Source organism: Tachyglossus aculeatus, chromosome 11, assembly GCF_015852505.1.
Source record: "Tachyglossus aculeatus isolate mTacAcu1 chromosome 11, mTacAcu1.pri, whole genome shotgun sequence".
Taxonomy (NCBI): domain Eukaryota; kingdom Metazoa; phylum Chordata; class Mammalia; order Monotremata; family Tachyglossidae; genus Tachyglossus; species Tachyglossus aculeatus.
The window spans coordinates 65,406,091-65,550,269 of NC_052076.1; positions in this window are offsets into that span (position 1 = coordinate 65,406,091).

Genomic DNA, 144,179 nt, shown 5'->3' on the forward strand with positions numbered 1-144,179 from the left:
ACCCATACAGGGCTCACAATCTTAATCCCCATTTTACAGGTAAGGTAAATGAGGGTCAGAGAAGAGAAGTGACTTTCCCAAGGTCACACAGCAGACAAGTGGTAGAGCCAGGTATAGAACTCAGGTCCTTCTGACTCCCGGGCCCATGCTCTATGCTTCTCCTAGAGAAACTCTCAAGGATCATGCCATGCTTCTCATAGATAAACTCTCAAGGATCGTACAAAATCTTTTTAGACTGTGAGCTCCAACTGGGACAAGGGTATGTCTGAGCTGAGAGTGTTTAGTTAGTTCCAGGATTTAGAGTGGTGTTTGACACATAATAGGTGTTTAACAAATATCACAATTATCACTGGCATATGCTATTATTGAGAATAATAATAACAATAATAATAATTGTCTCCCATGACATCACGTTATGCTACAAGACCAGCCTAATGCATTAGACATCTGACGTGTTCCCACGTCTAGCATATGAGGGGGCACAAATGGCTACCTTGGATGTAATACTGGAGACAGAGAAAAATCTCAGACTGACCCAGAAGTAGTGTGGCCTACTGGAAAGAGCTCAGGCTTGGGAGACGGAGGACCTGGGTTCAAATCCCACTCCACCACTTATCTGATGTGTGATCTTGGGCAAGTCACAACTTCTTTGTGCCATGGTTTCCTCATCTGTAAAATGGGAATTAAGACTGTGAGTCGTATGTGGGTATGTGACCAACCTGATAATCTTGTGTCTATTAAATGATTGACTGATCTACCCCCAGTGATTAGTACAATGTCTGGCATGTAGTAAGTGCTTAACTAATGCCAAAAGAGTCCCCCAGAACACAAGGTTTCAGGTACAGTTTCTGACTCCAGTCTTCTTTTTTTCCAAGCTTTCCCTAAAATACACATGGTTTTTTACATAGCAGGGCAGAGATTCATTCCCCCAATCAAACTGTTACAGAAATCTGTGGACAGCATGACTTCATTACCTAAACCTATTGGCCTAATCTTTTCCCTTCGTTGACGCTCATCACCTCATTAATCCTCTGTTGGAGACCCTTAGCTAGTTTTTAATGTCAAGACAATTGCATGCAAAGAAATTCAGGCAAGTTTTTCCATGGACAGGCATGCCCCATCCCCTCTGACACCTTAAGGAACATAGAAGGAGATCAAGTTGCTTTGCACCCCTCTCCGCCCACTTCTCTGTTCTCCCTCTCCCAGGCTCTCTCCAATATTATCCCCTCAGCCTAGTTCCCTGCCCGGATTTAGGGCAAAATAATGAGAGGCCCTAACCCAGACTGTGCTTTTGCAACATAAGATGCAAGAGACTGGGGAAAGCTGACGTTTGCCATGATTTGAGCAAGAAGACTGACACAACAGGAGTTGTTTGGCAGGAGAAACCCAGTAGTTCCCCCAATCCATCAGCCCTCACCCTCTCCTGGTAGAGCTCTGTATAGAGAAGCAGCATGGCCTAGTAGAAATAGCACGGGCCTCAGAATCAGAGGATCTGGGTTCTAATTCCGGCTCTGCCAATTTTTTGTGGGTGACCTTAGGGAAGTCCCTTCACTTCTCTATGCTGCCATCTCCCTAACTGTAAAATGGGGATTAAATAGCGGTTCCCCTTCCACTTTAGACTTTGAACCACATCGGGGACAGGGACTGTGTCCAGCCTGATCAACTTATATCTACTCCAGTGCTTAGAACAGGGCTTGACATAAAATAAGTTCTTAACAAATACCCATAACAATAAGAGATAGTAATAATAAGAGATAATAAGAGATAATAATAATAATTAGAAAAGCAGCATGGCTCAGTGGAAAGAGCATGCACTTTGGAGTCAGAGGTCACGGGTTCAAATCCTGGCTCCACCAATTGTCAGCTGTGTGGCTTTAGGCAAGTCACTTCTTAACTTCTCTGTGCCTCAGTTCCCTCATCTGCAAAATGGGGGTTAAGACTGTGAGCCCCCCGTGGGACAACCCAATCACCTTGTATCCTCCCCAGTGCTTGGAACAGTGCTTTGCACATAGTAAGTGCTTAATAACTGCCATTAACAATAATAATAATAATAATTAAAGACCATAAGAATATGAAAGGATGCTTATGCATCATTTCCTCTGGTAAACTGGGAGAGAACCATGCCCAGTCATTTCTCTTTTACTTCGCCCTTGCCCTTTATGGAACGGTCTGCCTAGCAGGAACCAAGCCAAGTGTGGCTGGAACCATTTGATCTCTCTGAGAAGGTGACACACTCTCTTGTGAACATGTGAAATGAGCAGATGCTGTTGCTCCAGTTGATTTCCCCAGCACCAGCCCCAGGGAATGGACTTGATTTAACAGATCTTTAGAATCCCTAACATCTAGGATAAATCTGAAAAAAAAAAAGTGTCATCTTGACTGAGCAGAGAAAGACCCTGGCCTTGTAGGATAATGGTCTGTGGAATGACAGATAGGAGGCAAGAGAAGTGAGAGATCTGGCATTTCTTCTCCCTGGGGCTATTTTTTTTTTCTCAAGCAGATCTCAGAATTGCTGACTTTCCTGGTCTGAGGTTGGCTGTGAGAGGAGTTGAAAGAATGAAAAAAAAGATTCTTCAGCAAGGCTTGTCTATGGGGGCTCTACAACTTTGGAAAGGAGCAGAGACCCCTTATGGGATCATCTCTATTTGTTGCTGAATTATACTTTCCAAGTGTTTAGTACAGTGCTCTGTACACAGTAAGCACTCAATAAGTACAACTGAATGAATGAATATTACATTGTCTCAGCCAGTGCAGTTCCCCTAGGGCCTATGATCAATTTCTTTATGGTATTTTTAAGCGCTTACTATGTACCAGGCACTGTACTAAACACTGGGGTAGATCCAAGCTAATCACTTTGGACCTAGTCCCTGTCCCACATAGACCTCACAGTCTTAATTCCCATTTTACAGATGAGGTAACGGAGGCACAGAGAAGTGAAGTGACTTGATTAAAGTCTCAAAGCAGACATGTGGCAGAGCCAGGATTAGAACCCAGGTATTTATTGAGCACAATGGATAGTACTTACTGAGCACTTATTCAGAGCAGAGCACCGTATCATGCAGTTGGGAAGAGTATAATAAGTAGTCACAATCCCTGCAATCAAGGAATTTATAATCTAGTGGATATAAACTAATAGTAGTAATAATAATTATTATTATTATTATTTTGGTATTTGTTAAGCGCTTACTATGTGCCAAGCACTGTTCTAAGCACTGGGGGAGATACAAGGTAATCAGATTTTCTCATATAGGCCTCACAGTCTTAATCCCCATTTTCCAGATGAGATAACTGAGGCACAGAGAAGTTAAGTGACTTGCCCAAAGTCACACAGCTGATCAGTGGCAGAGGCGGAATTAGAACCCATGACCTCTGACTCCCAAGCCCGCGTTATTTCCACTGAACCATGCTGCTTTGTAGCAACAATAACCGTAGTAGTCATAATAGTAGTAGTAGTAATAATTATGGTAGTAGCAGTGGTAGCAATAGTAATAATAATAATTATTATTATTTTGGTATTTAAGTGCTTACTATGTGCCAAGCACTGTTCTAAGTGCTGGGGGAGATACAAGGTAATCAGGTTGTCCCACATGGGGCTGACGGTCTTAATCCCCATTTTACAGATGAGGTAACTGAGGCACAGAGAAGTTAAGTGACTTGCCCAAAGCCACACAACTGACAACTGGCAGAGCCAGGATTAGAACCCATGACCTCTGACCCTCAAACCCATGCTCTTTCCACTGAGCCATGCTGCTTCTCTAGTAGTAGTAGAAATAATAGTGGTATTATGAGAAGCAGTATGGCTGAGTAGAAAGAGCATGGGCTTGGGTGTCAGAGGACCTGGGTTCTAATCCCAGCTCCACTTGTCCACTGTGTCACTTGGAACAAGTCACCTAACTTCTCTGTTCCTCAGTTCCCTCATCCATAAAATGTGGATTAAGACTGTAATTCATATTGTAATTAATACTGATTAATACTGAAACATGGACTGTGTCCAACTTGATAAGTTTGTATCTACCCCAGCACTAAGTACAGGCCGTGGCATATAGTAAAAGCTTAACAAATTCCACAATTATTATTAGTAGTAGTAGTAGCAGCAGCATTTATTAAGCACTAACATGGTGTGAGTCTTGTCTCAGAACTACAGAATAATGAGATGACATGTTATCTGCCCTCAAGGAGTTTACACTCTAATAGGGAGACAAACAAAAATATTTACAACTACACTGATCAAAATAGAACAGACAAATAGACTTTTATGCTTGGGTGTTGAAGAGAATGTTAAGGGTCATACGTATATGAGATGGTTGATGGATTTAAATGGATTAGAGTGCTGGGATATTCATTCATTCATTCAACTGTATTTATTGGGCACTTACTGTGTGCAGAGCACTGTACTAAGCGCTTGGGAAGTACAAGTCGGCAACATGTAGAGACGGTCCATACATAGCAACAGGCTCACAGTCTAGAAGGGAGAGACAGACAACAAAACATGTAGACAGGTGTCAAAATTGTTGGAATAAATAGATTAACTGGAGAAGGCTTTTGGGGGGAGGTGGGATTTTAGGAGGGCTTTGAATGTGGCAGGAGTTGTGGGACAGAGCCCTGGGTTCTAATCCGGGCTCTGCTACCTGTTTGTTGTGTGGCCTTGGGTAGGTCACTTCATTTCTCTGTGCCTCAGTTACCTCATCTGTAAAATGGAGATTAAGACTGTGAACCCCACGAGGGACAGGGACTCTGTTTAACCCTATTTGCTTGTATCCACCCCAGCGCTTAGTGCAGTGCCTGGCACATAGTAAGTGCTTAACAAATACCACAATTATTATCATCATTATGTGGAGAGGGAGGGAGTTCCAAGTTCAAGGGAGCAATGAGAACAAGTGGATGGAGGCAGGAAAGTCAACAGCAAGGTACAAGTGGAAGCTTAACTTGGAATAATAATAATTATTATTATTATGGTATTTATTAAGCACTTACTGTGTGCCAGGCACTGTTCTAAGGTCTGAAGAAGAAACGAGGAAGAAACAAGGACAGCGAGTTGTGGAAGAGGACAAGAAAAGAGTAGATAGGTAAGGTGGGGCCTGATGGTGGAGAGCCTTGACGTTAATAGTGAGAAGCTTAGAGGACTGCCTCGAGTCAGACTACTGAGTTTAGTTTTCTGGCTAGTCAAGAGTGACCCCCAGAGTGTGACTACAGGGCAATTTCAGATGGCTGGAATACTAAGCTTAAGGGTTTCATCATCCCAGGCAGGTGAAAAGGTTTCTTGATGAGCTTCCTATTCTCCTCTTCCTGTTCCTTGGGATACTGAGGTCTAAGGAGAGCTAAAGCCTGCCAGGAGTAGGTTTCAGGGCCCTGGGACTGAAAAGTCAGTGCCTCACAACAAGCCTCCCTAAAGCGCTTAACAAATGCCATTATTATTATTATTATTATTATTATTATTATTATTATTATTTGTTCCATCCTAACCCAGCTGCTGCTCCAAAGCACCTTGTTTATGATATATATTAAGTGCTTACTATGTGCTGCCAGGTACTGTACGAAACGCTAGGGTAGATACAAGCTAATCAGGTTGGACACATTCCCCATGGGGGACTCACAATAGTAATCCTGATTTTACAGGTGAGGTAACTGAGGAGCACAGAAGTTAAGTGACTTGCTCGGTCACACAACAGGCAGATGGCAGAGCCAGGATTATAATAATAATAATAGCATTTATTAAGCACTATGTGCAAAGCACTATTCTAAGCGCTGGGGTGGTTACAAGGTGATCAGGTTGTCCCACGTGGGGCTCAGAGTCTTAATCCCCATTTTACAGATGAGATAACTGAGGCACAGAGAAGTTAAGTGACTTGCCCAAAGTCATACAGCTGACAAGTGGCAGAGCTGGGATTTGAACCCAGGACCTCTGACTCGGGATCTTTCCACTGAGCTATGCGGCTTCTCCAGGTCTTCTGAATCCCAGGCCCATACTCTTTCCATTAGGCCACACTGCTACCTCCCCTTATTCTCCTGGCCTCTCCCTTGGTGCTTGACTATATACTGAGCACCTTCTGGGTGCTTATCACCTCTGTCCCTGACAGCCGTACTGGAGCATTCTCTAACCCTGTAAATTTGTTGCACCCATACAGAAATCCAAGGGCCTTTGAGGATTGTTATATTATACTCTCCCAAGTGCTTAGTACAGTATTTTGCACACAGTAAGCATTCAATAAATCCAGCTGAATGAATGAAGAGCCATGGTGAACCAAGATGGAGTTTCTGTTTCGTCCCTAACATGAGTCATTTTGCATTGCTCACAAACAGCAGAAGTCTAATTCTGCTCATTTCTCTTCACCCAAATTTCTAGAAACCTCTACCAGAGCTTTCCCTGGAGGGGAAGTTGCCATAAGGACCTTGCACAAAGAATATGCAGTAATTGAAGATACTCATCCGGGATCTCTGCTTTTCAAAGTGTCTCCAGTGTTCGAGCCCCGGTTTAGAAAGGGGTTGTTAATCAGCTGGAAATAAAAGGAATAAAAACTATTATGATCCCTCTAAGAAAGCATTCTTAATTCATGGATCATTTACTATTGATTATTGAAACAAAAGTTATTGTGCATGCACAATGACTGATTTTAAAACCGCAATATCTTCCGAGTTTTTAATTTATTTGGAATCACTATAATAAGTGGCACATCACAATTACTTCCTTCAGTACTCCCTGTAATCAAGATAAATTCTCTTGGTATTGATGTAAATGGAATATGAAAATCCATAAAGCGCACCAGAGTGTTAAGTACATATTCTGCTTGCCAGATTTGAATATTTTAGCAAACCCATTTTGAGGTCAATGTCAAAAAAAAAAACAAACCCTCCATACATTTTTATTACCGCTATGCAGGGCAAATCATTTTTAAAGACTTCAAGTGTTGAAAGAGAATCCCTCTGAGGTGACCTTGCACAGGTCCTCTGTTTTTGTGATGGGCACTTAGGTCACCCAGGTCACCCAAAATAGGCAGCTGTCAATCCTAATTTTAAAGATATTCCAGGACAAATATTTCACAGCCTCATATAGCAGACTAGCTAATCATTTGGAAATCAGGAAGTTCCTCCCAACAACTAACCTTAAGATCTTGATATTCACCCCCGCCACCTTCAGCCCCGCAGCACTTACATATATAACCACAATTTATTTAATGTGTCTCCTCTAGTCTTTAATCCCCTGTGGGCAGGGATTATGTCTACAAACTCTGTTATATCGCACTCTCCCAAGCACTTAGTAATAACAATTATGGCATTTCTTAAGCGCTTACTACGTGCCAGGCACTGTACTAAGGGCTGGCACTGCTAAGCACTGGTACAGTGCCCACACACAGTAAACACTCAATAAATACGATTGAATGGTTGATTAACTAACAAAGTTCTCTCTGGTTGTAATTTACAAGAGCTTGCTACAGGTAAATGCTTGGATTCTCTGAGTCCCGGGGAATGGGAAGTAGGGTAAGTAAGGAAGAAGGGGAAACTGTAATAGATTATCAAAGTGAAGTCATTGTAAATTCTGTAAGTTCTGCCATTGTATATACACTGTAAAACACTGTAAAACACAGTGTGTAAACCATTTGGCAGGCCCAAAGGTATTTCAGGACCCAACTAATAATAATAATAATAATGGTACTTGTTAAGTGCTTACTAAGTGCCAAGCACTGCTCTAAGCGCTGGAGTAGATACAAGTTAATCATGTTGGACACAATCCCTGTCCCATATGGGGCTCACATTCTTAATCCCTATTTTACAGATGAAATAACTGAGGCCCAGAGAAGTTAAGTGACTTGTCCAAGATCACCCAGCAGACATGTGGCAGAGCCCAGGCACATGCTGTATCTACTAAGCCATGCTGCTTCTCTAAGGCTGCCAGAATGCTTGCACTAAATGAATGAAGTTAGGGTCCATATTCAAAGGAGATCTTACTCCCTTCTAGACTGTAAACTTGTGAGCAATAAGCGTATCTACCAATCCTGTCATATTAGAGGAGCAGCATGGCATAGTGGTTAGAGAATTGTCTTGTGAGTCAGAAGGGCATGAGTTCTAATCCTGCACCACCATTTATCTGTTGTGTGACCTGGGGCAAATCATTTCACTTCACTGTGCCTCAATTACCTCATCTGCAAAATGGAGCTTGAGACTGTGAGGTCCATGTGGGACAGGGACTGTGTCCAACCCAATTTGCTTGTATCCACAAAGTAAGCATTTAAGAAATACCACAGTTGTTGTTATAATAATAATGATAATAATAATATTAATAATAATAATAATAATAATGGCATTTATTAAGCGCTTACTATGTGCAAAGCACTGTTCTAAGTGCTGGGGAGGTTACAAGGTGATCAGGTTGTCCCACGGGGGGCTCACAGTCTTAATCCCCATTTTACAGATGAGGTAACTGAGGCACAGAGAAGTTAAGTGACTTGTCCAAGATCACACAGCAGACATGTGGCGGAGTTGGGATTCAAACCCATGACCTCTGACTCCAAAGCCCGTGCTCTTTCCACTGAGCCACGCTGCTTCTCATATTATACTCTCCCAAGTGCTTAGTATAGTGCTCTGCAACACAGTAAGCACTCAATAAATACGATTGACATATTGACCACTGGATATACAGTTCTTACTTTAGAAGGATTTCGGGAAACCACTGGCCAAGGTTGTGAGGTCCCTACACTTGCTCAGAGAGAGCAGGGCTAGTCCAGGGCAGGGATGTATGTTATCAGATGCTCTGAGGACGGGTGCCCCAGCACCCCAGCCCCTGGTGTTCACCTCAAGGCCACCTTCTAGTTGAGGAAGACATTTGCCTCCCAGGGTCATCTCTGGCTTGGATCCCTGAGTTAAGAATTTATCCCCCACCAGCCATCTTCAGGGGAGCAGGTTTCAAGTCACTCCAATGTCCTTTTAAGAATAATAATAATAATGGTATTCATTAAGCGCTTACTATGTGCAAAGCACTTTCAGCTTATACTTCAATGCGAAAACCAATCAGATCAAAAGGAAGCAGTGATCTACCTCAATCAATCCATCCATCAATCATATTTATTGAGGGCTTACTGGGTGCAGAGCACTGTACTCAGCACTTGGGAGAGTGCAGTCTAACAATATAACAGGTACATTCCCTGCCCACAATGAGCTTACAATCTAGAGGGGGAGACAGACATTATTATGTATAAATAAATTATGCATATGTACATAAGTACTGTAAGGCTGAAGCAGGGACAGACTGGGATGAATAAAGGTGAATAACGCCTCATCCCAGGTTTATCTGTGGCTTCTGGAGCAGTCAGAGGTATTGATAGCCATTAGCGTTTTGATAACCTACACCCTGCCATTCTGTCCCCGAATTGAATTGGGGCTGTCTGTGTGCTCTGAATCCTCATCCTTCCTTGCATACATGAATCCCCATCAAAAAAGGAAGGTGCTGTTTGGGGAAAAGATGAAGAGAGGTAGTGTGATTCCTGTGAAATAACAGATTGATACAGTGCATTAGAGGCGACTCTACTCAGTGCTGAACCTCACCGAAGCACCCTCTTACCGAGAAACTGCTGCGAGGGAGAGAGCCTAATTAGAATCACTTGGATGCATCACTCCCGCACTTCCCATCAGCCTGTTTTCTCTGGGAAAAGACTTGAAGGCAGAACGAACAACCCGCCATTTCTGTCAGATGGGGACGGTGCTCATCATAAATACTAAAGGGGTGGGATGGGCTGTCCCCAGGGAGAAAAGATAGCCCTTTCTCCCCACTGTACTTTCTCAATTCTACTGTATGTCTGTCCCGCTCTTCAAATCAGCCTCCTCGTTCTTGACCATGACAGATCTTCAAATCAGTTGTGAATGACAGCCACTGCTGCCAGCAGATAGCTCTTTCACCTGCGGTTGATGAGTGAACAAGGTTTATTAATAAGAAAGTTTTGGTCCTAGGTTTTAAGTCAGACACCCCTGCCTGATGGTAATCCATGACCGACACACTCACTCGTATATAGGAAAGCCATCAGCCTGGATTTATTCTGACCATTTGATTCAAATGCAGGATGTAAAAAAGTCAACATCATTAACTAAGAAAGAGAGTAAACAAATACATCAAAACTGTTTGATAGAGCTTTCTGATGGGGAGGCACGATTCAGTCAGTAGAGTTAAATTCTTGTCAGTGAATGCCAGTCTGGAAGAGTTCAAAATCCAAATTACAGAGGCAGAGAAGTCAAGAAAACTGGACAACTACACACCAGCCTACTGTCCATTTCAGAAAGCAATGAAGCATGTCACTGAACCATGTGAGGGTGATAAATTCCTTCTGCCCCCCCCACCCCAAAGTCTTGTTCAATCTAATATATTAAAGCAACTGAAAGATGACCGGCCCTCAAACACAAGGAGAATTGAAAATATGAAATACCATGCATACAGCATGACACAAAATGAATGGCACTGTTTCTATCTTTTCTCCAAAATTCTATTATGTTTCTCTGTTTTACTCACTTTCTCTTTAAAGCCTGGGGAGAAAGCTTTTCAAATGGCACATTCAAACAAAAGAAAAACTTCTTCAGTATTTTAGAAGAACTTGCTGAAGTTCAAAGTGGAATCTTTCTGGTTACCCGATTTAGGCATCTAAATGGGCAGTTGCAGCAGTCAATGAGTAGTACAGACCTGTGTTAACAAGGACTTGTGACTGCCGGCCTTCGAGGAATTTGAAAATTTCTTCACCTAATTCTTAGCCCAGCTATTGGTTCAGTTGAAAGAGCACAGTTCTAGAAATCAAGAGACCTGGGTTCTAGGGCTGACTCTGTCTCCTGGAACTATGTGATCAAGGTTTCTGATTAAAGAACCACCTACGACATTCTGGGAGATGGATAGGTGCAGTGGGAGGCCTAAAAAAGAGTTGGCTAATTGGGGCAGCAAGGACCGCAGTGGCTACCAAGGCAACTGCCTGCAGAGTCAAGTGCCACAGCCCACCATGGTCACTACGATGTGGTCACTTGAGCCATAAGCAGGCCCAGAGCATAAAAGCTGTTCACACCAAAAGATCTTCCCTAAGCCTTGATTTCCTCTATCTGCCCTCCCCTCTGCATCACCTATGTACTTGGCTGTGCTATCTTTAAACACTTTAATACTCACCCCAGCCCCTTAATGTCCTTATACTCAATTTTTCTTATCCTTAATTAATGTCTACCATCTCCTGTAGACAAAAAGCTTCTTCTGGGCAGGAATCGCATCTGCCAACTCTGCTGTACTGTACTTTATTAAGCACAGGAAGTGCTCACTAGCTCAATGTGGGCAGGGAATGTATCTCCCAACTCGGTTATATTGTTCTACCTCTCTATAGAGAAGCAGCGTGGCTCAGTGGAAAGAGCACAGGCTTGGGAGTCAGAGGTCGCGGGTTCTTATCCCACCTCTGCCACTTGTCTGCTCTGTGACTTTGGGCAAGTCACTTAACTTCTCTGTGCCTCAGTCACCTCATCTGTAAAATGGGGATGAAGACTGTGAGCCCCACGTGGGACAAGGGACTGTGTCCAACCCAATTTGCTTGTATCCATCCCAGCGCTTAGCACAGGGTCTGGCACATAGTAAGCACTTAACAAATACCTTCATTATTATTATTATTATACTGTGACGTTATTGTTAGCAGGAAATAACTGTTATATTGTTGGAGTCAGTGGTCATGGGTTCAAATCCCTGCTCCACCACTTGTCAGTTGTGTGACTTTGGGCAAGTCACTTAACTTCTCTGTGCCTCAGTTACCTCATCTGTAAAATGGGGGTTAAGACTGTGAGCCCTCCGTGAGACAACCTGATCACCTTGTAGCCTCCCCAGTGCTTGGAACTGTGCTTTGCACATAGTAAGTGCTTAATAAATGTCATTATTATTATTATTATTACTCTCCCAAATGTTTAATACAGTGCTCTAAACATAAAAAATCTCAATAAATGCAATTGATTGATTGCTGTCCAAGTGATCTGCACACAGTAAGTGTTCAGTAAGTATGATTGATTGATAAATACCATTGGTTGATTGATTCCATGCCCCACAGAAACCTGACTGGCACAGACAATAGAGTGTAAATGCCACTGTGTAAGCCACTATCACTGTAATCAATTCCTCTGGCAGGTTCCAGGTCCTGGGACCTAAGGACTGAGGCTCGACCATCAACCCAGGAAACGCTCAATAAATGACTGAATTAATAATTGAATGGACCTAATGGGAGATTCCATCAGTGACCCTTCAAACGCCTAGGAAAACCCCCAAAACTCTGTTAGTATTTCCTGGTGGATGTCTTGGGATTGGAGACCCAAAGCACACCCACCCATTGTGTTTCAGCAAAGTGTAGGGATGCACGGCCTAATGCAGTCTTGAAGCAGTGTGGCCTAGTGGATAAAGTATGAGCCTGGGAGTCAGAAGGACCCAGATTCTAATTCTGACTCTGCCACTCGTCTGCTGTGTGACCTTGGGCAAGTCACTTCACGTCTCTGGGCCTCAGTTACCTCATCTGATTAATAGGGATTAAGACTGTGAGCCCCATGTGGGACAGGGACTGTGTCCAACCTGATTATCTTGTATCTACCTAGCACTTAGAACAGTGCAAGACACATAGTAGGTGCTTAATAAATATTATTATTATTATTTTGCACCTGTAAGCCAGAAGGCTGCAACCACTGGCAGGCAGCCAGCATTGAAGAATGTTCATTATGTCTGCTGTACTCTCTGAGTCACTTAGAAATAGGTTAGACTGCTAAGAAAAAATAGTTGGGGTTTGGACGGTACGTTATAACGCTCTGCCTGGTTCTAGACTGTAAGCCCGTTATTGGGTAGGGATTGTCTCTGTTGCTGAATTGTACTCTCTAAGCACTTAGTACAGTGCTCTGTACACACTAAGCACTCAATTAATACAATTGATTGAATAATCTAAAGGTTTACTGCTTTTAAATAATTGTGTTCAATGAGCTGGCACTGGCCTCCCTAGGAAAGCAAATGTAGTAGTAAAAAATAACGCATCAAGAAATCCCAAACACAAATGAGGTGAGAACCTTCATCCTCATCACCATTATCAATAGCCATAAATATTTGATGAGCATTCCTCTCCCGAGGACTGGAACCCCTCTAGAGATGAGCATCAGAATTTAGTATCCAGTAGTCCGTTGTGATCTGAGGGAAATTCCAGAGAGACTGAATCTTCAGTGACTGAGGACTTTGCCTAAAAATTTGGCTCAGTTTCTGGGAAGATTTTTTTTTTTTTTTTTTTTTTTTTGCTTTGGGACAAGGGAAAAGGTACAGGCTGCTCAGGAACAAGTGTAAGGGTCCCCCTAGACTGTAAGCATACTATGGGCTGGGATCACATCTACCAACTCTTATTTTACTGTATTTTCCCCAAGTGTTTAGTATGCTGTGGTGCCTACAATAATTGCTCAGTAAATTCAATTGATTGATTGACTGAAGTGTGCCTCGATAATAATCATAATAATGATGGTATTTGTTAAGCACTTACTATGTCAGTGGAAAGAGCACAGGCTTTGGACTCAGAGGTCATGGGTTCAAATCCCGGATCTGCCAACTGTCAGCTGTGTGACTTTGGGCGAGTCACTTAACTTCTCTGTGCCTCAATTACCTCATCTGTAAAATGGGGATTAAAACTGTGAGCCCCCCATAGGACAGCATGATCACCTTGTAACCTCCCCAGTGCTTAGAACAGTTCTTTGCACATAGTAAGCACTTAACAAATGCCATTATTATTATTATTATTATTATTATTATTATTATTTTGTGCCAGGCACTGTAATAAGCTCCTCAAGTTATAGTCAAAACATCACTCCTATAAATGCAGGGTGGGAAAAGTCTGACTAGGCACAAGCAGAAAGCCATGGAAGCTGTACCCAGCCAGAAACTTGAAACGAACCAATAGTGGAATTCCATTTTTCCAAAGCCAAGTACATAAGGAGTGCAATTTTGCATCAAGAGCCTTTCCTTCACTGGGAAGACCTTCATTAGTGAACCATGCTCTGTTCTAGCCATCGTATTTTAAATTAACGACATTTATTTTGGAAACACCCTCTTCCTTGGGTCTCCCAGATTCCAAGCGGTGATTCTGTACTGTACTAAGCATCACTTTGCCCTCTCCTACCTTACGTCACTGCTCTCCTATTACAACCCAGCCCACACACTTCACTCATGTAATGCCAATCTTCTCACTATACCTCAATCTCATCTATCTCGCAGCCAACCTCTGGCCAACATCTTGCCTTTTGGCCTGGAACCCCCTCCCCTTTCATAACCAATAATTTCTCTCCCTATCTTCAAAGCCTTCAAAGAAAATGAACCAGATTTTCTCAGAGCCTAATCTCTGCTCCGTCACTGAAGGGAAACAACATGGCCTAGTGGAAAGAACAAAGGCCTGAGAGTCAAAGGACCGGGATTCTAATCCCAGATCTGCCATTTGTCTGCTGTGTGACCTTTGGCAAGTCACTTAGCTTCTCTGTGTCTCAGTTCCTTCATCTGCAAAATGGGGATTTAATACCTGGAGGGGGAGAAGGAGGAGTCTTCTCATTAGAAGCTTTCTCAGCCTTTAAAACATTGGAAAGGCTGTGAGTATTGTGAGGACTGGCACAGAGTAAGTGTTAAACAAATACCATTAAAAACAAAAATGCCACTAATTAGACTCAGTCCCTCTGTTTTTTTTTATGGGATTTGATAAGAGCTCACTATGTACCAAGCACTAGACTGTGAGCCCACTGTTGGGTAGGGACTGTCTCTATATGTTGCCAATTTGTACTTCCCAAGCGCTTAGTACAGTGCTCTGCACACAGTAAGCGCTCAATAAATGCGATTGATGATGATGATGACTGTTGAACTCTGACCTATGAGAAGCCTGAAAATGTAGTACTTTATTATTGTCAAATTTATTTCTTGTTATCATTGTCCTCACCTTTTGTGTTGTTTTTATTGTCCAGCACTTAGAACAGTGCTTTGCACATAGTAAGCACTTAATAAATGCCATCATTATCATTACTATTATACTATCTCTCCTCATGCATCTGTCACCATTCCACACTTTCCCTCTTAATCTTAGATTAAAAGCATCTTGGAGGGAACAGATAACCTTGTATCTACCCCAGCGCTTAGAACAGTGCTTGGTACGTAGTAAGCTCTTATCAAATCCCATAAAAAAAACACAGGGACTGAGTCTAGTTAGTGGTATTTTTGTTTTTAATGGCATTTGTTTAACACTTACTCTGTGCCAAGCACTGTACTAAGCACTGGAGTAGAAACAAGTTAATTAGGTTGGAGACAGTCCGTGTCCCATATGGGGCTCACAATCAATCCCATTTTACAGATAAGGTAACTGAGGCACAGAAAGGTGAACTAACTTGCTCAAGGTCACACAACAGACAAGTGGTGGAGCCAGGATTAGAACCCAAGTCCTTCTGACTATCGGACCCTTGCTCTATCCATTAGACCATCCTGCTTCTCTAATTCTTCTTTAATTCTCAAGCTCTAATTCTGTTTCTCTAATTCTCAAACTTGTTTGTTTTCCCAGCACTTAGTACAGTGCTTTACATACAATAGGTGCTTAATAAATATTACAACTATTACCACCCAAAAGCATTAGCTAATTGATAAGCCAGAAAGAGTCAGTGCAGCATCGAAAAAGCTCCCGGGGAATAACTTGGCCAGGGGGGTGGCTGTGAAATGTCTGTGAAATATTGTAAGCCTCTTATAGGTGTTTCATAAATCCAGAGTGGCCTGTTCCGAATACTGGCTTCTGCACTTTAAAGACAAAAAGAACGAGTCTCAGAGACCTTGGATGGTTCGTGGACAAGCTCACACAGGAAGACCGTTTGGGAGCTAGGCACTCAGAGTTTTTGACACTTGGGATTCCACCTAAGCCTGGGTCAAAGGCAAAATCAGGGGTGTCACAGCACTGAAATAACACAGTGCTGAAAGTGTCAAGTCCCAAGGGTAGTCCCATACCTTAATTCAAATAAGGAACTTTGAACTTCTTCATCCAGACTGAATGCCTGTTTTCCCTGTATCCATTAAGACCAAATCTTCAATTCACCTTCTCCCTAGTCCCTCCCACAATCTAACCTGCCAGTGGAAGAGCTTACAGACATGTGTAGGGAAATTGGACTTCTTCTGGGCTCCTTGCCCTGCAAACTGAGAGCCTGTGGAGGTGATCAAGAGCCCGAATGAATTGTGCTTGAGAAAAGTCAAGTACAATCTCCCTGCTGTGTGTACTTGACTTTTCTTCTAAGCTCAAGTCAATTGTGAAATTGTGTTTGACCTTTTCATGTGAAACTTAATGGTCCTCCAGCTACTCTGTACTTGAAACTGGCCCCCAGAAAAGACCCTGTAGGAGGCCCTGGCAAATTCCACCCTCAAGAGGTGAGCCGTGTTACCTTGAGAGAGTGTTCAGTATTTCCTAAACTGCTTCCTAACAGAATCCTCCTAGTAAAAATGGAAAACCTTGAGTGTTTTGGTGATGGGAAGTAGCATAAAGCGGTATGAAGGCTTGGGCTCAAATTGCAGTCCTGCCACTGACCCGTGGGCATAAGTCACTTCTCTATGACTCAGTTTCCTTGTCTATAAAATGGGGATAGGATATCAGCTGTCCCTCCCTCTTTGGCTGTGAGCCCCACATGGGAAACAATCTGATCTGATTATCCTTTGTACCTACCCCAGTGAGCAGTACACTGCATAGCCCAAGTTTGAGCCATAAATCAATCAATGGCATTTATTAAGCATTTAGTCTATTCAGAGCAGTGTGTTAAGCTTTGGGGAGAGTACAATGCATCACTCAATCATATTTATTGAGCACTTACTGGGTGCAGGAGACTGTACTAAGCTTTTGGGAGAGTACAAAACAATATAACAAAATCATTCCTTACCCACCACCAGCTCTTCCCCCACTCCTTTCTGCATCACCCTGACTTGTTCCCTTTATTCATCCCTACCCCCGCAGCCCCACAGCACTTATGAGAAGCAGTGTGGCTCAGTGGAAAGAGCATGGGCTTTGAAATCAGAGGTCATGGGTTCAAATCGCTGCTCTGCCACTTGTCAGCTACGTGACTTTGGGTAAGTCACTTAACTTCTCTGTACCTCAGTTACCTCATCTGTAAAATGGAGATTAAGACTGTGAGCCCCACGTGGGACAACCTGATCACCTTGTAATCTCCCCAGCGCTTAGAACAGTGCTTTGCATATAGTAAGTACTTAATAAATGCCATTATTATTATTACTACATATCTGTAATCTTTTTATTTATATTAATGTCTGTCTTCTCCTCTAGACTGTAAGCTCACTGTGGCCAGGGAATGTGTTTGTTTACTGTCATAGTGCACTCTCCCAAGTGATTAGTACAGTGCTCTGTACACAGTAAGCACTCAATAAATATGCTTGAATTAATTAATTAATTAATTAATTAACTTACAGTCTATGGGGGAGACAGGCATTAATATAATTATAAATCATAAATATAAATTAATTTAATATTAATAGAGTAGGTAGACATAATTCCTGCCCACAAGGAGCTTACAGTCTAGAGGAGTAAATGATTAAGAACTCCCATAACTAAGAACAGCAGGGTACTGTTTCTATTGCAACAAACACCACCGTCCAGTGCTTAGAACAGTGCTCCAGTGCTAACTGTTCCAAATTCCATTCCATTCAATTCCATTCAATTTCAATTCCATTCAAATTCCATTCCTGGAATTCAAATTCCAGGTTCCCTTCTAGACTGTGAGCCAGCTGTTGGGTAGGGACTGTCTCTATACGTTGCCAGCTTGTACTTCCCAAGCGCTTAGTACAGTGCTCTGCACACAGTAAGTGCTCAATAAATATGATTGATTGATTAGAACAGTGCTTGGCACATAGTAAGCGTTTAACAAATACCATTATTATTATTATTATTGTTATTATTATTATTATTATGATTATGATTATTATTATTCCCAGGCGAGACTCAAACTGATTCCATAAAAACAAACAAAACACCCCCTGTCAGAAATTATTCAAATTCCAGGTTCAGAAGCAATGATCTTTCTATCAGGACCCAGACATTTAGAAGTTGCTCCGCTAAACTTGGGGAAGCAGCATGGCCTAGTGGATAGAGCATTGAGCCTGGGAGTCAGAAAGTCATGGGTTCTAATCCCAGTTCCACCAGTTGTCTGCTAGGTGGCCTTGGGCAAGTCACTTCACTTCTCTGTGCCTCAGTTACCTCATCTGGATGGGGATTGAGACCATGAGCCCCACCTGGGACAGGGACTGTGTCCAACACACTTTGCTTATATCCACCCCAGCACTTAGTACAGTGTACGGTACGTAGTATGTGCATAACAAACACTGCAATTGTTATTATTATGATTATTAAACTGTTTGTACTTCAAAACAAACTAGGCCATGATAACCCTAAAGGAAGGTGATGGGTGGTCAAATGAGCAAACCAGCTGTGCTCCCCTAGGCTGCTTTCACTTGCCCCTAGAGAGGACTTATTCTGTATCACCAAGCCACTGCCATAAACTGCTGAGAGTTGGAAATGGGCAAAATGGGGGACAAATACTGAACCAGTGTTTCATTTTGTTGTTTGCATCCAGGAAAAGTGGCCCAGACCAGTTTCCAAAAATATTAGAATAAGAAGAAAGAGGCCCTGCCACCTGCATAATGAGCGGATTCAGAACTCACTTTAAAGCAATCGTGATAAATGTTTCCATTTCCTCTGGAGCCCTTGCTGTGTGGGCCCAGGATTTTCCCCACCAGAGTTTTTGTCTTCTCCCTCGAGGCAGCAGCATTCATAGAGCAAAGAAATGACATAACACTGACGGAGCTTAAATAGAGCTATAAGCTGAATGCTCTGGAAATCCCATGGAGCTAAATAATTCAACTTAGAATGACTTCTACTAGAACTTTTCATGCACTTTTAAACACTGTCAGCTTAAGGAGTGAGAGAGGGAGACCAGAGGAAGAGACATCGACACAGGAAGGGAAAAGAGAGACAAAGTCAGAGGAGGGAAAGAGACACAGTCAGAAGAGGGAAAGGGAGATACCCCAACAGGAGGGAAAAGAGTGACAGACAGAAGGATTCAGAGAGAGAGAGGAGAAAAATAGAAAAAAAAATCAAACGGAGTTAAAATAGAATAGGGATAAGACTGAGTGGGAAAGGGAGAAGAGACAGGTAGGAGATGAGGGGAAAGAAAGGGAGAGAACCTCTGATTGGTGACTAGTCTGTAAACTCTGGACTGTCAGCTCCTTATAAGCAGGGAACGTGACTGCTAATTTTGTTGTATTGTACTCTCCCAAGTGCTTAGTACATGTTAAAGGCTCTATAAATATCACTGATTAATTGATTGATTGAGTCTTCAATTAAACCCCACAAACTCCCAGATCTCAATGAGACAGTAGCAGGTTAAGAGGGGCCATTACCAACAAGACCAAATGTCTTCTCCGTGTCTGTGCAGTAGTTAAGACAGATGAGCTCTAATATTCTGCTGATTTAGGCCAGGGATTTGGATGCTTTCTAAAGATTCACTGGGAAAAGGTCCTGCGTATGCCCTGCTTTCAGCCAAAAGGCCCTGTGGAGCTACTGCCTTTTTACTAGAATAAGTGTGCGTCGGTGTCTTGAGTGTACACTCATTGTGGGTAGGGAAGGTATCTGTTTATTGTTGCATTGTACTCTCCCAAGCCCTTAGTACTGTGCTCTACACACAGTAAGTGCTCAATAAATGTGCCTGACTGCCTAAGTGTCTCTCAGCACACACAGTGCTACTGTGACTTCCAGGACTCCTCCAAGAGGCCTTCCCTGACTAAGCCCTTCTTTCCTTTTCTCCCACTCCCTTCTGCATCGCCCTGACTTGCTCCCTTTTTTCATCCCCCCTCCCAGCCTCACAACACTTATGTACCTGTAATTTATTTATCTAGACTAATGTCTGTCTCAACCTCTAGACTGTAAGCTCGTTGTGGGCAGGGAATATTACAGATGAGGGAACTGAAGCACAGAGAAGTGGTGTGACTTCCCTGAGGTCACCAGGGAAGTGGTAGAGCCAGAATTAGAACCCAAGTCCTTCTGACTCCCAAGCCCATGCTCTATCTACAAGGCCATGCTGCTTCTAATGATTTCCCTCAGAAATCAATGAACCTGGAAAAGCGTCACTAGTGTTAACTGTTTTTCCGATGCACCATTCCGGATGGTCCTAACTCACTTCCACCTCTGCTCTACCACCTTCTCAGGAGTGCATTTCTGGGGTGGGCAAGGGAGACTCTGGCTCAAACAGTCCAATACAACCAGTAGGGTTTCACTCCAACTCCGCCCACCACAGTGAAGTATCGGGAAGCAGCGTGGCCTAGTGGATAGAGCAGAGGCCCAGAACTCAGAAGGACTTGGGTTCTAATACTGGCTCTGCCACTTGCTGTGCATCCTTAAGCAAGTCACTTCACTTCCTTTGCCTCAGTCGCCTCATCTATAAAATGGAGACTAAGACTGTGAGCCCCAGTTCCACCTCCTCATCAAACAAAATCTCCTCACCATTGGCTTCAAAGCAGTCAATCACCATGACCCCTCCTACCTCACCTCACTACTGTCCTCCTATATCCCAACCTGCATACTTCACTCATCTAATGCTAACCTTCTTGCTGTACCTCGATCTCGTCTACATCACCACTGACCCCTCACCCACGTCCTGCCTCTAACCTGGAACTCCCTCCCTTCTCAAATCTGACAGACGACTCACCCCCACACCTTTCAAAGCCTACTGAAGGCCCATCTCCTCCAAGAGGCCTTCCCTAAGCCTTCCTTTCCTCTTTTCCCAATCCCATCTGTGTCACTCTGACTTGCTCCTTTTATTCATTCCCTCCCAGTCCCACAGCACTTATGTACAGATTTGTAATTTATTTATATATCTATATTAATGCCTGCCTCCCCTTCTAGCCTGTAAATTCATTATGGGGAGGGAATGTGTCTGCTTATTGTTGTTTTGTACTTTCCCAAGCATTTAGTGCAGTGTTCTGCACACAGTAAGCGCTCAATAAGTACAACAATGAATGAATGAGCTGTACTACCTCAGTGCTTAGTACAGTGCCTGATCCCTGTAAACACTTAACAAATACCATACAAAAAAAGTGCCATGTTTACTAAGTCAGATATCTTCAAGGAGCAGACTTGAGCAGTTACCCATCAAACACTTCAGCAGATTATCAAAGCTCTGGCCTTATCATACAGGATTGGAGAGAAGGGGACCTATGTCCCAACAAGGTTTAAGTCAGGCTGAATATCTGCCCTAATATATATGAACTTTTAAATAAAAAAATGGGCACTGCCCACTTCCCTTGAATTTATGAATGATGGGGCTTCTTCAAGCTTGTAAGGTGCAATCATATCTGCCCCCCAACATTTCCTGCAGCTGCAGGTATCTTAGCAAAGGCAAGTCACCAGAAAACCTGTGGTACATATGGCTTCTGGTCTTGCTCACTAGAGAAATTCACAAAGACAAACTGTGGTGTCAAACAAGAGCTCATTAAATTTTTATATCAAATTGTTGTGTTACCCTCAACTCCTTGCTTAGCTATCTCTCTTGTTGCCGTTAGCTTTCCGTCCTAAAGATTCCAAAAAAAAAGTCCAAGGGCAGCAGGCTTACCAATTATACAATGGAAAAAAAAGTGGATTGATTACTAGTATAAAATGAAGCAAGTGACCATCACTATTTCACATTTCCCCCCAAACAGAGCTCCATTACATGCTGTACAACTCTGCTAAAAACAGGATATTTCTGCAATATTTCATTTAATTTAGTGTTAGCAGTTGTGCTCAGAGAAACACAGCAATTATAGGGACTGTCTCTATATGTTGCTGACTTGTACTTCCCAAGTGCTTAGTACAGTGCTCTGCACACAGTAAGCCCTCAATAACTATGATTGAATGAATGAATAAAAGTGGAAGTAAACCCATGCCCCAGAATTTGTCTGGCTATCATGTTCATTTTTGTTTCCTGATCAAAATCAACTTGTGTTCTTTATACACCAGCACTTTGACCTGGGGGAAGATTTCAGAAAGGCCAGGGTGTGTGTGTTGGGTGGCAGGGGGAGGGGGGCATCTTTGCCCTAAGAGATAGTCAAGTTAAAGACACAAGAATAAGAAAACACATATTCATTTTTATCCAACCACATGTCCATAAAGCTAAGAAGTTTTACCTGCTTCAAGCTGTCTTGATTTTTTATATGCCATATTGCTGTCTCCAGTGCAAATGCAATTTCTTCAGTTCCCTTTAAGTTGTCTTTCCACATTATAACTGGAAAATTAAGCATCAAGGTATCATAATTCTGATCGTGTATTAGTGGATGATGACACCCACATGCGATGATTCTTATATCTCAACTATTTTTATGAGAAGTTAGGAGAATGGACTTTACTGAAACCAATCCATGAAGTTTCCTCTTCAGAGGGTCAGCAGCTTTGTTAATCAATAGAGGTTCTCCCATCAACAAAATGCAAGGGAAGTCTTAGTTCCCAATCTCTTTTCCTGGCAGAACTATTATCCGATTCTAACTCTCAGGTCTTTCCTTTCTTCAAGGAACATATTGAGGTCTACTGTTGGGGTTAATGGGGGAAGGAGAGAAACAACCAAGTAGAGGCTTTAGAACATCTCTGAGTCATGAGGATAGCGAACCTCATGCTAGATCATCAATCAATCAATCAGTCAGTTCATCAATGCACTGTAGTAAGTGCTTGGGAAAGACCGATACCAATAGAGTCGATAGAAATTATCCCTGCTCACAAGGAGTTTACAGTCTAGAAGGGGAGACAGACATTCAAATAAATTACGGGTACGAACATAAGTGCTATGGGATGAGGATGGGGTGAATATCAAGTGCTTAAGGGGTAGAGAGATTCAAGTACATAGCCAAGTACATAGCCAGAGGGGAGGGCACTGAAGTGGATTTATTTATGTCTGTCTTCCCCTCTAGACTGTAAGCTCCTTGTTGGCTGAGAATATCTACCAATTCTGTTAAGTTGTACTCTTCCAAGCAGTTAGCACAGTGCTCTCCACGCAGTAAGTGCTCAATAAATAACCAGTAAGTGCTCAATAAATAACCATTGATTGATGGTTTTAAGGAGCTGCTCAGTGCTTGTTCCCATCAATCAGCTCATTAGCATTCCCTAACTCCAGTTCCAGGCCCAAAGTTATTGAAAACTCTTACCTATTGAGAGCGTTTAAGGATGGAGTGAGAAAAATCACAGAACCAAGGGGAGAGAGAGAGAGATGAGTCAGGGTTGGCTGACAGGGAAGTTTGTACCTAGGAGGTCATAAGTCCAGGACCTGGTTTTTGTAGAGGCAGAAATTGTTTTCTAGTATGAATTCATTCATTCATTCATTCGATCATATTTATTGAGCACTTACTTTGTGCAGTGCACTGTACTAAGCACTTGGGAAGTACAAATTGGCAACACATAGAGACAGTCTCTACCCAACAACAGGCTCACAGTCTAGAAGGGGGGTAGGGGAGGGGTGAATAACAACAAGCACCCTGCAGATGGCTTAACAAAACATCTGAATAGAGATGATCTCAAGTCAAAACTATTAGTCTTAAAGACAATGCTTTCTGAAAGAGAAACCCAGTGGACATTGCAAAGCAAGGTACTTATGGGAAAAAAAATCTATCTCAGAATAATAATTATGGTATTTGCTAAGTGCTTACTATGTGCGAAGCACTGTACCAAATGCTGGGGTGGATAGGAGCAAATCAGGTTAGATACAGTCCCTGTCCCACATGGGGATCACAGTTTCAGTCCCCATTTACAGATGAGGTAACAGGCACAGAGAAGTGAAGTGTCTTGCCCAAGGTCACACGGCAGACAAGTGGCAAATCTCAAAATTAGAACCCATGACCTTCTGACTCTGAGGCCCAAGCCTTCTCCACTACACTATGCTGCTTCAATCTTGGACATATTGATTTTATCTTGGGATAGCAGGTGATAGCTGGGCTTTATGACTACTTTGGAAGGAATGGTGAGTTACAGAGGACCAATAATTGAGAACTTTTGCTTATGTTTTGAGCAATGGCAATCATGACTGTGACAGGTGAAAAATGAAAGAATACCTTTGGCCAGAAAACCGGAATTTGGGATCATAAATGATAGCTAGGAGCATACTGTGTGCATGGTGGGAGAATGAGAGAAGCAACAAAGAGGAGGACAAAAAACACTGGACTTGAACAAGAAGGAAGCAGGCAGAACAAACAGAGGACCAAATGTGCTCTAATACATTGAAAGCACTTCCCGGGATTCATTTTCTGGAAGCATTCACAAGAATACAGGCAGCCACATAAATTTAAAGGGTAAAGTGCTTTTTCTCCAGCTAGAAGATGTCAAATGGAGAGAGACTGGGAAATGAGAAAATATGTTTGCAACCCGCAACAGATTTGAATGTTTCATAGTTTTCGAATAAGTGGATAATCTCAAAAGGAAACGTCCTAAGGATTCCAAGTCGACCCAACAGAAATCAAGTCCTCTGAAAGCTTTAGTGTGAATTGGCCAGGGGAAAAACTTCGTCCCCCTCCTCCCAACACAGCCCCTCCCTCTTTCCTTTCCCTATCTTCCCCTTCCCACACCCCAAACTTGACCCCCATCTTCTCAGTATACCCACTGCCCACGTTATATCTATCTTTTAGCCTTGTAATTTTTATTTCTATTTCTTACAGCTTCAATACAATGAATCTCATTGTTGCGGCCTTCCACCCCAAAGGCCTTTAGGGAAGGCAATGTTAGGATGCAGAGGGAGTTGTCAGAGTAATGGGGAAAGGGCTGGGACATGGGGGCTAAGTTATATAGCTTTCTTCTGCCACCCCTCTGTTGCTACTTGCTGTTGCCATATCTCAGAAAGTGGAGACCACCACACTGGAAAGAAGCCATGTGAAAGCAGCAGTGAGATCTCCATCACAGTGGAACTCTAGGAAAAATAAATATTACAAAACGATAATTGAACAGAGAGAAGTGCAGAGCAACTAGTGAGACAGAGGCAAATTCTGAATTACTGTTATTATCACTATGGTATTTGTTAAGTGCTTCCTATGTATCAGGCTTTGATCTAAGCACTGAGATACATGCAAGTTAAGCAGGTCAGATAAAGTCCCTGCCCCACATGTGGCTCACAGTTTAAGGAGGAGGGAGAACAGATATTTAACTCCCATTTTACAGTTGAGGAAAATGAGGCACAGAAATATTAAGTAAGTTGTCCAAGGTCACACAGCAAGCAATTGGCTGAGCTGGGATTAGAACCCAAGTCTTCTGATTCCAGGCCCCTTCTCTTTCCACTAGGCCATTGCTTTGAAGGATGGGGTGAGAAAAATCACAGAACTAAGGAGAGAGAGATGAGTCAGGGTTGGGTGACAGACCTCAGAGGGGATGGAGAAAATGATAGTAATAAAATAATTATTATAGGATTTGCTAAGCACTAAGTGCCAAGCACTGAACTAAGCGCCCTGGTAGATACAAGCCAACCAGGTCCCACATGGAGCTTACAGTCTAAGTAAGAGGGAGAACAGATTTTGAATCCCCATTTCACAGATGAGGAGACAGAGGCTCAGAGAAGTTAAGTGACTTGCCCAAGATCACAAAACAGGGAAGTGGTGTAGTCGGGATTAGAAGCCAGGTCCTCTGACTCTTTCCATTATACAACACTGCCCCTTACACAGCTAGTTTTCCATAGCTCACCAGACCATGTCTGTGCATTCCAGGGCAGGAAAACCCTCTGTCCTGACGGGAAACTTTTATAACTTTTACTGATCAAAATTTTAGACTTCCTTCTTGCATCTGCCAGGCCTGAACTGTTTGGTAAGCAATATTTTGCTAAATGTTGACAGTGTACTGCAATTTTCAAACTAGTTAGTTATCCACGCTGTCCTCTCTCAGGGAGATTGGCACAGGTACTAACATGGTCTTTCTTCATTCATTTGGTCATAATTATTGAGAACCAGTTGTGCGCAGAGCACCGTACTAAGGGCTTGGGATAGCACAGTATCAAAATAAACAGACATATTTCCTGCCCACAACCCGCTTACAGTCTAGATGGGGTGACACACATTAATATAAATAAATAAATTACAGGTCTGTACCTCACCCCTCTCCTCAGAAACCTTCAGTGGTTGCCCATCCACCTCCACATCATACAAAATCACCTCACCACTGTCTTTCAAGCACTCCATCACTTTGTCCCCTCCCACCTCACCTCGATTCTATCCATCTACAACCCAGCCAATACACTTTGCTGTCTGATGTTATATTGTACTCACCCAAGTGCTTAGAACTGTTCTTTATACACGGAAAATGCTCATTAAATATAAATAATAATAATAGTGCTTTCTCACTGTGCCTCGATCTCGTCTGTCTCACCTCTGACCCCAAGTCCACATCTTGCCTCTGGGAAGGAATGCCCTCCCTCTTCAAATCCAACAGAAAATTACACCCCCCCACAACCCACTTCAAAGCCTTACTGAAGGCACACCTCCTCCAAGAGGCCTTTCCAGACTAGGCCCCACTTTTCCTCATCTCCCACTCCCTTTGCTCTTCCCCCTTCCCAGTCTCATGGCACTAATGAACATACCTGTAATTTTATTTATTTGTATTGATGTCCGTCTCCTTGGCTCTAGCCTATAAGCTCGTCATGGGCAGGGAATGTCACTTTATTGTGGTGTTGTACTTTCCCAAGTGCTTAGTACAGTGCTCTGCACACAGTAAGCACTCAAAAAATGTGATTGAATGAATGAAAGAGAGAAGCAGGTCACCCTCACCTGGTTCTGGAGAATTCTCAGAGCTTTTAAAAGGATGTATTTCATCCAGGATCTTTAATGAAGGACTCAACCCTCTCACTTAGGTAAACCCCACAGCACTGAAAAGAAATTGTTTTGAAGACTAATTAATAGATAGCTAAATTATTCCCTCTGCTTTAGGCAGAGATAATGCCATTTTTCCCTCCATCAGTCAATACCCATCTTCTATTTTCCAGTAGATTCCCTCCCTTTCTAATCACTTGTTCAATTCTGCAAAAGCTTCCACGCTTCTCCACAGAACAAGCGCAACCCAGTCACCATGAATATACCCCAAACATCTGTGAAGTGGGTTGAATGGCACCCTGCACCTCCTCCTGGAATTAAAACAGCATTTTAATAACAATAGCAGTTCACAGTCTCTCACCTTTTTCGGGTACTTAGGGAAGCCCCAAGTAAGAAATTGAAATTGCATTTAATGTCCTGCATCTCAGTGAGCACCGCTGCCTGAATCACAGTTTCCTCCATCGGTAGAAGCGTCGAGCTGATCGGAAAAGCAAGCATCTTGACTGACATTATCTCCTCTTGGGCAGAAACCAATTTCTGCAGGAACTTGGTAATTTGGAACTTGGGAATGTAAGATGCGTTCAGGGAATCATTTCCCCTCCACAAATTACAGGTTTGTCATTTAAGAGTTTAATATCACTGAAAGGTTCCCGCTTTTCACTTTTTTCATTAAAGTTACCATATTGATGTTCTCAAAACATGGTGCCCTTTGCCTCAAATAACTGCCTTAGGGATATGTATATATTGAGTCTGTACTTTCTCTCTTCTGATTATTAATCCCGGTGTTCCCAGAAAAGGCAACAAGAGGCAAGGTAGAGATGGGGGGTAAGGGGGACTTTTAAAAGGATCCTAGGGACCCGACAATTATGAGGCATTATGGGATGGGTAAAGACCATGGAAAATACATAGTCCTTTCCCTCATGGAGCTGGGTTTTTACACTAAATAAGGCCACAAATGTCCCCAATAGATAGCTATACTGAGGAGGCATCAGGCCTGGTGGAAAAAGAATGAGACAAAGAATCAGGAGACCCATGATCCAATCCCTGCTGTAACATTGTCTGCTGTGTGACTTTGGGTAAGTCACAACCTTTTTGGGCTTCACCGTGGAATTCCCTCCTTTCCCATTTCAGGCAGACCACAGCTCTCCCCACATTCAAAGCCCTCCTAAAATCCCACTTTCCTCCAACAAGCCTTCCCCAATCAATTTCTCAGCATGCTGAGTCATATCAACCCTTCAGCCAAGTGTAGTCTTTATGAACTGTTTTATCCCCTTCTTTGAACTTATATACTTATGTCTACTTTATTTTTTATCACTCTAGTAAATATTTTTATGTTTGTCTTCCCCATTAAAGTATAAACTCTGTGTGGGCAAGAAACATGTCATTTTGTTGTTCTGTGCTACCCTACTGCCTAGGACAGTACACCAAACCAAAGAAAGTTCAGTGAATGCTACCACTATTAATACTATTACTTAGTTTCTTCATCCATCCAATGAGAATGAGAATCTGCACAGCTTAGTGAATAGAGCATGGGCCTGGGAGTTGGAAGAACCTGGGTTCTAATTCTGGCTCTGCCACTTGTCTGCTGTGTGACCTCGGGCATGTCACTTCACCTCTCTGTGCCTCAGTTACCTCATCTGCAATCTGAGGATTAAGAATGGAAGTCCCATGAGGGACAGGGACTGTGTCCAACCTGATTAGCCTGTATATACCCCAGCTCTTAGAACAGTGCTTGACACATAGGTAAGCACTTAAACACCATCATCATCATCCTCAAATCTACCAGCCCTCATTCTTAAATTGTGAGTCCTGGTTACCTGATCAACATGCAACAACTCCAGGGTTTAGCGCACGGAAAGCACGTGATAAATACCATAACTGTTAGGTGCAGGGTGAGGTATACAATCAGGATATGGGTATGAAGCTTACAGTGGGAAAATCCAACAGTACAGGTTTGTCATTTGAGAGTTTAATATCACTGAAAAGTCACTACTTTTTACATTTTTCATTATAGCTGCTGTATTGATAGTCTCTAAACATCACCTGAACTGGGACTTGAATGATGAGACGAATGAGGCTGTGGGTTGGGTTGAAAGAGGTTGTTCCAAGCGCAAAGAACAGCATGAGAGGATTATAATAATAATATTAGCGAAAACATTAGTGGTATTTGTTGAGTGCTTACTATGTACCAAGCACTGAACACTGGAGTAGGCATATGTTAATCAGGTTGGATATGGTTCCTGTCCCACAGGTGACTCCCAGTCTAAGAAGGAGGGAGATTAAGTATTGTCTGCTGTGTGACCTCGGGCAAGTCACTTCACTTCTCTGTGCCTCAGTTACCTCATCTGCAATCTGAGGATTAAGAATGGAAGTCCCATGAGGGACAGGGACTGTGTCCAACCTGATTAGCTTGTATATACCCCAGCCCATTTTACAGATGAGAAAACTGGGGCACAGAGAAGTTAACTAGCTTATTTAAATTCAAACAGAAAGCAAGTGACAGAGCAGGGATTAGAACTCAAGTCTTCTGATTCCCAGGCCTGTGCTCTTTCTGCTAGGCCTCGCTGCCTCTCTGTAAAGACTCAGACAGGTAGTAGAAGATCGGATGTTGTAGGAAACAGACTGGATCAGAGACAGCAGCCGGGGGAGGCAGCAAGCAACAAGACACGATTAGGTAAAAGATCATGTGGAGAGGAGTGATTGAGGGCTTAGAGACTAATGACTCGGCTTTCTTCTGATTTTTAAAAGACTTGACCGCCTTGCCTTCAGCCTCCATCTTTATCCTCCTTTCTCACAGATCCTGATGGCAGCAATGTGGAGAAAGTCTCTCTTTTCACGGTCAAAGCAGCTTAAGTCTGATGCCATTCCAACTTCAGGCTGCTGTCTCTCTGAGGTGTTATGAATGCAACACGCATTTCAAATCCCGATTCTAATCCTGGCTCTGCCACTTGTCAGCTGTGTGACTTTGGGCAAGTCACTTAACTTCTATGGACTTCAGTTACCTCATCTGTAAAATGGGGATTAGGACTGTGAGCCCCACATGGAACAAAATGATAACCTGGTATCGACTTCAGCCCTTAGAACAGTGCTTGGCACATAGTAAGCACTTAAAAATACCATTATTATTATTATTATTTCTTTCATTCTTACCTGCGCTGAATGGGAGGGAAAGAACGGGGATTTTTGAAAACTTAGAAAAACACAAGTTTCAACCAAACCACAATGCACTGGCAAAGGGAGAAAAGTGTTTGTATAAAATGAAAAATCACTTAGTACAAAATAAGGGGGAGCATTTGGGCTCCTACATGGGGGATGTGACACCAAGACAAGTCTGGGAAATGGGAGGAGGCACCCTAAATTGGTGGAGTTTCCTCATCTGTAAAATGGCGATACAATACTCACTTTCCCACTATGCCTCTGTGTGGGCTTAGTACAGTGCTAAGAGCTTAGTACAGTGCTCTGCACACAGTAAGCACTCAATAAATAAGATTGATTGATTGATTGATTGGGCAGGGTGCCCTGGAGTGGGTGAAGAGTGGAGAGGAGGCGGGTTTGCAGCTGACAAGAGTCTGGCCATGAATAAGCTCCTCAAACACAAGGATGCCCCGTCAGTCAGGTCTTACCACCACTGGTTGGCCACCAACCCTCTATAGATGGGCAGAAAGCTGACTCCTTGTGTTTAACAGCCCTGGGCAGCTGGAGAGGGCAAGGATGTGATGAACAGAGTTTTCACAGCCAGCCCCCTTTCCCAAAGGATAGGCTCTGGTGTTCCTGTGTGAAAGACAACTTCCCACCCTACCATTATCCCCTCCTTCTCCAGCCGGGAGGATGGGGAACTCTTAGCTTTCAGAACACTGGGAAGGCTGAGGCTGGTACCGTGGCTGTGACGTGGGACTGGTGGGCTACCACTAGCCTTGGAGCCACACAAAAAATTATAAAAATGGACATAGAATTGAGTGGGGGGCATGGAGGCACACAGAGGATCCAGGGTAACAAGGAAAGCAAGGCTAATCCTTGGGTTTTGGGGCATTTATTAAGCTCACAACTCCCCTGAAACCCTACACATGAGATAGCAAACAACTTGAAGAGAATGTGGTGCAACAGCCTGATAATTACATGAAGAAGACGGGGGAAATTTAGTAATCATACATAACCAGAGATTTTCAGCAGAACAAAAAGTTGTGTTGTCAATGAAGAGTGTATCGTACTTAGCACACTGCCCAAAGAAAGAAAAAAATGACAATATCTTTGACCACCCACCCCCGCAACCCAAAGAGAAGTCATATACAACCCAGTGTATGTCACACAATAGCAGTTAGTTTGGAGGCAAAAATGATGTCTAGTGGCAGAAAATCCAACCATAGGGTTGCCTCAGAGAGCTAGGGAAGCCAGTGGTCATTCATTCATTCGTATATATTGAGCACTTACTGTGTGAAAAGCACTGTACTAAGCACTTGGGAAGTACAATTCAGCAACAAATATAGACAATCCCTGCCCACAATGGACCCACAGAGGTAATGCACTGCAGAATGAAAATCTTTTTAAGATCTTAGCTGGGTTTATTTATTGGATTTTTAAAGCAGCACTAAGTTCTCGGGGACCTCTGGGTCTATGTAAGTGATTAAAAATACATTACAATATTTTTAACAACCATAAAACAGCATAAAAGCTGTGCTGTAATGTCATAAGGTGCTCTCTCTATCTCAAATATGGCAGGTTCCTTAGCCTCGGCACTTAGATTGCACTGATCGGATCAATACCATCATGGACAAATTACTTATAGGATCACATGCTGTCAATTCCTCTACAGATCTATTAGCAGTAGTGAGCCAGCCCCTCAGGCCTTTCCCTAAGACAGGATTTCTCCTCTAGAGAAGTCCGCACATGGAGATAAGGCTTCCACAGGACTCATTTCAGGTATTTGCATTTTTCCCATATTCACTGATTCTACAAAGCCCAGGATAAAGAAGTTTTAAAAAAATCTGTAGCTTATGCTATGCTGCAGCAGTATGCTAGTTTAATCCAGTTTAAACCAACCTGAACTCATCTAAACAATGTGATTGTCTTGTGCCTTGTATTTGTTTATGCTGAATCATGCAGTGAAGGGAGTGTTTCACTGAACAAAAAGAGCAAAAGCTGCCTGAAGATAAGGAATGTGTTTTGTGTGGCTGTTGTATTTCCCAAAAGCTTAATTCAGTGCATTGCGTTCAGGAAGTGGTTTATAAATGTCATTACTGCTATTACTAAATGAGTTCTATTTATAAGATTCAAATGATTTAAGTCTAGAAAATACCTAAAGGATTCTTGCTTGAGCTGGCCTAGAAAAAATTCTCCCCAAATTAAATATTAAGCACGAAGAGATTCTCCCAGTCTCTGTCAACCACAGTACTCTCATTGCAACATGGAAAATTTCTAAATAAAAATACCTTTCCAAAAAAAAAAAAAACCACAAAAAAAGAAAAAGAAACCCTGTCTTCAAGAAAAAGTAAAATGAAAACAAAGCACAACTTGAAACCATTTTGCTATTCTCAGTTAATCTTGAGTGAATATTCTGGGCAAGTGTTTTTAAACTGATAGCAAATTGGTCAATTTCCTGACTCCTTTGCTTCCCACAGTAGGTTAGCTCTAAAATTGGAGTGCTGTGGCAAGATGTATTTTGTTGTTCTGCATAATCCAGTCCCATTTTGAAACAGAAGTTCCTTAATACTGTATCAGATCATTCTCTGGACTGTAGGGTGACAGATCAAACACCTGAGAAATGTTTGGAGAATTTTAAGTTCCAGCATCCACTGGCCCAAATGCTGGCTGTTTCAGATAGAGTATTGTTTGCTTTTCAAGGACTCTTTAATCTTCCTCTCTCCTAAATGCTGCTAGTCTACCATTTGAGATGAAAGTGAGCTATTCTATTGTTAAAATCTGCCAAAGTATGAACAGCACCCTTTAATACTGGTAATAGTGTCATCAATTAATGGTATTTATTGAGCACTTGCTGTTTGTAGAGCACTCTACTAAACACTTGGGTGAGTAAATACAAAGTTGGTAGATAAGGTCACTGCCTACAAAGACCTTTCCATCCTTCCAAAAGGGTCAGCAACCCATACAACTTCTCACACTTACTGGCTGCATCCAGCTTTTTAAAAAATTTTACAGTATTTGTTAAGCAGTTACCATGTGACAGCCACTGTTCTAAGCACAGGGGCAGATACAAAATAATCAACTCGGACACAATCCCTGCTCTACATGGGGCTCCCCATCTTAATCCCCATTTTACAGATGAGGTAACCGAGGCACAGAAGTGAAGTGACTTGCCTTTCCTGTGTAAGCTCCTTGTGAGCAGGGAATGTTTCTGTTTTCCTGTTGTGCTGTACTCTCCCAAGTGCTTAGTACAATGCTCTGCACACAGTAACTACTCAATAAATATGATTGATAACAGATGGTCTCTATCAGGGTTTGGTCCATTTTTTATCTGCACTTCCTACCAGGGTTCAGAACCGCTCCAGATAATGAGAGGCACTGCCCTAAGTGCCAATGGCTTCCCAATCAGCTCCTCTAAATCTTCAACAGTCAAGCTTTTTTTTTCTTTAGTACCTTTCATCTGACCTTAGACCTGAAACCTACCTCGCTGTGATTCCTCCAAAGAGACTGAAGAGGAATCATCCTTATCTGACAGGTGGTTAAGATGGTATCATTGTTCATATGGGTCTGGGAGCAGCAGTGAATGTCTCTCTATAAACAGAGTCTGTCTGCTTCTGGTGGTTAGCCTGCCCCAGGTCTGGGGGCTCAGGAAGTCTCTTTTGCTTAAAATGGAAGCCCACCTCCAGGAGGATGGTCATGTAAAATATACTAAATGATACCCCCATCCTTCAAACTAAGCAATGAATAACTAATTTTTGTTTGTTTTTTGTGGTGTTCGTTAAGCACGTACTATGTACCAGTGCTGGGGTTGAAAAAATCAGGTTGGACAGAGTCCCTGCCCCACATAGGGCTCACAATCTTAATCCTCATTTTACAGATGAGGTAAACAGTTGAACTCCCTATTGGTTCAATGCATTATCCTAAGCAGCTACTCAATAAATAGCTCAACTACTGATATTTGATTTAGAATTCTGCCCAGGAGACTTTGTTACCTGTGCCCGTGGCCAGGACTTGAGAAGCAGCATGGCCTAGTGGAAAGAGCAGGAGTCTGGGAGTCAGAGGACTTGGGTTCTAATCTGGTCTCTGTGACCTGAATGCTGCGTGACCTTGGACAAGTCACTTAACATCTCTGCACCTGTTATCTCATCTGTAAAATGGGTAAGAAGACTATGAGCCCCATGTGGGATATGGACTATGTCCAACCTGATTGTCCGGTATCTAGCCCCAGCGCTTAGTACAGTGCCTGACAAAAACCTTTTGGCCTCAAGTTTCATGGAATACCAATCTTCTTCCTTCTCCTCCAAGAGGCCTTCCCCGATTAAGTTCTCATTTCTCAGCCTTGCTTTTCCTTCTGTGTCATCTACACACTTGGATCTGTGACCTTTGGACATTTGATATTCACCTAACCCCCAACTCCACAGTGCTTATGTACATATCTTTAAATTATATATTATAAATTATTCATATTAATGTCTGTCTCCTCCTTCAAGACTGTAAGCTCATTATGGGCAGGGTACATGTCTGCTAATTCTGTTGTATTGTACTCTCAAGTGCTTAGTACAGTGTTCGACGTACAGTAAATGCTAAATGATTACCACTGATCGACTCCTGATTGATTCTTCCACTTCAGAACCCTTGGATTTTGACACACATCTTCTTCTGGCCTCTCTTTAGCTGTTGTTTGAGAATGCTGAACTGGTCACCATTTTTCCTAGAACATAGCCCCTCTGGCTGGGCCAGATAAAGGTGAAGCATTTGTTTACTTGTTTGTTCATTTCCTCAGAACATGGAAAAGCAGGGGCTCTGACTGAATACAACAGAAGGGATCGGCTGATAATAATCAAATCCAAACTCCAGTAAATACATAGAGAGTGTATTTCCTGATAATATTTTGCACATCTGAATTCAATTTCAGAGAACGAAATCGAGATATAGTTGGGAGGACCAGCCACTACTGACCTGACTTGTATTCATGACCAACTGCACTACATTTTCAAGGAAACAAGAGAAATGCATTCATTTGTACAGATGTTTGTACTCAAAAAAATCAGCAAAATGCTCAACACAACAAAACAGGCAGACAAAGCAATTCAGTTCTCTTTAGAAACACAGAGTTAAGTTGATTCTCCCACTGAAAAAGAGAACATTTCCTTTGGGGAAGCTTGCACACCCCACAATTCCAACACTAATGCTAATCAAGATGTGGCACCACTGTGGATTGGAGTGTGTCCAATTAATTTTTTTTTCAGCATAGCCTCACAATATCTCATGCCCAGGCAGCTTCAGACACCTGCCTTAAAAAGGACTCTGCTTCTTGTGGCATTTTCTAAAATTGACCATCAAATCTGCTTGTGACGGGGACAGAGAGTTAAGACGTTCCTATTTATTTTCCCAAGGAGACAGCTGCTCTAACCTAAGGCACTGTGGGTGGCTTAGTCTCTAGTGGGCTGGGAGAGGAAGGGGAGGGATTTCCAGGAAGGATAGAGTCGGGAAGGGGTGAATGACTGAGGAAAGAAGGGGAAGAAACAAACTACAGTTAGAGTCAGGAGGCACCAGAAGCACTGAGTCTTTACTTTCTTTTAAAGGGGTTCAGACGAAGCCTAAAGCATTGCCTAGGGAAGGAATGACTCTAGGGAGTTTTCTTGTGCCACCACAAACTTTTCACTCAGAAATGAAAAATACCTCCTTCTGGAATTGTGGATTAGGTGAGTGTCTTCACAGTTCATATCAGACCCTGACAGGCCTGGCTTCTCCTGTGATTGTATCAGTAGAGCTCATTCCCACATGTGACGTTGAGGAGAGAGAAGAGGAGGAAGTGTGTTGATCACGTCCTCCCTTGCCCTTGACAGGATAACCACATGAAGTGGGAGTCTGATATCCTTCTCCCGCTCAGACCCAAAACCCACTCTGCCTCCTGACTTCCTCCCAATCTCCCTGTTTCCCTCCTCCCACCACTAATTATCCCTGCAAATGGCCACCTTCCTTGCTAAGGTTAGATGAAGAAATTTAGCAGGGGCAGATGGTAACATCCTGAAGCCAATATGATCTATAGAGAGGAGCCCCGATAAACCCTACTTTGAAAACACTGGTTCCCACAAGGTTCGTTCATTCATTTAATCATATTTCTTAAGTGCTTACTGTGTGCAGAGCAGCAAACTAAGCGCTTGGGAGAGTACAATACAACAATAAAACAGTGACAGTCCCTTCCCACAACGAGTCTCCCCCTTCTAGACTGTGAGCCCGTTGTTGGGTAGGGACTGCCTCTATATGTTGCTGACTGGTACTTCCCAAGTGCTTATTACAGTGCTCTGCACACAGTAAATGCTCAGTAAATACAATTGAATGAATGAATGAGTCACAGTCTAGAGCTGGGGAGACAGACATCAATACAAATAAATGAAATTACAGATATGTACATAAGTGCTTTGGGGCTGGGATGGGGGAGAGCAAAGGGAGCAAGTCAGGGTGATGTGGAAGGGGATGGGAGATGGGGAAAAGTGGGGCTTAGTCTGGAAAGGCCTCTTGGAGGGCAGCTGTTGCTCTTTGGGGATACAGTAAAGCAAGGTGTCACATGGTTTATGGAGCACTCAGAAGAGAATGATAGGGCTGCAGGGCATGCAATGGTTAGAAATAAGGGGGCCAGGAGGCGGGATTTTTGAGCAAAGGTGCTGAGTGAGTCCTAAGAGGCAGACTTGCAAACAATGTCAAGCTCTGGGGAGCAGCAACTGCAGTCACCAACCAGTGGCAGGCTCTAGTCTGTAAGCTCCTTACGGGGAGGGAACATTTCTGTTTATTCTATTTTCCCAAGGCTTCCAGTACTCTACCAGTTTTGACTTTGGGAGGGAGAGTCGGGCAGAGGCATATCCATTCCATTCCTACTTGGGCAGTGGCTAGCGAGTGGAAGGCAATCTGCTACCAGTCAAAACTCACCTGTGCTGGGCAGCAGAGACACGGGAGAGAATTGAGGGCAGAGCCTCAAGTTTACTGCAAGGAAAGAGACAATGGTAAACCAGTTCCTTATTTTTACCAAGAAAACTCTATGAATACACTACCAGAACAATTGCAGATGGAGGTGGGGCATTCTGGGAGAGATGTGTCCATGGCGTCGCTACGGACTGAAGTCGACTTGACAGCATAAAACAAGTGCTCAATACAGTGCTCTGCACACAGTAAGCACTCAATAAATATGATTAAATGAATGAAGCTCTATGTACATGATGTGGAAGGAATCTCTGGGAGGCACAGTAGTCTTGACGATCCCTGTTACATACATAGGGGGCAGTTGAACGTGAAGCACAGTATATCTTTCTGGAAGTCATCCTGGAAAATGTGTCCACACAGGAATAGCTTGACCTATGACAACTTGGCTTAGGAACCGTGGCATTTGTGATGCTTTTATAATATAGCCTTGCTTTGATTTTATAACGTAAATTGGCCATTTATGTGAGACTCATGCAGACTCCATAAACGTGATGTTCTCATAACCTGAAACTTACATCACAGCATCTCTGGAGTTGCCTGACTCAATCGATTGCATGCATTTATTAAATGGGAAGCAACGGGGCCTAGTGGAAAGAGAGCAGGCCTACTAGGTTTCCCTTTGGTCTTGCCAGGAAAGCTTGAAATGATTGAAATTGCATCTCTCCGGTAACGTTGACTGTGTCTCATCACAGCTGCTCGCATATGTTGAATTCACTGATGCAACCTTTGCCTAGCTGCCAGTTCCTGGTGGATAAAGACCTGATTTTCTTAGAGGACTGGAGGGAGAGAAAGAAAAAGCCTTCACAAGCTTCCCTTTTGGTGGGGGCAGTGAGTGCGATGGGGTAACAGGATAAAGATCAAGTCCCTCTGCCACATATCACCAGACAGAACTGGAGATGGTAACTGTAATCCAATCAATGCTATTTATTGAGTACTCACTTCATCCAGAACACTGTACTGAGCATTCTTTTTATAATAATATTAATTATGGCATTTGTTATGCGCTTACTATGTGCAGAGCACTGTTTTAAGCGCTGGGGGTGGTTACAAGGTGATCAAGTTGTCCCACGTGGGGCTCGCAGTCTTAATCCCCATTTTACAGATGAGGTAACTGAGGCTCAGAGAAGTTAAGTGACTTGCCCAAGGTCACACAGCAGACGTGGCAGAGTCAGGATTCGAACCCATGACCTCTGACTCCAATGCCTGGGCTCTTTCCACTGAGCCATGCTGGTTTGTCAAGCATTGTTCTAACCTCTGTGGTAGATACAAGTTATCTGAAGAAGCAGAGTGACCCACTGGAAAGAACACAGGTTTGGGAGTCAGACGACCTGGGTTCTAATTCCAGCTCTACCTGTCAGCTGTAGGACCTTGAGCAAGTCACTTAAGTTCTCTGTGCCTCCATTACCTCATCTGTAAAATGGGGATTAAGACCCGTGAGCCTCATGTGGAATAGGGACTGTATCTAAGCTATCATTATCATGTATCTACCATATTTCATCTCCCCTTTCTAGACTGTAAGCCCGTTGTTGGGTAGGGACTGTCTCTATATGTTGCCAACTTGTACTTTCCAAGCGCTTAGTACAGTGCTCTGCACACAGTAAGTGCTCAATAAATACGATTGAATGAATGATTGAAGTGTTTGGCACATAGTAAGCACTTAAATACCATTAAAAGAAAAAAAAATCAGGTCAGACCGTGTCTGTTCCACATGAGGCTTACAGTCTAAATATTGAATCCCCATTTTACAGTTGAGGAAACAGGGACAGAGAAGTGACTTGCCCAAGATCCTACAGCAGGCAAGTGGCAGAAACAGGATGAGTACTCAAGTCCTCTGAGTCCTAGGCCTGTGCTCCTCCCACTAGTCCACACTGCTCCTGTACAAACCCTTGGGAAGGTAGAGAAGCAGTGTGGCTTAGTGGAAAGAGCACCGGCTTGGGAGTCAGAGGTCGTGGGTTCTAATCCCAGCTCCTCCACTTGTCAGCTGTATGACTTTGGGCAAGTCATTTAACTTCTCTGTGCCTCAGTTACCTCATCTGTAAAAAGAGGATTAAGACTATGAGACCCATGTGGGACAACCTGATTACCTTGTATCTACTCCAGCACTTTGAACAGTGCTTAGCACATAGTAAACGCTTAATATCATTATTATTATTATAATAATTATTATTATTACAATACCACAGAGTTGGTGGACATGATTCCTGTCCTGTAAGCAATGTGTTGTTAACCTCATCCAATCACTTGCTGCTTGGGTGGATTACCCCATCACCCCTGACTCTGAAGCACACGTCCTGTACCTCAGAGGAGATGGAGGGATGCCTGAGAAACATCAGTGTTCTGCCTGGGATACAATGAGCACTGCCATCTCCCAATTTCATTATTGAGTTATTGAGAACTGTACGTCCTCACCTGCCAACTAATAAACCACTTCTCTCACCCCCAGAAAGTTGCGTTCAGCCTGAAACAGTCCAATAATAAGCACCTGAGTAGTCTAATTTCCCTAGGTTAGTCTCTCTCTAAACATAAGGAAGGGGAATAACAAATTGTCATTTAAAATCATTTAGGTATCTGAATGAGGAGTGTGTCACAAGTAAGTACTTTCTCTGTCTGCCAGCCTTACGCCATCCTGATTAACACAGCAATCACTGATAAGAGAGCTCAACGGCTCCTGTTCACCAGTGACTCGGTGACTTATGGCTTTATATTTTTAAATTGGCCTCTCCAGCACCGTCGGATAAATCAACACACAAGTCATTAAATGGTTCATTATCCCAGTAATATGATTCATTCTCCCTGCCAGGAAATGCAAGAGATGACAGGCAACTTAGAAATACCCGACTTGAACCCAACAGTGCCCATCAACATAATAGATTAACTGGATGAGGGAGTGCGGTTGGATGCAGAGGTCAATGGGATGGCTCAGCATGTGGTCATTTTTCTTCAAGGAGGCCTTGACCCCTTATTAGGAAACACTACAGTCTTATCCTTGGTGCCCATGCTGGTTAGCTCACTGTATAGATTTCTCTTAAAACCCATGAGCCTACCCTGGAACTAAGCCAATAAGTGAGCTTGCCCCTTATTTTATGGTATTTGTTAAGTGCTTACTATGTGCCAGGCACTGTTTTAAGCACTGGGGTAGATAGAAGCATATCACATTGGATACAGCTAGAAAAACCAGCTAGAATCACTTCAATTTGGAGAAGATGACCATGTCCAGGAGAGGGTGTAGAATGGAATCTTCATGCACACCTCAATTAAAGAGAAAGAGTGCTCATCTATTTGTTGGGTTCTCTCCCCAGCCCCCGAAAGAAAACAGATTTTTCTTGAGAATCTCCACTCCCTCAGCTCCCACATCACCTACATTGAGGTCAGAAGGCCAGGCACAGAGGAGAGTGAAATTGCTTTACTTACCCAAAAAGAGAACTACCCTCTGCCAAGAGAAAGTGGATGGGGAGATTCTTGTTCTGGTCTCTGGGTCTCTCACCTCTAGACTGTAAGCTTGTCTCTAGACAGAAAGCTCCTTGTGGGCAGGGAATGTGTCTGTGTATTGTTGTATTGTACTCTCCCAAGTGCTTAGTACAGTGCTCTGCACATGGTAAGTGCTCAATATGAATGAATGAATGAATGCTGGGTAAGATTGCAGCACACTTCGACAAGAAGTAAACTGCCCCACTTCACCTGCAAGAGAGAAAAAAACAGCCCAGATGATTTTTACATGAAAACTATGAAGGATAGAGGAAATACTCTCCCTCTCTTTCTTCCCACCTTCCATTTAGAAAGCCAGGAACTTCCTACCACGTCACAGGGGAAAGGGGCAGAAGTCAGGGAGGAAGGAAGAAAACAGGTGGGAGACAAACAAAATGAGTCACCTCTTCTCCTCTAGAAGTATTTACAAGGCTTATAATAATAATAATAGATATTTGTTAAATGTTCCTTATGTGCCAAGCGCTTTCTAAGCACTGGGGTAGATACAAGGCAATCAGGTTATCCCACGTGGGGCTCACATTCTTAATCCACATTTTGCAGATGAGGTAACTGAGGCACAGAGTAGTTAAATGACTTGCCCAAGGTCACACTACAGATATGTAGCAGTGCTGGAATTAGAATCCATGTCCACTGACTCCCAAGCTACGCTTTTTCCACTATGCCATACTGCTTCTCCACATCCAAATCTCCCAGAGTTTCTTTAACACTCATGGCCACTTACCTAACCCCTAAACCAATTCCAACAGAGTTGTGGAGTTTCCTAAAAAGCAAAAAGAGTGACAATGAGTGAGGATGACTCCTTTTCTATGCCCCTGCCATTTATTTCTCTAATACTAGTAATAATAATTGCGGTATTAAGAAGCAGCATGGCTCAGTGGAAAGAGCAAGGGCTTTGGAGTCAGAGGTCATGGGTTCAAATCCCAGCTCCGCCAATTGTCAGCTGTGTGACTCTGGGCAAATAACTTCTCTGTGCCTCAGTTACCTCATCTGTAAAATGAGGATTAAGATTGTGAGCCCCCCCGTGGGACAGCCTGATCACCTTGTAACCTCCCCAGCGCTTAGAACAGTGCTTTGCACATAGTAAGCACTTAATAAATGCCATCATCGTTATTATTTGTTAAGCGCTTACTATGTACCAGGCACCGTACTAAGCACTGGGGTGGATACAAGCAAATCAGGTTGGATACAGTCCCTGTCCATTTGGGGCTCACAGTCTCAATCGCTATTTTACAGATGAGATAGCTGAGGCACAGAGAAGTGAAGTAACTTGCCCAAGGTCACACAGCAGACAAGTGGTAGAGCTGAGATTAGAACCCAGGTCCTTCCGACTCCCAGGCATGTGCTCTATTCACTACAACAGGCTACTTCCCTGCTCCAATACTCAGCAAACATTATAACCAGGAGATAGGGGCAGACCCAAGAATATCCTCATGAAGCTAAAGGATTGAGGTTCCAGAACTCAGGTGCCGGCTCTCCACTTCTCGTTCTCTGAGGGGCAGTTGCATTGGCAGTTGAAGTTGAAGGGCAAGGATAGGACTACCCTCTCTTGCTGGTGCCCTGTTTGTATTCCAGGGGCAATCTGAAGAGGTACAAAGTCTGGTATTTAACCTGAGTTGAAGAAGAAAGTCGGAGAAGAAACCTGTTCTAACCTACACCCAAAGAGCCCAGAATGGCATCAGGCACAGAAGAGGTGCCTTTGTCTTCGGTATCTGACCCTTGTCATGAGTCAACATGGAGGAGAGGGAATGGTAAGAGTCCTCAATAACCTCTCTTCCAGAGACCTGTGACAATCAGTCACCTGGACAGCCTTCTCCTCATGACCTTGGGAGCATGAGGAAGAGGGATCTGAAAGAGGAACCTAGTTTTCCCCTTCCAGAATTTTTCCCATAACTTTTCCCTAGAAAGGCAGTTCTTCAGAAATTGAAAGCACAGGAAAGAGAGCTCAAGCAAGGTGCGGCGAGGGTGGGGAGAGAGGAAGAGTGTGTGGGAGGGAGAAGGAGTGTAAGGGAAGAAGAGCAAGAGAGAGCGAAAGAGCAAGAGAGAGGAAGAAAGATGATTCATCATCATCATCATCATCATCAATCGTATTTATTGAGTGCTTACTATGTGCAGAGCACTGTACTAAGCGCTTGGGAAGTACAAATTGGCAACATATAGAGACAGTCCCTACCCAACAGTGGGCTCACAGTCTAAAAGGGGGAGACAGAGAACAAACCAAACATACTAACAAAATAAAATAAATAGAATAGATATGTACAAATAAAATAAATAAATAAATAGAGTAATAAATATGTACAAACATATATACATATATACAGGTGCTGTGGGGAAGGGAATGAGGTAAGATGGGGGGGATGGAGAGAGGGACGAGGGGGAGAGCAAGAGAGAAAACTATATCTCTCTACCATACCCGGGTCCCAGGATTCCTAGGGAGTCCCCAGGGCTGTAAGGTATTGACTTGGAGAAAAGGATTTTAAATTTTATATTGTATAATCTGTCTCCCCTTCAAGACTGTAAGCTCCTTGTGGGCAGGGAATGAGATTTCCAACTCTACTGTATTGTACTCTCTCAAGCATTTTGTACAGTGCTCTGTACATAGGAAGTGTTACATAAATGGAGGAGGAAGAAGAGGAGGAGATGATGATGATGATTAGGGCCTGGTTGGAGGGGCGTGGTAAGAGATAAATGGAGAAATTTGGAAAGGAAAGGAGGTGTTAGAAGAAAGGAAAAAACAACAGGACTGTTGGGAAGCTAAACCTACATTATCTAAGGAGCCTATAAGGAAGGTAAAATTAACACATAACAGACCCATTGAAATGTAGCCACATGCCAAAGGATATCCTTGGAAGGCTTGGGAACAAGTTGTTTCCATTTCAATATTCTGTTGGGCTTTTGCATAGCTCGGCCTTTGTTGTAAAAAAAAACAAAATACCAGAACTGGTTTTTATGTGCATTTTACAAATGAAACAATTGCTTCATTAATATATTTAAAAAAAAAAAACTCTCTCTCAGGAAGCTTTGGCACTAGACTTTAGCAGGAACTTTACAAGCTCATAAACTCACAGGTCCTTCCTGACCTGTTTTTAGATGAGGAAAATAAAACTGCTGAGTATTTTTCCCTTTTATGGTAGCACTATTATTACAATGACAATAATCATAACATTTTCATCTTTTCAGACCTCTTGCAGGGTACTGACATCTGTGACAGGGGTTTGAGCTTTGCCGATGACATCTGTTGGCATTTATTTTTTTTTAATCTCTGGATCAGCTCAACTTCCTCTGAATGTAATTTGCATCGTGGTTGCTAATTAGCACACCACCGGTAATGAGGTGCCCATGAAGCCTCTTGGTATTTGATTTGTTAAAAGGGCAGTAAACCATGGGCTAGAGAAAGGAACTGAAGTAGTGAGGTGCTATTTAGAGGATAAGCTGATGAGCTACTTACACAGAAGGCCTGGCACATAGTAAGAGCTTAACAAATACCATGAAAAAGGGCTGGAACAGTGGAAATGCTTCTCAACCAAAACAGAGTGGAAAGTGCTGAAAGTTCTTTGTGAAGGGAATACAGAAAACAAAATAATCACAGCAACCTCTTTCACCCAAGCTTCATTCCTCTCAGCAAAACTCTGAGGAAAATTAAACTCAGACCTACACATCTGATTTTCACATCGGGGCTTCTTATGAGGCAAGGATTGTGTCTACCTACTCTATTATATTATACTTTCCCAAGCACTTGGTACAGTGTTCTGCACATGTAAGCTCTCAACAAATGCGACTGATTGGTTGATTTGAGACGGAGGGGTCAATTTGGTATGAGCACTGGGACTTTGGGGGTCTGCAGGAGGTTTGGGGGTGTCAGAAAAGAATCTAAGAGTTGGAGTTCCTACTCCTCTGCCAGGAGAAGGATCAAGTTCTGTCACCACTGGGGGAGGTGACAGGTGGATTTGGCTATCTTCACCAAACACTGCTCTATCTGGAAAGGATGGAGAGTCCCTCTCTCCCACGAGCACACAGTAGTGGACAGTGGTATTTTAGAACAGGAAAATATTGAATGTTGAATTGCATTTTTTAAATATTACTTTTTTTCTGAGGGTCTGTCTTCCCCTCCTTAATATTACAAACCCCTTGAAGGTGGGGACATCGTCCCCCTCTCCATCCCCCGTCTTACCTCCTTCACTTCCCCACAGCACCTGTATATATGCATGTATGTTTGTACATATTTATTACTCTATTTATTTTACTTGTACATATCTATTCTATTTATTTTATTTTGTTAATATGTTTGGTTTTATTCTCTGTCTCCCCCTTCTAGACTGTGAGTCCACTGTTGGGTAGGGACTGTCTCTATATGTTGCCAACTTGTACTTCCCAAGAGTACAATGCTCTGCACACAGAAAGTGCTCAATAAATACGATTGATTGATTGATTAGGGAGCCATTATAAATGCCGCTGGTTCTATTTCTCTTTAGTTTATATTTTGTTTGTTTCTAGTTTTCTTTTATGGTATTTGTTAAGTGCATACTACATGCCAGGCACTGTACTAAGTGCTGGGTAGAGACAGACTAATCAGGTTGGACACAGTCCATGACTCACATGGGCTTCACGATGTTAATCCCCATGTTACAGATGCAGTATCAGGCTCAGAGAAGTGAAGCAACTTTTCCAAGGTCACACAGCAGACAAATGGCAGAGCCGGGATTAGAAAACAGGCTAACTCCCAGTCCTGTGATTTAGCCACTAGACCATGCTGCTTCTCAAAGTTACACACTGAGACAGCATTAGGGATTCCAGAAAAATGCACATTCCACAAAAACCTCCCAACACCAGAAGCCCAGTGTGCCTCTGTTATATTCTTTAAAAAACCTCTGGGCCTTACTTTATTCATTTGAAAATGGATGACCCACTAGCACCTTTCTTCTTAAGATTGTGAGGAACAATGAGTGCAAACCTGAATAAAAGGCTTTCTTCATGTAAAAGCAAACATGAAGATTCATGTTTTTAAACTGTGAGCCCACTGTTGGGTAGGGACTGTCTCTATATGTTGCCAATTTGTACTTCCCAAGCGCTTAGTACAGTGCTCTGCACATAGTAAGCACTCAATAAATACGATTGATGATGATGATGATTCATCCTGACCCTACTTCTTAAACCCCAACAGTTCAGAGCAGACTTGGCTCCTGAGTGGAAGACTGATTTTTAAGACACTAGCTGGGAAGAGAGTTGTTAGGATCCTCTAGTGGGTCACAGACTGTGTTTGCATTTCATCTGGCTACAACAATCAGAGCTGCACCCTCTCTGGTAATTATTCATGGAAAAAGCATCTCCCTGGCACTTTCCAGCACTTGAAGAGCTTAAATCACTTAAGGACTTAATGGAGCCCTAATGTTTTGGCTGTTGTTTCGATTATTCATCCTGTTTCACCACACATTTATTGTTGTTTCCCCTGTGGTTTCCTCCCCACCCATTAATCTTTTACATCATACCATCCTACACTGTCTTAGTAGAATTTAGTGAATGTGCCTCCCCTCAAGTTTATCTTTCTGTTGTTTTCTCCATCAAACACTAACTCCTCTCAAATATTTTCTTCCAGTAGATTTGGTAGGTGTAGGGGCCTCACTGGCCATTTTTCTGTTGAAGTCCACAAGGGAGGTGAATGTCATGGGGAAGGGCAGTGATGTGCTTACTTATTCCATTTTACTTCCCCAAGTACTTAGTTCCTTGCCCTTTATTATCATTTCATTTGTTAAGAGCTTACTATATGCCAAGCCCTGCACAAAGTACTGGAGTAGATACAAGATAATCAGGTTGGACACAGTCCCTGTTACACATGGGTCTCCCGGTAGAAGTAGGAGGGAAAGCAGGAATTGAATCCCCATTTTACAGATGAGGAAACAGGCACACAGAGAAGTGACTCATCCAAGGTCTCACAACAGATCTATGACAGAGCGATAATTAGAAACCAGGACTTCAGACTGACTCCCAAGCCTGACCTCTTTCCACAAAGTTGTGCCTCTTCCCACCATAAGCACTTTGGTATACCCTGAGCACACAGAAAATACCACCATTGATTGACTGATTGAAATGCTGCAGCCCACCTAGCTTTCTTTTGCCACATTCCTGAAGGCTGGTCTGATGACAGCTCAGTCCTGGGTCTCAGAGACCTGACCAGAGATGGGCTAGAAAGACCACCCAAGCCCTGCCAATCTCAGGTGCTCAAGTCCCACCCTGAAGGGGGAATCGAGAGAGTTTGATTCAGTTGGGCTTCCAGGGACCACCCTGTACTCACCCTAGAAAAGACTCAAACCTTCTGGCCTTCTGAGGTCCTCTGACCTAATACAGGGCCAAACCCAGTTGGATTAGCCTCTGGGAGGAGAAGGAGAAAGGGAGGAAGGGTGGGTGTTGCTTACCGGAGCATTATTTCATGGCACGTAGTACAGTATGGAGAGCCACACGTAATAAGTGCACGGGACGACAATGATGAGGATTTGATATTTTGTCAGAGCTAATTTCTGTTTCCATCTGCCGTATTGCTCCAAAAATCACTAGTGTTTAACAAACAATGGCTCATCTAAAATAAATTAAGCATTTGCATTCAAACTCTCTCCTCAAGACCCCTGTCTCCCCACCCCGCCCCAGCCCCCGTCATAAATGAGTGTTAGAAGACCGGATGGCAGCCATGAGAAGGAAGTGCTGAAAAAAGAGTAAAAGCAGATATGGGCCCTGGTTTACATCTTCCCAATGTGTCTGTCTCCCTGCCACTCTCTCATTTGTGCTACCTTGCGTGGTGTCTGTTGCTGACTCACTTTCTCTGCCTCTAATGTGTGTGTCACTGGTTGCCTCACCTCCATCCAAACGCCCACCTGCCTTGTGCCCTGTGTGCTTTCAATGAGTGAACTGACCTCCTCCTTCCCCACGGAAAGGTCACGTAGCATGGCTATAAAAGAGGGTAATTTCCAGAGACAGCAGGTAACTGACCTCCACAGTGAGGTATGAGGAAAGGTGAATGTGATATTGTTTCCATTCTGAAGCATTTGACACCAAAAGAGTCATCCGGGTGCACTTTTCCATTTTTCCCAAGCCCCTATCTGGTTGTTAATCTAGCAACAGCAGTGTGACTTGGTAACTTCCATGTCGATCCCCAGCAATCCCAGGCATCACCTTGCTTGACCTCATTGTGGATATGTGAGCAGTGAGAAACTTTTGTATGGTATTTATTGAATGCTTATTATGTGCCAAGTTCTGAGTGCTGAGATAGATGCAAGATAATCAGGTTGGATACAGTTCCTGTCCCACATAGGGCTCACAATATTATAGGAGGCAGGAAGCTTTAATCCCCATTTTACAGATGAGGTAACTGAGGCACGGATAAGTTAGGTGACTTTCCCAAGGTCACATAAGCAGTCACGTGGTGGAGTCAGGATTAGAACTCAGGTCCTCTGACTCCCATGCCTGTGCTTTTTCCATTAAGCCATGCTGCTTTCCTCTAGGCCTGTTACAGAGGGAAGGAAAGTGAGTGCCCTTTGGCCAGCACAAAGGGCCACTGATGATGGCACTTTATCAAGCACTTACTGTGCCAAGCCCTGTGTTACACACTGGGGGTGATACAAGGTTATGAAACTAGACATAGTTCCTACCCTACACAGGGTTTGCAATCCATCTCATCTACATTTTACAAATGAGGAAACATAGGCCCAGAGAGGTTAAGTGGCTTGCCTAAAGTCACACAGAGGGTCAGTGGTAAATCTAGAACCTGAACTGATGTCTCAACTCCTATTCTTTCCACCTGGCCTCTCCCTTTCTTCTATGTGCTTTGGGATGACAAAAAAAAAAAAAAAGCACTGTTCAGTCTACTTTGTCTCCTTACATATTTCCATCAGTCATGGAAATATCTGCTTGCTTAGAGACTTAGGATAGATAACAGTTGATTCCAGAAGAATCAAAAAAGATGCTGAAGACCTTCATTTTATTCCCCATGTCATTTCCAAGTGGCACAAGTGGCTGTTCAAATTAGGAAGATTCTACTATTATTCAATTGCAGATGATGCTTAAGGACTCGACAAAATCAGTGAGTAGAAGATAGGAAACTCATCCCAGTATTATCTCCCTGACTAAAGAGACAAGACCCTGCCCTTGAAGGAATCCTTTGAGGGATCAGGAATGTCTGAGAGGAAGTGGATTTTGGTTAATGACAGTTCCAGACGCCTGTCAACAGAGTTGCAGTTAAGGAGATGCTTCGTGGCTACCAGGGGAATTTACCAGTCTTTTTTTCCCTGATTTTCATGAGGTTTGATGAAGTAGAGTTTAAGCTAACTTATTTGTTGGAAACCATTTCTGGGTTGTGTCATATTAGAAAAATAAGTCTTTGTTTATTTATTCTGCAGACACTGAGAGCATCAAAGTGCATCATTGAGCTAGGACTCCTTGTTGATCCCTGCTAAACTCTGCACTTTGGGGAAATGTGTGTACCAATCATGTGGATGATATTTACACTTCTTCCTCATTATTACTTCCCTCTCCTTTCCCTCTTGTGAATCAATTTTATGGGGAAAGGCAACATGATAATTTCTTAGAAGAAATCTTCCAAACGCATATTCATGCTATGGGTTCACACTCTACTATTCCTCCAGCTACAGGCTAGTAGGCTGATATTTAGAAAGCTATAACAGGATCAGATATGTTTCAAGATTAAAGAATGCAGCTGCTCTGCTGAGAGAAGCAGCTGCCCTGCCACCCCCAAAACCCAGCCACCCTCACCCTGACAGAGAACCATGGCCATGCAGGATGGCTAAATGGATAAAGCACAGGCCTAGGAGTCTGAATGACCTGGGTTCTAATCTCACCTCTGCCACTTGTCTGCTGTTTGACCTTGGGAAAGTCACTTCACTGGGCCCAAGTTAACCTCATCTATAAAATGGGGATTAAGTGTGTGGGACATGTGGGACATGTACTGTGTCCAACCAGATTATCTTGTATCTACCCCAGTGCTTAGTACAGCGCCTGGCACAAAGGAAGGGCCTAAATACCATGGGAAAAAAAAACAACTAACCACAACCCTCCTCCAAGAGACCTCGAGTCACTAACAGACCAGAGACAATTGATGCTAAACCAAAATGAGCAACTACCTTCTCTCCCCTGATTTAAGAATGTGCATCTCTCTTCTTAGAGACGAGGAAGATGCTGGCTACGCTGTTTTTGTTGGTGAGAATACCCAGTACTCTTTAGAATCTGAGACTGTGAAGAATGAGAGAAAGCAGAAAGAGAGTGAGGATGGGGAGTTGGAGAAAGAAAAGTCATTTTCAGCCACACTCCTACTGTTCCTTGTGTCCAAATACAAACCCCCATCCCTCCTCTCTTAGGAGCCTGTATGTTCCTACAAACCTGCAACAAGCCTTTTCCTTAGTGTTCAAGGTCAGTAATCACTTATGGAGGTGGCACATAGCCATAGTTGCCCAGTGACAAAGTCCTTGGGAAACTTTAACAGCCCTCAGTACATGTCAAGTATTTTTTTTTTCTTCCTGGAGTCTCCTCTCTGCATCTTTTCAGGATGTTGAGTTTGAGACAGGGTACCTATCTTAGATACGTTTCCTTAAGATTGTAGAGATTCAAGAGTGTGGGTCGAAAAGAGAAACCAGAATGATTAAAGTGTTCAAAACTTCAACTGCTCACTCTCCAAAGGCTTCCCCCCACCCACCGCTTTCAAACAAGCTCATGTCTCCCCTATCCCCAAAAAACACTCCTCTGACCCCAAGACTCACTCCAAATATCACCCCTTCTCCCTCCTTCCACTCCTTTTCAAACTCCTGGAGAAAGTTTTCTACATCTATTATCTCCAGTTCTCTCCTCCAAATCTCTTCTTGACCCCCTCTAAGGGAATTTTCTGAGGAGGGAAGGGGGCAGAAGCTGATTAAATGTCACCAGTGATTTCCTTCTTTCCAGATCCAATGGCCTCCACTCTATCCTAATCCTCTTTGACCTCTCAGCTACCTTTGACATTGTCAACCACCCCCTTCTCCTGGAAACATTATGCAACCTTGGCTTCACTGACATTGTCCTCTCCTGTTTTTCCTTTTTCTGATCGAGACTGAGATTTCTCAGTCTCCTTCGCAGGCTCCTCCTATGCCTTCCGCTCCCTTACTGAAGGAGTTCCTCCAGGTTCAGTTCTGAGTCTCCTTTTCTCCATCTACACCCACTCCTCTGGAGAACTCATTCGCTCTCATGGTTTCAGCTACTGTCTTTATGGGGATGACTCCCAAAACTACATCTCCAGCCCTGATCTCTCTTTTTCTCTCACCTCTGCAGTCTCAAATTTCCATCTCCCTTCAGGACATCTCTACTTGGATGTCCCTCCCACACCTCAAACTTAACATATCCAGAACTGAACTCCTGAACTTCCCACCCAAAACCTGTCTTCCCCATGACTGTAGATAGCAGCACCGTCCTCTCTGTCTCACAAGCCCATAACCTTGGTATTAGCCTTGATTCATCTCTCTCATTCAACCCACATATTCAGTCTGTCAACAAATCCTGCCAGTTCAACCTTCACAGTATGGCTAAAATCCATGCTTTCATCACCATCCAGACTGCTACCACATTATTCCAAGCACTCATCCTAACCTGTCTTGATTATTCCATCAGCCTCCTTGCTGACCTCCCAGCCTCCTCTCACTCTCCACTCCAGTCCATACTTCACTCTGTTGCCTGAAGCATCTTTCTATAAAACTGTTCAGTCCATGTTTCCCTATTCCTTGAGAAACTCCAGGGGTTGTCCATCCACCCCTGCATCAAACAGAACTCCTTACCATCAGCTTTAAAACACTCAAACATCTTTCCCCCACCTTCCTTTCCTCGCTGCTTTCCTACTACAGCCCACCTACATATTTCACTTCTAATGCCAACATATTCACTGTACCTTGATTTTGCCTATCTCAATGCGCAGCCTTCCCTCATATCCTGTAGTACCTTCCCCACTTTATAGTTTCTCCACCTTCAAAACCTTTCCTGGCTAGGACCGCATTTCCTCTTCTCCTAAACCCTTCATTTATTGAGTACTTACTGTGTGCAGAGCACTGTACTAAGTACTTGGGCAAATATAGTTATGTAAGTTAATTATTTATAATGATGTCTGTTTTCACCTTCCAGACTAAGCTCATTATGGGCAAGGAACGTGCCTGAAAACTCTGTTTTACTCTACCAAGCACTTAATACAGTGCTCTGCTCATAGCAAATGTTTAATAATTACCATTGAGTGATGCCTAATAATAATAATAATGATGATGGTATTTGTTAAGTGCTTACTAAATGCCAAGCACTGTTTTAAGTGCTGGGGTAGATGCAAGGTAATCAAGGTAATAAGGTTGTCCCACATGGGGCTCACAGTCTTAACTCCCATTTTACAGATGAGGTAACTGAGGCACAGAGAAGTTAAGTGACTTGCCCAAGGTCACACAGCTGACAAGTGGTGGAGCCGGGATTATAACCCATGACCTCTGACTCCCAAGCCTGGGCTCTTTCCACTAAGCCACGCTGCTTCTACTACTCTCTTACTACAACCAACCCCATACACTTTGTTCCTTCTCATTGTACCTTGATCTCGTTACCTTGACGACTACCTCACACCCACATCCTACCTCTGGCCTGGAATTCCCACCTCCTCATATCAGACAGATAATTGCTCTCCCCCACTTCAAGCCTTACTGAAGGCACATCCCCTCAAAGAAGCCTTCCCTAAGCCCTCCTTCCCTCTTCTCCCACTCCCTTCTGAGTCACCCTGACTTGCTCCCTTCATAATCATCCCTCCCATTGCCACAGTACATAGGAATACTTCTGTAATTTATTTATGTATATTAATGTCTGTCTCCCCCTCTAGACTGTGAGCTCATTGTGGGCAGGGAATGTGTCTGTTTGTTATTGTATCGTACTCCCCCAAGCACTTAGTACAGTGCTTTGCACACAGTAAGCACTCAAATACGATTGAATGAATCTAGGATTCCGTGAGATTAGTTTCATGGGGCAATCGCTTTTCTAAAGCAGGATCTCAAGTTAATTAGTAGTATTTCCTGAACATTTATTGTGTGCAGAGCACTATGCAAAGCATTTGGGAAAGTGTGATGCAAAGCTAACACCACAAAACTATAAAGAAATCTAAATGTGAAAAGGAGGTATAACAAGTAATGAAATATCCAAAGGAGCTTCTGTGTCCTTCTTCCAAATAGCTCAAAGGAGTTTCAAAATGGTAACCTCTTGCCAAATGCTCTCTTCCCCTTCCTGACACCCATGCCACACCACCCGCTACTGATGGCCTGCCTACTAGAGTCACAGATGTCAATCAATAGTACTTACTGAGCACTTATCGTGTGCAAAACACTGTACTAAGCACTTAGAAGAGTATTCATTCATTCAATTGTATTTATTGAGTGCTTACTGTGTGCAGAGCACTGTACTAAGCGCTTGGGAAGTACAAGTTGGCAACGTATAGAGACGGTCCCTACCCAACAACGAGCTCACATTCTAGAAGGGAGAGACAGACAACAAAACAAAATATATTAATAAAATAAATGGAATAGTAAATATGTACAAGTAAAATAGAGTAATGAATCTGTACAAACATATATACAGGTGCTGCGGGGAGGGGAAGGAGGTAGGGTGGGGGGTGGGGAGGGGGATAGGAAGGAGGGGGCTCAGTCTGGGAAGGCCTGTATTCACCCCAGTACTTAGCACAATGCCTGGCACATGGGAAGCGCTTAACAAATACCATTATTATTATTATTAAATACCATTTTTAAAAATTAGGTGGTGAGTGTCACTAGATCTATTTTACAAGCAGCAAACTGAGGCCAGGAGAGATTAAGTAGTCTTCTGCAAAGTCCCATGAGCTGGCTGCAGGACCAAAAATAAACTCAAGAATCAGGTCAGGGTGCGACACTGTCTCACAGTATCAATTTTGATTTGAGTTCCACTTAATGGAGATGATAGTTCACCTTCATCAGTGAAAATAAGTTTTGAGAAAGTTCCTAATTCACAGGTCCCTGATGTGAAACTTGCTCCATCTCAGCCTGTCCATGTTTTGCTTAGGCAAACAGCTTGGGGATTTTTCACGGTCAAAAGGGTAACTCTGCAGAGGGATGATAACAGGAAATGGTGATTCCAAAATGCAGGCAAGGGCATTGGAATCATGGCTCCCTCAACCCCAAACATCAAGCAAGAGGTTGCCTTACGTCCAAGATCCACTCCTCTACTCAACACCAGGCTCTAGCAGCTAACATCCCCAGCTGAGATGGACAAAACTTTTGCTGTTGGTGCAACTGTGACACTTCAGCCATTACCCAAAAGAGGACTGATAAGTGGAAGATTGGCATTTCTCTACTAAGTCTAAGAAGCAGTGTGGCCTAGTGGATGATGATAATAATAATAATAATAATAATAATAATAATAATAGTATTTGTTAAGGCTTTCTTTGTGTTAGGCACTGTACTAAACACTGGGGTGGATACAAATCGTGTTGGACATAGTCCCTGTCCCATGAGGGGCTCACAGTCTCGATCCCCATTTTATAGGTGAGATAACTGAGGCACAGAGAAGTGAAATGACTTGCACAAGGTCATACAGCAGACATGTGGCAGAACCAGCGTTAGAACACATGACCTTCTGACTTCTAGGCTCATGCTCTATCCACTATGCCATAAAGCACAGCCCTGAAAGTTAGAAAGACCTTGGTTCTGATTTCAGTTCCAAAACGTGTCTACTATGTGACTTTGGGCAAGTCACTTTACTTTTTTCTCCAAACCCACACCATCTAGAAGTTCAGAAATTGCAAGTTAGGTATCAAAATTCAAGTGGGATCTAAGATACCATCTGCATTTGAAATATCCTCAATGCATTTCCACCCAAGGACAAGCCATTTGGCTTAACGAAACCTCTCCCCAACAATGGAGCTATCATCTGCTTTTCTCCCAGAAGATAATGTATGGTTGATCCTGTCCTAAACTCTGTACAGATTTTATGGCCAGCCTCTTCGTTATTTTCATTAAGAGTGGCATCTATATAACAGAAACACGGGGCAGGTTTAAACTGGGCTCCAGGCTGTGTTTGTTCTTTCACTTGGGCCAATTTGCCAACCAGCTTCTATTGGACATAAAGGTGACACCTTCCCGCCCCCCACACCACGACAGACCATCAGCTTGTTTTGTAAAATATATCAATGTACATAGAGTAGCCCAGTGACTTTAAGTTCCTCATGGACAGAGAGATCTATCAACTTATAGAGCTTACTTAGTATAGTGCTCCACATATTAAGTGCTGAATGAATTCCATTGATAGTCCAGGAATCAAATATTGCTTTCCCCGCTGTCTCTGAAAAGGTATAGATTGTCCCCTAAAGGAAGAAAGGGAAACAATATGGTTTAGTGGATAAGGCCCAGGCCTGGGAGCCGGAGGACCTGAGTTCTAACCGCAGCTCCATCACTTGCCTGCTGGGTGACCTTGGGCAAGTCATTTCACTTCTCTGTGCCTCAGTTTCCTCAACTGCAGAAAAGGGATTCCACATCTGTTCTCCCTTCTAGCCCATGAGCCCATGAGGGGGAGGGGCTGGGTCTGACCTGAATAACTCATAGCTACCTCAGAGTTTAGAACAGTGCTTGACACATAGTAAACTCTTAATGCCATTAAAAAAGGAAAAAAGAGAACCCAAGCCAACAAATATGTCCCATTAAGCAATTTGTACATTGGCCTGTTGGGAAAGCATGCACTGTTAATGGTATCTGAGTGCTTTCTATGTGCAGAGCACTGTACTAAACGCTAGGGAGAATACAACAAAGAGGTGGTGGACATGTTCCCTGTCCCCAGTGAGTTTAGGAGGAGAGTTTGGGTTGTACAGTCTAGTTTCTGGTGCAGAAGTAAAAAAGTAATAACAACCATTTGATCAGGAATACTGTTAGGGAGTCAATAAGCCGGAATATCGCTGGTATACTAGTGACTTGAATCCTTTGGAGAAAAGATGTTCCATGAATCCAAAGTATCATTCCTGTTGATTATTATGAACAACTCCTCGGTCTCCCCAGATTTTTGGAGCTTCCTAGCTGACTGCCACTACAAAACGAAGGCCGCCCGGTACAAAACAAAACTCCCCAGTGCATCCAGACGGGTTTGCATATCTTAGATGAAACATCTCTCGGAAAGTGCAGATTCAAATTAGGTTGCACAGGGTCAGAACGATGGGAGAATTTGAGAGCCAGAAGCTGTCAGATCGAGTTGATTAGTTCTAATTGTCTCCAGGAGCCATGATGAATTTTACATATCAATAGGGCCTATCCAAACGTGCCTCCAAGAGCAAAGCTTTTCTGCTTCTTGCAGAGCTGGCTGACAAGTGACAGACAACCAGCCCGAAACTTTCTACTTCTGCACAAGTGAGGTGGGGATTGGGGGAAAAGGGGTGTGTGGGGGGGAAGGGGGACGGGAGGAAGTGTCATAGATGCCTACACACAGGCAAGGTTCCAGACTGTGCTTTGGCTGGATCTAGAGATGAGAAAAAACAAATCCTGAGTCACTGTCTGCCTGTAGGAATTTTCCTGCAATAAATCTCACCGTTTTTCCTCCCAGTCAGTAAAAAACTGTCTCCCTTTCCTCCCAATGCCACTGCACTTGTTTCCTCTGGTTTCCTTTGCATGTACAAGTTTCCTCCCACTTTTTGAAAAATGTTCTGCAAACAAAATCACCAGATGCTGAGGTCCATCACGTGCATAGAGATGGAGTAATGGTTCTCCCTCTCTAGACTGTTAGCTTATTGTGGGCAGAGAATCTATCTTTTTATTGTTATACTATCTTCTCCCAAGCACTTAGTACAGTGCTTTGCACCCAGTAAGCACTCAATAAATGTGATTGAATAAATGAATAAACCTGCTCCCATCAGAATTCATTCAGTTGTATTTATTGAGCACTTACTGTGTGCAGAGCACTGTACTAAGTTCTTGGGAAAGTACAGTTGAATGAATTCAATCAGTACACATTCCCTGCCCACAATGAGCTTACAGAGGGAATGATTTCCTGACCTAAGGTCTTTGTGAACTAAAAATTGAGTTGCTGCTTCAGGTGTCTGTCACCACCTGCACAAGAAGCTGGACTAAGCACTTCCCCCAACAATGCTCTCAGGTGCTCGACAAGCACACTGGTTTTGGCATAAAGTCCACCTTGCCATCTGGTTCAGAGAAGACTCAATAAACATTTCGTCCAGGGGTGAAAATCAAATGTATCACTTTCTGCAACAGTCGGGCAATTGAAGCTGTGACCACCATGGTCCTGAATGAGGAGGAGGTTAGGCTGATTTAAGTCCTCATCTGTCTGTTACCTCGTCTGTAAAATGGGGATTAAGACTGTGAGCCTCACGTGGGACAACCTGATTACCGTGTATCTACCCCAGTGCTTAGAACAGGACTCAGCACATAGTAAGCACTTAATAAATGCCATCATTATTATTATTATTATTATATTTCTTCTCCCACTCCCTTCTGTGTTGCCCTTGCCCTTGGATTTGCTCCCTTCATTCACCCCTCTGGCACACAGAACAGTATATATCCACAATTTATTTTTGTGTATTAATGCCTGTCATCGCCTCTAAACTGTAAGCTCACTGCGGGCAGTGAAAAGGTCTACCAGGTCTACCATGCTGAGAAGCAGCGTGGCTCAGTGGAGTGAGCACGGACTTTGGAGTCAGAGGTCATGGGTTCAAATCCCAGCTCCACCAATTGTCAGCTGTGTGACTTTGGGCAAGTCGCTTAACTTCTCTGTGCCTCAGTTACCTCATCTGTAAAATGGGGATTAAGATTGTGAGCCCCACCGTGGGACAACCTGATCAGCTTGTAACCTCCCCCAGCACTTAGAACAGTGCTTTGCACATAGTAAGTGCTTAATAAATGCCATCATTATTATTATTATTATTATTACCAACTCTGTTATACTCTCCCAAGAGTTTAGTACAGTTATCTGCATACAGTAAATGCTCAATAAATGATTGATTGGTGAGAGCCTGTCCTGCAGTCTGGTGAGGATGCTGGGAGCCCTCAAGGCTGGATTGAGCGGGCTATGCCTTCCCAGGTGCAATAGATGGATCCCAACTTTCCCCCCCGTGCTCCCCATGGAATAGCTTCTGTACCCCAGCTGGAGCTGCACTGGCTGGCTGTAGGAACAGATGGTGAACCTGGGGGCTGATAAGCAAACTGGATCACTGCAGCCCCACTAGCAACCCAAGGCAGGATGAGAAGCAGCATGGCCCAATGGGTAGAGCACCTGCCTGAAAGGCAGAAGGACCTGGGTTCTAATCTGGACTCCGCCATTTGTCTGCTGTGTGACTTTGGGCAAGTCACTTTGCTTCTCTGAACCTAAATTGCCTAATCTGTAAAATTGGAATTAAGATTGTGATTAAGACATGGGACAGGGATTGGGTCCTACCTGATTAGCGTATACCTACCCCAGCGCTTAGTACAGTGCCAGGTAAGTAGTAAGCACTTAAATACAATGAAAACAAAAACAAACGAGACTGGAGTCAATACTGCTTCCCTTCTCATGTGCACTCAACTCCAGGCACCCCCAAACCAGGGAAGAGCAGCCAGCTCTTCCCCTACCACCATGGAGTGCTCAGACATACCAAGCCCAGACATGCTGTCCAAATGGAGGTACCGAAGCCAAAAAAAAAAAGAACAAAAGACCTGCTTTGAAAGCATTTATCCTGGGAAAAGAACTGAGAAGCAGCTTGATCTAGTGGAAAGAGAAATGGCCTGGAAGTTAGAAGACCTGGATTTTGACCCCACCCTGCCATTTGCCTGCTGTGTGACTTTGGGCAAGTCACACACTTTTCTGTGCCTCAGGTACTTCATCTGTAAAATGGGGATTAATACCGTAAACCCCATATAGGACATGGACTATGTCCAACCTGATTAGCCTGTATCTACACCAGTTCTTAGGGTGTAAGCACTTAATACCAGTTTTTTAAAAAATGAGCACACCACTGTTGTTTTATCGGTGCAGCATTCTATCACCAGTGGTATTTATTGAGTGCTTACTGTGTGCAGAGCACTGCACTAAGCACTTGGGTGAGTATGACAGAGCGTCTAGATTCCGGCTTCCTTTCACTTCTGTTCCAGCTCTGCACTCCTGGAAAGAGCTTGTTTTCTTTAAGCCTTCCCTAGAAAAGGACAAACCTTTCCTGCTCTGACAGTGAACTCACCCCATCCTCTGCTCTCCTCAGGAGTCTGTTCACCTCACTGCATCTTCCCACTGCAAACAGAGAGTCTTCTTTCCCCCAGCACCCCGAGCCCACACCCATTGGGCTATTTTTAAGAAACAGACGCAAATGATGAGATGGAGAGAGTTCTGTGCAGGAGATTCACAGCAATTATGAGGAAGACCCAGACTATCTGGTATCCAACTTTCAATTTGTATCTGATTTGCTTGTATCCATCCCAGGGCTTAGTACAGTGCCTGGCACAAAGTAAGCGCTTAACAAATATCACAATTATTATTAACTGCAGTCCCCAGGAAGCCCTGTGGGCCATTTTTTTAAGGTTTTTGTAAAACACTTACTATGTGCTAGGCAATATGCTAAGCACTGAAATAGACCCAACCTAGTCAGGATGGACACTGTCCATATCACACATGAGGCTCACAGCCTTAGTGCCTATTTTACAGATGAGATAACTGAGGCACAGGGAAGTTATGTAATTTGCTCCAGGGCACACTGGAGACAAGAGACAGAGCCCAAATTAAAACCCAAATCCTTCTAACTCCCAGGCCTGCGCTCCATCTCCTAGGCCACACTGCTTCTCAGCAAGTTCTCTTCATGTTTAAGAGAACAAAAATGTCCCATCAGCCTCAAATCCCAGAAAACAAATGAAAACTTACCACCCTAGAGAAAGTGCACACTCCACCTCCTAAGCAAGACTCCATCTAAAATGGCCTTCTTTAGGGCTCTGCAGGTGGGAGCTCTTCTGCTTTATTGACTGCTGAACTTCTCAGCCAAGTGATGGAGATCCAATCAGTCTGAGTTTGGGAGGGTGGGGGTCCCAAGAGAAATATCCCTTAGTTGTCCATCAGGAATTCTTTTCCTCAGGGCAAGGTAATGGTGGTTTGCAGTTGTACACTAACAATTCAGTTTTGTCTTTACCGTTCTGGCCACTAACACAACGTGCTAATTATCTGAGACATGAGGTCAAAACATCAAAATAACAGCAGGTACCCTGGAATGAATCATCAGATGGGTTTCCTCTGAAGACAGCAACCCAATAGGAAATAAAATGTGAGGAGAAACAACTCAGGACTGGGAGACAGGAGGATCAATCAATCAATCATATTTATTGAGCGCTTACTATGTGCAGAGCACTGTACTAAGCGCTTGGGAAGTACAAATTGGCAACATATAGAGACAGTCCGTACTCAACAGTGGGCTCACAGTCTAGAAGGGGGAGACAGAGAACAAAACCAAACATACTAACAAAATAAAATAAATAGGATAGATATGTACAAGTAAAATAAATAAATAAATAGAGTAATAAATATGTACAAATATATATGCATATATACAGGTGCTGTGGGGAAGGGAAGGAGGTAAGATGGAGGGATGGAGAGGGAGACGAGGGGGAGAGGAAGGAAGGGGCTCAGTCTGGGAAGGCCTCCTGGAGGAGGTGAGCTCTCAACAGGGCCAGCAGGATCTAATAATAATAATACTAATAGCAACAATAATAATTTTATTTGTTAAATCTTCACTATATATCAAGAACTGGGGTAGATATAAGATAATTAAATTGAACATAATCCATGTTCCATACGGGCTTCAGAGTCTAAGTAGGTATTGAATCCTCATTTTACAAATGAGGAAACTGAGGCACAGAAGAGTTAAGTGACTTGTCCAAGGCCACTCAGAGCAAGTGGCAGAGCTGGAATTAGAACCCATGTCATCCGACTCCCAGGCACTTGCTCTTTCTACTATGCCACATCGCTTCTTGGATCTGAGTTCTGATCCTAGCCCTTCCACTTGCCAGCCATTCGATCTTGGGCAAATCACTTAATGTCTCTGTGCCTCAAGTTTCCTCATCTGTAAAGTGGGGATTCCATACCTATTCACCCTCATCTCTATATTCTGAACCTGACAATGGACAGGGACTGTGTCTGATTTGATTGTACTATTTTACACCAGTTCTTGGCAAATAATAGTAATAATAATAACTGTGGTATTTGTTATTTAATAAGTACCACAATTATTATTACTGTTGATGTTGTTATTAATAATTGATTTAAGAGAAGCTGCTTAGCCTAGTGGAAAGACTACAGGCCTGAGAGTCAGAGGACCTGGGTTATAATCCCAGCTCTGCTACTTGTCTGCTGTGTGACCTTGGACAAATCACTTAACTTCTCTGGGCCTCAACTCCTCTCATCTGAAAAATAGGGAGTAAAGCTGTGTCCAGCCAGATTATTTTGTATCTACCCAAGTACTTAGTTTAGTACCTGGCACATAGTAAGTGCTTAAATACCACTAAAAAACGTGGTCTTTGTTATTGGGCAAATACCACAGATATTATTATTATTACTTTTGATTTCATGAGTGGCCCAGGATGAAGAAAAGCCCTGAATTTGCTGTCAAAATGCCACACCTTACAAAGCAGGTTGACTAGAGAGGTCTCGGCCTGGTTTCAAACTCAGATAAAAACTCCCTCTACCACTCAGTCAATCAATGATATTTATTGAGTGCTTACTATATTTGATATTTATTGAGTGCTTACTATATTCAGGGCACTGAACTGATCACTGGGATAGATACAAGATCGGGTTGGACACAGTTTTAATTCCCATTTTTCAAATGAGGGAACTGAGGCGCACAGAAGTTAAGTGACTTGGCCAAGGACACAGAGCAGACAAGTGGCAGAATGGGGAGAGTACAATACAACAGAATTAGCAGTCATGTTCCCTGCCCATAATGAGTGAAATTGCCAGAGTAACCTCAGAATAAATATTTATTTATTTATTTATTTATTTTATTTATTTTATTTGTACATATCTATTTTATTTATTTTATTTTGTTAGTATGTTTGGTTTTGTTCTCTGTCTCCCCCTTTTAGACTGTGAGCCCACTGTTGGGTAGGGACTGTCTCTATATGTTGCCAATTTGTACTTCCCCAGCGCTTAGTACAGTGCTCTGCACATAGTAAGCGCTCAATAAATACGATTGATGATGATGAGAACCCTGGGAGTTAGGGCTGCCTAACATGAGCTCCGTGAGCCTCCGGCACATAAATTCTCCTTGAAAATGTGGATCTTTCCTTACTCTTTGTTCCACAACTCACCTAACTAAGTGGGTGGAGGTAGGACTGGGTGAAACTTGACAGGAGTTAAAATATTTCACACTGTTGCTCCAAGACCCCTAGCTATTTTTCCGAGACACTGAGTTTTTGCTTTTTTTTTTTCTCTCCTGCTTACTGCTGTTTACTCTGAAGTGAGCACCCAGGCATTACATACACCAACTATGCTTGGGTTTTGACAGTCGATAAATAAACAAAACTCTCAATAAAATGTCCAAAAAAAGACAAGTGTGGCTTTAAAGACATGGCCCTAAGTTCCTCTCTTTAGATTGATGCGCCAAACATCAAAGACTCAAGGAGCACATTTCCAGATGAAATGCAACCAAGTTGCTTTCTGTTTAGTGTACATTGCCCGTTCTATTTTTATTGATTTTCACTTTAAACAAAAGCCACTTAAATCAATTGAGAACTTGCTGCAAAAAAGTAGACTGTTCTTTCTTGCGATCTAGTGTTTTGAAAGTGCCCGGCCCTCTGTAAATGGTAGAAAGATGATGAAAATTACCATGAAAACATCAGCTCCTTCATTTTTCATTTTGCAGTAATCCTTCACTGGCATTTTAATTGCAATATTTCATTCCAGGTACTAGATGCATATATTATACACACACACAACACACACACACACCTGCAATATGATGCGCTGAAACTGGAGAACTGAAAGTAAGGAAGACAAAGGAAACATTTTAAGGATACAGAAAAACAAAGTCTCAGGCAATGCTACATCTCAACTGCAAACTGCCTCAGAAAGACCAGCATGGCACACTGCAATTGAGGGGAAGAAGCGTGACCTAGTGGACAGAGAACAGGCCTAGGACTCAGAAGGACCTGAGTTCTAATCCTAACTCCAGCACTTGTCTGCTGTGTGACCTTGGGCAAATCGCTTCACTTCTCTGTGTTTCAGTTCCCTCACCTGTAAAATGGGTATAAACACTTCCGAGCCCCATGTGGCAAATCTGATTTGCTAGTATTTACCCCAGCACTTAGTACACTTAGTACATTGTCTTGTACACAGTAAGTGCTTAACAAATACCATTTTTAAAAAAAGCAAGGAGCAGCTCCCTGTGAGCAGAACTTTTTTAAGGACAAAGAGACAAGGAGGCAAAAGTGAAAATAGCACCAAGTGCAGCGTACACGAAACATGACAGCACAACACGAGACAATCATTGTGTGTGCACTGTGTGGTTGGGACCGTAACTCCTGCATTGGCATTCTCAAATACACGTGCACCCACTGGTGAATTTAACCACCAGCGGGTATTTCTTCGGGAATGGCTATCTGGTTTCAAATATAACACTACGGTGAGATTTCAAACACACTGATGGTATGGCTGAAAACCCCAAAGTAACAAAATAACAAAATAAGCCCTCCCTCACTAAACGTGTGATCAGAACGTCCTCTGCTGAACGTTTTTTGATGAATTTGCTGTTGGTAGTTCCTGTTTTTGATTCTGCCTCTGAATATCAGGGCCTTCCCAAAGTCCTTGCCCTTGAAAGAATATCCAGTTTCTGACTGTTGTCCACCAGACTGATCTGCCTGCTACTATTTCCCCGGAGCTGTCCAAGCTCTGTTCCAATTGGAGTGTGTGCTTTACTGGCTGTTTAAAACTCTTCTTCACCCCTATGCTCCATCTTTTGTCTTGTCTTATGCCTCGAGTCATCCCCAACCCATAGCGACTCCATGGACACATCTTTCCCAGAAGGTCCTACCTCCATCTGCAATCGTTCTGGTTGCAGAACGATTGCAGATCCGTAGAGGTTTCTTGGTAAAAATACAGAAGTGGTTTACTTGATTCTACACCTTCAACTCTCTTTCATGCCTCTGCTGCCCCATAAAGGGGAATTTTGACTTGTAACTGCTCTAGCTCACCAAGATGTAAACACCCCCAAGGAGTTCTGGAGACCTAGTTCTCCTCACTTCAATCCTGGAGCACTTAAATTTCAAGACCCCATTACTGGTGATCTTACTGCTGCTTGATTTTGAGAATGTTATGTGGGTGTCGATGAAATTTTTCAATATTTCAGTTCTAGAGCCTGTGTTTGGTCCAGGTCTTATAGTTACGTGGAATGTCGGTTGCTGTTAACAGCTCTGTCGTCGTCCGTTTGGGTCTGGAGCTTGGTACCGTGACCCAGACCCTCTTTCAATCAATCTCTCCGAGGAAATGATTTCCTACCCAAGTTGCTCCAAGATGGTTGACCCAAATAATAACAGTAATAATAACAATGGCATTTGTTAAGCGCTTACTATGTGCAAAGCGCTGGGGAGGATACGAGGTAATTATTATTATTATTATCAATAAACATGCAATAAAATAATGTAAGAGCTTAAAGAATCTTGGAAGTTGTGCTATTTTTGTGTCGCCAAGGACCCCAACCCAGAACTCTACTGGGGAATGAATGGTAAGAATAATAATAATAATTGTGGTATTTGTTAAGCTCTTACTCTCTGCCAGGCACTGTACTAAGCCCTGGAGAGGATACAAGCAAATCGGGTTAGATGCAGTCCCTGTCCCATCTGGGGCTCACAGTCTTAATCCCCATTTTTACCAATGAGGTAACTGAGGTTCAGAGAAGTGAAGTGACTTGCCTAAGGTCACGCAGCAGACAAGTTGAGGAGCCAGGATTAGAATCCCCGACCTTTTAACTTCCAGGCCTGTGCTCTATGAACTACCCCATGCTGCTTCTCTGTGAGCTGCCCCCTGATGAAGTAGGTTCCCTGTTTCCAGGGGACCAGTGCCCCAGGATCACAGCAAAGTTGTGTGTACAGAGTTGGGAGCACCTAATAATAATAACAGTAATAGCGGTATTTGTTAAGCGCTTACTATGTGTCAAGCACTGATACAAGATAATCAGGTTGGATGCAGCCCACATGGGGATTAAGACTGTGAGCCCCACGTCGGACAACCTGATCACCTTGTATCCCCCCAGTGCTTAGAACAGTGCTTCGCATATAGTAAGCACTTAACAAATACCATCATCATCTTTATTATTATTATTAATAAACATGCAATAAAATAATGTAAGATCTTAAAGAGTCTCTGAAGTTGAGCTATTTTTGTGTCTCCAAGGACCCCAACCCAGAACTCTACTAGGGAATGAATGGTAATAATAATAATAATAATAATTGTGGTATTTGTTAAGAGCTTACTGTTTGCCAGGCACTGTACTAAGCCCTGGGGAGGATACAAGCAAATTGGGTTAGATGCAGTCCCTGCCCCACATGGGGCTCACAGTCTTGATCCTCATTTTACAGATGAGGTAACTGAAGCACAGAGAAAAGTGACTAGCCCAAGGCCACATGGCAGACAGGTGGCAGAGCTGAGATTAGAACCCATGACCTTCTGACTCCCAGAAGCTCTTGCTCTCTCCACTAAGCCATGTTTAAGTGATGGGCCCAAGGTCTCGGTGTTGGGATTAGAACCCACATCCTCTGACTCCTAGGCCATGCACTTTCCACTAGACAATGCTGCTTCTTCCTTAGTGCCACAAGATCGGCGAGGGGACAAGGGAGCAAGGGAATTGAGTTCAGTGGAGAGGGTGGGGTTGAGGATGTCCATCAGACCACCACGCTCCCAAACATCAAAGCCCTACTAAAATCATACCTCCTCCAAGAAGTCTTCCCTGACGAACCTCTCAAATCCCCACCCTATTCACCCTCCTTTCTGTTACCTATACACCCGGGCCTGAACCCCTTAAGAACTTAATATTTCCCCCAGCCCCACAGCAGTTGGACACATATCCCTATACTTAGACCTGAGATAATAGCAAAAGAGGCTATTGGAGTTGACCACTTTTAAGCTGACCTATGACCTCACCATAGTTACTAGACATGTAGAATGGCAAAGATGACCATTTTTATATAGCAAGAGGCTCATTTGAAGGGTGGTGCCAAGTGTAGATAACATGTGAGTATCCACTAAGTCTGTGCAGTAGACTGTCTGGGCGAAAAAGGAAGTGACAAACATCTCTCTGCGCACTGGATGGTGATCACGTGAACTGCCGGTGACAAAAATGTGAGCCTGAGGTGTGTCTTTGCATTTTCTGCAGAGGAATGTTGGGTCCTTCAGGTCTTTTGGGTTTGGTTGGTTTTGGGGTTTGGCGAGTTCTACTGAGGGATATGGAACTGTGGAGTACAAAGGCAGTAAACTCAACTCTGTTCATTAATAATAATCAACAATAATTGTGGTATTGGTTAATAATAATAATAATAATAATAATGGCATTTATTAAGCGCTTACTATGTGCAAAGCACTGTTCTAAGCGCTGGGGAGGTTACAAGGTGATCAGGTTGTCCCACGGAGGGCTCACAGTCTTAATCCCCATTTTACAGATGAGGTAACTGAGGCCCAGAGAAGTGAAGTGACTTGCCCAAAGTCACACAGCTGACAATTGGTGGAGCCGGGATTTGAACCTCTGACCTCTGACTCCAAAGCCCGGGCTCTTTCCACTGAGCCACGCTGCTTCCCAAGCTATGTGCCAGGCACTGGACTAAGCGCTGGGGTGGATACTAGCAAATCAGGTTGGACACAGTCCCTGACCTATATTGGGCTCACAGTCTCGATCTCCATTTTACAGATGAGGTAACTGAGCCACAGAGAAGAAAAGTGACTTCATTCATTCATTTATTGATATATGAATTAATTTATTAATATTATCGCATTTATTAAGCATTCATTCATTCATTCAATAGTATTTATTGAGCGCTTACTCTGTGCAGAGCACTGTACTAAGCGCTTGGGAAGTACAAGTTGGCAACATATAGAGACGGTCCCTACCTAACAGCGGGCTCACAGTCTAGAAGGGGGAGACTGAAAACAAAACAAAACATATTAACAAAATAAAATAAATAGAATAAATATGTACAAATAAAATAAATAAATAAATAGGGTAATAAATATGTACAAACACATATACATATATACAGCTGCTGTGGGGAGGGAAAGGAGGTAAGGCGGGGGACATGGGGAGGGGGAGGCGGGGGAGGAAGAAGGGGGCTCAGTCCGGGCATTTATTCAGTCTGGGCTCAGTCTAGCATTTACTATGTGCAGAGCACTGTATTGAGCACTTGGGAAAGAACAATACAACAATAAACAATGACAATCCCTGCCAACAATGAACTCACAGACTGCAGTGGGGGAGACAGACATCAATGTGAAAAGGGAGCAAGTTGGAGAGACACAGAAGGGAATGGATGATGAGGAAAAGTGGAGCTTAGTCTAGAAAGGCCTCTGAGAGGAGATGTGCCTTCAAGTCACACAGCAAACAAGCAACCAAAGCAGGATTAGAACCCATGACCTTCTGACTCCTACGCCTGTGATCTACCCCCATGCCATGACAGATATCACTTACTGTTGGATGACTTAGAGCTACTTTGGGCCGGTATCCAAATACTGCCTGTATGGGGAACAGGGGGAGGAATCACTTGGGTTCACAGCTAACAAATTCTGCCCCAGGATCTGCTGTGAAGTCCATCTTGGGTGGTTCTACACCCAGAATTGTGAAAAGAAAAGTAAAAATCATAGGAACAGAGGGAAATAGCAATTCCTGGGAAAAGAAATCAGATTTTGATTAGAGGAGGGAAGTAGTGTGGTTAAGTAGATAGAGTCTGGGAGTCAGAAGGAACTGGGTTGTAATTCCCACTCTGCCACTTATCTGCTGTGTGACCTTAGGCAAGTAACTTCACTTCTTGGTGCCTCAGTTATCCCATCTGTAAAATGGGGACTATGACTATGAGCCCTATGAAGGACAGGGACTGTGTCCAACTTGATTAGCTTGTTTCTACCGCAGTGCTTAGTCCAATGCCTGGCACATAGTAAGTGCTTAACAAATACCATTAATTTAAAAAAAAAAAATATGGAACAGGAAGATATCCATTTTAGGAAGGTGATGTTCCTTATTTGGGATTAACAATTTCACTGCTCACAATTATGTTGACATTTATTGTGTAAATGGCCCTTGGCATCCTTTCTCCACTGGTTTACAAGGTTTACAAACATGCTAATGAACATGATGCAGAAATTCTCATGGACAATGATGAGGGTCTACATATAGATATTTCTTTAATGGCCAAAGATTTTCCTGACATAGTGTAGTCAGTCAATCAGGTATTACTGAGCACTTACTGTGTACAGAGTACTGTACTAAGTGCTGGGGGAGAGGGCTGGTAACAATCAATTGGTGAACCACATGTGGCTCTCCAACCATATCTCACTCACCCCTATTTTAGGTGATGAAGGGCAACACAGTCACAGTGAATCAAGAAGACTATTTAGAACACTTAGACTGTGAGCCCCATGTGAGACAGGGGCTGTGTCCAATCTGATTAATGGGTATCTACTATCTACCCCAGCACTTAAGCACATACTAATACCATAATAAATAAATAGATAAATGAAAAAAAGAAAGAGAGGTAGAAAAGAAAGAGAGGGAAGGGAAGGGAAGGGAAGGGAAGGGAAGGGAAGGGAAGGGAAGGGAAGGGAAGGGAAGGGAAGGGAAGGGAAGGGAAGGGAAGGGAAGGGAAGGGAAGGGAAGGGAAGGGAAGGGAAGGGAAGGGAAGGGAAGGGAAGGGAAGGGAAGGGAAGGGAAGGGAAGGGAAGGGAAGGGAAGGGTAACCCTATTCAAGTTCTCCCTAAGCTGAAATAAGGAAGGAAAAAAAAAGAACCTGAATCTTGAGACTGTGAAAATTATAAACCTAACAAATAGTCTCCCAAATGAAGAGTTTGGGACATCTCTTGGAAAATCTCAAGGCAGAACTGAAAAGCACTAGAAGCAATCTTATAGGAAGCACTATGGCTGGAGATCTATTTTTCTGATCTCTAGGTTTCATGTGCAGAGCAGTAAAACTTGCATCTGAAGACATAAGGATAATCATTTTCCATTTAACAAGTGCCAGTAATGACAAAGGAGCTAAAAAGAAGACCTTTTAAGGAGAATCTCTGATCAGGCCCCTGACCCATGATCTTCTTTGTCTTGCTCTGAGTTCAGAACCGGTAAATCAGGAGCAATCTAAAAGGAACCCAAATCATAGCGAAAGCCACAGTGCTTGCCATAAAATGAAGAGCATAATTCCAGTCAAGATGCACAAATCACAGTATTTTCACATTATTACCACTATTACAGTATTTTCCCATTTTTTGAATTCAGCAGCTGCATCCCAAGAATAAAATGTTTTCTTTTCCCATGAAAAAGGAATGCCTCAAGGCTTTGTGAAGCCCCAGGATGACTCTCTCTCTAACCTTTCCCCGAGTACCTCCCCATTTCCTGGCCTCTAGTGGGCTTGGGTTTGAAGTATCCAGTAAACAGTTTTTGTCAGTTGGCTTTATTGTCTGCTGCAGTTTGTGGAATCAACTGCACTTGGCACGTTGGAGGTTCCGAAAAAGGGGATTTCCCAGGAAGGTTTAATTTCAAATGTCTGCGCACTTTGTTATGGGGCAGGCCTTCGATTTCAACTTCATCCAGACTCTCACTGTGTTCCCCAAGAATTAAACAAAAGTGACAGCATCTGAGTTAGGTGAAGATAATGTGTTTGGAAAGAGATTATGTAAAGTGGTAGCTGGTTTAATTAATGGATATCTGCATTGGGAGACCAGATGTGGCAGGTCCAGTTCTGAAAAAAGAGAGTCTAGTAGAGTTTTGAAACTCGACAGTGTGATTCTAAGGGCTCCAGGGGAAACTGAGCAGCACTGCTTCTTGTACATGAAAGTATCTATGACGACCCACTCCGTGAGCCCAAAAAACCATCCAAGCCTTTCTGGTCTTGAAATGTCATGAGAGAACAACTGGGAACACAATCCCTAGGTCACACATGCTGGTTAGGTTCAGATGCACCATTATCTTTTCTGTCCCGGAACCTCACAGCTGGGTGCCATCTTGACTCCAACTTTTTATCTCCTCCATTGAAAGAATATCTGAATTCTGCCAACTCCGTGTCAGCATAGTAGAAAGAGCATGGCCCTGAGAGTCAGAGGACCTGGGTTCTAATCCCAGCTCTACCACATGCTTACTGTGTAATCTTGGGCAAATCATTTAACTTCTCTGGGAGACTCAATATCCTAAACTGTAAAATGGGGTTTCAATGCCCACTCTCCCGCCTGCTTAGACTGTGAGCCCCATGTGGTACAGGAACTGTGTCTGATCTAATTAACTTGTATCTAACCTAGCACTTAAAACAGTGCTTGACCCATAGGAAGCACTTAACAAATGATATTATATGTAATATTTCATAATGTGTACACAATATATAACATTTCAAGGATCACCACTTCCATCTACCTTTAAGCCCTTCTCCTTCTCCTGACTATCTAGAACAGGTTCTCATCAGCATCCAGCTGAAATAGAATAACAACTGTAAGTCTCTCTCCTTTTCCCTCTAACCTACTTATAACTGCTAAGATCACCTTCTTTAAACCTCATTCAGGAATGCCATGCCTCTCCCCTAAAATTCTAACTGGCTCCCCAAATCTTCTTGTCTAAAGCAAAAATCTAGTCATTGGCTTCAAAACTATCTTCCAGTTGTCTCCCTCTGACCTATCTGCTCTCTTCTCTGTTGCCCTGCCAGTTCACACTCCTTGCCCCACCCAAGCCAACAGTATTTCGCTCATAATTCTCCCGTCTCCAACCAATTGCCCACACCTTTCCTTCTGCCTGGAACTCAAGTCTGCCACACCACGATCTCCTCAACTTCAAATCCCTCCTTAAAATCTATTTCCTTTAGCAGGCATTCCTTGGCTAATCCCTCACCTTCCTAGTTATGCCACCCCATCAGTCCCCCTTAGCATTAAGGTGTATGCCTTCCATTTCATTGCTTACTTTTGTTTTTTTAATTTTTTGTACCAAATTCTTACCCTTTACCAAGTAGATGTTCCACAATTTGAATCTGCTTTGTCTTCCCTTTTGCTTAAAAGCTTCCCAAGAGCCAGAACTCCTCCTAGCCCTGCAGCACTTCTGTACATATCTGTAATTTATTTATTTATGTTAATGTCTGTCAGGCTCTCTAGAATGCAAGCTCGCCATGGGCAGGGAATACATCTGTTTATTGCTATACTGTTCTCTCCCAAGCCCTTAGTACAGTGCTCTGCACACAGTAAGTGATCAATAAATACAATCAACTCACTCTGCCTTTTACTCCTGTCTTATGTTTCCAAGCATCTAGTACAGTCCTCTGCTCACAATGGTCTCTCAATCAATACTGCAACTGAACTACAAACAAGTGCAATGAATCAAATTCTCAGGGTCCCCAAGGCCTAAGCAGACTGATAAAGTTGTTCAGTTTGTTGTTTACTTTCCGCAGGAGATATGATACATTCTGCTGGTCTGCTGGTCCATGAAGACACTGGCCCTACTACTGACCCCTCCTATTTATGTCCGCCAGGCTCTCGGTCTCTTAAATGCTGCCTTTTCTCAGACAGAGATCCAAACAGAGTGTTGGGCAAGTTCCAAATGCTGAGAGGTTAGCACTGTTTGAGTCCCTCTAAGTGCCTTATAAATTATCATTATTAAAGATGAGAGAGTCCTCCTGACGTACAGTTAAACACAAGTGAACGTGGTTATCTTTGAAGAGAATCCATTTAAAGCCGGTTGAGTTCTGTTTATTTGGTGGTAGCCCTCCTCCCCCACCTCACCCTCCTGCCCCTAATTTTGATGTAATTTTTATAAGATGTCTAGCTAGAGGAAGTTTGATACCAGAGGGCCGTCTAGTGGTTAAAATATATAAGCTTCAACTAGAACACGGGGCACAACTCGCTCCAGCAGAAAAGTCAGTTCCTTGATTTACCTCTTCTGGGGCCCAGCAGGAGAGCAATGTGAAGATAGGACATGACTCTGAGAACAAGGAGGGTGGGGTGGGAGGAAGCCCTGGGTTCCCTCCCTCATCCTTTCCTGAATGCCTGCCCTCGTCTGCAAACCTCATTCCCCCCTTATCCTTGCTTTTTCCTTTTCTTTTTTTTTTACGGAATTTGTAAGTGCTTACTATGTGCCAGGCACTATACTTAACACTGGGGTAGATACACGTTTCCCCTCTCAGGGTCACCCCTGGAAAGTTCCCAGTACTCTACCAGTCTTAGCTATGGGAGGGAGAGTTAAGCAGAGGCCTGCCTATTCCATTCTTAGCTTGGGCAGTGGCTAGTGAGGAGAAGACAATCTGCTACAATCTGCCCTGTATATATGTATATATGTTTGTACATATTTATTACTCTATTTATTTATTTATTTATTTATTTTATTTGTACATATCTATTCTATTTATTTTATTTTGTTAGTATGTTTGGTTTTGTTCTCTGTCTCCCCTTTTTAGACTGTGAGCCCACTGTTGGGTAGGGACTGTCTCTATATGTTGCCAATTTGTGCTTCCCAAGCGCTTAGTACAGTGCTCTGCACATAGTAAACGCTCAATAAATACGATTGATTGATGATTGATTGATTGCTACAAGTCAAAACTCACCCACCCTGGGCACCAGTGGCATGGGAGAGGGTCGAGGGTGGAGACTCGAGTTTACTGCATGGAAAGCAGCAATGGTAAACCACTTCCAGATTTTTACCAAGAAACCTCTGCAGATACACCACCAAAACGATTGCAGATGGAGAGTGGGGCGTATGCTCGATCTGCTTAGATGACACTGCTTCTCTTTCACTCCTATACTTATTTAAAAATGGCTCAGACCAGCAGAAAATCATGGCAGCCATGGCAATCATGGTGAGGATGAGTGGAGGGGAGCACTGTCGGCAGATGGGGTGATGGGCGAGGTATGAGAAGGAGAAAAATTTAGGGACCAAATTAAGAGCAGGAGGCCGGAGTGGTGGACTCTCCATCTCTCAGCTTCAAGTTACTAGACATTTTCCTGGCCGGGCAAGGGAAGGGAGAATCTCAAATGAAAATAGGAGAGCAAAAGGACCCACGTAGGTAAAGGAGAGATAGAGGAGATTTCTGTCACTCAGTCAGTCAGTCAAACATATTTATTGAGTGCTTACTGTGTGCAGAGCACTGTACTAAATGCTTGGGAGAATAAACAGACACGTTCCCTGCCCACATTGAGCTTGCAGTCTAGAGGTGGGGACAGGCATTAATATAAATAAATAAATGACGGATATGTAATAAGTGCTATGGGGCTAGGAGGAGGGGGTTCATTCATTTATTCATTCGTATTTATTGAGCACTTACTGTGTGCAGAGCACTGTACTGAGCACTTGGGAAGTACAAGTTGGCAACATCTTGACGGTCCCTACCCAACAGTGTGCCCATGAATAAAGGGAGCAAGTCAGGGTGACACAGAAGGGAGTGGGAGAAGAGGAAAGGAGGGCTAAATCAGGGAAGGCCTCTGGGAGGAGATATAACTTCAGCAAGACTTTGGAGGGGAGAGTAACTGTCTGTAGGATATCCCCAGAGAAGGCTACCATTTCTCCAGACAGCCTGACCCCGGGGAGGCTCATGGCTCCCTGAAATACACTTACAGATGGGCCAGTGAAAGAGGTGCTGCTACTGGAAACTGAGGTAGAGCACAGAGGCGAGGAGACATCACATTGGGTAAACAAGAAATCAACCAAGTGGGTGCTACAAAAGTCTAATGAAGAGACCCTCTCTTCCACAAGTGCCATAAGGACAGGGATCATGTTAGAGAAGTAGTGTGGCTCAGTGGAAAGGGAGACCATGTTTGGGAGTCAGAGGTCATGGGTTCAAATCCTGGATCCGCCGCTTGTCACCTGTGTGACTTTGGGCAAGTAACTTCCCTTCTCTGGGCCTCAGTTACCTCATCTGTAAAACAGTGATTCAGACTGTGAGCCCCATGTGGGACACCCTGATTACCTTGTATTCCCCCCCCCCACCCCCATGCTTAGAACAGTGCTTGGCACATAGTAAGTGCTTAACAAATGCCATTATTATTATTATTATGTCTGCTCACTCTACTGCTCTCTCCCAAGTGCTTAATACACTGTCCAGCACATGGTAAGTTCTTAATAAATACCACTGATTGATTGGTTATCGTTCAAGTTCATTATCCATGAGCCTCTCTTGGAGAGCATTCTGAGGGTCTGTGACCCAGTAGGACTTTGTGAACTAGGGAGAAGTCAGTCAATTAGTCAGTCAATTATATTTATTGATCATTTACTTTGTGCAGCATACTGTACTTAGCACTTGGGAGAGTAATAATAATGATAGTAATGATGTACAATACAACAATACAACAGACAATACAACAATTCAACAGAAGTGAAGCAGGGCAGAGAGGAGATGGTCCTGGGAAAGGTAGTTTAGGTGGACTTTTTTTCCTAATGATAATTGTTATTATTATTCTTAATAAGAATAATAATAATCATTGAGATATTTGTTATCACTTACTATGCCCCAGGCACTGTACTAAACAACGTGGTCAATACAAGATAACTGGGTTGGACATAGTCCCTGTCCCACACTCATTCATTCATTCACTCATATTTATTTTGCTCTTACTGTGTGCAGAGCACTGTAGTAAGCGCTCGGGAAGTACAAATCGGCAACATATAGAGACGGTCCCTACCTAACAATGGGCTCACAGTCTTGATCCCCATTTTACAGATGAGATAACTGAGGCACAGAGAGGCTAAGTGACTTGTCCAAGGTCACACAGCAGATAAGTGGCAGAGCTGGGATTAGAATCCAGGTCCTCTGACTCCCAGGCGAGTGCTCTTTCCACTAGGTAAGACTGCTGCCTTGGGAAAGGGCTCAAACACAGGTCTCAGGATATGTGTGAACCTGCTCTCAGAGATGGGGCAAATGAAAAACTACTTCGGGGACGTTACAACAAATCAATTTGCACTACCCTGCCAGAGAGTGGTGTGCAGGGTGGCTGGCTGTTCAGATTGATTTAGGAATTTATTTCATATTCGTTTTAGAAGCAGAGAGCCATTCCATCATTCCATCAGAGCAATTCCAGGCTGCCTCATCACGTCAAAGGTCCTTCTCTATTTATCAGCGCCCCAAGGGAGCGGTATATAAAAAAGTTTGAGAAAACCAAGCAAACATCCAAGAAAATCATAATTTGATATCTGTGTACTGGGCCGAGTCTAAATGAGTTGTGTGGGTTTCATTCGCATTTCACAAAATGAAGTTAACTGTCTCAAAAAGTCTGAGGCATCTTTGTTCTGGCAGCAACCACACAAGGAGTAATGAAATAATTCAGTTCAAATTGCACCTGCTCTCGGTATTCCCTCTCCTTCTGTGCAAAGCAGATTACATTGGCTTTCCCCCTCAAAAAAAAAAATCAATATGCCGACCTGCAACTCAGTTATGAAATAATTATTAATCCTGATTATTATTTTGAGCCTTGCCTGCAACCCTGGGTGTTGACCTGGCAGTCCCCAATGAAGACTTTCATTTCCACAAAATGATCCCGTTTAATGCCTCTTTCCTACAGGCAGAATTAATTGCCCCAAGACTCCTGAGGTGTGACTTTCAAGCACCAGCAACACTGCAGTAGTGGATACAGCCCGGGTGTCAGAAGTACCTGAATTCTAATCCCGGCTCTCCCACTTGTTGACTGTGTGACCTTGAAAAAGTCACTTCCCTTCTCTGGACCTCGTTTAGCTCATCTGTAAAGTGGAGATTAAGACTCTGAGCTCTAGGTGGGAAAGGAACTGTTCTAACCCGATTACCTTGTATCTACCCCAGAGTTTAGTACAGTAATTAGAACATAGTAAGCGCTCAACAAATACCACAATTATTATTATTATTATTATGTGCCTCAAAAGAGAGCAGACACTAATGGATAAAGTAGCCTTGGGCATCTCCGCTCATGTAGCCAGATGTGCCCAGCTACCTAGAGTTCTGGGCACCAGCCAATTGTCAATTAGTCAGTCAATCATAGTTATTTAGCACTTACTGAGTGCAGAACACTGCACTAAATGCTTAGGAGAGTACAATCCAACAATATAAAAGACACATTCCCTGCCCACAACAAGCTTAAGTCTAGAAGGGGAGACAGACATTAATATCAATGCGTGCATTTCCTTGTGAAACCTGAACACAGGACAATATTGTATCTTTCTCAATAAAAAAATTGCTTAGATTTTAAAGGGAACTTTATAGGGCTTCCTCATTTGGCAATAACATTCTCATTTTAATGAGATGGTATATTTTTTCAGGTTTTTTGCTGTTTCCATTTCTGGTCTGTCCAGATTGATTTGGGTCTTCCACTCACAAAGCCACCAGGCACATCCTCCAGCCCCACACAAAAACAAGGGCTGGCACCAGAACTTTGGTTGTGTTATATATAGTTACGTGATATAGCTATATTGTACTCTCCCAAGTGCTTAGTACAGTGCTCTGCATGCAGTAAGTGCTCTAAATATGATTGACTTGTGGCTCAGGGGGTTGATACTGGGGCTGTTTCCTGGTGACATAGAAGAAGGAGAAGGAGGATTAAGCAGCATTCTCCTTAAACCACTTCCTCAGACCTAGCTCTGGATCTCAATCAGTGTGGCCCAGTGGAAAGAGCCCGGGCTTCGGAATCAGAGGTCATGGGTTCTAATCCCGGCTCCACCACTTGTCAGCTGTGTGACCTTTTTCAAGTCACTTAACTTCTCTTTGTTACCTCATCTGTAAAATGGGGATGAAGAGTGTAAGCCCCTGATTACCTTGTACCTCCCCCAGCGCTTAGAACAGTGCTTGGCACAGAGTAAGTGCTTAACAAATACCAATATTATTATTCAGGCTATGGCATTTACCGAGTGCTTACTGTGTGCAGAGCATTTATCAAAGTACAATACAACAGAGTTAGTAGGCATGTTCCCTGCCCGCAACAAGCTTACAGCCTAGAGAGGAATTTGTACATAAATGCTTTGGGGCTGAGGGTGGAGGTGAATATCAAGGGCTGAAAGAACACAGATCCAAGTTCATAGGTGATGCAGAAGGGAGAGGGAGAAGGGGAGTTGAGGGTTTAGTCAGGGAAGGCCACTTGGTGGAGATATGATTTTCAGGTGGCTTTGAAGGTGGGGAGAGTGGTGGTTTGTCATATATGAAGGGAGAGGGATGGGAGGATGTGGGCAAGGGGTTGGCAGAGAGATGGGATCAAGGTACAGAGTAGGTCGGTGTTGGAAGAGTAAAGCATGCAGATTGGGTTGTAGCAGGAAATCAGTGAGATAAGATGGGGGGGGGCGGGGGGTAGAGCTTATTGAGTTCTTCAAAGCCATGATCAGGGTTTGATGTGGAGATGGATGAGAAGCCACTGGAGGTTTCTGAGGAATGGGGAGATGTGAATTGAATGTTTATTGAGAAAAATAATTTGGGCAGCAGAGTGAAGTAAAGACCGGAGTAAGGATAGATAGGAGGCAGAGAGGTCAACAAGGAGGCTGATGTGGTAGTCGAGGCAGGTTATGATAAGTGCTTGGATCAGTGTAGTAGCAGTTTGGAGAGAGAGGAAAGGGCAGATGTTAGCAATGCTGTGAAGGTAGAACCGACAAGGAGTTGGGGAGAAAGTGAATGCTGGGGTTGAATGAGGGAGTTGAGAGAAGCAGCGTGGCTCAGTGGAAAGAGCCCGGGCTTGGGAGTCAGAAGTCATGGGTTCATATCCCAGCTCTGCCAATTGTCAGCTATGTGACTTTGGGCAAGTCACTTAACTTCTCTGGGCCTCAGTTACCTCATCTGTAAAATGGGGATGAAGATTGTGAGCCCCCGTGGGACAACCTGATCGCCTTGTATCCTCCCCAGCGCTTAGAACAGTGCTTTGCATACAGTAAGCGCTTAATGAATGCTATCATTATTATTAAGGTTAAGGCCATGGTTATGGGCTTGTGAGGCAGGGAAGATCATGGTGTTTTCTACAGTGATGGGAAAGACACAGAGAGGGGAGGGTTTAGAAGGGAAGATGAGGAGTTTTGTTTTGGACATGCTAAGTTTGAGGTGTCAGTGAGTCACCCCAGTAGAGATGTCCTGAAGGCAGGAAAAATTAAATGCAAGAATGCAGAGAAGGAAAGAGGTTAGGACTGGAGAGGTTGATTTCGGAATCATCTGCAGAGAGGTAGTAGTTGAAGCCATGGGAATGAATGAGTTCTCCAAGGAAGTGGATGTAGATGAAAATTAGAAGGGGACCCCGAAGTGAGCCATGAGGGCTTTCCATAGTTAGAGAGTGGGAAGCAGGGGAGTAGCCAGGAAATGAGACTGAGAAGAGCCAGGAGAGGACATTGTCAGCGAAGGTTAGATAATGTTTCCAGGAGAAAGGAATGGTCTACGGTAACAAACTGGGTCCAGGTTGGTGAGTGCATGAGATGGAGCAGGAGGTCAATGGAGTTGAAGTGTTAGAGGAAGCAGGAAAGTTATCAGTCAGTCAGTCAGTAGTATTTATTGAGCACTTACTGCGTGCAGAGCACGGTACTAAGGGCTTGGAGGAGGACAATATAACAATTATCAGACCCATTCCCTGTCCACAGCAGTCTAGAGGGCATTAATATAAATAAATTATGGATATGTACATGACTGCTGTGGGGCTAAGAGAGGGGATGAATAAAAGTCAGGGTGATGCAGAAGGGAGTGGGGGAAGAAGAAAGGAGGTCTTAATCAGGAAAGGCCTCTTGGAAGGGGCTTTGAAGTAGGGGAAAGTAATTATCTGTCAGATATAAGGGGAGAGGGCTTTCCAGGCCAGGGGCAGGATATGGGCAAGAGGTCAGCAGCAAGATAAACAAGATGAAGGTACAGTGAGAAGGTTAGCATTAGAGGAGCAAGATGTGTGGGCTGGGTTGTAGTAATAATAATAATAATGATGGCATTTATTAAGTGCTCACTATGTGCAAAGCACTGTTCTAAGCACTGGGGAGGTTACAAGGTGATCAGGTTGTCCCACGGGGTGCTCACAATCTTAATCCCCATTTTACAGGTGAGGTAACTGAGGCACAGAGAAGTTAAGTGACTTGCCCAAAGTCACACAGCTGACAGTTGGCAGAGCCAGGATTTGAACCCATAATAATAATAATGGTATTTGTTAAGCGCTTACTATGTGCAAAGCACTGTTCTAAGCGCTGGGGAGATTACATGGTGATCAGGTTGTCCCACGGGGGGCTCATTGTCTTAATCCCCATTTCACAGATGAGGAACAGAGAAGAACAGAGAACAGAGAAGTGAAGTGACTTGCCCAAAGTCACACAGCTGACAGCTGGCAGAGCCGGGATTAGAACCCATGACCTCTGACTCCCAAGCCCGTGCTCTTTCCACTGAGTCACGCTGCTTCCCTAGTAGGAGAGTAGGGAAGTGAGATAAGTGGAGTCAAGGTGATTGAATGCTTTAAAGCCAATAGTGAGGACATCCACGTAGACATTGAAGTTGCCTTGGATCAATCTAGGTTTGGAGAAAAGATTTCTTCCTTCTAAGGGTCCTGTTGCCACCAGAATTCTCTCCCCGGCCACAGAACCTGGTCAACGACCTACTTCACACCACCTCACTTCCCCCACCTCACTTCCCCAGTCCTCTCCAATAGGTTCTTCCACTCAACCAGACTGTAAATGGTCGACGCATATTTCATTTCAAGACTCTCCTCAGATCTTCACTTCTGGGAAGATACTTCAGAATGGAGAAATGTATCGGTCCGCTATGCCCCAAACTGGAGCATTCTGGACACAGTAATTGAAATTCAAAGCATCTTGCCATTTCGTAATCCCCATTAAGGTACTTTATGTTCTACTGATTGCCAATTTACCTGTTTTAACTAATACTGTACCTAAGACCTATTACGGCATTATCTGATTTAGCAGTATATTATGTCATTTAATTGCATGATAATATTATGTTCCTGGTGGTAGTATAGATGGGATAATGAAAGCTATTTTTGAATGATTAAATGTCAAGGACTTAAAAAAGGAGAATGACACAGAGGTACAATGTGACCTTAAAAGTACACTCTCCATTTTTTAGGAACAGGCAGGCCAAAGAGTCGATAAAGAAGGTTGTTTTTTTCTTCTAGCCTAGATTTATTGTCCGCTCTGATGTAATTAATTTTGTTCAATAACTGCCAGTTTGGAGACCTCATGCAGCTTGCCCAGAAAATGCCAACCCCCAAAATGTGAAAGTTCCATTTATCAGTTTTCATTTTTATTACTTCTTTCAGTGAATAGGTAATTGATTATCATAAACTCTTAGTCGCTTCTTGTATCACTCCAGGCAGGGTCAATAGACATTAAAACAAATCCGTAATCAAAATATTAATGGCCAAGCATGGACTCATTCAGCAGTAAATTTTAAGTCAACCACACATTTCCGACCCTCGTCCTTAAAACACTTCCTAATCCTTATGCCTAAATCATGGCTAATGAGTTTTTCAGTGATTATTTTTGGTCAGCTGAGCTTTGACTCTTAACATGTTATGATAATAACAATAATAATTATAATAGTGATTTTTGTTAAGCGCTTACTATGTGCTAAGCACTTTACTAAGCTCTGGGGTAGATACAAGGTAACCAAGTACCACATGGGGCTCACACTCTAAGTAGGAGGGAGAACAGGTATTAAATTTCTATTTTGCAGATGAGGAAACTGAGGTACAGAGGTGGTAAGTGACTTGAACAAGACAAGTCGCAGAGCCGGGATTAGAACCCAAGTCCTCTGACTCCCATGCCCAAGCTTTTCTTTCAACTAGGCCACGCTGCTTCTTTATCAACTAAAAGATGTTAGGGCATTAGTAGTTTGATTTTTTTTCAACAATTTGCAACTGATCCTTGCAGAAGAAAGGGCTTTTTAACTCAATTCTGTGATAAGCTCTACTTTTCTCTTTCCCAAAACAATAATGTTCTCCATTCCTTTCTATTTGAAATGGCGATCTGGTGATCAAACCCAAACCCATGTCAGTCCTTGCTTCCAGGACTTCCCTAAAACAATATAATAGTCTTATGTGCCTCGCATGGTGTAATTTAGAGATATCAACTGGAAGGAATGTAATTAAGAAACCAAAAGGCACAGAGTAACTTTATACCTCCCCAAAGCCTAATGCTCATTTTTATTCTTCCACTCCTCATCTCCCAGAACTGATTGTTAATTCTGAGGCCTTGACAGTGGGCAATCATGCATTGTTTAACAGTTCTGTCTGGCCTTCTCTCCTTTTTAAAACTCAAACTGGCCCTTGTTAAGCTCCTTCCCCTTGGGCAGAGATATTTGCTCCATCATCTATTTCTGGAGGCCAACAGTACTCAAGATTAACGTGATCGTTCATCCAGTTTTATGCTGGACAGTCTAGCTGGTCAGCCCTCTGCTCAGTACTGATAGGAAACCAGATGCCTTTACCTTTGGCATTTTTTTCATTTAAGCACCCAGTCCCCCTCTGCATTGTCTCCTTCTACCAGGTCCCGAGGCTCGGAAGCGATGTTCAGGTTTACAGGGATCTGGGAAGGGAATGCAATGACTCAAGAGCAAACCGGGAGAGGCCACGGTCCCGCTGGAAAAATGCTCTAGTTAAGGGACAGATTTCCACAAAGGGGTGCCTATTGGCATTGCTATGTTACACTGTAAGCCCGTTGTTGAGTAGGGACTGTCTCTGTATGTTGCCGACTTGTATATCCCAAGCGCTTAGTACAGTGCTCTGCACACAGTAAGCGCTCAATAAATACGATTGAATGAACGAATGAATGAGGGCCTGCCTATTGTAATGCACATGACATCATATGGGTCTGTGGACCAGAATCTGTGAAAACCACCCTAATCAAGACAGACCCTATTTCAAATCACCCCCAAAAGCCCACCTTCCTACTCATTAAAAATCCAGGATTCTTTGATTGCCTGTGGCTTTCGTTGAGGAGAAAATCACTAAGGGAGGAAGGATTCAGACAAGCAGTTTTATTACTATTATTATTATTGTTATCATTGTTAGTCACTCACAATTAAAAGTCCTAAGGTCAAATCTTTCCATCCATTCAAGCTGCTGACCCCTGAATTACTTGCCCTTTGGCAACCATGAGCCCAGTGTCTGGGGAGTCATAATTATTGAGAGAAAGACCACTGGAATCAGCATCCTTAACTAGGCGCTGTAAAAAATGGGAGAAACAAAACACTCTACACAAATACTAAATTTTTAAAAATCAGAAGTATATGCAAGATAGAGAAGCATATAGATGAGAGAATTGTAGTAACATAATAATAATAATAATGGTATTTGTTAAGTGCTTACTATGTGCAAAGAACTGTTCTAAACACTGGGGAGGTTACAAGGTGATCAGGTTGGATCATGGGGGGCTCACAGTTTTAATCTCCATTTTAAAGATGAGGTAACTAAGACACAGAGAAGTTAAGTGACTTACCCAAAGTCACACAGCTGACAGTTGGCAGAGCCAGGATTTGAACCCATGATCTCTGACTCCAAAGCCCGTGCTCTTTCCACTGGGCCATGCTGCTTCTCAACTTCTAACTTTCCTAAGGTTAAGGTACTTACTATCTGTCAAATGCTGTTCTACATGCTGGGGCAAATACAACATCCAGGGATATGTACAAAGACACTTCTGGAGTGAAGAGATTTATTCTTCTAAATAATATTCACTTCTCAAGTCAGCCTAGGACCTGAATAGGTGCGGCAGCCAACTGGGGAGGAATTATCCCAGGGATGTGTCACACCTGAATTATTAGAAAGGAAGCAATTTGTGGCTAATTATCTCAGAAAGGATCATTTTGCCAGCCAAGTGGAGGCTGAGAAGCCCCCCAGGTGGGGAGCGGAGGCACAGAGGGAAAACTGAATTGTTGGTCACAATGCCTGCTAGTAGACTCAGGCATAGAAGGCAACCTCTGCTTTTCTGAAACTGATGAATAAATCCATCTGAACAGATCTCTAAGCTCCTGCAATGCCACTTAGCACATCTAAGTCCACTGTGCTGCTGCTTCCTCTCCCTCAGCTCCAGCGCGTCGTACTGTGCCTCTTCTCATGACAGTAAATTTCCGCTTCTTCCACTTCCTTCTGCATCACCCTTGCCTTCGGACTTGCCAGCTTTATTCACCCCTCCCTCAGCCCCACAGCCCTTCTGTATATATCCTTGATTTATTTATTTATAATGATGTCTGTCTTTCCCTCGTTGTGGGAAGGGAACGTGTCTACCGACTGTTATATTTCTGTATTGTACTCTCTCAGCACACAGTAAGCAGTCAATAAATACGATTGACTGATTCTTGGGGATGAAATTGGGAACTGTGGTGCCTTTGGCGGAGAGAATGAGGACTTGGGACTGAGTGGTTTCTGAAGAATTTAGGAACTGCACAATCACTCAGTTAAGGACAACAAGCAGCAGGAAAAGTGGGACAGGTTGGGATCTCCTCCCCAAGCACAACTCAATACCAAAAATGAACTGGGAAAAATGAAAACAGACACTGAGGGCATTTGGCTACATGTTGGCTTCCCCACCCCTTTGAGTCTGAAATGTGAAAAGGGAGAGAAGTTACTAATGCACCTCTTGTGCTAATCTTCTCACTGTACCACCATCTCATCTATCTTGCTGCCAGCTTCTCACCCATGTCCTGCCTCTGGTCTGGAATGCCCTCTCCTCATATCCGACGGACAATGACTCTCCCCTGCTTCAAAGCTTATTGAAGGCACATCTCCCTCAAGAGGCCTTCCCTAACTAAGCCCTCCTTTCGTCTCCTCCCACACCCTTCTGCGTCGCCCTGACTTGCTCCCTTTATTCATTACCCCTGCCCACAGCCTCACGTCACTTATGTCCATATTTGTAATTTATTTATATTGATCCCTGTCTCCCCCTCTAGACTGTAAGCTCGCTGTGGCCAGAGAAAGTGTCTGCTATTCTGTTATACTGTATTCTCTCCAAGCACTTTGTACAGTGTCCTGCACACAATGAGTGCTCAATAAATATGAATGGCTGATAATAATAATTTTGGTATTCGTTAAGCGCTTACTCTGGGCCAGGCACTGAGGTGCATACAAGCAAGTTGGCTTAGAACCAGTCCCTGTTTTGTTCTCTGTCTCCCCCTTCTAGACTGTGAGCCCACTGTTGCGTAGGGACTGTCTTTATATGTTGCCAACTTGTACTTCCCAAGTGCTTTGTATAGTGCTCTGCACAGAGTAAGTGCTCAATAAATATGATTGAATGAATGAATGAATGAATCCCCATTTTACAGATGAGGTAACTGAGGCACAGGGAAGTGAAATGACTTGCCTAAGGTCACACAGCAGACAAGTGGCAGAGCTGGGATTAGAACCCGTGACCTTCTTCCTCCCAGGCCCATCCATGCTCTATCCACTATGCCATGCTGTTTCTCCAACTAACTAAACCCAGCTCCCAACTTTTTCCTTTAGCCTCCAGTAAACAACAAACCCTGAAACAAGAGATAAATCTGTAATCAACTGCAACTTTTATTAAGAACACTATGTATATTTTGCAAGGAGGAATGTATATTCTCCCCTCACCTCCCAAAAGATGTGAAGCCAACTCTGGATCCACAGAGGCTCAGAGTTCTAGAACACTTTCTTTCGATTATTAATGTTAAGGTATGTGTTAAACATTCACCATGTGTCAACAATAATAATAATAATGATGGCATTTATTAAGCTCTTACTATGTGCAAAGCACTGTTCTAAGCGCTGGGGAGGTTACAAAGTGATCAAGTTGTCCCATGGGGGGCTCGCAGTCTTAATCCCCATTTTACAGATGAGGTAACTGAGGCCCAGAGAGGTTAAGTGACTTGCCCAAAGTCACACAGCTGACAATTGGTGGAGCACTATTCTAAACATTGAGGTAGATATGAATTAATTGGGTCAGACACAGTCCCTGTCCCACATGGGGCTCACAGTCTAAAGAGGGTAAACAGGTATTACATTTCTATTTTACTGTTGTGTAAACTCAGGTTCAGAGAAGTCAAGTGACTTACCCAAGGTCATACAGCAGGCAAGGAGAGGAGCCGAAATAAAGTCCTGGTTGCTTTTCTGTGTCAGTAATGGGTAGTAGTGCAGATATTTGTTGGATATTCTCATTCTCAAGGAATTTACTGCACGCTGAATTCAACCTGCTCTGTTGGATCAAGGAGCAGCTAAGAAGAAAAATCCCCGAATAGCCTAGCCTCGAAAGGTGACACCCAAGCTTCCATTGTGTGCACAGAGGAGGGATCACTTTCCCCCCATTCCCGATGTGTTTCTAATGTAATTTTTCACCTCCAAATAGCTGCAAGAGCCAACAGCATCTGCCAACGACGTGAATCTTGCCTTGAAAAACGACAGCTCTGAGTCTCCCTGCCTTGCCGGATCTGAGCAAAGGCAGCAGTGTAAGCCTGGGGGAAATTTCTCCTTTTAATAATACTTTCAGGTGACTTAAACAACACTTTTCTTCCTTTCCGTAAATGTCTCATCCGTTTTGTGCCAGCTTGTAAGGTTCTTCATTATTAATTCGACTACAAGGAGGGCGAAAGCCATTTCAGCAGTCTTGCTGTCAAAATAAAATGCAAAGTAAAATGTTCTTATCTTAGATGCTTGGTGCAGCGTCAGGCCTTTGACAGGAGAGCTAGGCAGGACTCCTGCCTAGCTACAATTCCAGGATCTGGACTGCCCCAACGAGAATGGAGACCTGACCAGAGTGAGATTCACCGCTCTTTTGGTTGAGTCTAGTTGGAACAATCCAACATTCAGACAGGAGGAGTGAATATGTGATGTTTCATACCTGTCTGGCTTGTAATCCCAGCAGGCAAATAGTCAGCCTCTTGTGTGGACAGGGATTGCAGCTACCAACTCTACTGCATTGTACTCTCCCAAACACTTAGTACACAATAAGCAATCAATAAGCCATCTATCTCGCTGCCACCCACACTTGACTATATTCATTTAATCGTATTTATTTGTGTGCAGAGCACTTTAAGTTCATTGTGGACAGGAAAGTGTCTACCAACCCTGTTTATTGTACCCTCCCAAGTGCTTAGTAAAGTTCTCTGAACTTGTAAACGCTCAGTAAATACCATTGATTGATTGATAATTGATCCAATCGCCCACATCCTGAGTCTGGCCTGGAACTCCCTCCCTCTTCATATCCAACAGACAATCACTCTCCCCACCTTCAAAGACTCATTAAAAGACTCTCCTCCTAAAGGCTTTCCCCAAATAAGCCCTTATTTCCCCTACTTTCCCTTCTGTGTCCTTGCATTTGGATTTTCACCCTTTATTCAGCCCACCCTCAGTCCCATACCACTTGTGTACTTAGCCATAATTTATTTTAATGTCTGCCTTCCCCTCTAGAGTGTAAGCTCCTGGTAGGCAGGTATCAATCCTGTTATATTGTACTCTCCTCAGCACTTAATACTATGGTCTGAATATTTAATAAATGATTAATTGATTGAGAATTAAAACGGCCGTAGTCCCAGACCCACAAGGGCTCACACCTTTGGAGGGATGGAGGAAAGGTATTTTTATCTCCATCTTATGTATGAGGAAACAGGCTCTGTTAGGTTATTAGAAACAGCATGGGGAAGCAGCGTGGCTCAGTGGAAAGACCACGGGCTTTGGAGTCAGAGGTTATGGGTTCAAATCCTGGCTCTGCCGCTTGTCAGCTGTGTGACTTTGGGCAAGTCACTTAACTTTCCTGTGCCTCGGTTACCTCATCTGTAAAATGGTGATTAAAACTGTGAGGCCCATGTGGGACAACCTGATCGCCTTGTAAACTCCCCAGCGCTTAGAACAGTGCTTTGCACATAGTAAGCGCTTAATAAATGCCATCATTGTTAGTGGATAGAGCACGGTCCTGGGAGTCAGAAGGATCTGGATTCTAAGCCTGGCTCCACCACATGTCTGCTGTGTGACCTTGGACAAGTCATTTATCTTCTCTGTGCCTCAGTCAGCTCATCTGTAAAATGGGAATTAAGACTGCGAGCCCCATGTGGGACAGGGACTGTGTCCAACCCAGTTATCTTGTATCTACCTCAGTGTTTAGAAGAGTGCTTGGCACATAGTAAGCACTTAATAAGTACCATAATTATTTATTGCTATTATTGTTAAGTTACTTTCCCAAGGTCACACAGAAGGCAAGTGATAGAGCTAGGATGAGAATTGGGGTCTTACTAACTCCCACTCCTCTGCTCTTTCCATTGTGCCTTATTGCCTCCCAACATTGAGGAGGAGAGAGAAATAATTTGGCTTCAGGGACCCAAGTCCCACTTACCTTTCTGCTGACCAGACTATGAGCCACTAAGATGTCCAAGGGTTTCTAATGGACTGAATGTATTACTCAGACCTACGGTGTGCTTTCTGGAAGCTGCCATTCTGAAAATCACCTCCAGCCAACTGGAATTGTGTACGATTGCTTGGGAAAAATATGAGGACCAGGTGAAACCTCAGAAGAGTTTTAAGAGTGAAAGAGGTGTGACTTAGCCAGGAGAAGGAGAAGGAAGGGATACAATCACAGGAGGAAGCTCATTATATTTGTAAAAGTGACCGAAGTGGAATGACTCAAGTATGGGACATTAAGCCAACTAACATGGCAGGTGCAGAGAGAGCAATCTGGACCAAGCCGGAGAAGAGGGTTGATGATTAAGAGGGTCACCCATGGTGTTGGATTATAAACCCACAGATCAAGTAGCCAGCTAGAAAATGTCTATCAGAGCAGAGAGATGGCAAAACTCCCTCGACAGTGGCTGTGCCCAAGGGTATAAAATTCAGCAGCAAAGCAATAGAGGACGTTAACAGTATACTCAGTGGATTGCCAAACATTATATTCTTAGTTCCACTACACTCCTTCACTCTCACCTCTTCTTTCTCTCCCCCTGAGCAGTTAGTTACCAGTGCACAATCAAACAAGTGCTCGCCACGGTGATGATCAGTTCATCTTCCTGACTTCAGTAAGCATGAAAGCAGAGCCAGCATTCCCACTGGGCTTGGGCAATCTGCAGTGGTTGCATAGCCAAATGAAAGGGGATAGGGCAAAATCTAACACATTGTTTCTAATAATAATAATGTGATATTAAGTACTTACTGTGTGCCAGGCTCTATACTAAGCTCTGGGGAGACATAAGCAAATAACATTGGATGCAGTCCCTGTCCCACATGGGGCTCATAGTCTTAATCCCCACTTTACAAATGAGGTAACTAAGATGCTGAGAAGTAAAGTGACTAGTCCAAGGTCACCCAGCAGGCAAATGGCAGAACTAGGAATAGAACCAAGGACCTTCTGACTTCCAGGCCTATATTCTGTCCACTAGGACATGCTATTTCTATTTTAGCCCAGCTCTTGATGGGCTAAATAATACTTTTTGAATTAATTTAAGCTTTCCCTATCCATCAGTGACTGGTTGGAAGGAAAGCCAGTCATTAAAAGACTGCTCAGTCATTAAAAGACTGCTTTTTTTATTTTTATGTTACTTATTAAACACTAACTATGTATCAAGTCCTGTACTAAATAATAATAATAATAAATAATAATGATGGCATTTATTAAGTGCTTACTATGTGCAAAGCACTGTTCTAAGCGCTGGGGAGGTTACAAGGTGATCAGTCCCATGGGGGGCTCACAGTCTTAATCCCCATTTTACAGATGAGGTAACTGAGGCACAGTTAAGTTAACTGACTTGCCCGAAGTCACACAGCTGACCTCTGACTCCAAAGCCTGTGCTCTGTTCCACTGAGCCATGCTGCTTCTCTAAATGCCAGAGTAGATACAAGATAATCAGGTTAAATGCAGTCTTTATCCAAATGGGATTTACAGTCTAAATAGGAGAGAGTAGAATTTAATCCCCATTTAATAAATTAGGAAATTGAGAGGCAGAGAAGTTAAGTGACTTGCCCAAGATCACACAGCAGACAAGTGGTAGCTCCAGAATTAGAACCCAGGTCCTCTGACATCCAGGCCTGTGCTCCATCAGGCCACGCTGTTTCCCTGAAAATAGGCGAAGGGCAGCCTTTGTAATTATATATTTATCAAACATTTCCATAATTTATTTTAATGTCTGTCATCCCCTCTAGACTATAAGCACCTTATGGGCAGGGTAGATGTCTGCCAACTAAATAAATCATATTCTTTCCTATGTAGACAATGAGCCCCATGTGGGACAGAGACTGTGTCCAAACTGATAATGATGGTATTTGTTAATCAATCAATCAATCGTATTTATTGAGCGCTTACTGTGTGCAGAGCACTGTACTAAGCGCTTGGGAAGTACAACTTGGCAACATATAGAGACAGTCCCTACCCAACAGTGGGCTCACAGTCTAAAATTGCTTACTGTGATATGCTAGTGTTTAGAACAGTGCTCAACACAGAATAAGTACTTAACAAATATCATCATTGTTATTACCAACTCTGCTGTATTGTACTCTAGCAAGTGCTTAGAACTGTGCTCTGTACAGAGTAAATACTCAATATATACCATCATTTGAAAAATAAATACCATTGATTGATAGGATTTGGGCAGTGAGCCATTAGGGGAGCTCAGAAGCCACAATGCTGGACAAGAATAATAATAATTGTGGTATTTGTTAAGTGCTTACTATGTGCCAGGCACTGTATTAAGCACTGGACAGTCTGGGCAGGGGTCCGGAACATACCAACGTTGCTGAGGGCCAGAGATCCAGGCAGATTAAGGTGAAGCTGGCCTGGAGAAGATGAGGAGAAACTAGGACAGGCAGTAGAGAAACAGAACTGTCAATTGAATCAAGGCGGGAGGCAAGTGAAGGAGAAGAGTCAAGAAAGAAAAACCAGGGCTGGCAATGGATCACTGGGTGGCATTTGAGTGCCTACACTATGCAGAGCATTGTGCTAAGGGCTGGAAAGAATCCATCACATGCAGTAAGCAAAGTCTGCAATGGTTTGCAATGAGCAAGCAAGAATTAGGAGAGAGCCTAGGCCTAGGAGAGGACGTCATTCATCTGGCCCTGAGAGCAGGTTATGAGGGCTTCTCTTTAGGGCCCTAATGTAGTTTCACTTTGGGTTTTTTCTTTTACAGAAATCATCCAACAAAAGCCATTCTAGCAAACATAGTTGGGATCTAATGCAGACTGCCCGCAGGTGTATGTATCTGGGGTTTTGTGTGTGCTGTGGGGCACGGGGAGAGTGGGAGAAGGAGCTTGCAGGAGCTGAATGGTAACTCTGGATGTCAACACAGGGACTGAGTGCCTGACAACCTTAAAATAAATGAAGGCACATCCCCTCCAAGAGGTCTTTCCTGACTAAACCCTCATTTTGTCTTCTACACTACATTTGCACTTGGAGTTGCACCCTCTATTCACCCCTACAGCACTTATGTCCATATCTGTAATTTATTTGTTCGTGTCTGTCTCCCCTGCTAGACTGGGTGCTCCTTTTGGGCAGGGAATATGTCTACCAACTCTGTTATAGCATAATCTAATATAGTGTACTCTCCCAAGCACTTAGTGCAGTGATCTGCACACAGCAAGCACTAAGTAAATATGATTGATTGATACCCTCCCCCCCACACAAACACACATACACACTCCACCCTCTGCGGGTCTTGTCATGAAACAGCTCTGAAAATTGGTTCTAAAAACAATGGACAAGAGACATTTCCCTCCACGGGGACAGAGAGACAGAAACTCCGCTAGCACTTGCTTCTGAAATAGACATTCAATATTTGGGGTAGAATGCCTCAGTGGCATTTCTTACATAAATCTTCCTGAGAGTCTTCTTTTATAGAGGGCTTGTGCCAACCCAGAGTAGCCAGCTGTGCCCAGACAGCTGCTCGATTAGAACGGTCTTAAATCAGCCACAAATGCCTAAGTGTTTATAGCTTTCAAGTTCTACTGTCAAAGCCCCCTTGGTCCATCCAGATTTTGATGATGCTTTTTAAAGTGGCTTTGGGGCATTTTGGTGGCTAAGGAAGATGAAAGTGAGGTGTGTGTGTGTGTGTGTGCACGTGTGTCTGTGTGTGTGTGCGTGCGTACGCGCACATACTTTGCATAGGGCAAGTAATGAAGTTAAGCAAATTCAGCCTGTAATACAACTTAAAGCTAATTGTGCATAGCCCATATGCAAATCTAAAGCAGAAATAGAAACATTTCAAAACTGGGAGGACATTATCATATCAGAACCCACCACTCTAGGTATGAGAGAGTTCTCTCATATACCTTTAAGGAATCCTAAACTACAATATTTCTGTTTGATCTCTATAGTGCCCTGGATTTTTAAATTCTCATTAACCCAGTGGGGCATGCAAATGTATAGGAGCCAAAGTAAACACTTCTTAGTCCACCTGCCTTGCTCCTCTCATCTGTATCCCCTGTAGGCATCCAAAACTGTTGACTGTTAATAGTCCTTCTGCGGGAACCAGAACAGATGTGCTTAGTGTTAACAAGTTCTTTGTTTCAGATAAACACTCTGACCAGATGATTTCCCTCCATTCAATTTGGGGGAAGTGTCAGCTCTGAGGCCAAATCCAATTTTAGGAGATCTAAGGCAAAAGACTGTCAGAATGCAGTGTGAACATCTGAGAGAGCCCAGAAGAGGACTTATCTCGGACTATCTTTATGAATGATCCTTCATTAGGCAGCCAAAAGGCTTTGCTACTGTGATTAACATGTTTGTTCTAAAGCTGACTTGCTAATGGAGAAAGAGTCAGAGGACCTGGGTTCTAATTCTGACTCGGCCACTTGTTTGCTGTATGACCTTGAGCGAGTCACTTAACTTATCTGTGCCTCTGGTTCCTCATCTGTAAAATGAGGATGAAATACCCATTCTCCCTCACTCTTAGATCATGGGTCTCACATGGGGACCATGTTTGATATGATTATCTTCTATCTACCCCAGTGTTTAATACAGTGCTTGCGGCACAGTAAGTGCTGAAGAAAGATCACCATTATTATTATTAATAGTAGTGATTTACATTCAGCACTCACTATTTTAATAATAATTATTGATATTGTAATTATTATTAACAATAAGAAGAGGGAACATTCTAGGAGTTCTGGATTGAACTGATGCAGCTGGAGTTTCACAGTGGATTTCAATGCCCAGCTGGATAATATTTGGAAAGTGAAGTAGCAATGGTCAAACCTGCTCAGTGAATGTGCAAACCATCAGTTCACTGAGCACCAAAATTTTCTTCCTCCATAAATGATTCCCTGATCCAAGTTATCTCCCCTCACCCATCCCATTATTTATGTGATTAGCTGTATCTACCCCAGCACTTAGGACAGTGTGTGGCACATAGTAAGTGCTTAAGGAATACCATAAAAAAAATTATGTCACCTTTATTCACCCTGCTCCTCATTCACCCTCCCACTCATCTCCCTGATGCACACATAGACAAGGAAGTAGAAAATCTAATGAAGATGGCCAGCCTAAAGGCTGATTCTGGGTGCTTTTGTGGCCCCAGGTGTTAGCTCATGGTTTTCCTTCTGGGTTTGAATTATGTTGTTCCCAATGGATGAGGGGGCAATAGGGGACACAGCAAGGGGAGGTTAAAGAACTGAGATTCTACCACCAGAACTTCCCCCATCAGAGGACCCAGGGAATTGACATCATGGAACAACTGCCTGCTTATCCCCACAGCACTCCAAAGGAAAAATTTCTTATCACCTATTCCTTCAAGGGCAGGAAGCTGACACATGGGGAACTTAAATGCCCAGATGAAATCAGGAGGCCGAGACAGACGTTTTAAAGACATAGCGAAGCTCATTCTTAAACAATGTTGTGTGACAAATGCAACTGAGAAACCAACTGGTGGTTGTTCTCCATGGATAGAAGGGAAACGGAAAGAACCGAGAGGCTGATTGGAAAACCAGGACATCATTGCAAGCGGCAAATGCTTGAGTGTGATCAGTGTTGGTCATCATAGGTTTCTTCAGCAACACCCACCCACATGAATACCATCAGTAGTGTCATGTTCGATATGAAGGATGGCTATATAAGTGTAGTCAAATGTGAGTTGAGCTATGAGTATGGTTAAAGGATAAAAATGTGGTCTCCTAACCGCATTACACGTAATAATCGCCCAACAAGAAAGTGCAGTAAGTCCAAAGGAAGCTCTGCCCATGTCAATTAGTGCCAACTTTGCTCCCCACCACAGCCATGTTCCAAATTTCAACTGCTTTTCTTCTCCCACAGATCACCACTGGGTCTAAAGTTTACCCTGTATGGGTCTGATTTTAAGTCACAGTTGGCTGGATTTTTAAGGAACTGTCTGAAAGCAGCTTTGATTTCTCACGACTGTGAGGTTCCTTTTAGGTGCTGCTCTGAATTAAATTTAGCAGCTTTCAGTCGATGGGGGTCCTTTCATTAGCATGAGCATTTCAGAGACAGTCTTGACTCAAACTTCGGAGGTCCGGCAGTGATGAGAAGGAGAAGGAAGAAGGAGAAAAAGCAACGGAAAGGGGAGAATGGAAACCAGGGGAGCAACATGACATGACCTAGAGGAAAGAACACAGGCCTGGGAGTCGGAGGATTCGGGTTCCAATCCCGGCTCCACTACTTGCCTGCTGTGTGACCTTGCAAAAGTCACTTAACTTCTCTGTGCCTCAGTTGCCTCATCTGTAAAAGGGGGATGAAACACCTGTTCTCCCTCCTATTTTAACCATGTGGAACAGGGACCATGTCTGAAGCAGCATGGTGCAGTGGATAGAGACAGGCATGGGAGTCAGAAGGTCAAGGGTTCTAATCCTGGCTCTGACGCTAGTCTGCTGTGTGACCTTGGGCAAGTCAGTTCACTTCTCTGGGACTCACTTCCCTCATCTGTAAAATGGGGATTAAGACTGTGAGCCCCATGTGGGACAGGGACTGTGTCCAACCAGATTACCTTGTATCTATCCCAGTGCTTAGAATAGTACTTGACACATAGTAAGTGCTTAACAAATACCACTGTCTTGTCTTGTGCTGTCAAGTCATCTCTGACCTATAGCAACTCCATGGAGGCATCTCTCCCAGAAGGCCCCGATTCCATCTGCAATCATTCTGGTAATGCATCCCTAGAGTTTTCTTGGTAAAAATATGGAAGTGGCTTACCCTTCACCTCACCCCCTCCTACCTCACCTCCCTTCTCGCCTTCTACAGCCCAGCCTGCACCCTCCACTCCTCTGCCGATAATCTCCTCACCGTTCCTCGTTCTCACCTGTCCTTCCGTCGACCCCCGGCCCACGTCATCCCCCTGGCCTGGAATGCCCTTCCTCCCCACATCCACCAAGTTAGCTCTCTTCCTCCCTTCAAGGCCCTACTGAGAGCTCACCTCCTCTAGAAGGCCTTCCCAGACTGAGCCCCCTCCTTCCTCTCCCCCTCCTCCCCCCTCCATCCCCCCGCCTTACCTCCTTCCCTTCCCCACAGCACCTGTATATATGTATATATGTTTGTACGTATTTATTACTCTATTTATTTATTTATTTTACTTGTACATATCTATTCTATTTATTTTATTTTGTTAATATGTTTTGTTTTGTTCTCTGTCTCCCCCTTCTAGACTGTGAGCCCACTGTTGGGTAGGGACCATCTCTACATGTTGCCAACTTGTACTTCCCAAGCACTTAGTACAGTGCTCTGCACACAGTAAGTGCTCAATAAATATGATTGATTGATTGATTGATTACCCTTGCCTTCTTCTGCACAGTGAACTTGAGTCTCCAACCACTCTCTACCTTGCCGCCGCTGCCCAGCACGGAAGAGTTTTGAGAATTGTAGCAGATTGCCTTCCGCTTGCTAGCCACTGCCCAAGCTAGGGATGGAATGGGTATTCATTCATTCATTCAATCGTATTTATTAAGCACTTACTGTGTGCAGAGCACCGTACTAAGCGCTTGGGAAGTACAAATTGGCAACATATAGAGGTGGTCTGTACCCAACAACAGGCTCATGCCTCTGCTTCACTCTCCCTCCCATAGCCAAGATTGGTAGGGTACTGGAAACTCTCCTGGTACTATTCCAAGAGGGGACAAATATCCTAATTATTATTAATTATTACCTGACTAACTTGTATTCATTCCAGCACTTAGAATAGGGCTTGACACATAGTAAATACTTAACAAATACCATTTAAAAAAATACTGATTTACGGGGTCCTTTTCCCCTATATCCCATAGAACTTGCAAGTTCATGAGCTGTGGCTTGGCAGCATCCAGAAAAGTGACAGGCATCCAGATAAACAGTCAGTCTCAAAGAAGATTGGAATTATAGTACCAGTGCTGCACGGGCTACTGTATCTGAAAAGAGAGATAGGAAGTTAACTAGTTTATGATAGATCCTGCCAACTACAATTTCAGCCACCAAGGCTCTAACAGTAACAATAACAGGCTGCAATAATGGATAACTACAATGATAAACAAAATGACAAGAGTCTCCTTGGTTTTTCTCTAGCCCCCATGTAATATCTATGTTTCCATTCTGTGCTTCCTCGCTTTTGAAATACGCTGTATTCAGAGGAGTGCCCTGGAGGATTTGACCTTGCAGAGTTTTCCACTATGCTCCAACCCAAACCTTAAGGCTCATACTGTCCTCTATTGGGGAAAGTCATTAGAGTACACTCCTCTTTCCATTTCCACCTTCTTGGCGTTTTAGAGCTATGCTTCTCCAGCCATGCATCTCATTATCTTACATGAGCTGCTTTTAATTTTCTTGCTTACAGCTTGGAACGCTCCACTGCCTCCATCCTCTAAACCCTCCCACTCTCCTTCACTGCAACTAGAAAGTCCAGCTCTTCTGTGATTTGATCCCACTGCGTTGTTCCAAGCAAGGTTGACTTTGGCTCTTGACAGTAAGCAAATTGAAGGATAGGGCCTACCCACTCTGTTGCATTTTTACTCTCCCAAGTAATAATGATTATTATTATGGTACTTGTTAAGAGTTTACTGTGTGCCAACTATGTGCCAACTATGTTCTAAGCACTGGGGTAGATACAAGTTAAATAGGTTGGACACAGTCCCTGTCTCATATGAGCTCACAGTCTTCATTGCCATTTTACAGATGAAGTGACTGAGGCCCAGAGAATTTAAGTGACTTGCCCCAGGTCACACAACAGACATGTGGCAGAGCCGGTATTGGAACCTAAGTCCTTCTGATTCCCAAGCTCATACTCTATCCACTAAAGCCATGCTTCTTTCTTTAATACAAGCACTTACTTAATACAGTGCTCTGCGCAAAGTAAGCATTGGATAGAGCACAGGCCTGGGTATCAGAAGGACATGGGTTCTAATCCTGGCTCTACCTCTTGTCAGCTGGGTGACCTTGGGCGAGTAACTTCACTTTTCTGGGACTCAGTTACCTGAATCTGTGAGACTCACATGGGACAGGGACTGTGTTCAACCTGATTAACCTGTTTCTATCCCAGTACTTAGAACAGTTCATTCAATCATTCAATCATATGTATTGAGCGCTTACTGTGTGCAGAGTGCTGTACTAAGCACTTGGGAGAATACCATACAACAATAAACAGACACATTCCCTGCCCACAATGAGCTTACAGTCTAGATGCTTGGCACATAGTAAGCACTGAACAGTGTACCATAACTATTATTATTAATATTACTATTTTCTTCCTCCTATCTGTAAATCATTTTACATCTGTTCCTTCCACATTTGACTGAGAGCAACTTGAAGGTGGGGACTCTGCCTTCTACCTATATTGTACTTTCCCAAGAATTTAGCACAGAACTCTGCATGCAGTAGATGTTCAATAAATACAATTACTTGATTGAAATGTTGGGGAAAAGTTATATTGGCACAATTAGGGATCATGGAGAGGAGAGGACTTCTCTATGATATGATATAAAAATGTACTTAATTACTAATTAATAGTATTCATGCAGGGGACAGCAGTAACAAAGTGGCTGTAACATTCATAAAGACATCTTTCTTATGAATATTAAAGCATTTTATTTTTCAAGCCTATGTTGCCCAGTTGAATTAAAAAGGCAGTCAGTGACAACAGCCAATCAGGACATGCCCAAATGGCAACAGCTGTTGTGATTTTTTTTTACTTTTCAAGTGCTTACTACGTGCCAGGCACTGTACTAGGCGCTGGAGTAGACACAAGCTAATCAGGTTGGACACTATCCATTACTGACATGGGGCTCACAGTCTTAATCTTCATTTTACAGATGAGGTAACTGAGGCCCAGAGAAGTGAAATGACTTGCCCAAGATCACACAGCAGACAGGTGGCTAAGCCTGGATTAGAACCCAGGTCCATCTGATTTCTAGACCCATGCTGCTTCTCACACTGATTTCAGCTGTCAAGGGAGGTCGGCGGACTTCATCCTAGATGTCCCCAAATATTTTATTTGACCCTTAAATTAAAGGTTTAGTTTAAACCCTTGAATTGGAACGTGGGCAAGGTAAAGTTTCCCATTGTCATGACTTCTTCAAAATAGAAATAGTCCTAAGAGGAATTTTGCCTTTGTTATTTTTTATTAAGGCCAGAGAAACTTAGAAACATACTTATAGTCTCATAAGCATGTAAATGCATGCTCACAGCCCATGCTAGAAACAGAAAAGTGATTCAGTGTAATCAGTTGTTACAGCAAAATGGCTTTAGTCAATAAATGACATTCATATCTTTCAAACTAAGAGTTAATGAAGTGCCAACCAGATGTAGAGAGTGGGGAAATATCTAGTAGTTGTGTTTCACCCTGACATATAATTTAGCATGATCCTCTGACTCATTAAACCTTCAAAATTCAAAAAGATGTTTATTTTAAATCACATCTAAAAATTAAGCCGCTAACATACCCTTCAACCAACATCCTTCTTCGTCGGTGAGATGGCACAGCTAATTGGGGCGCTTTGCTTTCACCTCTGGAGACCTGGAATTAAATCAATCTTGAGTCATAACAGAGCTGAGTCTAATGGTTTCGATCTCATCTTTGCAGAGAGCTGCCTTCATGGCATGAGTAGACGATAGAGACAGGCGTTTCTTCTGCAAGCCCACTTGGATAAGACCAAGGCCCAGAAAGGGACCACTTGGTGAGTGAGAGGTGGGAAACAGCATGGCCTAATAAAATGACTATTTCTAGAAAGACTAGTGGCCTGGGAGTGATAAAATCTGGGCTCTAATCCCAGCTCTGCTACTTTTATTTGTTTGAAATGTTGGGGAAAAAGTTGTATCATACTGGCACAATTTGGGATCATGGAGAGGGGAGGACTTCTCTATTGTATGATATAAAAATGTACTCAGTGACTAATTAATAGTATTTCTTCAGGGGACAGCAGTAACAAAGCGGCTGTAACATTCATTAAGACATCTTTCTTATGCTGGGCAACCTCAAGCAAGTCACTTCACTTCTTCATACCTCAGTTACCTCATCCGCAAAACGGGGATTAAGACTGTGGGCCCCATGTGGACATGGACTGTGTCCAACCTGACTGTCTTGTATCTACCCCAATGCTTAGTAGAGTGCCTGGTAAACAGCTAACCCCTAATAAATATCATTTTAAAAAGAGGTGAAGAGGGGATATATCCACCTCTAGGAAGAATTATTGCATCAAGGATAGTGGTCAGCTGTCTTCCACCTTGGCAGAGACTTGGGCCAGGTGAAATGGGCAGGAAAATGGGACCTAAATTTGGAATTAAGGAAAAACTTCAGTGGAAAGGACTGGTGAGCACAAAAGCCTATTCCTGGCCTTGCTGGGGAATCTTCTTCCCTGGAGTTCTCAATGATCTCCCGCTCTAGACATAAGCTCCTGGTGGACGGGGATCCTATCTACTAACACTACCACAGTGCCTTCTTCCCAGCACTCTGTACAGTGTTCTGCACACTGTACAGTGCTAAATAAATGCTACTTATTATTTGATTGAACAGGAGGAGTGACAGACACCTAACTGTCCAGAATGATTTAAGCGCTGTCATGCACAGAGGACAGAGACTAAACTGTCTTCAAATGGCTCATGAGGGCTCCTTTCCAGACTAAAGATGTTTAAATTCCTTGCTTTCTCCTTTTAGGCACCTAATTCTGGTTCAAGTAAAACAAATCTCTGCAGGCAAGTGATTTTTACCCAAGTTTAGTCGAGGTTCATCACTGCCTCACCTTACCAGCAGCAGAGATAAGAGGGCTTTGGGTCTCTTCCTGGAGTCCTACTTTTTTGGATCATTCCCTCAGTTTTCCAAAGTGGAAACTAGAAACAACAACTCTTCACTTACTATCCTGAGAAGTTGCCTATTGGATAGAGCACAGGCCTAGGAGTTAGAGGAACGTGGGTTCTAATTTTGGCTCCACCACTTGTCTGCTATGTGACCTTAGGCAAGTCACTTCTCTGGACCTCAGTTACCTCATCTGTAAAATGACGATTAAGACTGGGACATGGACTGCGTCCAACCTGATTAGCTTGTATTAAGCTGATTAAGACTGTGAGCCCCATGTGAGACAACGTGATCACCTTGCATCCTCCCCAGCACTTAGAAAAGTGCTTTGCACATAGTAAGCACTTAACAAATGCCATCATTATTATTATTATTATTATCTACTCCAGTGCTTAGTATTGTCCCTGGCACATAGGAAGTGCTTAACAACTATCATGAAACAAACAAACAAAAAACGGTGACAAGATGTAAGATCTAATTACTGCCCTTGGGGGTTTAGGGTCTACAGCATAGAACAAAATAATGAAAATAATGAGAAGCAGCATAGCCTACTGTATAGAACTCGAGCCTGGGAATCAGAAGGACCTGGGTTCTAATCCCCCGCTATGCCACTTGTCTGCTGTGTGACCATGGGAAAATCACTTCACTTATCTGTGGCTCAGTTACCTCATCTGGAAAATAGGGATTCATTCATTCATTCATTCAATCATATTAATTGAGCGCTTACTGTGTGCAGAGCACTGTACTAAGCGCTTGGGAAGTACAAGTCGGCAACATATAGAGACGGTCCCTTCCCAACAATGGGCTCACAGTCTAGAAAGGGGAGACAGACAACAAAACAAAACATGTAGACAGGTGTCAAGATAGACAGAACAAATAGAATTAAAACTATATGCACATCATTAACAAAATAAATAGAATAGTAAATATGTACAAGTAAAATAGAGTAATAAATCTGTACAAATATATACACAAGTGTTGTGGGGAGAGGAAGGAGGTAGGGCGGAGGGGATGGGGAGGAGGAGAGGAAAAGGGGGGCTCAGTCTGGGAAAGCCTCCTGGAGGAGGTGAGCTCTCAGTAGGGCTTTGAAGGGAGGAAGAGATATAGCTTGGCGGATGTGTGGAGGGAGGGCATTCCAGGCCAGGGGAAGGACGTGGGCCGGGGGACAATGGCGGGACAGGCAAGAACGAGGCCCAGTGAGGAGGTTAGTGGGGGCAGAGGAGCAGAGGTGCAGGCTGGGCTGTAGAAGGAGAGAAGGGAGGTGAGGTAGGAGGGGGTGAGGTGATGGACAGCCTTGAAGCCGAGAGTGAGGAGTTTTTGCTTGATTCGAAAGGTTGACAGGCAAACTCTGGAGATTTTTGAGGAGGGGAGTAACATTCCCAGAGTATTTCTGCACAAAAATGATCCAGGCAGCAGAGTGAAGTATAGACTGAAGTGGGGAGAGATTAAGTGGGAAGAGGGATTAAGACTGTGAGCTCCATGTGAGACATGGACTGTGTCCAACCTGACTGTATCTACCCCAGCACTTGGTATGGTGCCTGGCACATAGTAAGTGCTTAACAAATACCATGAAAAAAAAGCCAACAACCGCCCCACTCAAGATTCACCCAGATTTCAAAGAATCCATCTCCTCACTTACTGGAATCATTCTGCAAACTTCCTCAGCCCACAGACTTGTAGAAAAGTCCAATAGCCAGCATGACAGATACTTCAATGGATTGTAAACCCCTTGAGGGTAGGGATTATGTCTTCTGCCTCTATTATACTCTCCATATATATTATCCAGTGCTCTGCACAGAGAAGGTGCTCGGTAGATACTATTGCTTTGTTCAAATGCATAAATATCATCCTCTACCTGTCAACCCCATTAAATTATAAACTCCTTGAGGGTATGGATCATGTCTACCAACTCTGTAGTATTGTACTGTCCTAATAATTTAGTACAGTATTCCGCAAACAATAAGTGCTCAATAAAAACCATTGTTTGATTGATTGATATGTGCCAGTTTTAAGGTGCTCTGGAAACCAAGCATTTTGCTCTATCATGTCATCAGAGGAAGGGGAAGACTTTGATTTCCAAGACCTACCCCAGGTCCTTCAGAAAAATCAGTTCTGTGTCAGCAGGACGTTCCTACCATCCTTTTTTTTCCCTGCAAAAAAATTAAAAAACCAAAAAAACAAAAAGCAAAGACTTTGTCAGATTTACCTTCCCCCAGCCCCCTGAAATAATGAATTGTCATCTAACTCCCAACTCCCAGAAGGTGTGGACAAGAGAAAAGAGACCATGGCTGGCAGTTTGTTTTCCATGTACTCGTCCAGGGATGTGGGGAGACTGTTGCAGATAAGGAAAGAGCAGGAAAAACATTTGACCCCTTTGCTGCAGAAATGATCACAACTGGCAGGGAATCCATCTGTTCCTACAGAAGCAAACATATTTGTGATTCTGACAGTTCATTATCAGAGACATTATGTATTCATGCTTTCACGGTCCCCCGCGCACACAGTGTATTCAGCTGTATCTCTGGTAATTAATGTCAGGCTGCAGATGAGGGAGGAGGGGAAATGTCTTTCTGAGGGAGGACTCCCTCCCCAACTCCCAGCTCCCCATGCAACTTGTAGCGCACTGTTCCTTGCCCTTAGACATGCCCAGAAGAAATTAAACTGTGCCTAACAACATCGTGGGAAACAGCAAAGCCTAGCAGAAAGAGCACAGGCCTGGGAAACGGGACCTGAGTTCTAATCTCAGCTCTGCCTCTTGCCTGCTGTGTGACCTTGGGCATTTCACTTCACTTCTCTGGGCCTCAGTTTCCTCACCTGGAAAATAGGGATTCAATACCGGTTCTTCCTTTCCCTTAGGCTGTGAGCCCCATGTGAGGCAGGGACTGTGTCTGACCTGAATAACTTGTATTTACCCTAGCACTTAGAACGGTGCTTGATATATAGTAAGCACTTAAAAAATACCATAATCATCATCATCATCATCATCATTGTTGTTATTATGCGCAGTAGTAACTAAACCTCCCCTTAGCCCCCTTCTCTCCACAGATAAACATGTCTAAAATAGCATAAATGAAGGAAGACTGATAGCAACTTCCACCATTATGTGAGCAGAAAGTCTGATTTCCACCATCCCCAAAAGGGTCTCTGAGGAAAGCTTAATGGAAATGTGTTGCTATAGAGAAGAGATTCACTGATAACATTTATCTAGTGCTCCTGCATGCAGAGCACTGTACTGGACACTTGGAGGCTACAGGGTAAGCTCCACAAGGGCGCCAATCATGCTTTCTAACCCCAAGCAGTAAGTAGGGTGCTCTTCGGACAGGAGCTGCTCAATAAATATCAACAATTAATTGGGAGCTATACAAAAGCGATAGGAGACTTCATGCTTGCCCTCAAGGTCCTCAGAGTATAATGGAGAAGGAAAAGATTCAGAAATTCTTGAGATGCAGCTTAGCCTAGTGGAAAGAGCACAGGCCTTGGAGACAGAGGATCTGTGTTCTAACCCCAACTCTGCCCATTGCTTGGTGCGTGACCTTGGGTAAGTCACTCCACTTTTCTGTGCCTTAGTTCTCCTGTTCTCCCTCCTACTTGGACTGTGAGTTCCATGCAGGACAGGAACTGTGTCCAACCATTTCGATCTACCCCAGTGCATAGAGAAGTGTTCGACACACAGTAAATGCTTAACAAATACCATTAAAAAATATAATAGAGTGATGTTGAAAAGCGAAACTGGGTTAATGTTTAGAAGTGCCAAGGTAGCTCAGGGATGGCATGATTAGAAAGGTCGGTGATGAGTCAGAAAATGCCTCCTGGAGGAGATAGCCCAACGGAAGGTGTTGTGTGAAGGAGAAAGGCAGGAGCAGGGAATCTGAAGCAACCAGCTAAAGATCTTGGACATCTTGGCTATTCACTTCCCTGAAGACAAGGGGATGAATAAGATGGCCTCAAGACTCTAGAATGTTATTCTGGCAGGACAGGACTGTCCCCGAGGTGGAGAAGATCCTGATGCAAAGCATGAAGGAGTTATTGTTTTCCCAGGACTTGAGGAACTCACAGTCTTAGTGGATCATAAGTCCCAGAAATGCTTAAGGCAGCAGTGTCATGAGTCTAGCAACAAGGCAAGTGGTTGCCTTGATCAGTCAGTCAATTGTATCACTTGGGTGCTTATGGTATGCAGAGCGCTGTCCTAAGCACTTGGGAGAGTACAATATAGCAATAAACAGGAGTACTCCCTGCCCACAACTTACAGCTTAGAGGGGGAGACAGATGCTATATAAATAAATCAATTGCAGATATGTACATAAGTGCTGTGGGGCTGGGAGAGGGGATGAGGGAAGGGAGCAAGTCAGGACAATGCAGAAGGGAGGAGAGCAAGTTCAGCTGAGACTCCTGAGGTCAGAACTAGTTTAAAGATCCACTGATGCTGAAATGTGAGAGGTCATTCATTCAATCATATTTATTGAGCACTTACTGTGTGCAGAGCACTGCACTAAGCGCTTGGGAAATACAAGTCGGCAAGGTCATCTAGTCCATCCCTCTGCCTCCAATCTGAACTACACCTAACTTTGCTCAGAAAGCTCTATTCAACTGTCACTTGTCAGCTGTGTGACCTTGAGCGAGTCACTTCTCTGTGCCTCAGCTGCCTCCAGGGGATTAAGACTGTGAGCCTCATATGGGACATGGATTGTGTCCAACCTGATTAGTAATCCAACCTGATTACCCCAGCACTTAGTACAGTGCCTGGCACATAGTAAGCACTTAACAAGTACCATCCGTGTCTCATTATAATATTACAAAAAGTTCTCATCTGCCACCAGAAGGTTTTCTCTTCCTCTCCCCAGTTCCTCCAAAATGCCTGCCGTTTCCCTGGAGAAAGCACATCTAAGTTATAAGAAGACATACAAACAATTAAATCTCCTTCATCTAAAGTACTGCAAACACTGGAGTTTCTGCTAATGGAGAGTTGTAATATTCCCATTAGATTTTTCTCCTCTTTCTTTGGAATGGAAAAAAAAAAACCAAAACCTCCAGTCACGATTATTTCCACTTTAGTGAAATACCTTCTTTAATCTTGGGATCTGAAGAACACTAGAGGAGTTTCTGCAGGTGGGCTCTTCAATGGCTGCTGCCATCCCAGAGGCAATTAGAGATTTAGGTTAAGATGGAATGAAAGTAATAACTAGGAAATTAACTAACATCCTAAAGTGGAATTGCAGGGGCCTGACATTGTCTAATTAAAGCCTTTAAAAAGGAATCATAGCCTAATGGAACCAAGTCGTGAGATCTGGGTAAAAAATGACACCAGTTTGTAGAGGGAATCGATCAATGAATGAATCATATTTATTGAGCACTTACTGCATACAGAGCACTGTGCTAAGTGCTTGGGACAGTACAATATAACAGAGTTGGTAGACATGTTTTCTGCCTGCAGCGAGCTTACAGTCTAGAATTGTACTCTCCCAAGTGCTTAGTAAAGTGCTTTGCACACAATAAAAGCTCAATAAATATGATTGAATGAATGAATAAATGAATGCGGGGGAGAGAAACATTAATATAAATAAATTACCAATAGGTGCATAAGCCCCTCTCAGGGTCGCACCTGGAGAGTTTCCAGTACTCTACCAGTCTCGACTATGGGAGGGACAGTCAAGCAGAGGCACAACCATTCCATTCCTGGCTTGGGCAGTGACTAGAGAATAAAAGGCAATCTGTTTCAGGTCAAAATCACCTTTGCTGGGCAGCAGCAGCATGGGAAAGAGTCGATTACTGCATGGAAGGAGACAATGGTAAATCACGTCCATATTTTTATGAAGAAAATTCTATGGATACACTCCCAGAAAGATTGCAGATGGCGGTGGGGCATTCTGGAAAAGATGTGTTCACGGTGTCCCTATGGGTGGAGATGGCTCGACGGCATAAGACAAGACAAGATGTACATAAGTGCTGTGGAGCTGGGGGGGGCAGGTGTGAAAAAAGAGTGAAAAAGGGAAAACCTCTATCCTGAAGAATGGACACCTTCTTCAGGTGAATTCCCAATGGGAGGTCAGTCTTTTTACCCTTCTGTGAGGCCCAAGCAAAAGGAAGAAGATGCAAAATATTGGAGTCAAACAGCTCAGTGAATCTGTCACAGATGGGTGGCACAGGACCACTGCCCATAGAAGGGGAGTTGCTATTAGAAGCCAACCCTCTCCCAGGGCCGGACTTGCTGCTCTGTCCTGTGGTAGCTCAGAGACATGCAATTTGTCATCTGGGAGTCTCACTGTGCTCGGAAACGTCAGACAATGCACCAGGTCCTGGGTAGCAAAGAGATGAAATAGAAGCAAAAAAAGGGGAGAAAATTGGGGCCAAGCGAAAAAGAGGGGAGGAGAATCAAGAAAAAGGCTCTTTTTAATAGAGCCAACACAAAATTCCTGGTCAAACATTCACATTCGCGAATCTACCCTAGGGAATAACATAAGGCTATGAGCCTCGTGTGGGGCAGGGACTGTGTCCAACCTGGTTATCTTGCATCTACCCTATTGTTTAGTACAGTGCGGGGCATCTAGTAAGCATTTAAACACCACAGTTTTTTTTTAAGTGATGGTGGCACTTGTCAATAGAATAGCTTTCTTGGAAGCATGAGGGAGGATGTGTTGATCCCATATTGGTCTTTTCAGCTATATACATGCAGTCAATTAACTGTCAATAGCATCTTTATATATGAAGGATAGAAATATCTACATATCTAGATCTATATGGACACACATACGTGTGCACACACATAGACACACAGACAGGTAGGTCTCAGTTTGTGGGATCTTCAAATACCAAGGACAGCAATATATATATTGCTATATATATAGCAATATAGCTGTATATATATATATATCAATATAGCAATATATATATATATATACAGAAAGAGAGAGAGGGGGACTATGATAATAATAACTATGGTATTTGTTAAATACTTTCTATTTGCCAAACACTGTACTAAGCTCTGGTGTAGACACAAGATAATCAGGTTGGACACAGGGAGAACAAGTATTTCATCCCCATTTTATAGATGAGGAAACTGAGACACAGAGAAATTAAACGGTTTGCCCAAGGTCACACAGGAGGCAGAGCTGGGATTAGAACCCAGATCCCCTGATTCCCAGGCCCATACTCTTTCCACTACATAGTCTGTTGTTTATTTCGGGAAAAGGTGGGCAACTCACTGCATGAAGCAGCAGTGTGATGAGAACACTAAAAACAAAGACAGGAAGAATTCCAATGCCCTGATGAATGATCAGCAAATGTGCACCCACTCACATCTACCCAGTTGTCCTTTTTAAAATTGTCACTAAGGCAAATGTTTCTTTAAAGTCAATGATGAAGGTTGAAACTGCCCTTTGCCCATTTTTCAATGGTATTTTTTAAGCTTTTATTGCATGCCAGTCACTATACTAAGCACTGGGGTAAATACAAGGTAATGAGGGTTGGATACAGTCCCCGTCCCACATGAGGCTCACAATCGTTCATTCATTCATTCAATAGTATTTATTGAGCACTTACTGTGTGCAGAGCACTGTACTAAGTGCTTGGGAAGTACAAGTCAGCAACATATACAGTCCCTACCCAACAACGGGCTCACAGTCTAGAAGGGGGAGACAGACAACAAAACAAAACATGTAGACAGGTGTCAAAATCGTCAGAACAAATAGAATTAAAGCTATATGCACATCATTAACAAAATAAATAGCAAATATATACAAGTAAAATAAATAGAGTAATAAATCTGTACAAATATATATATATATATAGGTGCTGAGGGGAGGGGAAGGAAGTAGGGCTGGGGGGGTGGGGAGGAGGAGAGGAAAAATGGGTCTCAGTCTGGGGGAAAAAGGGGGCTCAATCTGGGCTTAATCAGCATTTTGCAGATAAGAAAATTGAAGTACAGAGAAGTTAAATGACTTGCCCAAGGTCACCCATCAAACAAGTGCCAGAGACGGGATTAGAACCCAGGTCCTCTGACTCCGAGGGCCTGTGGTCTTTCCACTAGGCCACAGTGCTTCCAGTTGCAACATTATGGCTACCTGTGTTTCTCCAGTTTCATGGGCAACCTCATGGAGAGCAATGACCAATTTTTTTTCAAGAAGTCCCTAAAACAAAAGTTTTCAAACTTTGTACTTTAGATTCAAAAGGTTTTGGGAGATCATGACATTTTTCTGCAAGGACCTGAGTTTGAAAAGGCCTTTCTGGTGGAAGATGGAGGAAGAATGAAAGCTGTCTAATGCCAAACATTTGGACAAACATTTCAGAAAATGGAACTTTTCAGAATTCCCCTCTCCCACTTTGGGAGGTCTTGGACCAGGGCTAGTAGTAGGGCTAGCCACCGATGGTCCTTGTGGCACCCAAGACCGAGATTGTCTGCTGTGTGACTTTGGGCAAGTCATTTTACTTCTCTGTGCTTACATCATCTGTAAAATGGGGATTGAGACTGTGAGCCCAGGTGGGACAAGGACGTTGTCCAACCTGATTTGCTTGTATCCACCCCAGTGCTTAATACAGTGCTTGGCACATAGTAAGCACTTACTAAATGTTACAATGGTTATTATCATTATTATTATCGTTATTATTAATGCATCATTATGCCAGGCACATAGGGTAACAGAATGACATCATATGAACTGTTTGTTGGAGCCCCACAAACCTTCAGCATCTCTCCAGGTCAGGCCCCATTTGCTCCAGAGTCATGGCAATCTCCTCCCAACTCTCTTTGAACACAGACATCTTCTCTGAGCCACAGGACCACGTGTAGGGAGCTGGGTGCTGAAAATACAGATAATATAATAATAATAATAATAATTGTGGCATTTAAGCATTTATTCTATACAAGGCACTGTACTAAGCACTGGGGTGGATACAAGCAAATCAGGTTGGACACAGTTCGTGTCCCACATGGGCTCATAGTCTTAATCCCCCTTTTACAGAAGAGGTAACTGAGGCCCAGAGGAGTGAAGTGACTTGCCCAAGGTCGCAGAGCAGCTAAGTGGAGGACCGGGATTAGAACCCAGGTCCTTCTGAATCCCAGGCCCGTGCTCTATCCACTAGGGAATGCTGCTTCTCTAATGCCAGACATAACAACCTCTGGTACTGTATCAATACCAGACAGGTGACAACCAACGGGAAGCTGGACAACTGGCCACCCATCATTTGTGGCTGGTTAGGAATTCATAAATCAGTCTGGTCTATCTCACCATCAACCCCTTGTCCATTTCTCCCTCCGGCCTGGACCTCCGTCTCCCTTCCTGTCTGACAGATCACCACTCCCCTCACCTTCGAAGCCTTGAGAAGCAGATTGGCCTAGTGGATAGAGTACAAGCCTGGGAGTCAGAGGACTGGGTTTTAATTCCGGCTCCGCCACTCATCTGCTGTGTGACCTTGAGCAAGTTACTTAACTTCTCTGGGCCTCAGTTCCTTCATCTGTAAAATGGGGATTAAGACCCTGAACCCTATGTGGAGCAGGGACTGTGTCCAACCCTATTATCTCTCCTTGACACCACAGCTTAGAACAGTGCCTGGCATATAGTAAGCACTCAACAAATACCGCAGTTAGTATTATTATTATCTCCTCAAAGAGGCCTCCTCCGACTAAGTCTTCACTTCCCCTACCTCCCTCTCCCCTGCACATCACCTATGTACTTCGCTCTCCATCCTTTAAGCACATAATATTCACCCACCCTCAGCCACCCAGCACTTACATATGTACCCATAATTTATTTTAATGTTTGTCTCCCCCTCTAGACTGTAAACTCCTGGTGGGCAGGGAACTTGTCTACCAACTCTGTCATACTGTACTCTTCTAAACATTAAGTACAGTGCTCTGCACACAGCTAGTGCTCAATGCTACTGATAGACTGACCAGTTTGTTTTTTCCCCTGAGTCCCTCTCAGAGCCGATGACTCTGAAAAACCCGAGGCAGAAAACAACCGGAGTTGATCACGGGCCCCAGTGAGACTGGCCAGGAGAAGACAACATCCTCTTTTCCAGTCTTCACTGGGCCGATAAGGATTAACAGTAGAGAGAGGAATCAGGGACTCCTAAAGATAGAAGAATCTGTTCCATGCGACAATGAAGGGAAAATGCATCACTACACAGAGGACATGAGATGTTCTCACTTTAACAATTTGTGAGCTGAATAATTGAATTTTTATTTCATTAATTGTGATGAAATTCGTGTTCTGAAAAAAATGTTTAAAGTTAAATAGCTCACTTCATTTAGTCATGAAGCAGTTCTGAACCATTAAATCATTTCTAAACTCAGTAAAGAAAACAAGCTGGGGAGATTTGTCTGGTGTGTTAACACATATTATTTACCCCTGGGTGACATTTTAATAGCAAGGGAAAATATGAACAAGCTCAAAATCCATGCACACATTTTGCCACATGCAGTTTTGAATACATAAATTCAGGCTTTGTCAACAGTAATGAGACGTAGAGCGCAGACACCTGCTGGGCCTCTTAAACTTTTCCTGAGAAAAATATACATAATTAAGGAATTGTGAACACTCACCTCTGATTTATTATTAAAACAACACACCTTGGGCTCCACTTGTATCCTTGCCTCATTCCATCATGCTCACGTTAAATAGGCAAGTGATTAAATACCAACTTCACGGGAACCCCTTGACTTTCACCGTTCAAGTTCTATCCACTCAACCCACCTGTCCTGGTTAAAAAAAAAAAGAAAGAAATTACAACTGCAATGCCTGGAAGTGCTGCAGTCTAGATACTGGAATGTAGAATGAATTGGAAACCTTTCTCTCACTAATGTTTGGCTGCCCTACAAGCATGGAACATATTGTTTCCTCACTTTCCATTCTTTAAATTTCAGTTCAAATCCCTCTTCTCTAGGCAAACTTTTCTGACTCATCTGAAGTAGACATCGATTGGAATAATCTTGGCCCAGCCAGCCTGCTCCTCTGTGTTACATACGGGTCTTGACACAGGTAGAGCTATGCACTTAACTTGGCCGTAGGAGCAGGTGTCTGTCTTGTCATCTGTGAGCTGAATTATCACCAAAGCTCCCTCTTCTTCAGGAAAAAGAAGCGGAAATGTTAAGTGCAGTTGGGAAGCAGCAAAGTTCAAAAGTTGGAGAAGATAAGATGGAGGTTCTAAAGTGAAATGTCTGAAGTTGTCTGAAGTTGGTCAGTCAGGGGGCCTCTGATTCTTCTCCCAAACATGACACCTATAGGCCTGTGAACTTGGCCAAGGAATCAGTTATTAAAACCCAGAAGGAAACCCCCAGGAAACACTTTCAGGCTTCAGCATGCCAGGGGGACTGAAAAAGGATGTGCTGTCTTATATTTCACGCAGCCAGGATTAGCTTTTAGCTCTTAACAAAAGGTTTACGCAAACCGCAAGGTATTACCAGTCCTAAAGCCTCTTCTGCAATTGGATAGAGATAACGGGAGACTTCTAAGTATCTTTCCCCTGCATTCAGTTTCATTATCAGGAGGATTTCCAGCATTTCAACTCTGTAGTTTATTTGATTTCACTCCTTCGGGCTGGGTTATGTCTAATCCTCCTCTTTTTCTTCCCTTTTCACTTTGTTAAAGGTGAAGTTCAAGGCCTGTTCCATTTTCCTGCTTGCTTTCCAATCCCGAAGGTGGCTTTTAATATGCTTAGTGAAGCCTGAATAGTTCAAGCTCGCCGGCATCATTTTGCTCACTGCAATCATCGGATGGCGCGTTGAAAATATAAAGCATTTTTTGAATGTCTATTTTCCTTCTTTCAGATTATCATAAATTGGACAAGTTTGCTAGGTTGTTCAATGTCATTTCATGTTACTGCTTCTGCCACCGGTACAGCATTGCTCTGTCCTAAATGTTTGCAACTAGCTGGTGTCAATTCATCCCCCTTCCCAGCCCCACAACACTTATATATATATATATATATATATATATATATATATATATATATATATATATATATATATATGTAATTTATTTATATTAATGCCTGTCTCCTGCTTTAGACTGTAAGCTCGTTATAGGTGGGGAATGTGTCCATTTATTGTTATACTGCATTCTCCCAAGTACAATGCTCTGCACACAGTAAGTGTTCAATACATATGATTGAATGAATAAATGAATGAAAGTTCAGACTTTTCCCATTGCTCTCCAGCATGGGTCATGGTATTTCAATCCATCAATCAGTGGTATTTATTGCTCACTTACTAAGTGCAGAGCACTGTTCTAAGCGCTTGAGAGAATACAGCAGAATTAGCAGACATGTTGCTTGCCCATAGTGGGAATACATTCAAAAATGAGATTGCTGGTATGATCTCCTGACACTCACTTTATCTTATGTTTTCCTTTTGTTGGGTAACTATTACCTTGTTTTCATCCTCCTCCATTTTCTCCAAAGCTATATCATTAACTAAAGAATATGTTCCGACTTTTCCAATAAAAGTGTTTAACCTTTTTTAATGTTTTATTGATTCCTGAAGCTTTGGTTCTACCGGAAGATACTGATTGCTACATTAATGAGCTCATTGATATTCCTTTACCAATCTCTCTGCAACTTGAAATGCAGTGTGGGGAAGACAGCACACAAAACAATCCGTAAATCAATGAACTAATCTAACATCTTCCCCAGGCACATTTGAGGAAAATAAGTCTATGGGAAATATGAGTTATGGAAGAATTAAATCAGAACTGGGTTGCTCAAACTGGGTACTGGGTCTACTTAATAATAATAACAATAATAATAATGGCATTTATTAGGCTCTTACTTTGTGTAAAGCACTGTTCTAAGGACTGGGGAGGTTACAAAGGTGATCAGGTTGCCCCACGTGGGGCTCACAGTGTTAATCCCCATTTTACAGATGAGGTAACTGAGGCACAGAGAAGTTAAGTGACTTGCCCAAAGTCACACAGCTGACAAGTGGAGGAGCCAGGATTTGAACCCATGACCTCTGACTCCAAAGCCCGTGGTCTTTCCACTGAGTCACAATGGTTCCTATTTGCAGGAACCACTGGCAAGGTTATAACAAAAAGGAACTATCCACATTCCCTCTTGCTCCCAGCTTCTTGGACTGGCTGGGACTCCAACGGATGGTTAAACTGTGACCTCGTTATGGTTGCTTTATTTTTTTTTTGAAATACAATGATAATGGCATTTGTTTAGCACTTACTGGGTGCTAAGCCCTGTACTAAGCACTGGGGGAAATAAAAGCTTAGCAGGTTGGATGCAGTCCCCATCCCACATAGGGTTTATAGTCTTAATCCCCATTTCACAGATGAGCAAACGGAGGCACAGTGAAGTGAAGCGACTTGATCAAGGTCACACAGCAGACAGGTGGCAGAGCTGGGAGTAGAACCCAGGTCCTTCTGTTCCCAGGCCCATGCTCTATACACTATGAGACATTGCTTCTCACTACCCAACACTGCTTCTCAATGAGGGACACGGGGAGAGACGGGGAGAGGAGTAGCGGTCACCCTTAGGCATGATGGGTTAAGAGATTTCGAGGACAACTGTTCTGAGGTCCATGGTAGCCACAAATATCCAGTAATAGTAGTATTAGTAATAATAACAATAACAATAATTGTGGTGTCTGTTAAGCACCTATTATGTACCATACTATGCTCTGGGGTGGACCCAAGCAAGTCTGATTGGACACAGTCCCCATCCCACATGGGGCTTTAATCCCCATTTTCCAGATAAGGTAATTGAGGCCCAAGGTCACACAGTAGACAAGTGGCGGAGCTGGAAATAGAACCCATGTACTTCTGTCTCCCAAGCCCATGCTCTACCCACTAGGCCACACTGCTAGTAGTTTAACGAGTGCCAGCTGGATGCAAAGAATTACCCTAAGTTCTTGGAAAGTACAAAAACAAACAAGTAGCATATGCCCTGCCCAAAAGGAATTTACACACTAATGGGGGATGTAGAAATAAAAATATTTGTAGCTAGGATAATCAGAATAAACAATTGAACATACAATTGAATGAATATATGTAAGTATGTGTGTGTGTGTGCGCGTGTGTGCAAGTACTGAGGATAGGCATAAATATAAAAGTGCTAGAAATGGCTGGTGAGTTTGTATAGCTTGGGGCCTTTGGAATTAAGGTAGTCCTTTTTTGGGGAGGTGAGATTTTAGAAAAGTGGATCCAGAGGAAAACGTATGGGATTGGGAGTCAGAGGAAACAGTTTCTAGTCCCAGATCTTCCTCTGACCTGCTGTACCACCTTGGGCATGTCACTTAAGCTCTCTGGTCCTCACTTTCTTCATCTGAAAAATGGGGATAAAATAATAATAATAATAATGATAATTCAGGTATTTGTTAAGTGCTTTCTAGGTCACAAGCATCGAACTAAACACTGAAGTAGATACACGGTAATCAGGTCCGAAAGGGTTCCTGTTCCACATGGGGCTCACGGTCAACAGATAATGAATCTCCATCTTACAGATGAGGAAAACGAGGCACAGAGAAGCAAAGTGACTTGTCCCAAGTCACACAGGGGGCAAGTGATACAGCTGAGATTAGAACTAATGTTCTCTTTCCAGTGAAGCTGCTTCTCTAGGTTTTCGAAAGGCCTGCAAGGAAGGAGATGTGCCGTGAAGAGGCACTGGGGAGCAAGCATGGTGGAACAGATGAGATCCTGAGAGATAATAATAATAATGGCATTTATTAAGTGCTTACTATGTACAAAGCACTGTTCTAAGCACTGGGGAGGTTACGAGATGATCAGGTTGTCCCACAGGGGCTCACAGTCTTCCTCCCCATTTTACAGATGAGGGGACTGAGGCACAGAGAAGTTAAGTGACTTCCCCAAAGTCACACAGCTGACAATTGGCGGAGCCAGGATTTGAACCCATGACCTCTGACTCCGAAGCCCGTGCTCTTTCCACTGAGCCATGCTGCTTCTCATCTCTGTGGTGTTTAATTTACTCCTTGCATACCCTTCTGTGATAAGCAAATATTTCTCCCTTATCCCAGCAGGAAACATCAGAATGACAGATAAGGTGAATCTGGGATCATTTTTCCTGGCATCTGGCCCTGTACAGAGCCAGGAAGGGTTGGGGGCTCTTAAGTTGAGGCGGTTTAAGGATTTCAAATCAATGAGGAAGAGATGAGGAGCCCAGATGAGCCCACATGAATGATTTTTTGATAGTATTTAAACACTTACTGTGTGCCAGACCCTGAATTAAGCGCGGGGGTAGATACAAATTGATCAGGTTGGACACAGTCCCTGTCCCACATGGGCTCACAGTCTTAATCCCCATTTTACAGATGACATAACTGAAGCACAGAGAAGTTAAGAGTCTTAGGAAAAGTCGCCCAGCAGACAGATGATAGAGCCAGGATTAGAACTCAGGTCCCTCTGACTCCCACGCCCATGCTCTATCCACTAGGCCACACTGCTTCTCAAACTAACTCTAATAAATACTCAATAAACCCTCAGAACAGTGTGGAACAATTCCACAGGCATTTGTTGCTTTGGTTTTGTGTACTAATGAGATGCTCATCAATATGCACTCTATTCTGCAGGGGCTAATTTCCTGGCTGCAGGGATACTGTTTATTTCAGTGAGAGTTCCCCCATGAGCCTGTCGTCATTTACATCCATCCACTTCTCATGCAAACAGCCTCGGTTCGCAGAGCTTCTCGAAGCCACACAGGAAGCACTGCATGAAGCAGCAGTGCCGCTTCCCCCCGTCCCGTACCATGACAGCCAAAACGGCATCGTTTCATTTTTCTGCACTACTTTCCCCAGGGGAGATTTTGCTTTTGAACTGCATCACAGACACGGGTCTTGAATTTTTCTGGATCCAGGGAGGTACAAGACCATCCAGGTCAAATCGTTGCCAAAATCTTCCAAGAGCAGAGCAGAATTTTCCTATATTCAGCCTCCTGATCATTCAATAATAGAGTATAGAGCTAGAAGGGAGGTCAAGAGGTCATCTGGTCCAGGTGGATGAACAGCCATCAGAACAGATGGCTGCCCAATGTTTTCTTGGTGATCACCAAGGCTGGAGATTCCAGCCTCTCCTGAGACTCAATCCAATGAAACAACACTATCACTCCCTATGTAATGTCTATGGCACTCTTAAAAAGCCAAGCTGTGAAGGTGCGTGTCCAGAAAGAGGATCCATCAGTCACATTTTTTGAGTGCTTACTTGAGAGCACTGTACTAGGCACTTGGAAGAGTACACTATAACAGAATTGATAGGCACAGTCCCTGCCCACATTGTGCTTACTGTCTAGAAAGGAAGACAGACATTAATATAAATTAGGGATATGTACATAAGTGCTTTGGGACTGAGGGAGGGGTGAATAAAGGATGCAAATCTGAGTGCCAGGGTGGTGCAGAAGGGAGTGGGAGAAGAGAAAATCAGGGATTAGTCAGAGAAGGCTTCTTGGAGGAGTTGTACCTTCAGTAAGGCCTTGAAGGAGGGGAGAGTGATTGTCTGTCAGTTATGAAGAGGGACAATATTTCAGACCAGAAGCAAAATATGGGCGTGAGATAGATAAGATTAATTTACAGTGAGTAGGTTAGCATTAGAGGAGCAAAGTGTGCGTGCTGGTTGTAGTGAAGCAGTGAGGTTAGGTAGGAGGAGACAAAGTGATTGAGGGCTTTAAAGCCCTTGCTAAGGAGTTTCGTTTTCTAGGGAGATGGATGGGCAACCACTGGAGGTTCTTGAGGACTGGGCATTTGTGATGGCTGCATCTAAAACCAGTTAGGTTGACAAAGGCTTTACATTTGCAAAGTGAAGAGGCCGTCCCAGCCAGTAATGTCTTATCTGAATGTTAATGCTCCTAATAAATCATAGTTCTCTGCCACGCTTCTTCTTGCTAATCCTTCCTCTCCGTCCAAACTGCTACCACATTAATGCAAACACATATCCTATCCCGCATTGATTATTGTATCAGCCTTCTTGCTGACCTCCCTGCCTCCTGTCTCTCCCCACTCCAGTCCACACTCCATTCGGCTGCCCAGATCATTTTCCTTCAAAAACATTCAGACCATGTTTCCCCACCCCTCACAAAACTCCAGTGGTTGCCCATCCACCTCCGCATCAAACAAAAACTCCTCATCATTGGCATTAAAACACTTAATCACCTTGCCCCCTCTTACCTCTCCTCTCTACTCTCCTACTATTCATTCAGTCATGTTTATTTAATGCTTACTGTGTGCAGAGCATTGTACTACAACTCAGCCTGTACACTCGTTCCTCTAATGCTAACCTTCTCACTGTACCTGGATCTCGTCCATCTCACCCACATCCTACCTCTGACCTGGAAAGCTCACCCTCCTCCTATCAGACAGATAATTATTTTCCCCCACTGCAAAGCCTTATTGAAGGCACATCTCCTCTAAGAAGCCTTCCCTGACTGAAGCCTCCTCTCCTCTTCTCCCACTCCCTTCTGCGTCACTCTTACTTGCTCCTTCATTCATTCTCCCTCCCATCTCCACAGCACATATGCATATATCTGTATATATCTGTCATTTATTTATCTATTTATTTATAGTAATGTCTATCTCTCCCTCTAGACTGTGAGCTCATTGTAGGCAGGAATGTGTCTGTTGTTAAATTGTACTCTCCCAAGTACTTAGTACAGTGCTTTGCACACAGTAAGTGCTCAATAAATGTGATCAAACAATTGAATGAATGCAGTTTCTTTGAATAAGCCCTTCACCTATTTAGTTCTATTATAATACATAATTTACAGATTTACAGATTTAAACATAAGAGCTGTGGGGTTAAAGTTGGGGAGCAACCATTAAATGCCCAAAGGTCACAAAGCTTTTGCCTCCTAGGCAAGCTTCAATGCTCAGTGTGCAACTTTTCCCATTCACAGCTGTATGAAATAATTTAGAGGACTAGAATGCCTCTTGAGACCAGTTGAAGGACTCTAGGGTTGTTGTCAAAGGGAAACTCTTTCAAATGTATTCCCATCTCCACCCAGACGTCCTTTAGTAAACCAACCATAAATCCTCTCATTTTCATTGCTCATTCAACAGCACCCAGTAGAAGAAAATAAATGAGGTGGATTGATAATGTAGCTGGGCAGCAAATGTGAATACAGTAACAACTTCCTCTGAGCTATTCAAGCATCCTCTACCCCTTTTCATCTACATCCAGTAGTAGTAAAGCTGGATCTGAGATATGGCTCTGGAAATACATTATTTTTTTAAGGAGGGCATCTAATATAATTACATCCACAGTGCAACTCAATCTGTGAAGTTTCCCACCTAGAAAACAAAGCGTCTTTAGTCTGGAGACCTTCAACTCTAAGTAAAGCAATGGAAACTAGATGTACCGGGCTCTTCTCAGCTTTGTCTTTTGTTCCCATCTTCCATGGATTCATAATTAAGCATTTTGACATCATGTCCTGCTCTTCCAAATCAATCAATCAATCAGTGGTAACTATTAACTCCAAAAGAAGCAAAAGATATTCATTGAATCGTATTTATTGAGCACTTCCTGTGTGTAAAGCACTGTACTAAGCTCTTGGAAAGTACAGTTCAGCAATAAAGACAATCCCTGCCAACACCATTGTTCCCTACCCTCAAGGAGTTTACAATCTCCCATCATTTAACCTCCAGAGGAAGAAGAAAGGCAATGAAAGGGGATCCCCCTCTCTGTTCTTTTCCACTCCAATAATATGAGGTTGGAAAATGTGTGGATCATATTCTTGATCCCCATTCCCTTCTCATTAATTATAGAATTTAATTCTGGTCTTTATTAAGTGCTTAGTATGTGTCGAACCTTGTTCTAAGCACTGAACGACATGAAAGACAATCAAATTGGACACAGTGCAATAAGGTTCACAGTCTGAGAAGGAGGGAGAACAGGTACAGGAAAGAAGCAGTGTGACCTAGTGGAAAGAGCAGGACCTTGGAGTCAGAGGTCCTGGGTTCTAAACCTGACTTTGCCACTCACCTGCTGTGTGACCTTGGGTGACTTAACTTCTCTTTGCCTCGGTTTCCTCTAATATAAAATGGGGATTCAATTCCTATTTTCCTTCTTAGACCATGAGCCTGATGTGGGACAGGGACTGTATATGACATGAATAATAATAACTGTGGTATTTGTCAAGTGTTTACTAGTGCCAGGCACTGTACTAAGTGTTGGGGTGAATACAAGCAAGTTGGGTTGGACACAGTCCCAGTCCCACATGGGGTTCACTGTTTTAATCCCGATTTTACTGATGAGGTAACTGAGGTACAGAGAAATTAAGTGACTTGCCCAGCATCACACAGAAGTCAAGTGGGAGATCCTGGATTAGAACCTAAGTCTTCTAACTCCCAAGTCCTTGGTCTGTCCCCTAAGCAACACTACTTCCCTATGTCACCACTGACCAACACTCCCTGCTCAGAAAGTTTCAGTTTTGGTCCAGGATCTATAAGAAACTCAGGCAACCTAACTCCCCTAGTCAAATCTGGAGTGAGCATGGAAGAAGTCCTTGCATACTAACCGCTTTAAAGATTTAAATTCAGTTTCAGAACCTCAAAGCTGAAGATGACTCCTGCTGAGAGAAGGGAATATGACAGATGGCATAAGATATTACAGTGATTTTACTGACAAAGCACTAAGCGTATCACAGAAGAGGTTCAAAATCAATTCATCTGTTTCCCAGTAGAAGCAAGTTTAACAGGCACTGAAGCATAATCTTGATAATGTAGTTGTTCCAAGAGAGGAAGGAATTAACTAGGCTGCCCAAAATGCATGTGTGAGACAATTCTTTTCCCCGTTACCCAGATAAAGACTTAAAAATCCCATTTGTATGGAAATAAACTGAGGTCCCACTCCGTGAGCTATTGTCCTGGGCTGGGGAAGAGTTTGACAACACACTCAGTCAAACTGGGAGAGAGGAACAGACTGTTTCAAGGTTTCTTCTTTTGTCCTTACAAAACAAATCCCTCAGGAGAAGAAACAATGGTATCCACTATAAGGCTGAGAAATATGATTGGAGCACTGCGGATTTTTCCCAGTAACTTAACAAAATTAATAGTGAATGGCTCTACTGCCAAATGGACTTGGGTTGAGAAAAAAATCAAAGGCTAGGATTTACCAGAAGCCAAGGCAGTAGGCCTGATCGCATGGTTGGGTAGAGATGACTACTGCCCATCGGGTAACCACACTCTGGGGTTGCTCTTCCCTTCACAAGGTGAAGGAGTCCACTTTCTGAGTGATCTAGGGAAAACAAGGCCTTACACCCTGGCCTTCTTCCCCCTCCTGCCAAGCACTCTCTCCTCCTCCCCAAAATCAGGCCGCTGGGTGGAGCTTCCAAAAAAGAATATCAGATTCCTTAAACGAAAGATTTTTTAAAAGTACAAATGAAATTAAAACCAGGTGAGGACTCAAGGTGGAGAGCACTTATTCACATGGATTTTACAGAACCATTTCCTCCATCACAGCAATCACATTTATTCACATTTATTCACATCCATGCCGTCACCAAAACCTGCCGGTCTCAGCTCCGCAACATTGCCAAGATCCGCCCTTTCCTCTCCATCCAAACCGCTACCCTGCTCATTCAAGCTCTCATCCTATCCCGTCTGGACTACTGCACCAGCCTTCTCTCTGATCTCCCATCCTCGTGTCTCTCTCCACTTCAATCCATACTTCATGCTACTGCCCGGATTATCTTTGTCCAGAAACGCTCTGGGCATATTACTCCCCTCCTCAAAAACCTCCAGTGGCTACCAATCAATCTGCGCATCAGGCAGAAACTCCTCACCCTGGGCTTCAAGGCTCTCCATCACCTCGCTCCCTCCTACCTCACCTCCCTTCTCTCCTTCTACTGCCCAGCCCGCACCCTCCGCTCCTCCACCGCTAATCTCCTCACTGTACCTCGTTCTCGCCTGTCCCGCCATCGACCCCCGGCCCACGTCATCCCCCGGGCCTGGAATGCCCTCCCTCTGCTCCTCCGCCAAGCTAGCTCTCTTCCTCCCTTCAAGGCCCTGCTGAGAGCTCACCTCCTCCAGGAGGCCTTCCCAGACTGAGCCCCTTCCTTCCTCTCCCCCTCGTCCCCCTCTCCAACCCCCCATCTTACCTCCTTCCCTTCCCCACAGCACCTGTATATATGTATATATGGTTGTACATATTTATTACTCTATTTATTTATTTATTTATTTTACTTGTACATTTCTATCCTATTTATTTTATTTTGTTGGTATGTTTGGTTTTGTTCTCTGTCTCCCCCTTTTAGACTGTGAGCCCACTGTTGGGTAGGGACTGTCTCTATGTGTTGCCAATATGTACTTCCCAAGCGCTTAGTACAGTGCTCTGCACATAGTAAGCGCTCAATAAATATGATTGATTGATTGATTGATTGATTGAATGCTGCTGGTTGCAGAGCACTGTACTAAGCACTTGGGTGAGTACAGTATAACAGAGTTGGTAATCACGTTCCTTGCCCCAAAAGAGTTTACAGTCTAGAGCGAGAGTCACCAATATCACAAGATTGAGAGAGACGCAACTCCTCAGATATTATCACTTATGGCTGTATCTCAATCCACCTAATATTAGTAATTATGGTACTTGTTAAGTGCTTACTATGTTCCAAGCTCTGTATTAAGCGCTGGGATAAATACAAGGTAATCGGGCTGGACACAGTTCCCATCTCACATGGGATTCAGAGTCTAAACTGGAGCCTAACCAGTCCCCATTTTATAGAAGAGGAAGCTGAGCATAAATAAGTTAAGTGATATGCCCAGGATCAAACAGCAGACAACTCATCCCGAGGCCTGTGCTCTTCCCACTAGACCACACTGCCCAGGCTGCCCTCTCAAATTCACTGATAACACCCCCTATTACCCACCCACTCACTGCGGCCCACACATTATTACTAACCCTCCCTTTCTCCCATCTTCCTACCTCCCAACTCCAAATGCCCTCCACTTTCTCCCACTGAGCATTCCTTGGGTTTACCTATCCACACATTCTCTTCCCGATCTTTTTCTTGCTGTTTCTGGCTCCTCACTCATCAGTGCCATCATGCATGCAGAACGCTGCCAGGGGTCGAAACCTCCCTGTTCTGACGAGAAGAGAGTGGAGTAGATCTGCTCCCAGGAGAGGAAGGTGAAGCTGGGAAGGGAGAGTCTTCACTATCCAAAAGTAGCAAGGGTCCTGGGATGTCATCTACAGGTCGGCGGGATCATTAGAGAGCACCGACAGTGTAATAGCAGTGACAGGTGAGACAGGAGCAGCCACAGGCAATGATTGTAAATCACGGGCCTCATGTTTACCAAAGGAGCTGACAGTTCGTTTTCCTGAGGACTGAGGGGGAAGGGAGGGAGGGATGGAATTTTTCAGACTTCCCAGGTCACATTCCATAGGATCATCTGAATAACCCAGAAATCTCCTCCAGGATTGTATCATGACATTTACTGAGCTCCCTCTGCAGACATTTATTGAGCTCCTCTGCAAACTGAGTGTTGTCAAAGTGACTGGGAAATAGATAAAAGAAGCAACAGACCTGCTCCCTGCCCTTGGGAAGCTTATAATCTAATGGGAGACACAGACACAACCTCACTAACAATAGGAGTTTAGAATGAGAAAATGGATCTAATAGGCCTGGTAGTCCTAAGTGAAAGAGGTGGTTGATTGGATGCCATTACTGAGAAGGGAGAGGGGTTAATAAGAGAAGGCCTCCTTGAGGGGTAACTTTTGTGAGGGTTTTGAAGGAGGGGAGGGACATAATTTGGCAAAGCTCAGGAGAGGAGATGGTGGGAGGGGATGGGAAGGGGCTGTGAGCAAGAAAAATGGAAGAAGAGAGAACAGGGTACAATTAGGAGGTTATTATTTTGGGAGGAGTAAAGAGTATGAATCAGACTATAGGGAAAAGGAGAGTAGTAAGGGGATTCCCGGAGCTGTAGTAAATAAAACTGGAAAGTCATGTGACAGAAACAGGCCAGCAAGGGTAGAGAGGATCTGGGATCATTTTCCTGTTTGGCAGATGAGAAAATCCAAGTTCAGAGAGAAGTGAGAGGACCCAGGCTTTTATTTAGCACGCAGAGAGATTAGGAGAAAAGGACCAATTGGTCAGTGAGTAAAAAAAAACTTCAGTTTCAGTGAGTGCCAAACATGATTGGAAGAGGAACAAACCTTCTCTGGGCGAGAAAAAGGGTTTCCCAGTAGGAGAATGATGGGCAGGTGAGACTGTGAATAATCAATCAATCAATCGTATTTATTGAGCACTTACTGTGTGCAGAGCACTGTACTAAGCGCTTGGGAAGTACAAGTTGGCAACATATCATCATCATCAATCGTATTTATTGAGCGCTTACTATGTGCAGAGCACTGTACTAAGCGCTTGGGAAGTACAAATTGGCAACATACAGAGACAGTCCCTACCCAACAGTGGGCTCACAGTCTAAAAGGGGGAGACAGAGAACAAAACCAAACATACTAACAAAATAAAATAAGTAAAATAGATATGTACAAGTAAAATAAATAAATAAATAAATAAATAGAGTAATAAATATGTACAAACATATATACATATATACAGGTGCTGTGGGGAAGGGAAGGAGGTAAGATGGCGGGATGGAGAGGGGGGCGAGGGGGAGAGGAAGGAAGTGGCTCAATCTGGGAAGGCCTTCTGGAGGAGATGAGCTCTCAGTAGGGCCTTGAAGGGAGGAAGAGAACTAGCTTGGCAGATCCATATAAATCCATTTGAAACCTAAAAATCAGTTATGGAAGGGGAAGAAGGGGTGGCCTGGGAATAGACCTAACTGAAATTTTGGGGGTATTTGTTAGTGGATTACTAAGGGCCAAGCACTGTACTAAGCCCTGGGATAGATGCAAGATCAACAGATCCGACATGGGTCTCACAGTCTGAGTAGGAGGGAGAACAGGAATCGAATCCCCGCTTTGCAAATGAGGGAGCTGGGGCGCAGAGAAATGAAGTAATCTGTCCAAGGTCACATAGCAAGTAAACGGCAGAGCTGGGTTAGAACCCAAGTCCTTTGATTCCCAGGCCCATGTTTCTTCCAAGGCCGGGCTGCTTCTCTATAGTACAGCCAATACTGCCTTTGAGGTAACAGCCAGAGAGGAGAAAAAGAGTCAGAGTGAGGAGCAGAACAATCCTGTGCCATTCATGGCACGATTGGCCTCTTGTGTCCTCCTAGCAAAACCAGGGACCTGCAATAACTCCGGAATAAAGTCCGGGTATTGAGGAGATGATAACTATCACTAGCTCCCACAGACTTGAGCTGTCCAACATCTCCTATAAGCAAAGGAAACATCGTTACTGTCGCTGTTTCTTAAATGGAACAAGGGGTCATTTCTAACTGTTTCGTTTTGGAAGAGCCCCATTCTTCGGTGGAAACAAGATTCCAATTCAGCAACTATACTATTACGGAGGTTGTCTTAGTAAATATCATGGCCAGACTCTGACCCAATCCAGACAGAGCAGTGTGGCTCAGTGGAAAGGGCCCAGGCTTGGGAGTCAGAGGTCATGGGTTCTAATCCCGGCTCTGCCACTTGTCAGCTGTGTGACTTTGGGCAAGTCACTTAGCTCCTCTGGGCCTCAGTTACCTCATCTGGAAAATGGGGATTAAGACCGTGAGCCCCACGTGGGACAACCCGATCACCTTGTACCCTCCCCAGGGCTTAGAACAGTGCTTCACACATAGTAAGCATTTAATAAATGCCATCATTATTATTATTTTTATTATTATTAAGAATGTTAGTCATCACCCACACCCAACCCTATGTCCTGAAGTGTGTGAGATAATAATAATAATGATGGTATTTGTTAAGCACTTACTATGTGCAAAGCACTGTTCTAAGCGCTGGGGGGGATACAAGGTGATCAGGTTGTCCCACATGGGACTCACAGTCTTAATCCTCATTTTACAGATGAGGTAACTGAGGTTCAGAGAAGTTAAGTGGCTTGCCCAAGGTCACACAGCTGACAAGTGGCAGAGCTGGGATTCGAACCCATGACCTCTGACTCCCAAGCCCGCGCTCTTTCCACTGAGCCACACTGCTTCTCTTATGGGCAGTACTGTTGACCACTGGAGCTTGGATAACTCATAACTCATGAATCTATCACAGTGTTTTCAACAGCTAAATCGAGGACAAGAAGAACAGCATGGCTCAGTGGAAAGAGCATGGGCTTTGGAGTCAGAGGTCAGGGGTTCAAGTCCCGGCTCCACCAATTGTCAGCTGTGTGACTTTGGGCAAATCACTTAACTTCTCTGTGCCTCAGTTACCTCATCTGTAAAATGGGGATTAAGACTGTGAGCCCCCTGTGGGATAACCTGATCACCTTGTAACCTCCCCAGTGCTTACAACAGTGCTTGGCACATAGTAAGTGCTTTATAAATGCCATTATTATTATTAAAAGGGCGGCAGGCAGCATCACATGTGAGTGGAAAATGATGTGCCTAATGAACCCCCAAATGGCACAAATGGGTAAAAACCTGGATTTAGCCATCAGGCATACTGCATCATTGCCCTCATGAGGCATAGACAAATGAGTCAGGCTCTATAATTACATGTCCTGGCATTAAGAGAAGCAGCGTGGCTCAGTGGAAAGAGCATGGGCTTTGGAGTCAGAGATCATGGGTTCAAATCCAAGGTCCGCCAATTGTCAGCTGTGTGACTTTGAGCAAGTCACTTAACTTCTCTGTGCCTCAGTTCCCTCTTCTGTACAATGGGGATTAAGACTGTGAGCCCCCGTGGGACAACCTGATCACCTTGTAACCTCCCCAGCTCTTAGAACAGTGCTTTGCACATAGTAAGTGCTTAATAAATGCCATCATTATTATTACTATTATTATTATTATTTCCATAACCTCCTTCCACCTAAGAACTTAATGGGCTTCGATACGCTTCATGTGCATGCTCACAGCAACTCCAAAAAGGCTATAAGCTCCTTGAGGGCAGAGCAAATAATAATAATAATGATGAATTTGTTAAGCACTTACTTTGTGCCAAGCACTGCTCTAATCGCTGGCTCTATTCTAAGTGCTGCATATGTGTCTTGCTTCTATTATACTCTCCCAAACACATAGTCCATTGTTTTGCACTCAGTAGGCATGTGATAAATACCATTGATTGATTGACTGCACTCAATAAATGCCACTGATAGATTGACTATCCCCTTCTAGATTGTGAGCCCGTTGTTGGGTAGGGAATGTCTCTATTTGTTGCCAACTTGTACTTCCCAAGCACTTAGTACAGTGCTCTGCACACAGTAAGCGCTCAATAAATACGATTGAATGAATGAATGAATTGACTGCACTCAAGAAATACCACTGGTGGATTGGACTGATCCCTGAGAAGGAGGCAGGGATAGCCAGAGTCAGAGATGGTATCCTCATTTTTACAGATGAGAAAGCAAAGCACAAACTAGGGCTGTAGCACTGTACTAATCACTCGGAAAAAAAATATGCAGGTGAGAGTTAGGCACTGTCCCTGATCCTTCAGGCGAAACAGGAGTCAGTGGCAAAATCAAAATAAGATTCAGGAGCTCTTTCTGCCAGACCATACCTCTTTGCGTGTTTAAGAAAGTTTCTCACAGACTATTAAGGAAGTGCTTAATGTAAATAAGAGTAAAGAAGTACATCTTAGCTATCACTGTAAATAACCTCCTTTTGAGGAATTGCTCCAGGCATTTTTTTTATGGTATAATTAAACACATACTAGGCACCAGGCACTGTATTAAGTGGTAGCTTACATACATGTTTATCAGGTTGGACACAGTCTCTGTCCCACATAGGTCTCACAGTCTTAGTCTCCATTTTACAGATGATGGAACTGAGATCCAGAGAAGTGAAGTGACTTGCCCAAGACCACACAACAGACAAGTGGTGGAGCCGGGATTAGAACCCAAATCGTTCATGGAGCTTCTCAGGCACACCAAGGGGAGAGTGCAGCCTCGGACAACCTGTTTGGCTCTGCTGCCCCTCCTTCCTAGGCAAAGTATGGTCCAACAATCAGTATCAGGCATATTGACTGGGTACCTGAGTACAAAAGAGAGCACTCAAAGGGTCATTGTTTACTTGAAAGAAATGCAGACATTGGAAACCAGGCCAAGTACTGTATTAGACACTTGGGGAAAATGCAAAGTAACTGACACAATCCCTGCCCTTGAAGAGCTTTCAGTCTAATGTGGGAAACAGTGAATGTGAACTGAGCAGAGCTAAAAGAGAAGAGAAATAAATAGACCTAAGTGAAGAAATAAAGCCATAGCAAATAAATGAATAAATACACAAGTCCTGGGCTGACTGAGAGGTGTGGGAAACTGTTCAAGGTGACCTAGTTACTGTACTTACTGATCTCATCTGTCTCATCGTCCACCTCTTACCCAGGTCATGCCTGTGGCCTGGAACACCCTTCCTTTTCTTAACTGACAGATAATTACTCTCCCCAACTTCAAAGCCTTATTGAAGACATCTCCTCCAAGAGGTCTTCCCTGATTAAGCCCTCATTTCCTCCTTTCCCACTCCTTTTTACATCACCCTGAATTGCTCCCTTTATTCACGACCCACCCACCTCCTCCAACCCCACAGCACTGATGTAAATAATCATAATTTATTTGTGTATATTAATGCCTGTCTCCCCATCTAGACTATAAGCTCATCATGGGCAGGGAATGTTTCCATTATATTATGTATCGTACCCTCCCAGGTGCTTAGTACAGTGCTCTGCACACAGTAAGCTCTCGATAAATATGATTGATTGATCAACTGATCAGGGAATGTCCCCAAGAGGAGGCGAGTTTTTAGCTGGAATTAAAGGAGAGAAAGAATGTGATTTGGAAAAGGTGAAGAGGGAGGGTGAAACTTCTGAGTAGTGGGTCCATCCTGGAGTCAGAGCGGCTCCTACTAAGCCTCCGGATCAGAAGGCCAAACCATCAATCAATGGTATTCAGTGAGTGCTTACTGTGTGCAGAACACTGTATTAAGCTCCCTGCCCTCAAGGAGCTTATGGTCTAGTGGAGGAACTTGCAGTTCGGCTGGATGGGAAGCAACACGACCTAGGTGACTAGATCCCGGCCCCAAAGATGTCCCCCAGTCCCTCTCTATGTTAGCTGGAAGAGAATGACAAAGCTATTGCCCAAAATTGTTTTGTCTGATGGCAGAGGCAGGCCCAAGAAGCCATAACATCCCTCTGTGGTTCTCAGGACAAACAGCAGCCAGGCAACTGTGGGGCCTTCCCCAAAAACTGTCTCTCTTTATCCCACTTGTCTCACACCTTGGTCTACTGCTCTCCTTCTCCTCTTTTCTCCCTCCACTTTGTCATTGTTTGTGTCAGGCCCTACAGGAAGCAACACAGCCCAGGATTCAGGAAATGTTAAGAACCATGTTGAGTATCAAAATGAGACAGAAGAAACCATGTTTAATTCAAAGACAAAGGCAACTTCCCACTGAAGATGAGATGTAGAGGGCAAGGATACAGGGAATACTTGTCAGAACCAGTTACAGTTACAAGACAACAGTTCCTATAAAAACCCCAAGCAAGGTTACCTTACCTTCTGAGCGAGATGTCCATCACCTGAGAGTGTTAAACGCAGCATCTTGCTAAAAGCCGGCCAGCAGAATAGAAACTCACTCCACAGTGAGTGGGGACTGGTTTCCAAAATATGGTGAATCTCTCAAGCCCAACATGGAGAAGGTGACTAAAAGCTGTCCCAAGGTCACAAAACAATTTAATACCTCAGGGCACTGCTGATTCACAGCCCGAATCCCCTTGTGCTGACCCTCTCCCACTTCCTTCACTCCAGCTTATCCTTTCACCTTTGCTATGCCCCGGCTGGAGGGCAAGCCGGCCCTGCCAGTGCCAATTAATAATAATGGTATTTGTTAAGTGCCGACTATGTGCCAGGCACTGTACTAAGTGCTGGGATGGGTACAAGCAAATCAGGTTGAACATAGTCCCTATTCCGCCTGCAGCTCACAATCTTGATCCCGATTTTACAGATGAGGTAACCGAGGCCCAGAGAAGTGAAGCGACTCGTCCAAGGTCCCACAGCAGACAAGTGGCAGAGCTGGGATTAGAACCCAGGTCTTTATGACTCCCACGCCTGTGCTCTATCCACTAGGCCATGCTGCAGACTTGGCGGCCTCGCCATGGTCATGGGTTCGAATCCCAGCTCCGCCACTTGTCAGCTGTGTGACCTTGGGCAAGTGACGTCACTTCTCTGTGCCTCAGTTACCTCATCTGTAAAATGGGGATTAAGACTGTGAGCCCCACGTGGCACAACCTGATCACCTTGTATCCTCCCCAGCGCTTAGAACAGTGCTTTGCACATAGTAAGCGCTTAACAAATACCATTATTATTATTATTATTGTTGTTATTATTATTATTATCCCCCACATGACATGCCTAAGAATACAGTCACGGTTCAAAGAGCAGTCCGCTGCTTCCTCAGAGAACTGTCCGGGGGCTGCTGATGGGCAAGGCTGCATCTTCAGGCTCCATCCGCAACTTGGGTGCCCAGTGGGTAGGGGTTGGGGGAACAAGGCTGGCAGTGGAGTGTCAAGGTACAGCAGGGAAGGAAGAAGGAGGATGGGGAAATAAAGATTTGGGGAGGGGGAACAGGGGGAGTGAGAAGGGAAAAGAACCTGTGTGCCTTAGTGGATAGAGCCTGGGAGGAAGAAGGACCTGGGTTCTAATCTCAGCTCTGCCTCTTGTCTGCTGGGTGACCTTGGGCAAGTCCTTTCACTTCTCTGTGCCTCAGTTCCCTCACCTGTAAAATGGGGATTAAGATTGAGTCCCATGTGGGACAGGGACTATGTCCAACCTGATTCACTTGTATCTAGCCCAGAGCTTAGAACAGTAATTGGCACATAGTAAGCACTTAATAAGTACCATATTATTATTATTACTATTATAAGAAGAGAGGAGGAGGGGGAAAAGGAAACCTAAAGGGGATGAAAAGATGGCAAAAGGAACGATTACAGGAATGCTTCCTTCTCCTCCCCCTCCTCCTTTTCCCCTTTCTCCTTCTCCATGGCTGCCATTCTGGGAAGCAATGTGGCCTAATGGAAAGAGCACAGGCCTGAGAGTCAGACGACTGTGTTCTAATCCCAGCTCTGCCACTTGCTTGCTGTGAGCCCCCGGGCAAGTCACTTAACTTTTCTGTGCCACAGTTCCCTCATCTACAAAATGGGGGTTCAGTACCTGTTCTCCCTCTTTCTTAGACTTCCAGTGTTTGCCCATCCGCATCAGTCAGAAACTCCTTACCATCAGCTTTAAAACATTCCATTAGTTTACCCACTAACCTCTCTAGTTACCTGTTACAACCCAGCCTACATACATTGGTCCTCTATCACCAACCTACTCACTGAACCTCAATCTTATCTATGTCACTGCCACCCACATTTTCCCGTGGGCTTGTATTGTATTATAGTCCCCCAAAGTGTTCAGTAGAGTGCTCTGCACACAATAAGTGCTCAATAAATACAGCTGATTGATTGATAACCTTCTCAGGTAATCAGCCTTTATGTAGGAGAGAGCTTGCACAACACTTTCCAGAAGTTCATATCATTAGGCAAAGTCCGGACATTCATTCATTCATTCAATCATAGTTATTGAGCGCTTCTTAGCAACTGCCTAGTTTTTCTTCCCTTTCCCCGGATTCAACTTGGCATTTATAACACTTGGAGTTAGGGTAGTCCATTCGCCTGGTTTCACATCCGGCAGTCCAGTTTCAGTCTGGACACTTAGAAAAATGTGTTGGGAATCTGAAGACAGGTCAGCAAAGGGACGTCCTGTATTCTCAGTGCAGTCGGTGACCATCTTGGTTGGGACAGAAGCCATTTGAGGGCAGGAACGGTCTCCTTTGTGTAATGCCAGGATCCCCAACCCAATTCCTGCACAGGTTGATACTCAATAAACTGGAGATTAAAATGGAAGTGATCTTGTGAGGAAGCGGAGAAGCCATCCAGAAGAGCTCTCTTCTCTTCTCATGATTGTCTCTCAATGCCCTTGCTCCCACTTAATTGGAAGTCTTTGTTCTATCTCAGATTTTTCTTTCATTTGACGATCTCTCAGGTATTTAGCACTTTAAATCAAAATGATCAGATCCAAAGCAATGTTTATAACTCAGAGAGATGAACATGGAACAAAAACTCCTCACACACTGCAACTGTGACTTGCGATTGAAGCAATAGGCTGTTTTACCCTGTGACTCTGTCAGGGTTTAAATACAGTAACACCTGCTTATAAAAGAACAGTCAGAGTTCCACAAAAAGGCAGTCTTTTGGACAGGTGATCTTTGCAAATGATTGTTTAGTACACCAGTTTCCTTTTGTAAATCCAGCTGTCTTCTAAGCACTCCTCTCCCTTTCCTATCCAACCGCTCAATACCTCAGTACCCGCTCCTGGTCAGGGAAACAGCAAAGAACTACAGAGTTTCTTCTGCCACAGAATAACAAGTTCAAAATCGCCTCCTCAATCAATCAATCATATTTATTGAGTGCTTACTACTGTGTGCAGAGCACTGTACTAAGCGCTTGGGAAGTACAAGTTGGCAACATATAGAGACAGTCCCTACCCAACAGTGGGCTCACAGTCTAGAAGGGGGAGACAGAACAAAACCAAACATACTAACAAAATAAAATAAATAGAATACATATGTACAAGTAAAATAAATAAATAAATAGAGTAATAAATATGTACAAACACATATACATATATACAGGTGCTGTGGGGAAGGGAAGGAGGTAAGATGAGTGGGATGGAGAGGGGGACGAGGGGGAGAGGAAGGAAGGGGCTCGGTCTGGGAAGGCCTTCTGGAGGAGGTGAGCTCTCAGTAGGGCCTTGAAGGTAGGAAGAGAGCTAGCTTGGCGGATGGGCAGAGGGAGGGCATTCCAGGCCCGGGGGATGATGTGGGCCGGGGGTCAACGGCGGGACAGGCGAGAACGAGGTACGGTGAGGAGATTAGCGGCAGAGGAGCGGAGGGTGTGGGCTGGGCTGTAGAAGGAGAGAAGGGAGGTGATGTAGGAGGGGGCGAGGTGATGGACAGCCTTGAAGACGAGGGTAAGGTGTTTCTGCCTGATGCACAGATTGATTGGTAGCCACTGGAGATTTTTGAGGAGGGGAGTAATATGCCCAGAGCGTTTTCGGACAAAGACAATCCAGGCAGCAGCATGAAGTATGGATTGAAGTGGGGAGAGACATGAGGATGGGAGATCAGAGAGAAGGCTGATACAGTAGTCCAGATGAGATAGGATGAGAGCTTGAACGAGCAGGGTAGCTGTTTGGATGGAGAGGAAAGGGCGGATCTTGACAATGCTGCGGAGCTGAGACCGGCAGGTTTTGGTGACGGCTTGGATGTGAGGGGTGAATGAGAGAGCGGAGTCGAGGATGACACCAAGGTTGCGGGCTTGTGAGACGGGAAGGATGGTAGTGCCGTCAACAGAGATGGGAAAGTCAGGGAGAGGGCAGGGTTTGGGAGGAAAGACAAGGAGTTCAGTCCTCGAACTGTTGCTACAGCAACAGGCCACATTAAGTCCTGCTGCTAAAATCTTCAACGCAGACGACATGAAGTATTTATATGCAATTGCATTTTATGGGGGAGAAAGAGTTTCTCTTTCGTATGGGAAAAAAAATGACTGCATCTCAGATGAAATGGGTGCTTAGTTTAGCCTGCTAGCTGAACAAATGAAACACATGTCTCCCCAGTGCAACCCATGCCCTGCTGCAAGTGGAAGACGACATGTCTGACTAGAGTTCTTAAGGCAATAATAGTCACTTCATCTCCTATCATGCCTTCTGAAAGAAGGAAATGGGATGGGCCTTCACATTCCAAAGCAGCTGATCCTGAGCAGCACTAAATCCCCTCGCTTATTTTTGTCAAATAAGAACTCAAGCTGAACATTATTAAAACCACAAGGAAATAGATCTTTAAATGTCAAATAATAGATCTTCAAAGTTTCCCTCTCTCATTCAATTACTTCTCGGATCCAAGCACAAGCAAAGTGTTGGGCTCAAAATAAAGGAGAAACCACTTTGATTTTTGTGCGTATTTTGGAAGCTTTGGGGATTTAAACACAGATTTAATTTTCTAAATGGCATCATTCAAATGTTGATTTTTAAATTTTATATTACTTTTGGTTAAGCCAGGAGCTCAGATCTATTCATTTAGCAAAGAGAGAAGGGAGGTAAGAGGGGTTGCTACCAGATTCTGACCACCCAGAGAGATTAAAGGAATGAGTAAAGAAATAATGGAAATACAATGAGGGGCAAACAAGTTCATGCCAGCAAACCTCCTTTCTGAGTCGCTTAAATGATCTGTTTTCCATTTGACTTTCCTCCCGCTTTCCTATTCCCCATTTGCTACTCCACAGTCAGGCAAAAACTTCCATTAGACTTTTCTGACACAATTCAACTTCAGGGGGCACCAATCAGGCAAGCAACAAGCAGAAATGGGTGCCATATCAAGCCAATCATATTAATTGAACACTTACTGTGTGCAGAGCACTGAATTAAGCACTTGGGAGAGTACAGTGCAACAGAGTTGGGAAACAAGTTCCTTTCCCACAAGGAACTGACAGTCTAGAGGAGGATTTGCCTAGCCCAGTGACAGGTTCAAACAGACTTGTTTCTGGGAGAGGATATGGGACTGAGAAAGGGGTCAGAGAGCCATGAGAATAAAGGAAAATTGAGACCTGGAGTCACCCTTGCCATTTAGGGAGAGTAGAGAAATGTCCCCCAGGGCCCAGTGCTACCTCAATCTCATTCCCTGTGCTTGAAACTCCACATTTCCTCCAAATCCAGCACATTTCTCTCCCATCTTCAAATTCCATCTAAAATCTCACCTCCTGCAGGAAGCCTTCCCCAACTAATTCCCAATATCCCAAATCACATCAACCTAACCACTCTCCTTACCACTTCTCTACTTATACCCATCCTCAGCACATAACATACATATACATATGTGTATAATTGTAATTTATGGATGTATATTAATGCCTTTTCCCCCACTAGACTGTGAGCTCACTGTGGGCAGGGAATGTGACTTGTTATTATTATATAATATTCTTCCAAGCATTTAGTACAGTGCTTTGCACACAGTAAGCACCCAAGAAATACAATTCAATTATTTATTCAGCTATTTCATCTATAATCAATCAATCTCATTTATTGAACATTTACTGTGTTTAGAACACTGTAATAAGCACTTGGAAAAATAGACTATAACTGTGTTGGTAGATCTGTTCCTTGTCTACAGCAAGTTTACAGTCTAGAGAGGGAGACAGGCATTAAATTATGGATATGTATATAAGTGTTGTGGGACTGAAGGTGGGGTGAATAAAGGGTGTAAATCCAAGTGCAAGGGTGACACAGAAGGGAATGGGAGAAGAGGAAACGTGGGTTTAGTTGGGGAAGGCCTCCTGGAGATATGCTTTCAATAAGGATTTGAAGAAAGGGAAAGTGATTGTCGAATATAAAGAAGATTATTCCAGACCAGAGGTAGGGTATAAGAAGGCAAGACTGAGGTACAGGAAGCAGCATGGCCTAGTGGATAGAACACAGGTCTGGGAGCCTGAAGGACCTGGGTTCTAATCCCTGCTCCACCACTTGACTGCTGTGTGACCTTGGGCAAGTCACTTAACTTCACTGTGCCTCATTTACCTCATCTGTAAAATGGGGATTAAGAGTGTGAGCCCCATGTGGGACAGGGACTGTGCCCAATCTGATTAACTTGTATCATCTCCAGAGCTTAGAACAGGGCTTGGCACATATCAAGCGCTTAACAAGTAGCATAATTACTATTATTGTTCCAGTGAGTAGGTTGGCATTAAAGGAGAGAAGTGAGTAAAATGGGTCATAGAAGGTAATCAGGGACATAAGGTAAGGGGGGGAAAGGTGGTTGAGTGTTTTAAAATGGGGAGGTGGATGGGCAACCACTGGAATAATAATAATAATAATGGCATTTGCTAAGCGCTTACTATGCGCAAAGCACTGTTCTAAGCGCTGGGGGATACAGGGTAATCAGGTTGTCCTATGTGGGGCTCACAGTTTCAGTCCCCACTTTACAGATGAGGAAACTGAAGCACAGAGAAGTTAAGTGACTTGCCCAAAGTCACACAGCCGATAAGTTCTTGAATAGTGGGAAAATATGGACTGAATATAAAAAATGATCTGGGCAGCCATGTAAAGTATGGCCTGAAGCGTGGAGAGACAGAAAGCAGGGAGGTCAGCATGGAGGCTGATGCAGTAATCAAGGTGAGATAGGATAAGTGCTTGGATGAATGTAGTGGCAGTTGGAGAGGAAAGGGCAGGTTTCAGGGATGCTGTGAATGTTGAACTGGCAAGATTTGGTGACGGATGGAATATGTGGGTTGAATAAGAGAGATGAGTTAAGGATAACCCCAAGATTATAGACCTGTGGCATAGAGAGGATGGTGGTGCTGTCTGTAGTGATAGGAAAGTCACAGGGAGGGCAGGTTTGGGCAGGAATATAAGGAGTTCTGTTTTGGACATATGAAGTTGGATGTCCGGAAGGTGGGAAGAAATGTGAGACCACAGAGGAGAAGAAAGATCAGGGCTGGAAGTGTAGATCTTGTCATATACAGACTACTATCCATTTTAGCCTGTTGTTGATCTACTGAAAAGAGCAATGCTCTGGAAATCAGGAACCCTGGGTTCTAGTCTTGGTTTTGCCCACTGCTGACTATGTGGGCCAAGACCACACATGCTCTGGGCAAGGTACTACACCCCTGCCCACCTACCCATTATACTCCAAGCCCCAATGGGGACATGACTGGCAGGGGCAAGAATGTGCTAAGTGGCACTGCCCTAGCCACTAGTACAATAATAAATTCCTCTGATAACTCACTGAGGACAGGGAACATGGGTTTTGCTAACACTGTACTCTCCCAAATTCTTAGCAGAGGCTCAATGAATACTACAGGTATTCATGGCAATGCCCTTGGGAGTCAGAATGCCTTGGGTTCTAATCCCACCCCTGACACTTGTCTGCTGTGTGACCTAGAGCAAGTCACTTCACTTCTCTGTGCCTCAGTGCCCTCATCTGGAAAATGGGGATTGAGACTGTGAGCCCCATATGGACAAGGACTGTGTCCAACTCAGTTTGCTTTGATCCACCCCAGCGATTAGTACAGTGTCTGGCACATAGTAGGCACTTAACAAATACCATCATTACTACTATTACTCTTACCACCAGTGAATGGAACCAGAGTGAAATAGCACCGTTCCCAAACCTTTAGGCCTTCAGCTGTATTTGGCTGTGGTGTACGCAGCAGTGATTTTGTCTCCTTTCCTCCATTCCTTTTGGCTCCTCTGCTCGTTCAGATCAATTACATCTGTGGGGTAGATGGCTGGCTGATCCAACAGCTCCCACACTGCCTGTCTCACTTATCAAGAGCAGAAGTTGCTTCATGCTCCGCTAGGCTGCTCTCCGTCTCGTTAGCCCAATCATATCTCACTTCCACTGATAAACAAAGGCAACATGCCTTGATTAAGTGTTTCGCTCTTTCAGGAGGCAGAGTCGGCTGCCTTCCTGTGATTAAAATGTTTGCCAGCTGTTTCCCATTCTGGTCTAACACTGGTCTATCTTCAGGAGAGTTCGGCCCTTTCCTCTCTATTATTTCTCTCCATTGAAATCTCTTTGGTTCTTTCTGATCAATATGTAATTTTCCTTCATTATATGTGCCCTCTCCTGTCACTTCCATCCATCTCGGGGTCCATTTTGGTCTCATTCTTTTCAAATCATCCAAACTCAGCAGCCCGTGGAAGGGCTAGGCCTGGCCCTCAAAGTGGGTGACATCAATCAATAATATTTATTGAGTGTTTATTGTGTACAGAACACTATATTTGGGAAATCACAGGCCTGGGAGTCAGAAGGTCATGGGTTCTAATTCCAACTCCGCCACTTGTCTGCTGCATGACCTTGGGGAAGTCACTTCACTTCTCTGTGCCTCAGTTACCTCATCTGTAAAATGGGGAGTGAGACTGTGAGACCCACATGGGACAGAGACTGTGTCCAACCCAATTTTCTTGTATCCACCACAGTGCTTAGTTCAGTACCTGGTACAAAATAAGTGCTTAATACCTTCTTCGTCATCATCATCATCATCATCAATGGTGTTGGTAGGGAAGTTCCCTGGCCTCATCGAGCTTACAGTCTAGAGGGTCTTAGAGGGTGCTGAAGATTTTAGAGGGTGCAGAACAGAAAGAACTAGTGATGGGCCAAACTGGCCATGCGAAGAGCAGTTTCTTTCTACTTTACCCCCACCATTTTTTTATGGTACATGTTAATCAATCAATCGTATTTATTGAGCACTTACTGTGTGCAGAGCACTGTACTAAGCGCTTGGGAAGTACAAGTCGGCAACACATAAGAGACAGTCGCTACCCAACAGCGGGCTCACAGTCTAGAAGGGGGACACAGAGAACAAAACCAAACATACTAACAAAATAAAATAAATAGAATAGATATGTACAAGATAAATAAATAGAGTAATAAATATATACAAACATATATACATATATACAGGTACTGTGGGGAAGGGAAGGAGGTAAGATGGGGGGATGGAGAAGGGAGATGGAGATGGAGAAGCCCTTTCTACATGCCAGGCACTGCACTAAGCTCTGGGCTAGATCCAAGCTAATCAGGTTGGACTCAGTCCTTGTCCCATGTGGGGCTTACAATCTCAATCCCCATTTTACAGATGAGGGAACTGAGGCCCTGAAAAGTGAGGTAACTTGCCCACAGCCATACATCAGACAAGAGGTGGAGCCAAGATTAGAACCAAGGTTCTCCTAATTCCCAGCCCTTGCTCTATCCACTAGGCCATGCTGCTTCCCGTTTTTTCTGATTTTCCAGGGGAGAAAAGATACATTTATATTGAACAAATGTTTTCTTTGTGCATTTCTCAGAAATCAAAACCCCGTCTCCCAAGCCAAAGAGTTGCAGCTGAACCTGAGAAGAGGGATTGAAGAAAGTTTCACTCAAACCCTCTCGTCTCTACCTCTGTGTTCCCACTGAGGCACAGAATGCCATCAACAGACAGGGCTTTTTCCCGCAACCCATTTCAGCCAAAGAAACTAGTCGGTGGCCAAGTGCACAAAAATATTTTTCAACATGCAGGACCCATTTTGGCCAAAATAACTACGGCATTAGTGTCAATGCTGGATTCTTTCTTACTCAGTTTAGTAAATTGCTGAGCAGTTTACTTCTTGCCACAGAGCTCTTGCTGAAGGTTAACGGTCAAGATTCTCAGCCCTGCATAAAGCAAATAACTGCCCATGGTTCCAGCCTCAAGGCATCTACCTCCTCTAATTGGGAGACAATGGACCCCATGAATTGAAAAATTTCCCCTTGGTTAGCTGCAGCTCGGCTAATCTGTTTCCTTAAAATCACTTTGGAGATTCCATTGCCTTTAAAAGAAGCTTTGCAAGTTCTCCCCCGATCCATTATCTGTGACCTTGAAGAACATATCTTAAATATAGGACCACTGTGCTTTAGAATTCCTAAACTCCATTTGGTTTCCTTTTTTGTTCTGCTAAAATGTTTATTACTTTGTTTCCCTAGGGCTGTTGTATTTCCCAGGTCTCTTGAAAATAATCTACAGGCATCTATTTTCTAGGCCCAGGACTTGTTTTCCTTAGTCTTTCCTATCACCACTACCATAGTGGTTATATAGAGGTTACAGAGGTTATATTGCCCAAGATTTTGAGCTACCTCAAATGGCATCATCCTGTATTCACTTAAAATGAGGCCTACTCTCTTGGATGTCCATTGTTGTGCTTTCTCTAATTCTATTTCATCTTCTAATCTTTCAGAAGTTTGGCTCTTGCCTTTCAGGGCTTTTTTCTTAGCCCTGAAGATCAAACCTAGATCAGAAAGTTCTACCAAATGAGGCCTGCATGCTAATGTTGTAAAATGGGCTCAGTCTTCTTTATTCTCATCTTTGCCATTTCCCCCGATTGCTGCCTATTGTGACCATCCCAATCTGCCTTGCCTTTCTGCTGTACCCCAGTTATTCAAGTTTCTATCCTAAACCATAATTAAAATTTACAACCATTCTCCGTCTTGTCATCTGGACCACTCCAGATGATAAAGAAATGCACAAACTCAGAATTGTTTTCCCACTAAATTGCTGTAAAATTGTGCATTGTGGCAATTAGAGTAAAACTTCAATTATCCCAACGCAGTGGAGGTACATGACAAAATTCTGAATAAGTGAAGAAGCTGATATCAAGAAGGTCTCAAGTTAGGAAAATGACCAAATTTCATTCATATTATCCTGTTGCCTTCCTAGGATTATCCACTTCACATTGCAGATGAGGGAATTGAAAAAAATACAATTCTGGTAAATCAAAAATGGCAGGGTTCATTATCTGCCTTGAAAGGCACACTGCTTGCTTTGGGAATTTTTTTAGTTTAATATCTTGACTAAAAACAAATACGAGTATATGTGCAATGACACCTCATGAGTTATCTAAGCAGCAATTTTGATCTTGAACATTAATTCTGGGTAATTTTATCAAAGGTCAGACACTCATATTTAAGCTTCAACCTCTTCAAAATTGCCCCAGCATAATAAGAATGGAGACGGTAATTCTCTTTTCAACTTCTCTCCCTCATTCTGGTCATGCCTCCGGCCAAGCAGTTCTTTAAAAAAAAAGTCTATACAAGTCAGGAGGCATGATAACTTCAAACTCATATGAGTAAGAAAAATTATACACTTTCCAATCTGTTTTCGAATGTTTACACTACAACATATGTTAACCTGGTTACTTAATTAGAAGTGTGTATGTGACAAAACGAGACAGTCTTTCTTAGGTAACCACCCATTTGTGCTAAGAGCAGGACCTAGAATCAAGTGCTATTTCACACAGAAGTGGGTAAGCAAGGGAAAAGCCAAACCAAACCCTTTCTTTTTAACATTTAATCTACTTTAAAAGCTGGAGCCTGCTTCCTCTTTTCCCGATGGCCTCTCCATTATCGCTGAAATAATAATGACAAATTGGGTAATGCCCGGAGAGTGGCTACAGCATGAAACCAACTGTTAAAGACAGCGACCATTGGTGGCAGCCAAGTGTACTCAACCACAAAAGGGAAAGCCGCTGTTATTCCTGTTGGCCTTTCCTTTCCTTTTCCTTCTCCTGGGAATGGGCTAACAGTAGGACCTAGGATTTGCCCTCCAGGGAAAAGAAGGCAGAAAAATAGGGACCAGGAAGGTTCATACCTAACTCAAACCTAAAAAGAGAATGTCAACTTAGACCAGTGCTCACCACTTAGAACAGTGCTTTGTACATAGTAAACGCTTAATAAATGACATTATTATTAACCAGATCACCTCCATCTTCACTGGGACAAAAGGGATTAGAGTAGATGTAAAATGGACTTCCTGTTTATAAGAACTGTCAAGAAACTGAGGGGCTGTAACAATAAGGTAGTGGTATTTATTTAACACCTGCTCTAAACCTGTGTTCTAAGCACTGGACTAAGCACGTAGGGGAGTACATCAGAAGCAGTGTGGCCTAGAGGAAAGAGAACAGCCTGGGTTACCAGAGGACCCGGATTCTAATCCCGCTCCACCACTGACCTGCCGGGTGACTACGGGCAAGTCATATAACTCCTCTGTGCTACAGGGGATTAAATCTTCCTCTTCCAACTTGGACTTTGAGCCCCATATGGAAACAGGGACTATATCCAACCACATTATCAGTGCATAATACAGTGCCTGGCACATAATAAGCTCTTAACCATAAAAAAGCACCATTAAAAAAAAGCAAGCTCTTTAAGGGCTCACAATCTAACAGAGGAGATACATTGTGGATATAATTAGGAAGAACTTTAACTGTGGTGAAGGAGTAGAATGAGTAATTGAAGATACAAATGAAAATCCAAGTTCAAATATACCTAAGTGCCGAGGTTAGGAACAACTTTCTCTGGATACTTTTACCACCAGAGGAGGATGCTGCTTCTGGAAATTCCTTCTAGCACCCGGACTCTAGAATGCCCTGGTTTCCAGGAAATCAAACTTTCTCAGGGGTCCACGGCCCTCAGCTCATTTTCCTGTTAAAGATAATTACACTGATCATCATCTAGGCCCCTAAGAATCCAGAATTAGACATTAGACTCTTCCCAATCCCTCCTCTTCTTAACGAAAGAAATCTTTTAACCCCTCCTTTTCCTGCAGTAATTTGTTTGTCATAATTAACCAAAGATAACCAAAAAAAGCTGCTTTCAGTGTGAACAGAATAAATCAGGATGATTCTAGCTTCCCTCACCAATGCCCTCTATCAATTACAAATGACTTGAGCATTTTAAACACAAGGATTTGGGGATAGCAAAGTAAAACCCTTAAACTATAAGAGCTCAGCTCTCCAAATGCCTTTACATTAAGGTGTTGGAATTGATTTATCATTAAAAGAAAAAATACAGGTACTTTATATGCCTATGGGAAGAAAAAAAATCGATGTTCAAATGCGTATTTTTTTTTAATTCCTTATTGATTCAGTGGAAAAATGCAATAAAAAGGTCAAAAACAACTTCATTTACTGCCTTACTTAACTACCGTACAGCACAGTGTGAACAAACTGGGAAAGGTCAATAATCAAACTGGCTGAATCCACACTGGTGGAATTAAACCTCAACCAGAGACACAGCCTCACAGCCACAGATCCAGGAGACAACCATTAGACTGTTTTGCTGTAAACTTGCAGTGGAGGGAGAAAGAGAACAGTGTTCAGCCATACTTTTGGGAAGAAGATCAACATGGCCTAGTGGATAGAGCACAGGCCTGGGTCTCGGAAGGACCTGGGTTCTAACCCTGGCTTTTTCAGTGGTCTGCTGTGTGACCTTGGGCAAGTCACTTCATTTCTCTGGGCCTCATTTACCTCATCTGTAAAATGCAGATGAGCCCACATGGGACAGGGACCTGTTTTCCTTGTGCCCACCCCAGGGCTTAGTACAGTGTCTGGCACAGAGTAAGCACTGAACAAATACCATAATTATTATTATTATTATTACTATCACAGGTTCTAATCCCAGCTCCGCCATGTGTCTGCTGTGTGACTTTAGGGAAGTCACTTCACTTCTCCAGGCCTCAGTTACCTCATCTGTAAAATGGAGATTGAGACTGTGAGTGTTGTGTATGACAGGGACTCTGTCCAACCTGCCTTGCTTGTATCCACCCCAGCGCTTAGTACAGTGCCTGGCACATAGTAAGCACTTAACAAATACCATAATTGTTATTACTACTGAACATCAGGGGGACACATAGCCTGCCAGGTGGAAAGGCTTTTCCTAACATAGAAGTGGAAGTGGGTGGGCAAGGAAAATCACTAACTGTACATTCCCTCCTCTCCCTCTCTTCTCTGCTACAAGCAGCCCTCATGTGGGACAGGAACTGTGTCCAATCTGATTAACTTGTTCTTATCCCAGCACTTAGAACAGTGCTTGGCACATAGATATAGATATAGATATAGATATATATAAGGGTCAATAACTTATACTATTGATAATACTATATTAATGCAGAGTATACCCAGACTCAAAACCCACTGCTGCAGGACATCAGAGAATTCACTAACCTTTCATGTCTCCCATTTTATAATGGGGAAAAAAATTCAGAAAGGAAGAAGGTTTCACAGCAAATAATGTAGCCTAGGCTATAATAATAATACTAATAATACTACTACTACTACTAATAATAATAATAATGGCGTTTGTTAAGTGCTTACTATGTGCAAAGCACTGTTCTAAGTGCTGGGGAGGTTACAAGTGATCAGGTTGTCCCACAGGGGGCTCACAGTCTTCATCCCCATTTTACAAGTGAGGGAACTGAGGCACAAAGAAGTTTAGTGACTTGCCCAAAGTCACACAGCTGACAATTGGCAGAGTCAGGATTTGAACCCATGACCTCTGACTCCAAAGCCCATGCTCTTGAGCCACCCTGCTTCTCTAAGGCTATGCATGTCAACACTGCAGATCACCCATTACTTGTACCTTCACTATGCATTTGGTTAGAATGCTGTTAAAGAATTAAGGGACACTCTTCTGACAGCATGGATGGAACAAAACATGACGTTGGAAGAAAGCATGTTAAGTGTGTGTTCAATGTTAGTCAAAGTGCCAACACTAAAGCCTGAAGTTTTGTTTTTGGTTTTTTTTAATGGCATTAGTTAAACATTTACTATGTGTCAAACATTGTTCTAAACGCTGGGTTAGATACAAGTTAATTAGGTTGGACACAGTCCCTGTCCCATATGGGGCTCACCATCTAAGTAGAAGAGAGAAAGGAGAATGGAGGCACAGAGAAATTAAGGACTTGCCCAAGGTTTTGAAAGCATTTGGCAGAACTGGAATTAGAACACATCAACAAGAACACAACTCACTGCATTCTAAGAGAGCTGAGTGTACTTAGAATGTGAACCCCAGTGGGATCAGGGACCTTGTCTGATCCAATCTCACTGTGAGTAGGGGGCAGTTTCATAGAGGCAATCGAGATTATCATACCCACAATGTTTTTCCTTCGACTCCCAGTCTCGCTCAATCCCGATCTCGGACAAAACCTGAATTTCCCCGGTCAGGGCTGAAGAGATCCAAAATGGTGTCTCCAGCTTGTTAATGCTTTGAAGCCTGTATCCTACCTGTTCCCATTTGCCATAAAAATCATGGCACCTTTTCACCCTATAGTCAAACAGAAAATTTGGCCCTTTTGATACTGTACCTTTAGAGAAGCAGCGTGGCTCTGTGGAAAGAGCCCGGGCTTTGGAGTCAAAGATCATGGGTTCAAATCCTGGCTCCGCCACATGTCAGCTGTGTGACTTCAGGCAGTCACTTAACTTCTTTGGGCCTCAGTTACCTCATCTGTAAAAATGGGGATTAAAACTGTGAACCCCCCATGGGACAACCTGATCACCTTGGAACCTCCCCAGCGCTTAAAACAGTGCTTTGCACATAGTAAACGCTTAATAAATGCCATCATTATTATTATTATTATTACCCCAAACCTGAGCAAAGTGCTTGGCCAAGAGTGGGCATTTAATATATTTAATAAATAAATCTAAATCTAGACTAAAAAGATTAGAACTCTTCAATCTGGAAAGGTGAAGGCTGGTAGGGGGCATGATTGAGGTTTACAGAATCATGAACAATGGGAAGCCTGAATGCAAACTTAATAAGACAGTAAGAGTAGTAGTAGTAGTAATAATAACAACAATCCTAGTGGCATTTCTTGAGTGCTTACTATATGCCAAACACTCTACTAAGTGCAGGGGCAGATACAAGATAATTATGTTCCACATGAGCCCCGTAGTCTAAGTAGGAGGGAGAACAGATATTGAATCCCCATTTTGCAGATCAGGGATCTAGGGCAGAGAAGTTAAGTAAAGCAGCATGGCCGAGTGGATACAGCCCAGGCATGGGAGTCAGAAGGTCATGGGTTCTAATCCCATTTCCACCACTTGTTTGCTGTGTGACTTTGGGCAAGTCACTTCACTTCTCTGTGCCTCAACTATCTCATCTGTAAAATGGGGATTAAGACTGTGAGTTCCAGGTAGGATAGGGACTATGCCCAACCTTATTACCTTGTATCTACCTCAGAGCATGGAAGAGTGCCTGGCACATAGTAAGCGCTTAATAAATACCATTTTTTAAAAAAATTAATTAAAGAGTCTTGCCCAAGGTCACATAGCAGGTAAGTGGTGGAATCAGGATTAGAAACTAGGACCTCTGACTTCCAGGCTCATATACTTTCCACTAGGCCACACTTGTGTATCAAGTCCCACACCACAGTGAAGGGACGCCAACTGGAACTTGATAGAAGTAACCTCAAAATAAGCCCAGTGAATCACTTCTTCACCCAATAGGAGGTAAATTAATGGAATTCATAGCCTCTGGAAATTGGGCAGGCAGAAATTAATAGCAGGTTCAAGAAAGGTGTGGATAAAATTTGTGAAAGAATAATCCATATAGTGGGTTATTAGAAAGATTAGGGATGTGAGGGAAAACTTTGGGATATCAGATGGCACTTCCATAGCAATTAGTATGGATGACAAGGAGGGAAAATATCACATATTTTCCTCAAGCATACTCTGACCATAATTGGGAGACAGCTCATTGTCTCTAGACTATATGCTCACTGTGGGCAGGGAATGTGTCTGCCTTCTCTGTTGTACTGTACCCTCCCAAGCACTTTAGTCTAGTGCTCTGCACAGCGTAAGTGCTCAATAGATGCCATTAATGATGATGAGATGAGCCATTGTTCTGATCCAGGTTGGGCAACTGTTACTTTCTGTTCAATCCATTTGCCCCAAATAAAACCTCAAGGGACCAAATAAGCCTTGCCTGGAATGTGAAGAGGAAATCTTATCCTTTAGCATTTGAAAACTTTACAACACTTTCTACTGGGTTATATTAGAAGGCAGGGCCTCTTTGGGGATGCAGTGGTTAGCTTCTCCAGATGACTTGTTTTCCTAGTAAGTTATATTAATTACACCCCCCAAAATCAATTTTCCCCTCTACTCAACTGGATAATGGGATTCCGGGCCCTGTTCCTAGAAAGGTTCCTCAGCAG